The 144,179-nt window shown below is 41.5% G+C and overlaps 1 protein-coding gene across 1 annotated transcript; it reads left to right on the top strand.

Moving 5' to 3' along the window:
* The first annotated feature begins 3,007 nt into the window (after nucleotides 1-3,007).
* Nucleotides 3,008-107,615, top strand: CFAP58 (cilia and flagella associated protein 58). Its single transcript, XM_056120319.1, has 18 exons — nucleotides 3,008-3,016; nucleotides 6,445-6,726; nucleotides 9,513-9,661; nucleotides 15,764-15,920; nucleotides 16,743-16,937; nucleotides 20,287-20,424; nucleotides 22,234-22,393; nucleotides 29,892-29,974; nucleotides 32,672-32,863; nucleotides 43,878-44,039; nucleotides 44,729-44,875; nucleotides 51,201-51,341; nucleotides 52,262-52,485; nucleotides 55,743-55,854; nucleotides 58,220-58,324; nucleotides 100,240-100,359; nucleotides 103,013-103,146; nucleotides 107,507-107,615. Exons 1-18 carry the CDS (start codon nucleotides 3,008-3,010, stop codon nucleotides 107,613-107,615), a joined length of 2,619 nt encoding a protein of 872 aa, XP_055976294.1.
* Nucleotides 107,616-144,179: the final 36,564 nt, after the last annotated feature.

The following is a 144,179-nucleotide window of genomic DNA, read 5'->3' on the forward strand; positions in this document are numbered from 1 at the left end:
TAACGATATGATACAGCAACCCCACTGCTGGGTATATATGTGAAGAATAGGAAAATAACCTAAAAGTTAAGTTCACCCCAATATGTATGCAGTATTACTATTTTTAATAGCTAAGATATAGAAACAATGTTTTTTTATCATGGATAATGAAGATATCACACACAGGAATATTATTCAGCTGTAAAAAGATAGAACTTCACCATTTGCAAAGAAAATGAAATGAACTTGAGGGTGTTAAGTGACGTGAAATAAGTAAGAAGAAAATACAAATGTTACATGATTTTACACATCTGGGGAAAGTAAGGGTATGAAAATTTATGAATGAGCAACATAAAATAAAAACAACCAGTGGACATTTACAACAGATCTAAGATGGCTGGAGCGATAGCACAGCGGGTAGGGCGTTCGCCTTACAAGCGGCCAACATGGCCGACCCGAGTTCGATTCCTCCGCCCCTCTCGGAGAGCCCGGCAAGCTACCGAGAGTATTCGATATGCCAGACACAGTAACAACAAAGTCTCCAATGGAGATGTTACTGGGCCCGCTCGAGCAAATCGACGATCAACGGGAGGGCCTTTACTTTACTTACTTTACTAAGATTACCTGAGGGAAAGCAGATGGGGGTAAGAAAAAGGATGAAAATAAGAGAGTGGTGCTGGGAAATGTACACTGGTGGAGGGATGGATGTTGGAACACTGATGACTGAAACTAAATTATGAACAGCTTTGTAAATATCTATCTCACAGCGATTCAACAATAAAATCTTAGAAAGAAAAAGAGAGTGATAGGATTAATTTTTTTCTGTAAAATAATCACACCAAAATGTCTATAAAAAGCAAAAAACCAAAAAGATGAAGAGCTACCAATTTTAAGATTATTGTTTCACAAAGGACACGAGAGAAGTTTCCAGCCTTTGGAAACAGATTAAAATTTAGACTGTCCAAAAATGTTTCGCAAGTCATAAAGAAAAAGACCAATAGAAAAATCAGCAGGCAAGTATAAAAAGACAACTCACAGAAGGCACCCCAAATGGCCTAAAGGTATATGAAGAAATAAATTCAATTTCACCAGGAGCCAAAGAAATGTGGATTAGAACAAAGATGTGTTGATACTAACCTCCTCTGATACTGACATGTTAGAAAACTGGCAAATTCGAGGAATGGGAATTTGTAAGGCACCTAGAATGGTGACTGGTATAGGAAATAGAGTTTTTGTTTATGAAGAAATAGGCAGCTCGTGCCAGGAAAGAGAGGGGTGAGGGACAGGAACCCTAGTGATACTTGCTAAGTGTAGCCAAAGGCACAGTTCTGGGGTGTGGTCTAGCAGTGTTTGGTTAAGTTCCCACCAGGCTACACTAATCACCTTTGTGCTGTTGTGCTCCCTATGGGGTAGATGAATTTGAAAAAAAAAAAAAAAGGAAACAACCACACTCTTTGTCCAGTCTTCAAGGTCCTGACTTGATTAAGGAGCTGAGCTCTTTGGGAAGAAGGGCAATTTTTCTCTAGTAGCTCACTTGACATGGAAAAGAAGCTTTTGGTGGTTTTTCAGTCCTCATTGGCCCCTCTGGAAGGATGTCTAGTTGTATGGGACAAGACCTTTGCATAACTGAATGTGATGGCCCCCTTCATCTCCTGTAGCTTTAACCATTCCACTCCTGAGAGTACATGTATCAGCTACAGAAAGTAGGTATCTATTTCTGCACAGAAATAGATATATCTGTGTCTATATCTATTTCAAAGAAACTTATACACAGATCCATAAGGGAACATGGACAAAGAGGACCATCATCGCATTGCTTGTGGCATGGAAGTCTTAATAGATAGCCATCACTTGAAGGGTGGAAGTGAAATGAAGTAGACATCTAATAGGGAACATTATAAACAGCAGCCAGAAGCAATGAACTGGATTACAAAAACACATGTAATGGGAATCCATCCTCCAAATGAATATTGAGTGAAAAAAAATGCCGAAAATGCAATAATCCCCATGTCCAATATCAGTATTAAATTTGAAAACTTTTCACTAATAAAAATGCAATCCACTTTTCATAGCTGCCTATCATCCAGTCTAGCTCAAATGACTTCATGGGAGAGGAAGGGACGATGGAACAAAGAGGGTAAATAAAATATGAGAGGGGGGGACTAAAGAGATAATGCAGCAGGTCTGGTGCTTGCCTTGCACGCAGCTCAGCCAGGTTTGATCTCGGGCACCGGCATCTATTAGGTTTCCCCGGAGCACTGCCAGGAGTGATTCCTGAGTGCAGAGCCAGGAGTAACTCTGAGCATTGCCACGTGTGGCCCAAACAGACAGAGATGTCCTACACATTTCATGAACCAAGACATTTAATTTCCACAGTTCCCTGGACCTGAAGTGTTTCGGGGTGGCGAGAAGATGAAGGAAGGGCCATGAACGGGGAGCTCCTGACGCTGGGCACATTTGTATGGTGTGACTCTACATACTTTTTTTGTGTTTTCCCAGACAGACTTGAGTTCTGTTCCTCACTTTTTCACCTTTAGTGACAAAATACTTTGGAAGCAGGATTCGTTTTCTCTTTCTTCATATGCCTTGGAATCTTTCCTCATTCAAAATCTTCTGGCCCACATTTCCTTCTAAACGTGGACCCTTGCCTGTGTTTTGCCATCCATCACCCTCACTGGCTAAAAGTCTCAGGTCCACGCTGTCTTTCAGAAACACCTCCCCCGCCCCCATTGGTAGGCCCGCCCACAACGGGGAAATTTGCATGCCCGGCTCCGCCCAGGAGCTCGTCTCCTAGGCTCCTCCCCTTTCGAACTCCACCAGGCCCCGCCTCTAAGGGGCGTGGCTGTTGCCAGGCGACGGGAAGACGCGCGCCGAGGGCCGGGTTACAGCCACCAGCCAGGGAAAACAAATAACGCGGCGCTGCTTTAGACGCTGGGGTGGGGAATTATACTGTCCCTTCCTCAGACTCCGGTTCACTCTCCGAGGTCTCCACAGCGGCCGCTGAGGCCAACCCCCAGAGAGCGACAAGATGTCCGAGGTCAGGAGTCAGCGCCTTTCTCTCTCTAGCCTTTTTCTTCGCCCCTCCCCAACATTCACTCCTATTATTGTCACATCCAGTGTTTCCTCCGCCCCTACAGCCTCCACGGATCCTGTTCCCACCCGCGGCCTTATCTACCCACCTTCTCCCCTTTGGCTCTGACCACCCCGTTACCTTCTATTCTTCCCCACTATTGATCTGTATGGTAGGAAAATTCATGACTCCTGAGTGATTCACCTAATTGAGCCCTCCTAAATTTGGAGTGACTATAAGGTGATACGACAAAAAAGGTGCTTTTGAAGGATTGATGCCTCATTGATGGAGGAGACCTAGGAGAAAGCTTCATCTATAACCATCGCCACCACTGCTATTCATCGGTGCTGTCATCCTATCACCAGCTCTGACACACCTTCATCAAGGCCCTGGAACACAATGCCACTGCCCCCTCTTATCAATGATCACCCATCTGTCCCCCTCCAATCCGTCCCCCGTGTTCTGATTCACAGACACCTTCCCCTCACTGATGAGGGGTCATGATCCCTTACCCTTAGAATTCCTGTAACCTTGGCAACCTCAAGTTTCTATCATCCCCACATCCTCTATGGCCCCATTCCAAAAGACTTCATTGATCAGATCCCTCCCCCAATGTTACTCATCTCGTGGTTAGTGTCCAGCAGGAGCAGCTCTGCTCTTTTCAAGGCTGAGTGAGAAATGAAAATGCCCTTGTTAAAGAACTGACAGTCGCATAGTAAAAGGAGTGTGGACTCTGCCTGATGCCACAACTTGGGGCCTTCTACAACTGCGTAGCCAGCCCTGGTCCCAGTTCCTCTAATCACTATCATGCCTCCATCTCTAGTTGCAGTTTCTTGTCTCCTCCACACCAGTGGTTTTCACCCTTTTTCAAACCTGTGGATTGGGTTTCAACTCTTTCACACCTGTGGATTGTTGAATGTTGAAAAACACTCTCTACAACAGAAAAAGAGCCTCTATCATTCCAGCTTCTCCATCTCTAATCTTCATTGTATGGGCTAGCAGGGTAGATAACAAATGCTTTTGGTCACAACTAAGAGCTATTTTTAAAATTTTCTTTTTAATAGTATATTTAATCCACTAAAAAAAATTGGTGGTGCTCAGAGCTACTCCTGGCTCTATGCTGGAGAATAGGGCTAAGTGCCCAGAAATTCTGGGAAACCAAGTGGTACCAGGGATTAAACCCAGGCATCCCACATACAATGCATGTACTCTGTGTATTAAACTATATCTTTGGGCCCTGGCCTGAGTTATAAGTAAGGCCCCATTTTCTAGACCCAGAGTATATGTTTTTAATGATAGGAAAACTCTCTTAGTTATAAGTTTCTTTGAAACTTTTATTTCTTTGATAGTTTCCCATTCCTGTGCTAATGCCAGGCATACAGGGAAAACTCAGCCTGCAAACAAATCATTAGGCTGGTGATCAAGTGTTGACGTTAATACCATTTACAGGGATAGAACTGAGAACATTGCTGTGATAAATTTTCGTGTGTGCTTATGTTTAGCATCGACAAGGGGAAAGAATAGAGCAGTAGCAGTATCATATTTCCTTAATAGGATTTTTCCTCCTTTGTGGAATTTCTATATTGTGATCTTGGCAATAATCTGCTTTTAGTCAGGAAGGAAACCTCTGTTGAGTTTAACATCAGAACTAATATTATTATACAAAAAATGTTTTAGCTTATGTTTGTGACTCCACATCTATTTTAAGATGTGAATTCTGTTTTGCTTATATGTCATCTTTAGAAATTTAATCAGTAGTAGAAATGTTTTGGAAAATTGAAAATATGTAGTTTTGTCCAAATTGGACAAAATGTAGAAAAAAAACAAAAAATAGAAAAAAAGGATTGGGGTTAGAGAGATAGTACAGATGACTAGGGTTCTTATTTTTGGTGTGACCCCCCCAAAAAAAACAAAAGTCAAAACAAATTGGACAAAATGGGGTTGTCTAAGCATAACTAGACTATTTACTTAAATAGTTTTAGGCAAATTTGAATTTTACTATATTATTGGGATTAGAGATGCTCTCAGTTGATTTTTAAAATTAGTAATTGAATTTTGATGCCAAGGTTTACTTTGGTGTGGGCTGTAAATGCATATCTTGCAAACATCAGGGGATTCTTTTACAGTTCTTTGTTTGAAAGTCATGAGTGGTTCCCTGTGGTCTATAGAATAATTAATTCCGTGTTCACTAAAATCCCATTCAAGTTCTTCATTGTCTGTGATTTACTCCCTGCCTAGTTTCCTCCTCCTCTTTGCCATACTTCTTGCATTTCAGCCAATTTGAGCTTCTCCCCACAATCTCACAACTTGAGCTTTTAAACCTATTTCAAATGCTAGCTACCGGTTTTGTCTTAAAACTTTTCCTCCTTATCCATTTGGCCTTGCTCAAATATTACTTCCTTTTAGAAATTTACTCTAATATTTGCGCTTGGAGCAATTCCTTTCTACTGAGGTCATCATAAAACTTAGAATCCACTTATGGCAGATATCAAATTAGTCATTGCTATTTAGGCTTTATCAGGAAGATCTATTTATTGTTACTGTTTGATAAAGAAACTCAATCTGTTGGTATATCTCCTACAGCCGTCATTGTTCCAAACTACTTATAGCAACCCATCGGTATTGGATGAATAGGTGTCTTAGTCATTTAAAACTATTAAAAATTGTGCTGTATCTTACAATTAGTAGGTGTATTTATTTGCTAGGGCAGCTAAGGTAGCTAATTTGTGAATTGGGTGATTTATTTTTTAAATTTATTTATTTTTGCTTTTTGGGTCACACCCAGCTGATGCTCGGGAGTTACTCCTGGTTATTCCTCTCTCAAGCCCCTAGCCTAACTTTTTAAAGGATAAAAAGTATCAATGATCAGGGCTGCAGCAATAGCACAGTGGGTAGGGCGTTTGCCTTGCACGCGGCCAACCCGGGTTCGATTCCCAGCATCCCATTTGGTTCCCTGAGCACCGCCGGGAGTGATTCCTGAGTGCAAACCCAGGAGTAACCCCTGAGCATTGCATTGCTGATTCAAAAAGCAGAAAAAAAAAACAACCAAATTTATCAATGATCTTTTTGGACCATGTTCTATTTTTCAGATAAGTTTCACCTGGACTGTCCATCATTTCATTCTACTTATCCCAGAATAACCTTTGTGACCTCAGTGTGTCATGCCTTCCCTTGGCAGTCCTGGTGTCAAAAAGAATTAGAACGGACTGAAAAGAGAACAGGGATTAGAATAATCATTACGGCTATCAAAACTTAGCAAGTGCCTACTATTTGCCAGGCACTTGGCAAATACTAAACCTAGGTTATCTCATGTAACCTAATCCTTACCAACCCCCATCGGGTATGTAACCTATGAGAGATGCAATGCTCATTCCCATCCTTACTCTTTTGTACAGGAAAAAAGTGAGAAGCCAGTGCTGGAAGAAATGGCATTTGAAGAAATCGAAAGGGATTTCCAGCAGGTTCTCAGTGAACTTTCAGGAGATAAGAGTCTGGAAAAATTCAGGGTTGAATATGAAAAACTGCATTCTGTCTTGAAAAGGTCTTATGATAATGAGAAGCGCCTGATGGCCAAATGCAGGGAGCTCAATGCAGAGATTGTGGTGAATTCTGCAAAAGTCGCCACTGCCCTGAAGCTCTCTCAAGACGATCAAACCACCATTGCATCCCTGAAGAAGGTCAGTGATCTCTGAGAAACAGAACCAGTGGGGAGTTGTCATAAACGCATCCTGTGTTTAATGCCTCACTCTTTCATTATATTGGCAGCTCTAGGCTGGCAGTAAAAAAATTATTAAGTAAAAATTTACTTGATTTATATATCCATTACACCAAGGGAATAATGTTTCTAGGAAATACTGAGTTAGCAAAAATAATTGGAAATGACATCTAATTATAAATTCCAAATTAATATTTAGGCATTAAGAACATCACACTTTATCTCTAATCTTAATCTTAGTATGTCTTGTTTGAGGCAAGATGAGTAATTCAATATCTCACGATGATAGCCTGTTTGAGATATTTGCATATTTATAATTTACATACCATTCTAGGAGAGATTACCTTGAAAATGCCCAGATGTTAATTTTCATTATCTTTTTTTTTCCCTCTTGCCTTTCCTTTCACCTTAATCTTCCCAGTTCCTCATAATAGGGAAATGGGGATTCAGTCTGGGGAAGAAGTATTGTTTTGATTTACACTTTAATTTTTTGTTTGTTTTGGGGTCATGCCTGCTGTTCTTGCACTACTCCCTACCTTCTGTTCCAGTGTGATTTCCAGCAATGGTTGGGGGAACTTGTAGTGCTGGGGATGAACTCAGTCCTCCAGCATGCAAAACTGTGCTCCAACCCTTTGAGCCATCTTCCCAGTTCTATATTTTAATTTTTTGTTCTCAATTATGTCCATTAACTTGAAGGCAAAACATAGATGTTCCTTAGAGATAACAGAGTGACAGAAGATTAAGACATTTTACCTTATAATGAAGACTCTAGTCCCAAATCATTTGCAAATTTTTGAGATAATTCTTTTGATATCATGCAATTAAACTTATTCCAGTTCAAATTAATTTCCAAGACTAGTGCAAAGTAAAATATAGCTATTTTCTTAGAAATTTATTTTTTGGGGGAAGGTGGGGACACATTTGGTGGTGCTCAGGATTTAACTCTGGCTCTTTGCTCAGAGATCACACCTGGCTGATTTAAGTGGATCATATGGGGTGTCAGGAATCAAACTCAAGTCAGTGGTATGCAAGATAAGCACCTTTACCCACTGTACTAAGTCTCCAGCCCCAGAAACTTTTTTTTTTTTTGCTTTTTGGGTCACACCTGGCATTGCACAGGGGTTACTCCTGGCTCATGCACTCAGGAATTACTCCTGGTGGTGCTGGTGGGACCATATGGGATGCTGGGAATCGAACCCGGGTTGGCCACATGCAAGGCAAACACCCCACCTGCTGTGCTATGGCTCCAGGCCCCTCAGAAACAATTTTTAAAGTGTCACTTTCTTTATGTCCTTGCTGAAATACCTACCTAAAATAATTTTATTATAAAAGCACTTATAAATAAGAGCTGGAAATGGAAGTAATAAAATCTAATTGGGAAGGTTGATTTGGACAAAAATTCATATAATCATATTTCCATTAAATATCCTTCATTTCTTTTGCTAAAAATAGTGCATGTGATTGCTACATAAATACATAACACTAAACTGATATTTATTTTGAAACTCTAAATTATGGGATATCATTACCCCAGAATCATCTGTCTCTGTAATGTGATTGTTGGCATGGATTTGTTAAATTAAACACTCTTTTGCACTTATTTTGTTCCTCGTCAACATAAAAGTAGAATATTTTTACCTATACCTTATAGTGTCTTATCTGTATAAAGGATTCACATTTTATGTGGCAGAATTTTGCAAGAAATGTAATAGCAAGGTAAAACTTGGGGTCATTGCAACATTTGCTGTGCTCTGATCATGTGCTAAAAAGGTTAGTTTCCTCTTTTAAGTGTTTATTTACTATTGCACTTTGAATTTCATAATAGTACCGATAGCACAGCGGGTAGGGCGTTCGCCTTACAAGCGGCCAACATGGCCGACCCGAGTTCGATTCCTCCGCCCCTCTCGGAGAGCCCGGCAAGCTACCGAGAGTATTCGATATGCCAGACACAGTAACAACAAAGTCTCCAATGGAGACGTTACTGGGCCCGCTCGAGCAAATCGACGATCAACGGGAGGGCCTTTACCTTTACCTTTACCTTTATGAAAGACAAAGCTGCATGAGTCACTGCTTTCATTTCCTACTTTTTTAAAAAAAAATATGTTTGAGAGGCCCGAGCAATAGTACAACAGCTTGAGTGCTTGGCGTGCACATGGACAACCCAGGTTTGATCCCCAGAACCACATATAGCCCCCTAAGCCCCACATACTTGCTTGAGAGATTTTGGAATCACCAAGGCTGCTATATATAATTAAGTAACAGTGAAGACCATCCTCTGACAGCTTATTCTAGGGCTTCTGTTGCTCTCCAGGAGCTCCCTTGAAACCTGAAATCTGTCAAGAGCTTCTAATTTAGGGTTTTGGGTCCAAGACTAGACAGTTCTTCCCTACCTCCGCACTGCATAAAATATCTGGACTTGGAAAGTACCTAAGCTTACATTTTTAGTCACTTTTGTAAACCTATCTCAACATCTTTATTAGACATAGTCTCCCTAGCTTCAGGATGTAACCTTGTGGCTTATACTCACCAATCTAAGAAAAAATACTCATTGCCAATATCCCTCTTTAAAACTGCTGAATGAAAATGGTGAAAATTCAATAAGCCAATGTAGGTTTTCTGCATAATAGATTATTATATATCTTCTTGCTTCCTAGAAAGGACCACTCTATGGTTAATCTCTCATTCTTGTTTATTTTGCTTCTTCATCCTTGTGTGGTTGTTCTCACTGATATTCCATGACCCATATAGGAAATTGAAAAGGCCTGGAAGATGGTGGACGTAGCCTATGATAAAGAACAGAAGGCGAAGGACACAATTCTTGCCCTGAGAGAAGAAATAGTGAGCTTGACCAAACTGGTGGAGCAAGGGTCTGGACTATCGATGGACCAGGATAGCAAGTAGGACACAACCTTCTTGATACTGAACTTGCTTTTACAGAGGCCTTAACAGATGGGGACTTGCTAGTGCATCTAGAGCAGTGTTTATCAACCAGGGGCCATATGGTTCTCTGTAACCTCCAAGATACTCCAAGAGGACCACAAATGAGAACTGTATAAATGGGGGCCACAGCACAAAATTAGGGGGATAACTGGTAGGAAGGGAGGAAACAAGGACACAAAGGGGCACAACAAAGATGGCAAAACACTGATCTAGAATGGTTGTGTGTGTGTGTGTGTGTGTGTGTGTGTGTGTGTGTGTGTGCATGTGTGATACTGCACTCTCCTTCCTTGTGTCCCCAAAGATAGTTTTCTCTTTGATTTTCCTGTTTACTACTTTGGCACACTCAAAAACACCCAAATTTATGGTTATATTAAATTGCTCCCTTCCCTCTCTCTTTTAAAGAATCAAAACTACAAATGATCTTAAGTTTAATTCTATGGAAGTTGTTTGGGCTAGAGTCATCTGCTTTTCTGCTCAGTCCTCCTGTTAGAGGGATTCCATCATGTTTATTCCTCCAACCCTTCTCAACCCCATTACTTCTGTTTTAAACTTTGTCTTCTTGGCTCAGTCTTCTCAGGATCACTTGGTCTTCACCCCATGACAAGTTGTGGCTGTCTTATGTTTGGCCCCATGCTAACTAAGCTGGATTTGGTAATAGACTCCTAACTGGCCTCCTTATCTTCATCAGGGAGACTCTTCACTTTCTTTTTACCATGTGCAATATTCCAGACTGATGCTTCTGAAATTTGTACATGCATACTTTCACTTTCATGGACCTGCCCACACCTAAGTACAGAGCTCACAGTCTTGAACACAATTTCCACAACTCTTTATAGGTCTGTCCCAGTTAGTCTTGGGATAGTTTCACGTCATGGCCCCATACTTTTTTTTATTTTAATAATTTTTTTATTTTATAAAGTAGTTCACAATTTCATTACATTTAATATTCAAATACTAATCCCACCACCAATACACCTTTCCACCACCATATTTTGGATGTTTCCATCCCAAACCCCAATGCCTGCCCCAAAGCAGAACCAAAATAATTATTTTGTATTGTTTTTTATGAAAAACCACTGAAAATGCTATAAAAAAGTATCCTTAGAGGAAAGAGGGTAAAGATTGTTGTAGTCCACCCATGGGCCATTAAGCCCTTCTATAAGAGATCACTAACATATTGCTAGAAGTTGAGCCTTGTGTGCTTATATATATATACAGATATATATACATATGTATATGTATATATTTGTAAAAAATAATATTTCCCTCTAAGATTGGTTGCCTCCTACTTTGTTTTTTTTCATTTCTTGATTTTATTTAATTTAAAAAATTTTTATTAGTGAAACACCATGAGGAACAGTTGTTGACTTACAAATTTTTGTGCTTGGGTTTCAGTTATACAATGATCGAGTACCCATCCCTCCACCAGTGCCCATTCTCTACCACCACTGATCCCAGTATCCCTCCCACCCTGCATCCTCCCATCCCACCCCGCCTCTGTGGCAGGGAATTCCCTTTTGTTCTCTCTCTCCTTTTGGGTGCTGTGGTTTGCAAAAGAGGCATTGAGTGGCAATCATGTTCAGTCTATAGTCTACTTTCAGCATGCATCTCCCATCCTGGGAGGATCCTCCCAACACCCTTTATTTGGTGCTCCCTTCTCTATCTGAGCTGACTTTTTCCCTAGCATGTGCGGCTGGCTTCCAAGCTAAACCTCCTGGTACTTATCTCGGCTATTCTTGGGTGTTAGTCTCCTATTTTGTTACTTTACGTTCCCCAGAGGGCTGGAGCGATAGCTCAGTGGTAGGGCGTTTGCCTTGCACACAGCCAACATGGCCAACCCGAGTTTGATTCCTCTGCCCCTCTTGGAGAGCCCGGCAAGCTACTGCGAGTATCTCGCCCGCACGGCAGACCCTGGCAAGCTACCCGTGATGTATTTGATATACCAAACACAGTAACAACAAAGTCTCCAATGGAGATGTTACTGGGCCCGCTCGAGCAAATCGATGAACAACGGGAGGACATGATGTTCCCCAGATGAATGCAATCTTTCTATGTCTGTCCTTCTCTTTCTGACTCATTTCGCTTAGCATGATACTTTCCATGTAATACCACTTGTATGTAAATTTCATGACTTCATCTTTTCTAACAGCTACATAGTACTCCATTGTGTAGATGTACCAATGTTTCTTTCTTTTTTTTTTTTTATTTATTTCTTTATTGAATCACCGTGGGAAAGGTTACAAAGCTTTCAGGTTTAGGTCTCAGTCATGCAAATATCAAACACATTTCCCTTTACCAATACTTATTTTTTACCATGAAGAACCCCAATAAAACCCCACCCCCACCCCTCCCAGTCCCTGTGGGGCAGATGAATTCTAGTTAACACTCTATCTGCTTTGATTAGATTCATTGTTTCAATAAAAGATTCACCACTATTATTTAGAGTTTACCCGCCCCCCCCAAATCAGACATGCTGAAAAAGCATTGTGAAGTGATTTGCTTTCTACAGCTGGGTTCAAGAATTAAATGTTGGTTTTGGATTTCTGCTATTTTACTTATTGACCCTGGAAGTATTTCTACTGAAAGTCAGATAGTTAAGAAATTGGTTTCTGTGCTCTGGAGTTGTGGCCGTGCTGGAGAGCCGCTCGTGGGGGGCAACTGGTGACCTCGGTAGGGCGTGAAGGACGGATCGGAACGCCCCCCTACCCATGAGGTTTTAGTCGCCCCCACACCCCCGGCTCATGCCTGCTGTCCACAAGGCTCCCATGTGGCCGCCATCTTTCTTTCCAGAGAGGAGAGGGCGAATGGGGCAACACCCTTTCCCCTCCAGCAGACTTGATGGCCTGGATTAACACATAGTCCGTTCACTTTTCTGCTCCAAGCTGCTGGGTTCTGCATTAAATCCTTGTGTTTCTGGGGCTGTGGCCGTGCTGGAGAGCCGCTCGTGGGGGGCAACTGGTGGCCTCGGTAGGGCGTGAAGGACGGACTGGAACACCACCCTTCCCATGAGGTCTTCGTCGCCCCCACACCCCCGGCTCATACCTGCTGTCCACAAGGCCCCCATGCGGCCGCCATCCTTCTTTCCAGAGAAGAGAGGGCGAATGGGGCAACACCCTTTCCCCTCCGGACAGACATGATGACCTGGATTAACGCATAGCCCGTTCACTTTTCTGCTCCAAGCTGCTGGGTTATGCATTAAGTCCTTGTGTTTCTGGGGCTGTGGCCATGCTCCAAACTTAACTCTGATTTTCAGGGAGAACAGTTGGGTGGTTTACTTCCCATGGATCACTTTGTATATAGAGAGAAGTCGCGTGGCCGGTTTTGAGGAAAAGTCCTAGTTCCCGCATACTCGAGCTGTGCTTGTAGAGGCTTCTGGTCACCGGGGTTCCATCTGGGGGAGGTGGGATGCGGTACCTACCCCATCTGGGACTTCCTGATGATCTCGGCTCTTTTTGGAACCTGTTTTTTTTTTTTTCCCTTCGGGATCTGTGGATCCCGCCCTCCATGTTGTCCTTCTCTTCGGCTGAGTGCTCCCAAAGTTTCTTTAACTAGTCATCTGTTCTTGGGCACTCAGGTTTTTTCCAGATTCTAGCTATTGTAAACAGTGCTGCAATGAACAAACAAGTGCAGATGTCACTTCGACTATACTTTTTTTTGCCTCTCTGGGATATGTTCCCAGGAGTGGTATTGCTGGGTCAAATGGGAGCTCAATTTCTAGTTTTTTGAGAATCATCCATACTGTTTTCCAAAAGGGCTGAACCAGTCAGCATTCCCACCAGCAGTGAAGGAGGGTCCCTTTCTCACTACATCCACACCAACACCGGTTGCTTTTGTTCTTTTGGATGTGGGCCAGTTTCTATGGTATCAGATGATATCTCATTCCTGTTTTGATCTGCATCTCCCTGATGATTAATGAAATAGAGTGTTTTCTCATGTGAATGGCCCCATACTTTTGAACAGCTCTTTTAGGATGACAGGAACACCTTTTCTACCCTGTGAACAGTATTTATCTTTCAAGATTCATCACAAACACCACCTTCACTTAACAGTAGCACCTCTGTTCCAATTCCTCCCCACCTCATCTCTGCTGACCAAGGTAAAGAGTGACCATGCAACCCAATATGCATCTCCTGTGTGACACTGATTACATTGTATTTGCTACGTGCTTCTCTACCCATGAGGATGTAAACTTCTTGAAAAAAAGAGTCTGGGCAGGGCACACAGTACCTTGCATTAACTAAGGAATCATGAATCAGGATAGCTTCCTTGGGCAAACCTGACTGAATCTCATTGTTGCCTTGATTTCCTATGCTTTATAGATGCATATGTGCATGCTGAAAGAGAGTTCTAAGTCTAGGGACTGGGATGATGGATGAAAAAGGATAAAAAATTAGTAAATGTGTATGTAAGGATGGGTTCTACTTTCTTGCTCGTAAAGTCAACTATATTCAGAATCACTTCTAAAGAGGAAGGTGAGGAAACGGATTCAGTCAGGTGTGTGTTTAAGCGAGAATGGGAACCTGGTGAGGGGAATGGAAGACACTGTCTTTTCATGATGATCATAGCATTTGAGGTTTTGTTTGTGGAGAAGAGTTTGAGTGCAGCTTAAGAAATTATTTTTTAAATGAGATTGAGATTTTGTGGTTTGCAATACTCATGCATGTAATTCCAACACAAAGCTCATCATCAGTGTACTTACCTTCTTCTCCCAAGGACCCACTACCTCTTCTTCTCAACACCTGCCCCTACCCTCCACCCTGCCACCTTTGCCTATGTTGCAACCTTGCCTTGTATCTTTAAGTCCCAAACATGCAAGAGAGATCATTCTGTTTCCTTTCCTTCTGACTGACTTCTTGAGTGCAGTTTTGAAGGCTCCTTATTAAATATTTATGCTATAGCCAAGCTGTTGATAAGTAAATATTGTCAAGTTGACTGTTTCGAAGCCATTTGATGACTGTCAGCTGCCAGGTCTCTTCTGCTTTCCGGCTCTCAAAGAGCTGCCGTGCTCTAGAATATCTCTGCTGCATAAGGCACATCCGACAAAGTTTCCACATCCATGATGCTACTTCTGCAGAAAGTGAGGCCAAATCATATGTAATGATTTTTAAAATGCACAGGTAACTTTGGCTCACAGTTCAAATCAATACATAGTATCACAAATCCCTCTCCACATTCCCAAAGAAAAAGGCATTATGAATGATTTTGCAAATTTCATTTTTGGGAATGTTTAATCTAGATTGTGTCCAGGTGTGAGAAACCAGTCCCTGTGGTGAATGGGTTGGAAACCAGCAGAAATGTGTCTGATGTACTTACGTTAATGCTTCATTATAGGCTTCATAGCGGTGATAATAGCCCTCCAGTAGGTATATTAAACAAATCATTTCCTAAATTGACATCTCCTTGAGGTTAATTACATCCATTGCCGACAATAATATAGTTTCATGGCAGCTAGATTAAATAATTAAGATGTGGGGGAAAGTTAAGAGAAAAAAAATCACCCTCCCTGGGGCTGGAATGATAGTACAGCGGGGTAGGGCATTTGCCTTGCACGCGGCTGAACGGGTTCGATTCCCAGAATCCCATATGGTCCCCTGAGCACCGCCAGGAATAATTCCTGAATGCATGAGCCAGGAGTAACCCCTGAGCGTCACTGGGTATGACCCAAAAAGAAAAAAAATCACCCTCCCGGCCTCTCCAACTCTTTTTGCCTATATTCCTTTCTGTAGAGGCAACCAGTTACCAGTTTGGGGGTCTGCTTTTCAGAATTTCCATAAAAATGTGAACAAAACACAGGTATATAGCGATCCAGTGATTTCTTAAAATTCAGAAAAGTGGACATGTTGTATATAATACTATAGAACTATAGTATACATAATAATATAGAACTATGTAGCCCACAATCAGTGCCTGGCCAAGGCATAGAGATCTTTCTCTTTCTCACTTGGATCATGTTTATGCTTGACCTGAATGAATCTTTCTCCTGAAAATGAGCCAGAAGCTATTAGCAAAAGAGCCCTGAGCAGAAGCAACCGTGCTCTGATTTCTGTGTTCTCTTTTAGCATCCGGGATTTACTGAAGTTCAAAGAAGAAGTGACCAAGGAGCGAGATCAGCTCTTGTCGGAAGTGGTGAAATTACGGGAGGCCTTAGCGCAAAGCACTGAACAGCAGCAAGAAACCGAGCGCAACCGTGAAGACGCTGAGCAGACCATCACGCAGGTGGGGTTGGTGCAGATGAGGGCACCATGGAGGAGCATTGCTGGAGGACACAGTGCTTTCCCCAGCTCCCTTCCTTTCCTTCCTTGCTGACTTATACCTGTTGGGGCCCAAAGGAAACATTCATTGTTCTGCTTGTTTCTCTGGCTTGTTCTTACTGGAGCAGTGTTCCTTGTCATTCTTCCCAGCATTTTCTGTTGGAAGTCAATTAAACAGGGCACTGCTTAGAGTTTTGGCTCAAGAAAGTCTCCCTGAGGAAGACCAGGGCACCCTGCATCTGGGGGATAGTGGAGATAGTTTCTTTGGCTCTTGATGAGGAAACCCTATAGCAAATTCTTTCTAACATTTTTCTACAGAGTCAAAAGTCTGACAGATAACACATACTTGTAGCCTCCAGAAGCAAAAGAAGTGAACAGTTATGAGAAGCACTTTTTAGAGACTTTCCAGATTAAACTAGAGTGCTCTGTTTAGTGATGTCCAAGACACATGTAAAATACCATTTCATAGATAGGGTGGTGGGCTGTGTTTTATTGAGTTCCGATTAATGAATCCTTTCCCTGTTTAAACTGGCTAGAATTCTGGGCTTTCCTGCTTTATTAGATTTTATACCATTCTTGGTGGATTTGTTTCTACCCTCTATGTATCAAGGCTCTGGAAAACACAGCAATATGTTCTTGCAAAGTTCTCGAACACTCAACGTGTCGCTAAATATCCAGGGTAGACTACTACCAAATGGCCACCTTGAAAAGAAAAGATCTGAGAGGGGAAATTTGATGCGTTAAATGAGAGTTGTTCATCTTTTTCCTGTCCTTTCTCTGCCTGTAGTTCCAACAAGAGATCCAGCAACGTCAGAATGAAGCATCTCGGGAGTCTCGGAAGAAGGAAAAACTAGAGAAAGAGCTGAAGCAGATTCAGATAGACATGGACAGCAGGCAGACAGAAATCAAGTCCCTGCAACAGTATGTGCAGAAGAGCAAGGAGGAGCTGCTGAGACTGGAACAGCAGCTGAAGGAACAGAAGGTGCGCTTGGTGTGGGCTACACCAGGGGTCCTCATACAAGTAACAACTTTTTTGTGGTCTGTCGGAACATTTAGAATTTTCTTCGGTGGCTTGTAAACACCCTGTACTGCATTTGGTTTTTGAAAGCTAATTTTGGAGGGGGTGGTGAGGATGGGGCAGAACAACAGGTGGTACTCAGTATATACTCATGACCCTGTGCTCAAGGTTCACTTTTGGTGAGGTCCAAGGGGACATGCCAGATTGAATCCACATTGGCTGTGTGCAAAGCAAGTGCTCTACCTGCTGTATTATAGCTCCAGTCCCCAAAAGCTCTTATGGGTATATAAGCTTTCTCTTTCTCTCTTCCACCTCCCATTGGTTAATTTCTTTTTAATCTTATAATTGTATAGAAGATTACACGTTACAAAAATGTCACTCAGTGAATTTTTTCCATTGTATCTAGGGTCACCTAGACTTTGCCTAAGGAACAGCACCCAAAAGTCCACTTGAGATTCCTCCACGTCCCTCTTTCCCCAAGTGATCTGTTGTGAATTTAATCAGATTTTACAGGCTTGGAATCTTATATAGAATATAGTCATTTTTGTCTAACCTCTGACAGTATTCAGTTCATGAGATTTATTTATGTTGATGTCACATGGTTATAGAACTGTGTTTTTCAATATGGTAGTCATGAGCCATACATGGCTATGCAAATTTGGGTTATTTTGTTTTGTTTTGGTTTGATTTGGTTTTTGAGCCACGTCCTGCAACGCTCAGGGGTTACTCCTGACTCTGCACTCAGGAGTCACTACTGGTGGTGCTCAGGGGACCATATGAGATGCTGGGGATTGAAATCAGGTCAGTCACATGCAAGTCAAACATCCTACCCTCTGTACTATCACTCTGGCCCAAATTTGGGTTATTTAAATAAAATAAATTTAGTTCTTTGGTTGTACTAACAATATTTCAAGTTTTCAATAGTCACAGGAGACTAGTAGGTGTCAAGTTGTAGAGAGAAGATAGTTAATATATTAATATAGAAAGTTGTATTGGACAGAGTTCAATAGACCATTCATCCTTGTTGCTATTTTGTAATATTCTATTGTATAGCTCTGACATGATTTATTTATTTGTGTCTTTTTAAAATTGAATCATTGTGAGATACAGTTATAAACTTTCATGATTAAGTTTCAGTCATACAATGACCAATCACCCATCCCTCCCACCAGTGCCCAATGTTCCCTGTCCCCCTCCCAGCTTCCCCACCCCATCCCACCCCCGCCTCTGTGGCAGGTACATTTCTTCTTACTCTCTCTCTACTTTTGGTTTGCAACATAGATACTAAGAGGCCATCATGTTCGGTCATTAGTCTACTTTCAGCACTCATCTCCCATCCAGAGTGATTCCTCCAACCATCATTTACTTAGTGGCCCCTTCTCCATCCCAGCTGTCTTTTCAGGGGCTGGAGCGATAGCACAGAAGGTAGAGAGTTTGCATTGCACACAGCCAACCCAGGTTCGATTCCCAGCATCCCATATGGTTCCCTGAGCACCGCCAGGAGTCATTCCTGAGTGCAGAGCCAGGAATAACCCCTGTGCATTGCTGGTGTGACCCGCAAAAACAAAACCAAAAAAACTAACTGCCTCTTCCTCCAGCATGTGAGGCCAGCTTCCAAATGGTGGAGTAGTTCTCCTGGTCCTTATCTCTATTGTCCTTGGTGTTAATCTCATATTAGCACTGTAGCACTGTCCTGTAGTACTGTCCTCCTGTTGTTCAACGGTTTGCTCGAGTGGGCACCAGTAATGTCTCACAACAAACTGTGAGATTTGTTACTGTTTTTGGCATATAGAATACACCACGGGTACCTTGTCAGGCTCTGCCATGTGGACGAGATACTCTCCATAGCTTGCCAGGCTCTCTGAGAGGGGTGGAGGAATCGAACCTGGGTCGGCTATGTGCAAGGCAAATGTCCTACCTGATGTGCTATTGCTCCAGTGATTTTTAAAAAAATTTTTAAAACCTTTTTAAAATTGAGTTACTATGAGATAGTTACAAAACTTTCATGTTTGAGTTTCAGTCATGACATGATTTATTTTTGACATACTTATTCTTTTTAAAGTTTCAAGTTTAGGAAACTATACTCAGTCTTTATGGATTTAAAATATGACATTATTTAAAACATTTACTTAATAATAGAAATTTAAGATAACTCAGGTTAAATAGTAATAATTCCAATTTGTCTTTTTTTTTCTCATTTCTTAAGGAAGCAATTCATGTAACTAAAAAAAGTAGTTTCTTGACATTATTTTATCTTAGGAAGTTCCCACAGAATTGAAAAGTCATATAACATTTTCTACTTAAAAACCTTATGAGAATACCTATTTTTGTCATCTGCTTTATTAATCTTATGTTAAGCAAGAAATTAAATAGATTATTACATTATCTGTAATATGCACAAGAAAAAGACTTTGATGATGAAATTTGAGAGGATTTGAACATCAAAGCCTTTGCTTTGTTTAGCAGTATCCAAGATTCATGTGAAACACAACCTCAATTTTAGTGTAGCTGGGTATATTTTATTTAGTACCTATCGATGAGAAATTGGGTGATTAACTTTTGCTGGCATGGAAATTCTTTTTTAGAATGACTGTGCAAGCTATCTTCTTTCCCTCCCTTTTTCCTTTAACTGCTTTGTTATTCCTCCATCTTTCCAATATTCTGCCAATAGCAATGATTTCCACTCCTGCCCTCCAAAATAATCCCCTGTTTTATAAAAGCATGTCTGCTTAGAATAGTCAAGGTAGGAAGAGGAAACTCTGACAGACACGGATATCAATCACTCCACTGCTGTTCCCTGGTTTTGACTTAAGTTGTATTAAAAGAGAATTGTTTCTGCATTAGTGTTAGTGAACAGTTCCCTTTCGAAAATGTCGGAGGCATGTTAAAGCAGGGTTTGCCTCTGAAGATGTAGCTTTGGAGTTCCATAGCTGATAAACCCGTTTGAATCTTGAGTTCATTTGCAATGATTATAGCAATTGTTGTGTATGCGATGCCTGTGAAATCTGCCAAATGGCAAAGAGGCATTAAAATATTTATCCACCACCTGTGAACAAGACTTCCCAAGGCTCCCAGAAAAAAAAATGATACTCACTGTGTTATTCATTAGGAGGCGTCATTTGCCTCAGCCATTTAACATTCATCATATATGAGTTCAGTAGTGCTTTCATAGGGGATAAAAAACAATTTCTACAAAGACAAGAGAAAGAGTGACTGCTGGCATTGCCCCAGGAGGTTTGTAGGGCCTCCTGAGTGGGTATGCAGATACAGTAATCAGATTAAAAAGCCATAACCAGCCCCTTTCCACTTTCAGATACTGAACGAGAGAGCTGCAAAGGAACTGGAGCATTTCCAGATGAGAAATTCTAAACTTCAGCAAGAAAACGAGCAACACGTTTTGGTTTGTGAACAGTTAGCCCAGGAAAACCAGCAGAAGGCGTCGGAGCTCAAAGTAAATATCCAGTCACATACTGACCCTCTAGCACTCTTTTCTCACTCCCTTTTAATACTATAGGGTGGTTTTCGTGGTTGGAATCTTAGGCTGAATAACTTGGATACATCAAGAGCAGGCACAAATCTACATGTTGCTTTATACCTGGAAACAGGCAGTTCCCATTCTTAATTCTAAAATTTGGCTATCGATCATACGCAAATGCATATGCTTCCCAAAGCAAGCTCAGAGGTTCATCTCTGTAGTCTTAACCTTGCAAGTTGCAAGTTGCCCAGAGCTAGAGACCATTGTAGGTACAGAACAAAGGTGTCAGATTGTATTTTACTACTTGCATGGAGTAGGTGGACTGGGAAGACTGTAGGAAGAGAATTTGGGCTTGTAAAACCATGATTTTTCACTTCTACCCAATATAAATATCAATGCAGGTTTCCTGCTCTTTTCCTTATCTTCATTGAAGAGTGCTGGCAAATTAGTTTGGATAACAGTTTTATATGTTGATATATATGGTATGACTTCATGCTGAACAGAACAACTTCATACTGAGCATTTTAATCCTGATAAACTTATAAACCCTATTTTGGTTATACTAGAATACTGCACATAAATGAATGATGATTCAAAAATAGTACATGCATTTGAGCAGTAAGTCATAATATATCACAGCAAAGGGCCTTTAGTGAAGATACTGAACGTACATGTACTGGTATGTATGTACACATACACACATTTATTTGCACACTTGTATCTTGCTTTACTTGTCCTCTAGGGTAGAGTTCTGGGATTTTTCTGAAATCCAATCACAGGGTCTGGATTGATAACTACTGAAATTAGAACATCTTAGAATCAAAAGGGACCTTAGGTCAACTAATTTGGACCCTGTTGGATGTAAGGCTGATAAACCATTAAAGCTGCCCAGGGGTCTTAATTCAAAAGTGTTCTTTATCAGAATGCTGTAAGTTGAAGCAAAAATGAAACGACTGCTTCATGGAAAAATGAATTAGCTCCTAAGGTGAAATTAAAGCAATAAATTTTTATGCCATGAATTCTCTCTTTTGATAACAGGCGGGGCACCTTGAGAGATAGAATATTTTTGTTAACAGATTCTGAACCTATGGGATTCTGTCTCTAGCCATAATCGAAGTATAAATCCAGTATCTCCATTATTAAGTTCTAGGGATAATCACAAGCCTTCATTTGCAGAAGATGCACTGGTTTCTTTTCCAGTAATTTCTAAGAGTAAAAACACTTTAAAAGCAAATTAATGATAAAAGTCAGGAAAAAAATTCTGGTGCTTTGCAATGGAAGAATGATTATTTTGGGGCTCATTGCCATTTTGTAGACCTCCTTTTATTGTCTCTCCGATCTCCTATTTGTACACCTTGTACAAACCTGCATAGAGAAAGGAAGACCCCTTCTGTAGTAAGTGCAATTGCACTACAGGCCACAGGGATCCAAATGAGTTTTGAGATATAATATAGCATTTAATAACCTTCTGAGAAAGTTCACTATTTGATTCTATAAAAATTGCTAATTAATCTGCACATTTGACATTTTTATTTATAATAGTGACCACACAGCATTCTTGTGGTGGTATCTGGAGACATATTTAGCTTCATAGCACCACCTATTTTATCCCAACAACAGGGTTTTGAGATTTCTCTCAGAACCGGTGTGTGTTGATTTAACCCCATGCAACAGCTTCTCACTGCCACAGGCAGCATTGCCTTTGATTAATTCTGAGTTTGCCAGCATCTAGTCATGGCCCTTTATTTACACTGTCTCTGATTAATTCTCTCTCACTAATTACAGGCCAAAGAGGATGAAGTCCATCAGATGCGCCTTGACATTGGGAAGCTTAATAAAATCAGAGAACAAATTCATAAGAAATTGCGGGTGATTGAAGAGCAAAAGGTAGAAGTGGAGCAGCATAAAGAAACACTAAAGAATCAGATTTTGGCACTGGAGAGAGGTAAACCAACAGCCATTCTATGCTTTGTCTGTGTTGTCTTATTTTATGAACGTTCTAGTGGTAATGAATGTTTTGCAACTCAGGGCTCCATATGTGCAAACCAAAACCATGAGAAAGTTTCAAAACAGTTTCATCATGGAAACTGTACAAGGAGCGGGAGCTATAGTACAGCAGGGAGGGCGTTTGCCTTAAACACAGCTGACCCAGGTTCGATCCCCAGCATCCCATATGGTCCCCCGAGCACTGCCAAGAGTAATTCCTGAGTGAAGAGCAAGGAGTAACCCCTGAGCATCACCAGGTACAACCCCTCTCCTCCCCGACAAAAAAGCAAATAATAATATAATAATAATAATGAAAGAAACTTAAAACTGGTAAGCAGAAAATATGCAGGGGATGCCATTTTGATACCTCAAACTTTCTTCTTTTTGTTGTTGTTTTTGGGCCACACCCAGCCATGCTCAGGCATTACTCCTGGCTCTGCATTCAAAGATATCCCCTGTCAGTGCTCTGGGGGCCAAATGGGGTGCTGGGGATTGACCCCAGGTCAGCCATGTGCACAACAAGCATCCTAGCCACTTGACTATTGCTACAGCCCCCAAACTTTTATTTTGTTTTGTTTTTGGGTCACACCTGGTGATGCACAGGGGTTACTCCTGGCTTTGCACTCAGAAATTACTCCTGGCAGTGCTCGGGGAACCATATGGGATGCTGGGAATCGAACCCAGGTTGGCCGCGTGCAAGACAAACCCCCTATCTGATGTGCTATCACTCCAGCCCCACCCCAAACTTTCTTATCCTAAAAAAATACTCAATTAACTATTTTGGCTCAATATAAATCCACCTCCAAGCATTAGTCAATATTTGTTGATGAAGAAAATAACAGGTCTGGATTCTTTATGATCTTTTGCCTTATTCCCTCTTTTCTGAAGAAAATAAGGGACAAGTTAGAATGAATTTCCCAATTGTACCCAGAATCAGTGGGATAAAACTTAATGATTTATAATTTTTTATTTTCTATTAATACTTTTACATATGGTGAACTCTTGTTTTCTTTTCATTTTTTATAATTTTATTTATTGAATCACCGTGAGAGCAGTTACAAAGCTTTTGGGATTAAGTCTCGGTCATACAATGAAACACCCATACCTTCACCAGTACCCATTCTCCACCACTAAATCCCTAGTATACCCCCCATCCCACACCCTCCCGCCACCTGTGGGGCAGATGATTTCCACATTACTCTTTCTCTACTTTGATCACATTCAATATTTCGACACCAGACCCACCATTATTATTTGAGATTTTACCCCAACACTCAGATATGCTGAAAAGGCAACAATAGACAATTTGTGTTCTATTGCTGGTTATGAATAACATATGATGTTGCCTGGCTGCAGTAGGGCCATGTAATTTTGAAATTCCGAAATTTTAACACTTAAATCTGAAGGGATTTCTGCCAAAAGTCACTGGGTTTCGAGATTTGCTCCTGAGTCTCTGGGATCATGGCTGTTGAGCTGCTTGATCAGGAGCCAGAGAGGCCGTTCGTGGGCGATGACTTGTGGTCTCGTTGGGGTGGGGAGGACAGGCCCAGCTCCACCCCATCCCGTGAAGCCCAACAAGTTTTGTCACTGCGGGCCCAAGCTTGACTGTCCATTGGCCTCTGGAGGATGGCAGCCACTGAGCCGCCAGGGGGAAACAGGCGGAGGGACAGCACCCTTTCCCCCCTGGGGTGGCCAGGCGACAGTAACCTACTGCAGGGTTCGGACACATTTCTGCCAAAAGCCGCTGGGTTTCAAGATTTGTTTCTGAGTCTCTGGGATCAAGGCCATTAAGCAGCTTGATCAGGAGCCAGAGAGGCCATTTGTGGGTGATGACTTGGGGTCTCGTTGGGGAGGGGAGGACAGGCCTGGCTCCACCGCCATCCCGTGAGGCACTGTGTGTCTCATCACTGGGAGCCCAAACCTGACTATCCAGTGGCCTCTAAAGGATGGCAGCCACTGGGCCACCAGGGGGAACAGGCCAAGGCACGAAACCTATTCCCACCTGGATTGGCCCAGCACCGGTAACCTACTGCAGGGACCGGGCGCATTTCTACCTAAAGCCGCTGGTTTCCAAGATTCATTTCTGAGTCTCTGGGATCATGGCCAGTAAGCAGTTCAATCAGGAACTAGAGAGGCCTTGCCTCCAATTTTATAGCTGAGCCGGAGGTGGTTTGTGGGTGTGTTTCCCACATACCTAACTTTTGGCCGTTTACTTTCTTGGTAAACTTTGCCCCAAGTTTTTGGGGTCTGGCCAAAGGCACAGCAGCAATTTTGGGGTATCTGGAAGTCTGAAGGAGCCATCAGGCTGCTGATGCACTCGCCTCACAGGTACAGATTGACCTGCTGGTGGCACCATACCCCCTTGAACTCTTGTTTTACTCAGCTACTGACTCATTGACTTGTGAGGGAAAACTTTGAGGGTCAAAGACACTGAAAACCATTAAGGATAGAAATTCTGGAGTCAGATCTGCCTTGGCTCTGGTCTCATACCCGTCACAGTTGTTGAGGGAGTGCACTGAACATAAAGTACTGTGCTTGGTGCCTAGTACATATGTAAGTGCTTTCTAAATGTCACCTATTAGTATTTAGTGTTAGTAGCTAAATTTAGTACTGATTTTGTAACAGGTTAGGCTCTTATCTCATTCTGAAAGAATAGAATTATTTAAGTAGGGCACAGGATGAAGTTTGGAATGTTAGAAACACTCTGAACTTGGAGACAGATCACCTGGGCTTGCATTCATCTTTATTTATGTGTGTTGTTGAATTGTAACTCACTGAATGAACTAACATACATGAAAGCATAAAACCATCTTGCTAAAAGCTCAATGTCTAGATAAAATTATTAGTGATATTGACATATTTTAGTGTTTGTGGAGTGCAGATACTTTTCCTTCTAAGACATAAGGAAATTGTTGTTGTTTGGGGGACAAACTTGGTGATGTTCAGGGATTACTCCTGGCTCTGCACTCAGGAATTACTCCTGGCAATGCTTGGGGGACCATGTGAGAAACAAACCCCTGTTGACTGCTTGCAGAGCAAACACCCTGCCCACTATATACACTCTGGTTCCAGGAAATATATACATACTTATATGAAATTGAGGTTCAGTTGCAAATTGTCCTGATTCATTTCTTCATTTCATTCATTCATGCACCAAATTGGGTGTATTCTAAGTGCAGGCATGATGCTGGAATTCCAGGATGCTTGTATTCTAGCATAAGCCAATGAGCCAGGATCTCACTATTCTACAAAGAAGTAATCATTGATGTCAAGAGAGGGGTTCGGCAGGGTGATACCATTTCACCGAAACTCTTCAGTGCCACCCTCGAGAACATCATGCGACGACTGGAATGGGAAGGAATGGGAGTGAAGATAGATGGTCGGCAACTACACCACCTCCGCTTTGCTGATGACATTGTTTTAATAACACCAAACATCAGCCAAGCGGCACAAATGCTGGCCGACTTTGACCGTGAATGTGGAAAGGTAGGACTACAGCTGAATCTTACGAAGACAATGTTTATGAGAAACAGCCTCGTTCCTGATGCCTCATTCGCTCTCAACGGAACGACCATCTCCGAATGCAACAGCTATGTGTACCTAGGTCGAGAAGTCAACATGACAAATGACCTGGCACCCGAGCTGCGCAGGAGGAAGAGAGCGGCTTGGAACGCCTTCAAGAACGTCGAAGAAATAGCTAAGAGGACGAAGAACCTCCGGCTCCGGGCACATCTCTTTGATTCCACTGTTCTTCCTGCATTAACATATGCCTCAGAGACCTGGGCCCTATGCAAACAGGATGAGAATGCTATTCAGGTCTCCCAAAGAAGAATAGAAAGAGCTATGCTTGGAATATCATGTTTCACTCAAATGAGAGAAAAAATCCGGAGTTCCGACATCCGTAGACGATCAAGAATCAGGGACGCTGTCTCATTTGCCAAGGTGTCAAAAATCAGATGGGCTGGTCATGTAATGAGATTTAAAGACGACCGCTGGACTAGAGCTGTTACCGACTGGATTCCACGGGATGTCAAAAGACCACGTGGCCGCCCACCTACCAGATGGTCAGACTTCTTCGTCAAGATCATGAACGATCGGTTCGAGGCTCTTCATGTTCCCAGAGCGAACAGATGCCATTGGGCTACACTAGCACGCGACAGGGACAAATGGAGACGTTACTGGCACCCGCTAGAGCAAATCGACGACTAACGGGAAGTTAAGTGATTAAGTGATTGCTTGTAATAATTTAAACTCAAAATCAAATTTAATATATGTGTATATTAGGGGATCATTCTTTCTCCGTCCACACCCCAAATTTCTTAAGTCTTGATCCCAATTCTTTATCCTTAAATTATATGTCTGGAAGTCATTATGCTCTCTTTCAGCTATATTATGGATGTCATTTATGTCATTATTTATTCTCAGATACCTCTTCCTTTTCATATGCCCACTAAAGAGTGGTACTGGACATATTTGGCAAGAGCATGAATCCTCCTATGTTAATAACTTTCTACTGCAGAATCCAAGAAACAATTGAAAAAAACTGGAAACACAAGAATTCTACATAGTGGCTGTTGAGAAAATAACTATAGATATTGGTAGCTTTCTTTCATACAAAGAATCAGGATACATGATGAAAAAAATCCCTTTTGCAATGGCAACTAAAATTTTTAAAATATATGAATAAGATATCTGAAAGACATAAAAATACCACTGCAGATTTCTGTTGAGTAAGTTTGAAGGAAAGTCTGAAAAGACTGGAGATATGTATCAGAATCCTGGAGGAGAAAACTCAATATGAAAGAAATAGGAATCTGATCAAGTTAGTCTCAACATTTAATATTTCCAAAAAAGGTTTCAGTGATTTCTGTTGTTTGGGACTTGAATACTGGTCTAGTGTTCTTCCAGAAAGATAATTGAATAGTGCTAGAGAAATGGCTGAATAAACAGACCAATGGAAAAAACTGAAAAGATTCCAATTATCTAAAATAAAGATAACTTTTCTGATCTTTAAGATTATTAGCTAAAATAAAGATGTTTTATATCACTATTTAGTATGGATTATTAAAACATGGTAAAATAAATAAAAATAGCAACATGCTAATAAGATTCTTTAATTATTTATTTACTATTATATAATTATTTAATATAAATTATAAAATTATTTAACATTTTAGGGGAAAAGATAACACAAAAGTTTATAAGTTAAGATTGGGAAATTTTATGAAATAAAAGCAAATTTTTAATGTAGCAAACTGCATATATAAAGAATAAATTGACCAAAAAATTGCCATATCATTATTGTATATGAAAACTGTTATGAATCTACAAAAAGGATAATAATTCTTGATAAAAAGGGGTAAAGTGTGGAACAGCTTGAAAAAAATATAAAAAGCCATAAAAAATGAAAAAGTAGTTTCACTACATCTCTACTAATCAAAGTAAAGTGAATTAAATGTGTAAATACTAATTTAAAAAACCTATAGAACTGCCAAAGATAAAATATAAGAATAGAACCCAATGGTGACTTGAGTGGGGATTTAAGTCACTATCACTGTCACTGTCCTCCCATTATTCATCGATTTGCTTGAGCAGTCCCAGTAACATTGTAAGACTTGTTACAATGTTCGGCATATAGGGTAGCTTGCCAGGCTTTGCCTTGAGGACAAGATACTTTCGGTAGCTTGCTGGGCTCTCTGAGAAGGGTGAAGGAATTTTTTTGAGAGATGTCTGGCAGGGGAGAAATCTCTTTTAAAAAAATTCCCTTCCGGGGGCCAGAGTGATAGTATAGCAGGTAGGGCACTCGCTTAGTATGAGCTGACTGGTTTGATCCCTGGCATCCCATATGGTCCTCTGAGCCACCAGAGGTGTCTGAGTTCTGAGGTCAGAGCCAGGAGAAAGCCCTGAGCACTGCTGATGTTGCCCCTCTCCAAAAAAAAAGAAAAAATCCAAACCAAACCAACAAAAATACCCTTCCAAAACCCACAAACCTGTTGGAGACTGGGGTTAAGGTGCTTGCCTTGCTGTGGCCACACCAATGATTCAAATCCAGCACAGCATATGGTACCCTGAACACTGGTCTCTCCACCAAAGTCCCCTTTGATACAGGATCTCTTTGTCTAGAGAAACAAATGAACAAAAACTCCTCCAGATTATTGCTTATAATTGCCTAAAAAAGAGAATCAGCTTACATGTTAAGATGAAAGAATTAGCTAAATAAATTATATATATTTTTCCTCCTGCCCTAAATGATATATTTTCATATAGTAAAATTTATTTAATGTTTGGTACTTACAAATTCAAGCTCCAGAGCAGCGTGTATAGTGCTAGTCCATTTTGGAGTGTAAATATATGAACAAATAAATGAACATATATATTCTGTATATTTTTATGATTCTTTCCATGTATGTATATTTTCATAGTAAGAATTCTGGAAAGAGACATCATGACCCTAAATAGATTCTAGTAGATGTAAGCTTTCCCTCTCGTTTGTTTATTTCTCCAATTTCTTCGTGTGTTCAAAAAAAAAGTTTAAGGAGAGCAGTGCTTTTTGGAGTCAGGGAAAACTTCTCCCATTCTCAGCCCTGTCTCCTCTTGCTGTGGACCCTGGGACTGTAGCTTAATCCCTAAACTACAGTTTCCACTTACTCAGTGGGACAGGAAGACTTGCTCTCTGAGTTGTAACGGAGACCTGATCACACTCAACAAACAGCAGTATAGCTCCCAATCGCTTGTAGAAAGCCACTTTTGTGCCACTTTGATTTGGGCAGATGCTCTCCCAGGTGAACTTGATATTCTTATTTTTTTAAAAATTTTTTAATTGAATCACCACGGGATACAGTTACAAAGCTTTCATGATTGAGTTTCAGTCATACAATGATTGGATACCCATCCCTCCACCAGAGGCATTTTCCACCACCAATGTCTCCGAGTATGCCTCCCACCATTCCCACTCCACCCCACCCCTGCCTCCATAGGAGGAAGTTTCCTTCTCTCTCTCTCTCTCTCTCTCTCTCTCTCTCTCTCTCTAATTTTTGGTCATCATAGTTTGCAATACAGATACTGAGAGGCCATCATGTTTGGTCCTTAATCTACTTTCAGCACACATCTCTCATTCTGAGCAATCCCCCCAACCATCATTGACTAAGTGGTCTCTTCTCCATCCCAACTTCCTTCTCCCCAGCACATGAGGCAGGCTTCCAAACCATGGATCAAACTCCTGGCCCTTGTATCTACTTTCCTTGAGGGTTAGTCTCATACTATGTTATTTTATATTCCCCAAATAAGTACAGTCACTATATGTCTGTCCCTCTCTGACTCAGTTCACTTAGCATGATACTTTCCATATCCATCCACTTAAAAGCAAATTTCATGACTTGATCTATTGTGTAGATGTATCATAGTTTCTTTAACCATGGACTTGACATTTATGTTTGCTTTTCTCCCTTGCAATTTAGAGGTGGAAGCATCAAAGAAACAAGCAGAGCTTGATAAGAAAGCAATGGATGAGCTTCTGAGAGAAAGGGATATATTAAATAAGGTCAGTGTGTCATAGTAACGTGGTAAGTACAGCCATAATTGCTGACTAACAGGTTTCAAACAAAACCTGGGCAAACAGAAGTCGGTTAGGATGAGTACTAATGCTCAGTTTCCCCATAAGCAACAGTCCACTGTTCATTGTACACTGTCCGAAGCCCACTGTTCACTGCTCCATGTTTGAAACTGTATTACCACCACCTAGGACGCAAAAGGACTTAGAAGAACTATAATATAAATGCACAGGGGATTTACATGCTTTGTGTGTTTTGTTTTTGTTGCTGGTGTGTTATTTGATGGTATTCTGAGCTTCTGGTCAACATTTTTGTTGAATTAGATATCTATAATCTGTGTTTTTTGCTACTGCAGAAAATACAAGTAAATGCTACTAAAAAAATCCCCTAATGTTTGAGGGTGATAGTTGGTGGTAAGAAACCCCAGTGGTGATGAGGATGCCTAGTGGGTGGTAGGAAACACTTCTTGCCTTTCTTCTTTTCAGGATTGTTGCAGGCTGTGGTCCTTCTGCCACACCCTACCACCCACTCCTGCTCTGATCTCTTCTGGTATTTGAGTGCAATATGATACAAAGCTGAGGGATCTTGAGACCCTCTATTCCAGCTCTCTCCTTCAAAAGGTCCCTTCCAGAGGATTCCTTCCATTATAGTCACTCTCAGGAGATTATCTTCTGTCAAGGATTTAGGGACAACTTTCTGCTCAAGGATTTTCTTCAGGAAGCACAGGTGTACTATGCAGAGTCAGCTTCCAGAACAGATGGCCTGATGACTTTTGGTCAAGACAGCTTCATCTCTTCAAAGTTGAAACAACCTCTATTTGTTCAGTTTGATTTTCATTCTTTCTTTACATTTCCCAGAATTGAACAGATGTTAGCAAAATGGACTGCCTTTAATCTTTAAATAAAGAGTCTTGAAGGGAGAAATACCAGAAAATAATAGGCTATTAGATGATAGCTTTATAGCATACATCAGATAGCTTTAGATGCTGAATACTTCTTAAGAAAAATCATAATTTCCTGATATAATGCATTCCTTTCCTCCATAAATTTATATATGAAAATAGTATTATTACATTTAAAATTTGTTTTTAACAATACAATTTTAATACATTCATATTTTATATTTTATACAGACTTGTAAACAGTAAGTTTTCTGCTATGATAGGACATGTAGCCCAACCTGAATTTTACATTTAATTTGATTTGACTGATGCTAACTGCCCCTCTCAGAGAGTCTGGCAAGCTACCGAGAATATCTCACCTGCACAGCAAAGCCTGGCAAGCTACCCGTGACGTATTTGAGATGCCAAACACAGTAACAAGTCTCACAGTGTTACTGGGCCCGCTCGAGCAAATCAATGAACAATGGGAGGACAGTGACAGTGACAACTACTTCTTTTAGGCAAGGCAAACTTTTTTCTTTTTTTCCCTCCTGGCTATGGCATCCTTTGCACCCATGCCCAACCTTTTGCAGGTATGCAATCAACTTTTCCTGGTAATACATCATTTCTCCATAGTCTTGAAATGCTGCCTTTGTCAGTTGAATGAGGGATACAGTTTTGACAGCAGGCAGTGTTAACGCAGTTTGGTTCTTTCAGTGTCATGTCAAAGTGCTTTGTCTCTGAAAGAGAAAATGTTTAATTCAGTGCTTAAAAACAAAGTTGACCTTTTTTATTTTCTACACTATCACCCAACCAAGGTTTAAGGTGCACTTTACCTGTTTATTTTCTAGTGCTTCTCAGATCTGGCTGTAGGCAAGTGATGATTAGAGGTTTGGGACAGGACTATTGAGGTGCCTATGGTAACCCGAGGAGATAGAGGGGTCTCAGGAACTGACCTGGCCTGGCATTCTTGGGGAGGCAATGTTCTTCCTTTATCACTGGACTTTTTAAGTTTTTCCTCCATCTGCCTTTCTTTTTAATGAAATTGTTTATTTCTTAGGTCTTATAGCAGAAAATTGCTATGACCAACAGCTTCCTATTTAGATCTTCTAGTGAGTTGCAAAAATTCTAAAGATCCTACTTCAAAAGCCCATAGGATTTTTTGATGGGTGATTAGGTCCATTCAGCTGCGGCTAGGGAAGTAGCCAAACCATCCTGAGTTATCTGCTGTTAACTCTGTGATTCAGGGGAATGACCTGGCTTCTTAGGGGACCAACCCAAGGCATTTCCACTTCAGTGTCAGAAACCATCAACTCATCTTTAAAAAATCCAGGGGGTCACAAGGAAGATAGCTCAAGTAGAAGATCACATGCTAAGCTTTTGCAAGACCCACATTTGATCCCTGGTACCATGTGCCTCCCAACAATTACTGGGTGTAGTTCTGAAGGCCCCCAATACCTTTATACTGTGCGCTGCTAGATGTGGGAATATGAAAATAACCTAGGTGCTTTGAGTGTCATCCCAGATTTTCTGAATATAAATCTTTGGAGTTGAGACACGGACATCTGTGTTTTAAAAAATATTGAGTTAATTTGTGTGTGTGTTAAAATATGCATGAGAAAAAATTTGCTTGATACATTTGTATGCGTATTTAGTGTCTTGTACAATATTATCATGACAAGAGAGGATATGGTTCTTTTTATTTATCAAAAACAATGCATCTAATTATTTTCAAGATGAAACAATAAAGTTCACTAAAAGTCATATGAGTTTTGAGCCATGTGACGGTTGTGTTGTCCTTTTTTAGAATATGGTTAAAGCAGTTCATGCAACCCAGAAACAGATTGACCTGGTAAAGCTCCATGAACAGGCCAAGAGGAACCTGGAGGAGGAAATCCAGAACTACAAAGAGGAGGCTCAGAAGCAGAGGAAGATCATCTTCCAGCTGGAGAAGGATAGAGATCGGTACATCAATGAAGCCAGTGACCTCACACAAAAGGTAAGCTGCTCCTGGGTGATGTGGAGAAGCATCAGCCTGGTTTGGACTGCGACACACTGAGGCAAAGTGGACCGACTCAGATTTCAATTCGGGGTTCACATAAAGATCTAAGAGCGCTAACGTTCACAGAATGAGAACAGTCCAGAGCTGTTCTGGGTCAAATAGTGAAACGGTTAAGGCTTGGCTTTGATAGTTTCCATTTTCCCTTTCTGGGATCTTTCTCTCAACTTCTGGGCTCTTCCTCTTCCTTATGGCCCTGCCGTGTGGTACCCTCAGTTCTGCCTCACCAGGGCTGTAGGCATCATGGCTCTTTGGTTTTCATGCCCCATCTGTCTCTCAGAGCCAGTATGCCAATAAGTTGTTAGGAGAAAAGCAACTAATTAGTGGCTTCTGGCCTCAGTGAACCATGTTACATATTCACAAAGCATTCTAATTTTAAAACAGTTGCAAGCCTAAAATCTCATCAGTGATGGAAATCCATAGGCTAGCTAGCTAAGTTCCAGACTGTACATATTGGAAACTGCTTTTGAAGTTGAGAGCTCAGGACAGAATCTTTGAGAATGACATTAGTTAGGGATCTGTCTTTGACTTAAATCAGTTGTCTTAGTTGTAATTGCCTACATTAAGCATAAGGGTTAAATGAGAGCTCTCTTGAGGGCCCAGAACTGAGGTTTCAAGATCAGGGGCTGTGGAGCAGAGAAGAGTTTGAGTTAGGAGCCTTGAGAAGACTTGGGGAGATCCGGGAGAGAAGACTCATTTGATAAGATTATTTCTTTTTCTTCCAGAAAAATGTGGTTATACAGTGCAAGTACTCTCTTCTGTCTCTGCAATGACACCTGCAGTAAAGCCTCCAGTAGTTACTAGGGCTTGTGCAGGTGTTTTTTATTGGGGTTAAATCTCCAAGAAGATGACAAAGGAGACAGATACCGTTTGAGTTGTGAGCATAAGGAAAGTGGAAAATAAGCTTTGCTATTAGGAAATCAGCTTAGATCAAATAAAAGCTCAGCGGGTAATCTCAGAATGTAGCCGTGGAAGACACTGACACTGACCGATACACAGTCCAGCCCTGGGCATAGGTTCTTTGCCTTTTCAAATATTCCCATGATTCTCAGTCCCTGACTGGGAGCCTTTGTAAGACAGCATATTTCCCTTCTGATTTAGCTGACTTAGACGCTCCATTGATTGGTTTTCTAACTCCCAGAGGAATAGTCAATTTTCTAGCTTGGACTAGCCCACTAAGTCTCTGGATGAGTCATCTTAAACTGCAATAAATAACCCTAAACTCTCATTGGTCTGTAGCAACAGATACGGTTTTTTGCTCATATTAGTGGCCTATGAGAGTCAGCCACAACCTTGCCTATGTCCTCTTTCTTCGAGGCTTACCCTGTCAGGGCCACTGCTAGCAGGAGACAGGCATGGAATCTTTGGCCAAAGCAAGTCATACAGTCATACCTGACATTCCTGAGTAGGAAGGTGATCTTCTAAGGGGGCATGGTGACTGTAACTGAGCATATAGTTTGTTGCAGCCTCTTATTTCTTCCTGATAATAAGTTTCTCTCCCCTCTTGACTGCCATCACAATGTTAGAGTTAACTAGTGAAAGTGTCAATGTGAGACATTTTTTTTTCCAGCCTTACAAACATGTCACCTCTTAGCAGTGTGGGTAGTACTTCCTAACTTTTTTTTTACATCATGACATAAAATGTTATATCTACACCCTGTGGAAATAGGGGATGAATCTTTTCACAGCTGGGTAGGACTAACCCAGGGTTAACCATCTGTTCAGTTCCCACCTGACTATTCTAGGGATAGGATCTATCAATATTTTGCAATAGATTTGTAACCCATGCAAGACAAAGCTCTTGGTATACCCCAAATTCAGACTTTCTTCTCCCTAGAAGTTCTTTCTCCCTTGCTCTACATGAAAGCCTTTTTTAGCCTTCAGTAACCACTTGAAAAGAGCAGAAAAGCAAGTAAACAAAATCCGAAGAAAATAATGGCAGATTTGGCCAGGTAGATAGCTCAAAAGACTAAAGTGGATACTTTGCACGCTAGAGCCCCAGATTTGATCCCTGGCTGCAGATAGTTTGCTGGGCACCACTTGGAGTGACCCTTAAATACTGAGTTGGAAGTAGCCCCCTAGCATTGTTGGTATGGCCCTCAAACCAACAACAAAGGAATGGATTTAAAATCTGCATTGAGAGGGGCTGGAGAAATACTACAGTGGGAAGGACATTTGCCTTTCATGTGCTGACCCAGGCTTGATTTGGGGCATCTCATATGGTTCCCCAAGCACCGCCAAGAATAATTCCTGAGTACAGAGTTAGGGGTAATCCCTGAGCATTGCCAGGTATGATCCAAAAAGCAAACAATAAAATAAAATTTAAAAATCCACATTGAAATTAATAAACAACAGAAACAATGTTTTGGAAAACAAAAACAAATTTCAGTTCAAGTTTCTATTTGAGAAATTCTCTTAGAATGCAGAGGGGAAAAAAAAAAGAACAAAGAGAAATTCCCAGAGGGCATGTAAGCAAGAACAGGGAATTAAAGCAGCACACACAGAGAGGAATTCTGGCAGTGGAACTGAGCCACAAAACAGAGATGTATGTAATGGGGAAACATTTTTGGTAGATAAAGCCTTAAGCATGCAGTCTGAACATATTCCAGATAAACATATTCCAGTGACAGGAGAGTCTCCTGATCTTATCCTAGAGGAAAGGTTATATATTGGGACAAGAGAGCTAGAAAAAGGATTAAGGCACTTGCCTTGTATGCAGCCGATCTAGGTTCAATCCCTGCACTACAGTTGGTCCCCTTGAACGCAGAGCCAGGAGTAAATCCTGAGCACCACTTGGTGTATTCCAAAAACAAACCCAAAAAAGTTTGTGTGTGCATGTTCATCACTGTCACCGTCACTGTCCTCCCATTGTTCATCGATTTGCTTGAGCGGGCCCAGTAACGTCTCCATTGTGACACTTGTTACTGTGTTTTGGCATATCGATTTTGTCATGGGTAGCTTGCAAGGCTTTGCCGTACGGGCGAAATACTCCTGGTAGCTTGCTGGGCTCTCCGAAAGGGGCGACAGAATCGAACCTGGGTTGGCCGGGTCAGCCACATGCAAGGCAAATGCCCTACCCGCTATGTTATTGCTCCGTGTTCATATGCTTTTATATTCACTTTGCATTGTTTTTACCTACAATGATGCAGAAGGGTATTCTCTGAGAATTAGACAAAAAGGAAAAGGAGAAGCTGAGTTGCCTTTACTTTTTAATAGGAAAAGATGGAAGGAGATATACCAGCATATTAACAGTGATTATCTTTGGATGGTAGTGAGATAAATGGTTTTAGTTTTCCTCTTTTATGCATTTTGTATTTTCCCAGTTTTCTAAAACAAACACAATTTACTGTAGTATCTGATAAAAAGAATAAAGACAAACTATTAATAAAATCTTGCCCTTTTTTCAAGAAGCAAATGAAATTTCACTTCCCCAAGGAGCATTATTAAAACTGATCTCCAACCCCTCCAAACTTGGTTCCGTGCCCTGGCAGTGGAGGAAATTCTGTATTATCTTGCCTTTGTTTGCGTATCTGCTTCCTTCTACTTACAGACTCCTGGAAGGCAGGTCTTATTTCCTTCTGAGCTCCTTAGAGTAGTTTTTGCTAAGTAGATTTTCAAATAGTTTCGAAAGAATGAATAGAAAGCCTAATCAGACATGTGACTTAGCTAGCCCAGGCTTACTTTTGGGTACATGGATTAAATCTTCAAGGATGTATTTATTGCTATGGATGTGCCCTCCCTCTGAATCCCCATGGTACATGCTGCCATGGCATCGTCTCTGGATCAGCCTTGGCAATTGCAGCTGTGAGCCACTTGCAGCTCCATCTCATCTTCCCTGTGGGCTGCAGAAAATAGTACCAATTGTTTGCCTTCAGGCACTCTCTGTTTGGAGAAATATGAGTAAAATCTACAATGCTGAAAGCGCCACATTGCATTTTATTAATTTCGCTTTTGCATTTTTAAATTAGAAAGAAGATTTCTTTGGGTGTCAAAACTGGATTGTTCAAAATCTCAAGTCTTTTCTTAGTATTTTTTATTTTTTCTTAATCAATGCTCCATAATAATACTGCATAGTACACAATCAGTAAGTCTCACTTTTCACTCATACACCTGCAATTCATGGAGCTCAGCTGATCGGGGCTAGGCTTGGCTCCAAGATATGCCTTGGGTCCTGTTCTGTTTGTGGGTTTCTCATCCTCCCAGCATCAAAGTTCTTCTCAAGGAGATAGGAAGAAACATGAAGGTAGCCATTTGTAAGGTACCCCACAAGCATATTTCATGACTCCCTTCTTTTTTGTTTTCTGGAATCCCACTGGGCTTGAGCAAATCACCAATCCAAGCTCAACCTCAGTAACATGGGGGTAAGAAGCAATTGCCTGGAGACTGTGGGAGCAGGAAAAGGGCGTAAAGGTGTCCTGAATGATAAGGTAATCTACTACTTTGGGTTGCAGCTTTTTTTTTTATTCTCGTGGACTTTCCTCTGTTGCATTCTAAAATTTGCTATTCAAGCAAATCAAGACACCCTGGGAATGAATGACATTACAAGTTTTGGTCCTCCATATTTATTCTTCTGAATATTCACAATTTTTAGGTAAAATAACCCTTGTTAATTATTAAATTTTCCAAACATTTTCTACCTGTTATATATTTGTCTCATTTTGGGATACTCCTTTATCGTTCTAAGTATTAGTCTTCTGACAATTTCCTGCTAGACATTTTGTATGCCAAAAAAGTGTTCCTTCACCATGAATTCCTATTCATATGCTTCTTAACTCACTGCTTATTTGCCTATAATAATGTCAGGCACAGCTTTTTTAGACAGAGGTGCCAAGACATGAATAAAAATGTACTTTAAAGGGCTTAGAAGTGAGGAAAGCAAAGGTAATCAAAGGAATATCATTCAGAAAATAGATATCTTTCCAATGGAAAAAAACTCCTGTTTCCTTGATATTAATTTGAAGTTTTATACAAAGTATCTTTAATAAGGTAGAACCCTGAAGAGAAGTTTCAAAGGGACAGATACAAATTATAAGCTATTTATGTTCTATTAAAAAGTATATCATGGATCATTATTTTCTTGAAGAACAAAATTTGCCCATAGAAAAATTAAATTTCAATGTTCATTGCTGTTTATATAATATCACATAGCACAGTGGTAGGGTGTTTGCCTTGCACGCATCCAACATGGCTGACCCGAGTTCGATTCCTCCACCCCTCTCGGAGAGCCCGGCAAGCTATCGAGAGTATCTCGCCCGCACGGCAGAGCCTGGCAAGCTACCCAAGACGTATTCGATATGCCAGACACAGTAACAACAAAGTCTCCAATGGAGACGTTACTGGGCCCGCTCGAGCAAATCAATGAACAATGGGAGGGCCTTTACCTTTACCTTTACCATGATAAACAACTAATATTTTAAAATAATTAAATTGCTATAGGTCAGGGACCTATAAGGATGATCCAAAATCTTATTTTTATATAATTATGTGTGTATGTGTGTTGGGGGCACTACCAGCTATGTTCAGGGCTTATTCTTGGCTCTATGCTAAGGGATCACTTTGGGCAGACTCAGAGGATCAGATGGGATGCTGAGGATTGAACCTGGGTCAGCCACATGCAAGGCAAGTGCCTTACCAGCTGTAATATATCTGTCCCCCTTCCCAAATGCTTATTTAAAGAACTTATTCATAATACCACTCTAGGGTAGATATTATCCCCATTTTATAATAGAAACATTTATACCATACTATTAAAAACAGAAACAGGGCTGGAGAGATGGCACAGAGGTTAGGAGCTTGCCTAGTATTTGTGGCTGACCCTACTTTGCTTTCTAGTGCCACATATGATCTCCCAAGCATCACTTGCAATTGATTCCTAAGCGTAGAGGCAGGAGTAAGGCCTGAACACTACCAGGTATGACCCCCAAATCAAAATTCCAAACCAAACTGACCAAACAAACAACAAAGTCCAGAAGCATAGAGCTTGAGGATAAAATAAAAAATCAAGAAAAGCAGGGAGGACTTAAAAATTCACATTCCTGGACACCTGAGGTTGTTCTTTTTCCAGGTAGTGAGCTTTTTCCACTTTTATTATGGAGGCAAAGGCATTGTCAGCACTCAAACCATTGACATTGAGTCAGAAAAACTTATTTGAGAAGTTTATTGTACTGATATTTCATCAAATGTAAGTTAAAGGGTTCCAAATTCAATGACCTACTTTCTTATCCTGCCTTCGTCGCTATGATGTTTTGACTATGCTGCAGATTTTTGGCATGCGTTATTGATTTTTATCTCACTCATATTTCTATTGGCAGGTTGTTTTAACAGTGAAAGAAAAGGTAGGATTAGGTTATAAACTGGAACTGTACCCTCAGAGTGCACCATAAGCATTTTCTGGGCTCCTCTGAAGTACATCTACAACTTTAAGAAGCTCCAACTCTCCACCCATAATAACGCTTTCTATATTTGGATGTGATTTATCTCATGAGCTGGGTTGAAGTACTAAAGGGAAATCAATTAGTTTAGTTCCAGCCCACCACTGGCATCCCACATTTTGTGATATACTATTTTTGATAGGGGGGGGGGCGGGGGACATTTTGCTGATGAAAGGTTTTGCTTTTACATAACACTTCCACATTTTATGAATTTTCAGGTTTTCCACTTTTACCTGATATTGGTTTGACTGACTTTCACCAAAGAAAATTTAATGCCAATACTTAAATTAATTTCTCTGTTATCGATTCTTAATGTATATATATATATATATATATATATTTATCTATTTATTTTGTCATGGTATTGAAATTCCTTTGAGATTCTGGATATTCTAATCAATTCTGATTACTCCCAGTTTTAAGAGTCCAGAAGTAACTTCATGATTTTTGTGCATTGTTGTGGACAGAAAGATGGGCCCTGCTGGTTGGACGCCATGAGAAGAAATGCTCCAGGTTGTAGCTTTTCTCTGCAGTATTATTCTGTCTGTGCAGCGGATTATTCTTGTTTTTCCTTTTCTCAAAGTGATTGAATAAGCAATTTTTTCTCTTCTCTGATGTGCTGCTTGATATTCTGAATGCTGATGATGCTGTTCAAAGTATTTTCACTCTATTCATTTCACTGGCCCCAAAGATGATGTCACGTCCATAGGAAGACTAAATTTTAGACAGAGACAGTCTCTTTCTTTAAAAAAAATTAAATATCCAGAACAAACCCCCAACTTAGTTTCACATTTATTTCTAAATAACACTTTTTAATCACTTGTGGTATATCGTCAGACACTGTATTACTCATTCTTTTTTTTTTTTTATTGGTGAGACACCATGAGGTACAGTTGTAGACTTACAAAATTTTGTGCTTGGGTTTCAATTATACAATGATCAAATACCCATCCCTCCACGAGTGCCCCTTTCCCACCACCACGGATCCCAGTATCCCTCCCACCCCCATCCCCCACATTCTTAAGGATTCTAAAGATTTCAGACAAATGATGGGAGAAGGAAAGGGATTTCTTTTCACTTTATACCTATCAATCTATCTCTTCACCAGGTTTCCTGGCATCAGATTTTCTCATTTTTCTCCTTTCATGTACCCATTCACCTCGAGTTTATATATATTTTTACCTTGGGCCATTTTCTTTCCATACAAAAGGGATAGTGGCAACTATCAATTTAAAGATAATAAAATAGTAAAGTATATAAAATATTTTGTATAACTGGCCTCTTAACTCTACATAATTGGTTAAAATAGGTAATCATCTCTAAGATGCCTACATCTTAGAAAATAGAAAATATAGATAGATAAATTGGGGGGGATTCAATGGGAGTCAATGGAAAAGTTGAGAAGTTAGCACCCATACAGTTTCTGAAGGCTTAATGATTTTAAAATTGCCTTTCCTCAAACTTTTAAGAATCAGATAACTTGGGTGTGTATGTGAGGGGTAATTTGGGAACGTACTCATGCACTTTACATTATTTGGGGTATTGTTTGGCATTGCTTTACTGCTATAACTCATTCTTTCTGCAGTGATAATAAATACAATTTCTAGGTCCAAAAGAAAGTTTGGGTTGTAAGGAGAGACCTTGGTTGGGCTAGGTTAATTGGATAAAAAGGAACAGACAGTTCCCACAAATCATGTAAATCCCAAGTATTAACTTTTCAGATAAGATAGTTAGGCCCATTTTTAGAAACTATTTGATAGCTCACAAGTATTTGATTTTTAATGCTTGGTGTGTAACTTGTTGTATCCTTTCCTTTGTTATTTAAGTTTATGGCAAATTTACTTAGCAGAGGTGAACTTGGGGTAGGGAATGTGTCTTATTCCTCTCTCTACCACTGAGTACTTTCCATGGGTCAGTTTTACAGTACCAGAGTAGGTCAGTTTTAAACAGTGTCTCACATCTCACAGACATGTCTTCACTGAGTGAAAGAATAAATGGGTGAGTGGATAAATGAGAAGAAATAAAGGTGAGCTATTAACTTTATGAAACCAGAAGAAAACTTCATTTTCAAAAAGAACTGAAAAGCAAGCTCGAGACCAAGTTTATTCATGACTATGTATGCAGAATCCTAAATGGAATTCTAGCAAACGAAATTCAACAGTACATTAAAAGAATCATCCAGTATGACCAAAGAGGGTTTATCCTGACTCTGCAAATACATTTTTCTATTAAGAAAACTCTTTCCAATGGTCTGGATATGTAAAGTGTTATAGTCATTCTAAAAATCAGTCTAGCAGTATCTGTTAAAGTTAAAAATAGGGCTAATTTTGAACCAGACATTTAACTCTTGGGAATCCATCTCTTGGAAGTAAAATCACAAGTGTATGATGCCACGTGTACAAAAAAATATCACTGCATTATGGTTCAGAGTGTCAGGAAAAAGGAAACACAGTTAAAGCCTATCATTAGAGTTTAGCATACAAATGTACATCCACACGGTAGGGTGTTATAGCATTTACAAAGACTGATCATTAATTCCAATGATCGATGTTGGGGTTGGGCCATACTCATTGGTGCTTAGGGATTACTCCTGACTCTGTGCTCAGGAGTTACTCCCTGATGGTGCTAAGGGGACCATATGCTGTGCCTGGAAACACCGTAACACCTATATTATCTCTCTGGTCCCAAAGTACAATTTAGTAACAAGCAAGGTAAATAAAAGTGTAAGGTCTCGTTTTTCTAACAAATAGAAACAAAATCCAAAGTGCAAAGCAAAGGTATACATGTATGTATATATATATATGTGTATATATACATACATACGTACATACATATATATTACATGAATTGCTGAGCATGGTATTTCATTGGCTATCAGTTTTTTCTTTGAATATTGGGGTGAAAATATGTATTGTAATTCTCATAGAGTTTTTTTTTTCTTTTTGGGTCACACCCGGCAATGCTCAGCGGTTACTCCTGGCGCATGCACTCAGGAATTGCTCCTGGCGGTGCTCAGGGGACCATATAGGGTGCTGGGAATCGAACCTGTGTCGGCCATGTTGGCTGCGTGCAAGGCAAACGCCCTACCCGCTGTGCTATCGCTCCAGCCCCCTCATAGAGTTTTTAGATAAAGATTAAATGAGCTATTTCATAAATGCCTGGTGCCTAAGACACATTGACTATTATGGTGTTCATGATGTTTGTAGATATGTGTAGAATATGTAGAATTCAGAGAAAAATATGGAAGAACAAAGGCTACAAGTTTACCTGGTTATATTTTAGGTAGTTGAGGGATTAGTGTTGGCTAAGGAGAGGAGGGCGGAAGGAAGGTCCAGGTAAATATAGCAAAAGAGTATTATTTCACATGCGTGCTTATATTTAAAATTAGGACATGAGGGGCTATGTACAAAGAAATTAAAAAAATAATTTTCAAAAGAAACACTTATTGCCAAGTATTTTAAAGCAGGGGCTAGAGAGATAGTACAGTCGGTTAGGAGTTTGCCTTCCTTGCACTCAACTGAACTGTTTGATCCCTGGTACCACATATGGTCCTCTGAGTCTGCCAGGAGTGATTCCCAAGTGCACAGCCAGGAGTCATCTCTGATCATCACCTGGATGTGACCCCAAAAACATAAATGAAAGGATGTCAGGTATAATAAAGCAATTGACCACCAAGAAAAAAATTATACGGAACTATTTATGATAAAAAGGCATTTAATAAAATTTAATTTTACCCTTTCTTAAATGGAAGTCTAAGAAAACTGATCGATCCATTTTCTTGCTCAAAATTTTCTTCTTAAGGAATTTTAAAGGAAGTTTGTTATTTTAAAGAAATCGTAGTCTGGGGCCTTTATAGCTCCGAGAGATGTGACTTCTGCTTTCTGGGTGCTTGCAGAGGTGTAGGAGTCAATGGTGGAACTTTGTGCCTCAATTCTTTACGCTTGCAGAAAGTAGGCTGCTATTTTCATATCTCATCTTTCTTCCAAGGCTTTAGTGTACAATAGAATGCATTTTTATGAGGTCTTTTGAGTTTCCCTGATGGAGTGAAGTTGATGTTGGCAAGGCAGCATTATGATTGCTATCAGTGTTCAAAGGTCATTTTTTTTCTCATGGTCAACTTCATGGAGCTATGAGTGTGGGATAGGAGCTAAGTTATCGCTTATCTTTTTTCATGCTTGGTGTTAAGATCTGTTTAAGCTGAGCCTTTTCTTTGCCTTTTTGGTGCATAGGGTGATTAGGAGAGATTTTAAGAACTGAAAGGATTTCTTTCTCCCCGCCATGCTGTGATCACAGCCTAACTGTGCTAACAACTCAAGCACCAACTGAATGGCAGTGTCAGTCAATAAATTGTGTTTCATTGGTGCTCATCAGTGGGCTGCATTTCTGTATACTACCTGGTGATTAGACCTTGGTCAGCTTTTCTGACTGGTGGTTTCTTTGATAGTACTTTCTTATTTTCCTGAACTAATAACTGGAAATGGGCTTTTGAACCAACTGCACCTTTTTCCCCCTTTCTCCTCCAGGTCCTCATGAACATGGAAGACATAAAAGTTCGTGAGATGCAGATCTTTGACTATAGGAAAAAAATCGCCGAATCAGAGACTAAATTAAAACAACAGCAGAACCTTTATGAAGCTGTGAGGTCAGATAGAAATCTGTATAGCAAAAATTTGGTGGAGGCTCAGGTAAAGAAAATATTTATGCATTGACTTTTTTGATGCTTCCTCTCTGCTATCCTAATGGCAGAGTGTAGAATAAATCAAGAAATAAATCTCATGGTGCTTGCAAGCCAGGGAGCAACAATTTATACATACTGTCATGTTGTTTGAAATGGAAATGATACAAATGATAGGACTTGAGAATCCTGGCCCAGCTTTTAATTATTAGATAGAATCGCCATACTTCTGCTTCTGCTGTTTAAAACTGCTAGCAATGACTGTGACAGAAAGGGGAGCAGCAGTCTCTTGTCATCTAATTACAGACTCTGCTTCGTAATATGTCAGTGATCATGTTTGTTGTGTTTCCAGATTGTGCCTGCTAAAATTAGGAAAAAAGTGTATGAATTAGGAATAATGTGTAAGTGTGTGTGTGTGTGTGTGTGTGTGTGTGTGTGTGTGCGCGTGTGTGCACGTGCATACGTGTGTGATATTCACTATGAATACTTTGTATATGTACCTGATGAGAGTATTAAGAGTTAATGCTATAAAGTACTTTGGGGGTCAATGGGTACAAGTTACAAAGGAACAGTCCACTTGTCATTGGTCAAGAGATCTTTGCTGTAAAAGTCTCCCTTAAAAGCTCTTGAGTATGTATGAGCTCTTGAGGATGGTGATGTCTAATTCACTTTCAAACATTTCTCCTTTGCTTTTGTTAGGATGAGATAACGGAAATGAGGAGAAAGTTAAAGATTATGACCCATCAGGTAGACCAGTTGAAAGAAGAAATCTCTTCTAAGGAGTCAGCACTTGTGAAGCTACATCTGGAACAGCAGCGGATAGAAAAGGAAAAGGAAACACTGAAGGTACAGCTCTCATGACAAAAGTGATGGCCAAGAGTCTGTCTGTTCCACCTAACTGAGGTTGGCTCCAGGCTAGCTGAAGGCAACACAGGGCAAGGAGAGTGACAGGGCGAGAAGAGAAGGATGAGCCTATCTCCTCCTGGTCAAGCCTCCAGGCAGGTGGTGGTTTCAGATGAACATGGGGAGGGTCCCAATTCACCCACGCAAACTTCCATCACATAGGGGGAAGAGCGAACTGCTGGTATACAGCCATACCCAAGAAGCGCTGAACATGGAGGTTTCTTATAGTCCTTTTATTTTCAAAAGCCAAATCCAACCCTGTGCCCATATCCCACCCTTCTACCTGCTCCTTGGGTCTTCTATGAGGCAATTGAGACAGAACACTTGTCCCTCTGCTCCTAATCTTTGTATACATCTTGTGCATGTGCCTTTTCTGCCCGTATTGTCATAAATTACCAGGTACCATACTTTGTGTTCACTTGGTTTGCTCGTGATGAGATTAATAGTCCTTCTTACATCTCTGGGTCTTGGAACTTTGTAGGCACTTCTGTAATAAATTACCTCTGAGGTTTTTTTTCTATTTTATTGAGTCATACCCATTTAAATCTATGAATTTAGAATCTACTTATATAATATATAAAATCTTTCCAACAACACACACCGAATAATAATGCCCCTTCAAGACCTTTAACCAAATATGCTTTACTATCCAGTCACTAAACCTAATGTATTTTTCTTTTCCTATCAATCCAAAAGAGTTCCCTTTTGATTCTTTGACCAAGGATTTAAAGAGAAACTAAGAGAATGATGTCACTTTAATTTTGGAAAATACGTGCTCAGAATATTCATGAATGCTAATGAACCATGTGTAGAAACTCTGTTCAAAATGAGTTTGAAGATTGTGGTTTCTTTACCTGTTCGCTTTCAAAGATAGTGTTGATCTGGAAAAGTGTGTTGGTTTGGGGCAGGTTTACTATATTTTGGGGGTTATTAAATGGTTTTATTTCATTTTTCTGGAAAGGGGGCAGCAGGCCAAAAAAATGTTTGGGAACCTCTGCCTTAAGGGAAGATGAAAAAGTATTAGACAAATTATTTCACTAGTGTTGACCAGGAAATTTCAGATCAATTGTTTCTTGGGGGGGGGCAGGTTTAATACCTCTTGATTCTAAGATGAAGATATCTTTCTAAATTTAATAATGGGTTTGTCAGCTTAATGATAGGTCTTCATGGAAGTAGAACTACTACATCAAATGATATTAAGGTACATTTACTTGATCAGGGAAAGATTAAAATATAACAAAATTTCTTTTATAAAACAATGTTGTGATAACTGATATATTTATATGACACACTCCCCTTACAGCTTGTTCAATAAAAAGGACAGAAAATTCTGCATTAAAACTTAACGTACTTGGGGGACATAAAGATCTTATAGCAGGTTTGGTGCTTGTCTTGCATGCAGCTGACCCAGGTTCGATTGCTAGCACTCCATATGGTCTCCTCTGCACCTCCCAGAGTGATTCCTGATCACAGAGTCAGGAGTAAGCCCTGAGCACCACTAGGTGTGGCTTGAAAACAAAACAAAATACTCAACAAATCTTACAGAGATAGTAGAGGAGGTAGGGTGCTGACTTGGACGCTGTTGTCCCCAGTTCAATTCTCAGCACCATATATATAACACAGCACTTCCTGGAGTGATTCCTGAGCACAGAGCCAGGCATAAGCCCTGAGCACACCTGCATGTGGCCTAACTTCCCCCAACCTCCTATAAAAGAAAACTTACCAAGAAAGAGAAAGGATAAATTTTTTTTATAAGGTTTGAAAAATTCTGCTTTATTCCTCCTACTTGTTCAACATAGTTTTCTCTAATTTTGCTCTTTTAGTGCATTGGAGTGTAATTACTGAATGGATCACAGAAAAATCTTATTGTGTTTCTAATCCATAGGCCTCCTGGACCTATGTAAGATAGGATTCAGAAACTTGACCTGGTACATCTCACATTCCTTTTATAGGTGACACTGAACCGCACCTCTTACTTTCCTGAATAATTTTCTACTCAAAAGATTTATTAGCGGTATATATGTGGCCCAGGGGAGAATTAATTGCCATCTACTTTAAATTCTGGCTTTGGAATAAGCAATACCATGTGAGAAGAGGTATTATTTCTAATTTGCAGTTTTATTTCAGTTAATATTTATTTCATTTATACCCTCCATCAGCCAGCCTTTACACATATATCTCCAAAGAAATATGGTAACAATATAAATTAAAAGGCAATAGAACTCTGATATTTGATACTGGGCCTCTAGAGTTGGCAAGTGGTGGACATAAAAGGGTTTCTTCTCAGATCTAGATGAGGAAGCCTAGGTTTGGACAGCTTTAGTTTATATAAATTACAGGACAGCCTAGGAAGATGACTGCATAGGGCTGAAAATAGGGTGCTCTTCCACCAATTTTCCATAAAGGCAAGGATGAGGAAAAGGAATAGGACACCTGCTTGATATATGATTTGGGGGCACCTAGGGGAGACTTGCAACAATGCTTCTACTGGGTAAATTTGACCTGTCAATATGCCTATTCGACATTCTTATGTTTTGTTTTTGGGCCAAACCTGGCAATACTCAGGGGCCATCCCTGGCTCTGTGCTCAGAAAATACTCCTAGGAAGGCTCAGGGGACCATATGAGGTGCTGGGGATTGAGTCTGGGTCGGCTGCATGCAATGCAAGTGCCCTACCCACTGTACTATTGTTCTAGCCTCCACTGGACATCTTTAAAAAAATATGACAGTGCAACTCTTGAGTTCCAGTCCTTTGATTTTTTTAGCCTCAAATTTGAGTCATGTTCCACATGGGTCTCTGGACTTTTGTCATAGAAATTTTGCCAAACAAAACTGTAGTGGAAAGGACAGATTTTCTAGTGACTTTACTCCAAAAGACATTTAGCTGATTATAGAAAGTTCTACAAAATATGAAGACCCACGAGCTCTTCTGAAATTGCAAGGCTTCACCTGTTTTGGATGCAGTGAGATGCCTCTTGACAGGGCAACCTAATTTTTGACTTCTCCAAGCAGACAGACAATTGTCCGTCAGAGATCATCCTCAGCCTCGGCCATCCTCCTCAGGAGGAAAAACTTGCTCCTTCCACATTTCTCTCCCCTTCTCAGTCGCTGCAAGGCTCTGCTGTCGCCTCAGGATTCTCGACATTGTCAGCACATTATGGTCCTGACAGAATGTCAATAGTTCTTTGTAGATGCCACTGCCTCTGCGCTCATCTGCCCATTCTGTCCCCGTCTTGTTTCATCAGCACTGAAGGAGTCATCTCATTTGGAGTGTCTGCCTTCCAGTAACTAACAAGCCCCCGAGTCTGGCTCGTCACTTCCCAATCATCCCACATCAATCTGACAGTCCTTTGATTCTTGGTGAATAATTCAGCAACAAATTCTCTATGTCCAGAGCAGAGCATCATGTTAGCAACTGACTTCCAGGCCTTTGCACTTCTTGGGCTCTCCAGAATGACATGGATGGAAACGGTCCTAGAGAGGCACAGAGGGAGCAAACTTAAGAGTTCAGGAGTCCCTGATTGTGTTGCTGGGTGGAAAGAGGTGGCTTCTTCAAGCCCCTCTGGGTGATGGGCCAGTATCCTGCCATTGTGGGTCTTGTGATTTGCTTTATGGCTGTACCAAGTGAGATGATATATATCCTATCAAGCCATATCATACGACTGCATAATTGTGGGGGCAGTGATTAAAGAGTGTGCATGCCATCATATTACAGTCAGTCACACTTCGATAGATGCTAATATCTTGGGTCCCACCTATAACACTGCTTTGATGGGCTTTTGGGAGCAGAGCAGTTGTTACTACCTTTTCCTGGGCAAGACAGCTCAGATTTATAGCTGCTAAATGCATTAGACCCAAGGTATTTTGTTGATGTTAACATTTGCTGCCAATGTCTAATGCCACATCTTGTTTACAGCCCATAAATTTATGACATAAGGAGACCACTCAGAATTTTGATAGATTATGGGGCGGGGCGGGGGGGGGCAAAAAAACAACCACTCAGCAATGCCAAACGCATGAATGGTTTTACATTTCAGACAGATACTTTTACACACCGTTGATTGCATTTTAATATAACAGAGGTTTCATTTTGTTGTGCTGATGGATTCTGATCAGCTCTTGGCACTTAGGAACAGGCAAGTGAGTGTCGCACATCTGGGAAAATAAAAGTTTTATTAAAGAAAGAATGAGACAAGCAGGTATTTCATTGCTGTCTTCTCTGTCACCTTAAGTGATTATAGAAGCAGAAAGGCTGGCTCTTCACTCTCTTTCCTAACAGGCAATCCCCCAAAGTGGTAAACATTAGACCAGCTCTTTTCTCAATAAGTATTTCTTTTTGCTTATCCCTAGACCAAAACACATTTCATGAATGAACAAACAAAATGTCATGAAAGAAGCCCTTGGCTTTACAGTAGCTGGCTGCTTTTAGTTTTGACATTGCACATCTATTACTAGGTGTGGTTATCTCCCTGCCGTTAGGGTAGATATGAGGTGTGGAGTTAATGGCTCTTGTCTTTATGGGTTAGAGGCAGATCTCAACTAAAGTGGACTTGGTTCATAGACACTTATAAATATGGGGGTTCCTATTACTTCGGTGATGTTTCTGGGTGGATGGAGATGAGATCCCATTGTATCTTTGAACGAAAAAAAAACTTCATGGTCATTGACTCACTGCAAACCTTCGAAAAGCTTTGTCCTTTCCTATGTGATCTCAGGCATGAGTCAGCAGAGCTCCTTCTTCGGATTGTTTCTTCTATGCTAACCTAGTCTGTAGTAGCATTTATTCTTCCCCTCTGGGCATGGGTCCTCTCAAAGACATATTGCTCTCTCCCTTTGCATAATTCCCCATTGCATATACTATATAGTGTGCAGCCTGCGAGGCCCCGTTGTAGTCCAACTCAATGGTTTTGCTAGCCTTCTCTCTTGCCACTCTCTACCTAACACCCCAGACTGTCTGTTGAACACACCAGGAGTGTTATAGTTAGCATGCCTTTATTCAGTAAGATAGTTTGTTAAGTCCTCTTCCCCCTACACATATTTCTTGCATTTGGAAATGTCTGTCGGTGACAAAGACCATGACTGGTTCTTCCATTCCAACATCAGACTGAAAGGGAAACTCATTTCTGGGTCCTCCCTTGTTGTTTTAAGCCACAGTTGATGGCATTCCCATATTTGTTACATCTAGTGCATGGTAAATCCTTCAAATCATGCTCATCTTCTGTATCTGACTTTGAACTATTGGATGGTGACACCAGAGGGGCCACAGGCTTCAGAATCAGAAGACCTGGGTTGTAATCTCAACTCTGTGACTTCTACGAGGCGAGGTAATCTCCTTTGGTTCATCCCTGTAATTGTGCTTGTGAAATGGGGAGAAAAATGTCATTAAAAAAGTCGAGGATCATGCCTGGTATATTATTGGAGACCATAGACATATGTGGCATGCAAGTGATTGTGTCCTTGATGAGGGGAATTTTCTTTCTGAAACTTAATAATCTATATCACCTCTTCCCCCATGTCTTCTGATTTCAAGAGCTTTGGGATCTGTGCTCTCCCAGGAAGCCTGCCTGACAACCCCAGTTCTCTGACCCTTTGTAACATCAGTTACAAAAATTGTCTGTGTAGTAATTAAGATTCTGAATAAGCATTGCCAGCATCTAGTATTTGGATACTTGAATAGTTTATCCTTTCTTCCAGGTGCAGGAGCTCTATACCATCTGTACCATGACGTTCTTCTGTTCTAGCATGCTGTTGTATAGGATATAGACATTTAGTTGTTACCTTCATTAATTTAATATTTTCATACAATGAACTTTGTTTTTTTCATTTGACATGCTGGTAGACCATTGCAAGGAATGGGTTCAGATAGAGCTCACCCCTGCAACCATCCTCACCCCGATATCCTCTGCACTCTTCTTTGCGAATTCTCTTTCTGTTTAGTTGGTAAGAAAAGTGCTGCTGAATAACAATGACTCTTCTACTACACATATGTAGAAAAATGATGGAAATCCCTAAAGGGCACATCTCATAGAATAAACATTATCATTATAATGTTCATTGCTCCTTTGCATTTGTGTGTGTGTGTGTGTGTGTGTGTGTGTGTGTGTGTGTGTCTACAAAGCTTGTCTTGCTTGTGAGAGTGATCAAACCCTGTTAAATGAAACATATGAAGAAGGCTTAAGAAGCACAACTGTGCATCTAAATCTGGGCCTCCCACTCTTGGTTTGTGCTGTTACAGGGTGAAATTGTCTGTATCTTTTGCTCATTGCCAGGCTGAACTGCAGAAGCTAAGAATGCAGGCCCTGGAGACTAAACACTTCATTGAAAAGCAGGAATCTGAGGAGAGAAAACTCTTGCGGATCATTGCTGAGGCTGATGGGGAGAGGCTGAGGCAGAAGAAGGAACTGGACCAGGTAGGGACATCTCACGCACACCTCCCCTTACACACAAGTGTTTGATCTAAGCCTAACACACACTCATCCTGCGTTCAGCTTTTCCATTCAATCCACTGGCACAGCATTAATCTGTGGTTGAATATTTACTATTCACTTATTCCACTCCTCCGGGTAGTCTTTACAGGTACCTACTATGTGTCTGTCACTCCTTTGGGTACTGGGGACATGGTGGTCAACAAGGAAATAGAGTACTTGTCTGTAGGAAGCCTAACTGCATTCTAGTATAATACAATTGTTTGCTCACAAGTGTAATTAACACTTATACTTACACCCCTCATTGGGGACTTAAAAACTTAAATACTTCCAGAGATCTGGCAGGTTAAAAAAAGGCAGTTGGCTAGTATAAAACAGTAAGGAGTGGAGGCACTTGGCAAGAGCTAAACCACTATAGAGGCATTCAAACACAACTATTTATTTTAAAAAATGAGCTGGAGGGGCTGGAGCAAGAGTACAGTGGAGAGGGCATGCAGCTGACCTGGGCTTGATTCCTGGTGCCAGGGGAGATCCGTAAGCACAGAGCCAGGAGTAGGCCCCAAGCACAGTTGGGTGTGCCCCCAAACAAACAAAAACAAACCAAAAAATGGCTAGGGTGAGGAAGCAAATACCCATGGGCCAAGAGACATTGGAAAATGAGGAAGAGGAAGGGGGTGTAGAGGAGGAGGGGGAGGAGCATGGTGACAAGCACGGGCTATTTTTTGTTTCTGTCTTCATTTCCAATGAGTTTTCAACCTTGTAGGAAGCTTGCAGTTTTGTTTGTCTCAAGTCTGCTTCCAGGGTCCTGCCCATGCGAACCCAGCACAGGGGAACTTATACTGCATCAATGAATGCAGTTGCCAGAGTGACTCATTGGACTTGAATTTGCTTCTCTACCTTCGTAGGTCATCAGTGAGAGAGATATCCTTGGGTCTCAGCTTGTTCGGCGCAATGATGAGTTAGCTTTGCTGTACGAGAAGATAAAGATCCAACAGTCTGTGTTGAATAAGGGTGAGAACCAATACAATCAGAGGTTGGAGGACATGAGAATCCTCAAACTTGAGATCAAGAAGCTTCGCCGAGAAAAGGGGATCCTTGCCAGGAGTGTGGCCAATGTTGATGAACTAAGGTAATGGGCGCCGCCTCAGAGCTCTGGAAATGAATATTGGCTCCTCTTGTTGGGCATTGAAAGTTTTCACTAAATCCTACAGAACAATTTTTTGACATATTGATATTATCAAAAGATTTTTACAATTTTTCATTTTTTCAGAATTTTCATATTTCAGAATCTCCATGTTTCAGAATGGATACATTGTACTCATTCTATATCACAAAAATGCATAAGTTTACTCTTGGGGAATGTAAACAAGTGCAAAGAGTCTTTCAAAAAGGATTTTATTCTTGGAATCAGATAGCTAAAGCATAGAGCACATATTAAACATGTGCCAGTCTCTGGGTCGGGTACCTGGCATTGAATGCCTCCCACCCCCCACCAGCTCCTTGGGTATCTCACAGCACCTCAGGTATAAACCCTGGTGGTTCCTGAGTACCACTGGTGTGGCCCCAGGGGTCCCCAGTATTGCCAGGTGTTGCACCTACACACCACACTCCCCAGCACCACTGGCCTAATCCCAATCTGCTCCAGTTCAAACTCTGCCTGAAGTGATTCCTATTAAAACAGCAAGAACTTAATTCTGATTTTTAAAAAACTGAAGTCAAATCACTAACCAAAGTCATTATAATTCAGAAAAAACAATTTTAACAGGTGCTTTAGAATTTCTTTAATAAGGCGGCATGCACTAGATGGAGCATCAATATTTAAATTTAATCCTAGTAACATTTGCACATCTTTTCCCTGGAATTACGCACAGAATCAAAAGGGGGAAATTTGATTTTATCACTATTTGAAAACTCTGTTTCCTCAGAAGGCAGTCAGATTTCATATCTCACTTTTGGTTTATCTTCATGCAGCTTTCGCTTTAGCTTCGTGTGCCTCCTCCTTTAAATCTCACATTATACAAGAGCTACTTTCTCTTGGGGACAGATCCCCAGGCTTTGTACAGACAGTTGCAGGAGAAGGAGGAAAAGGGTTGGTGTCGTCTCTTTAGCTCCCTAATTCCAAGCGGACCAGGAGGTGAAGAGGAACTGTGACTGTCTTGGGACCAGGCCTGTAGGGGTCAGCTTTTTCAATTAATGGAATTTAGAAGATAGCTTTTTGCTCTTTAGATGCAGTGAATATATCTAGGCAGGGGAAGTTGCCACTATCAAAGAGAAATCAATACTTTTTTTTAAGTTGCTCATATTTCAGATGATGCAAGTGATCCAAATTCATTGTAGAAAATGTGGGAAATGCAGAAAAAATATAAAGCAGGTGTTAAAAAATGACTCGCAAGTTTACTACCCAGAGATAACACCATTGGCATTTTGAAGATAAATGGATTCATACTAAGTAGCTATTGAAAGATCTCCAAGGTCCTCACTAAACTTGCCAGGCCTGAGTTATTTTTCTTATAAAAACAAATGACCATATTTGACCCTTTCCTAAAAATATTGTGAGTTTGTTGATAATAGATTGTCTTTTCTCAATGGAAAGAGAACTTAATCAATATCTTGATGCAAGCAAGCCTTGTGACCTCGGTTCCATAATTTAACTTCTCTGAACACTAGGTGTATGGTTAAAATCAAAGATGAAAACACACTTCATGTACCCAATATAGAGATGAGTACAAAATACGCCATCAATCAGGGTGGCTGATGCTTTTTACTCTTCTTTTCCCATGACACTCTAGAAAATTGAAGTGTTAAAAATATGCTTTTAATTCTAAGCAGCTTGCTCTGAGCTCCCCGTTGAGTGAACACCATGCAGTTAATTCTAATGGTTTGTCTTGCTAATGAGGGGAAGTTGTATTATTGGTTTAAATGAAGCAATTAAGTAAAAAGAGATGGTTATATTAGTAATCTGCACACTTGAGCAGATGAGGACAGATAATAATATCCTTACCAGTGTCTGTCAATGCAAGGGTTTCCCTCTTCCCTACCTCCCAACAAAGCTTCTCCACAGGAGGCAGCCAGCTCACAGGGTCCTGGGGAATGACTACAGTAGCTTACCTGTTAGCTAGAGATTCCCACAGGTTTTACAAGTAGTTTTAGCTGGAGCTCGTGCTTCTGGACTGAGCAAGCCCTCTGCACAGTCATAGAGCATGAGATAAGATGTCACTGGGGGCTGGAGAGATCATCCAGTGGGTAGGACATTTGCCTGGCACACACCAGACCTGGGTTCAATCTCTGGCACTCCATATGGTTCTCTGAACCCTGCCAAGAGTGATCTCTGAGCCTAGAATCCGGAGTAAAACCTGAGCACTACCAGGTGTGACCCCAAAACAAAACAAGAAAATATTATAGTTGTTTAGTGTTTCTCAATTCTGGAGGCTCATTAGAAGGACCAGCAGAACTTTTGAACTTAAGAAACCCAAATGCTAGACCAATTAAGGTTGGCTCCCCTTGGGGAAGGTGTGTGAACAAAGTGCCCCAGGTGCCCCAGATGATTCCAGGGGCAATCAGTGTGGCAGCAAGCACACAGGCACAGGGCCACCTGCAGGCATGCACCCACACCGCAGTGACTGGTGTCAGGTGATCCGGCATGTGGGCCTTAAGAGCCTGTGACACGACAGACCCGGTGGTGAGGTGCAGGTGGTTCTCTTGCACTGCTGTTGAGATGATGGCAGCCAGACAAAAGCACTGCGAACCTTGCACACATTCCCTCCCTTCTGTCTTTCCCACCTACTCTTAAAGTTTTTGGGTATCCAGAATCATGATTCGGAAATTCTGGGACTTTTCTCATTGTTAATATCCTTAGCAGTGTCTATCGATGCAAGGGTTTCCCTCTTCCCTACCTCCCAACAAAGCCAGTGGTGCTTGGAGGACCACGTGGTGCTGGAGACCCAACCTTGGATTCCTGCCTGCAGGGCACATGCTCCCGCTCTTTGAGTTAGGTCAAACTCTTTTTGTTTATTAAAGCAAAACTAAAGTTTAATCTCTGCAAGAATTATCATCACCAAGTTAGGAGGGCTAATATCCCTCCCTTCTTCCCTCCTTCCTTCTTTCCTTTCCTCCCTTCCTCCCTTCATTCCTTCCTTCCTCCCTTCTTCGTTTCCTCCGGTCTTCCCTTCCTACTTTTATGCTTGGGGGTCACTTCTGATGGAGCTTGGGAAACCATAAAATGCCAGGGATTGACACCAGGTGTCCTCTGCACACCATTGAGGAATCTCTCCAGCTCTCCCTAATTTTGTTTTTTAATATAAAGATGCTGATATGTGTAACTACTTAAAGATAGGATATTCAAATGGCCAAAGGATTTCTTGGAAAAGAAAGTTTGATCTTCTTCAGGCAGGAGCTTTTTCACATGCAGAGAGAGTTCTTGAAGGAGAGGACACGTTGCAGAGCCCTGGAGGAGGAACTGGAGAACCCCATGAATGTGCACAGATGGAGAAAGCTTGAGGTAAGGAACATCTGAGAGAACCTTCCTCCCACATCCAAATCTCTCCTGCCCCTTTTCTTCCTCCAGCACAATAAAAAGCACAGTTTTATTTAATACTATGCAAATTGTCACCTAAAATGGAAAGCAGAACCAAGGGTAAATTGGACCCTTCCAGAACCAGATGTCTTACTGGGGTTTTGTTTTAGGAAAAAACTTGGACAAAATCTTTTGTGTCTAAAGATCCAGTGATCACTATGAATTGACCTCCCCTGCCAACATTGATTTTTCTGGTGTAGGTCACTAATGCTCAGACCAGTAGCCTTCGACTCTCTCTTAAGCCCTTGGCTGTTCTCTGCATCAAGATACATCAGCTACTAGCATCTTTAGCATTTTTCAGCTGGACCCTGCATCCAGATAGGAAGCTGGGTATTTGTGAACTAGCCTTGCTTCTTAGGATTTAGAGACACGGTCAGAGTCCCATTGATAAAGCGTTAAATAATGGACCACATATTTTCTGACTTTCCTACTAGACCATGCCACCAGCATGGCAGATTGCAGCTCAAGACAAGCTCTGTTTATTTCGGGGGCGGGGAGATGGTCAAGTATAAGCCATGTGAGTGTGGAAAGGGGTCTGACTAATTAACAGTGAGGGTGCTGGGAGAGTCTATGTAAGTGATATAAACAAGAGCAGGGCAAAGGAGAAAATCCGCCAAGTTGGCTTTTGTTTTTCAATTTTCTTTTTTTCCTTTTAATGAAGAGAGCATTAAAGATAATGCATTATAAATTGTTGTGTAAACACGAGGCCTGAATTTTAACAACATCCAGTGTTGCCAAGTGAATGTGTGCCAAATCTAATCCCAATATATGGATATCAGTTGGCACTGCTCAAGATTTCTTAAGCAAAGTTAGAGTCAATGGGATCTCCACCCTCTCCCCTCCCCACCCCCGTTTGGTGCCTCTCTTAATTTGTCTTCAAATGCCAAGAGTGGTGCAGTTTACTAAACTAACAACAATATGGATATGTCTGGGGAAGTGATGCTGAAGATTTTAAATCCGTTTACTGTCACATTAGTTTATTCCATGTGTTTCCAAGCAGATCTTTAAAGTTTCCAATTCCACGTCAATTTCTATTAAAAAATTGGAAAATAGAGACACGGGAGGTCGTTGAAAATATTTAGCTGCTAGATTAATTTAAAATGTCAGTACAGTTGGAAGTGACGCTTTGGCTCAAAGTGTAGAGGACAAATTATCAGTTTATAACTGTAGCTCTTGCCTGAATGGTACACAGATAGCTACTGAGGGCGCATCAATGCTTTACGGATTGATAACTCCATCTGAAAGCTAAATGCCATGATCGTGTTCTGCTGACAATTAACAGCGGAAGTCCACATCCTAGAAACCTTCTACATCATAGACTGAAATCAATATTTTCTCGTAGGCAAATAACAAAAGAAAAGGATTCTTTTCTCTTTTTTTCCTCATTTATTTATTTATTCAATTATTTAGGGTTTTGGCCACACTTGGCTGTGCTCAGGGCTTACTCCTGGCTCTACACTCAAGGAATCACTCTTGATGGGCTCAGGGGCCCATGTGGAGTAATGGGATTGAACCTGGGTCAGCTGCAGGCAATGCAAGGGCTCTACCCTGTACTATCACTCTGATCCCCCCACCGCCAAGATGATCCCTGAAACTGCGTGAATTAGGGCCCAGTTTATCAACCTCTTTGATCCATCTCTGTCCTACTGATCAGCCCTTTAGTCTTGTGCAGTGGCCCTCAATCTACTCAATTTTCACTGTGACCACCCCCCCCCCCTAGAATACCCTTGAGGTCCAAGGGGACCTGGGGTCCAGGCTGCAAAGTGCTGAATGAGGGAACCCTGTTTTGCTTCTACAGAGCTTAGTAATTAAGTAGGCACACATGGACTTGGGCACAGATCTGTCCCTCCTGCCAGAGCAAGAAACAATCCTCTGAGTCTTAGTTGATTTATCTGTCAAAGAAGGAGACTGGCGTCTATCCTGGGCTGTCACGTGGTTCAGATTTGATGATGTATTGGGTGGTGTTTGCATGCTGATGAAGGATCGGGGATCTTGCATAGCATTTATCATCATTGTTATTGTTACCATCATTATCAATACTATTCCCGCTCCTGGAATAAGCATAGTCGTTTCCCCTTTATTGCTCAACCAGAGCCACAAGCCAAGCCATTAGCTGAACTTCCACCTGGTTCGATGACCATCCTCATTGCTATGCTCTGTGGGAGCTTTTGCATCTCTCTGTACTGGGCCTAGAGGTTGGCAGTAGGTTGTGATTAAACAGTGATTGTGTTATTCCGGGATCTTGGTGCTCTGAAACATGGGTCAACTGCTTCATTTTGTTCTCTCACAGGCCAGCGACCCCAGTACCTTTGAGCTGATAGAGAAAATCCACACCTTGCAGAAGCGTCTCATCAGCAAAACCGAAGAGGTGGTGGAAAAAGAGCTGATCTTGCAGGTAACCCCCTCATTTTCTGCACTTGGGGAACAGACCTCTGGGCCCCGTGGCACCCCATCTCTCAGGAGCTCTGTTCCAAGCCAAGCCTTACCGCCAGATTGGGTAGTACTGCAGGTCCTGCTTTTAACTGCAGATGGCAACAGTGACTCACACTCAGAGAACAAACAGCCTGATTAATTGGTCTTTTATGCTCCCCTCACTGATATTTTAAGATTTCCAAAGAATGAAGTTCAAGACTTGATGCACCTAGTAATGTGAGCTTCTGCCCCTTCTTTACATTTTTATTTGTCAGATTCTTTGAAATACTTTTCCTCATATTTCATACAGCATGAAATGCAGTGATTTTGATTTTAAACTAAGTTTTCATACGAAGCACCCATCATCTGTCCATGTGAACAGTTGTTGGGGGTGGATGGTGATGGTGAGAGTTGGGGAGGAGCAACATTCCTTGAGGATTTTATGGAGTAAATTATATGGGCACAGTGAGAATCAGGAGTGTCTTTTAGTTGACAGTAACTTTTTAAAAAAAATTTTATTAGTGAAACACCATGAGGTACAGTTGTAGACTTACAAATTTTTGTGCTTGGGTTTCAGTTACACAATGTTCGAGTACCCATCCCTCCACCAGTGCCCATTCTCCACCACCACTGATCCCAGTACCCCTCCCACCCCCTATCCCCATCATCCCACCTTGTCTCTGTGGCAGGGCATTCCCTTTTGTTCTCTCTCTCCTTTTGGGTGCTGTGGTTTGCAAAAGAGGCATTGAGTGGCAATCATGTTTGGTCTATAGTCTACTTTCAGCATGCATCTCCCATCCTGGGAAGATCCTCCCAACGCCCTTTATTTGGTGCTCCCTTCTCTGTCTGAGCTGCCTTTTCCTCTCATGTGTGCGGCTGGCCTCCAAGCCATGGAGTAAACCTCCTGGTACTTATCTCGGCTATTCTTGGGTGTTAATCTTTGATTGTGTTGACAGTAACTTCTTAAACCGTGGATGTAACCCCATGGGATTGAGGAGGTCATTTAGACTATGAAACCCACTCAATAATAGTACTATAAACCACACCCCCAAAAAATGCCCCTTGGAGGGTGCAAACTGGTGTGTGGGCAGTCAACTGGAGGTGGGCACTGGGGGAAGGAAGAGGACACAGGTGAAGGGATTGATGTTGAAACATTGTATGCCTGAAACCCAGTCATGAATAAGTCTGTAATTTCACAGTGACTAAATTAAAAACAAATAAAAGGTTTCTGAATGCACAATCACCACAAATGAATAGAGAATCAGCTGCACTGTGAGTCTGAGGTATTTCTGGCAGCTCTGGCCATGGTACCTGTCTCGGGTGGGAATGCTTAAGAACCCCTGCCCCTCTTTTAGACTCTGTCTTTGCAAGTGCTAGTTCCCATCATTACCTTGTCAGGTGGCTTTCCTTGCCTTATGTTATTTCCACTTTACTGTTCAGGGGTGGCTATTATCATCTCCAATCAGTTGATAAGTAAGTGGGGCCCCAGGAATTTTGTGTGGTCAAGATTGTAAGCCCTGGTGTTAGAGGGTCTGGGTTGGAATCCTGTCTCTGCCCACTTATGACTATGAGAGCCAAGCTTCACCACTGCCTTTGAGGTTCTTAATCTGTATTATGGGCTAATAATAGAGCTTTAGCATTATGTTTGGCACGTATGATGCCTAATAAATATTAGTAATTATTCTTATTGTTTTGAATGGCAAAGTCCACTTTTTTTGGTTTGTTTTAGTTTTTGTCTTCTGACCACATATGGTGGTACTCAGAGGACCGTGAGATGCTGGGGATTGAACCCAGGGCTCCTGCATGCCAAGCATGTGCTCCAGTTCTTTGAGCCATCTCCCTTCACTTTCAAGTCCACAGCCTTAGTTGGTGGGTGGATTACCATTAATTAGTATGAATGGGAACTCCTGTTTACGATCAAGGGCCATTTAGAAAATTAAAGGGCACTTTATAAAGACATGCGCACTGAAGTTTGAATATAGTAGAGAGCTTTCCAGAATATCAACTATTCTGAGTGACTAATAGTAGTTTTCCTGTTCTATTATAGTTGAGAAATATATATGAATATGTATGGTGATTGAGAAGCCAGACTGTGAAGTCACAAAGATGTGGTCTTGAATCACAGTCAAAAGATAATTTGATGACCTTGGAAACATTCTAAAAGTTTTGCAAATCTCAGTTTCTCCTATCTGTAAAATGGGAAGAATAAGATCCAGTTTGATCATGGGGGTAGAGTGATACTCTGATTAGAGTATCTCTTAGAGCATGGGAACTGGGCTTTGACGTCCAGGGGTGGAGGGGCTGTGATGCCAGCAACATCAGCTACAGCTCTCTTGTCAAGGCCCTGCCTGCAGCTAGTCCCTGGCAGGGTGGACATCCCCACATACTGCTCCAGATTCCATGTTTTATCACCTGGACTTTCCTATTATTATGGGCCCTTTGATGGTTTAGAAGAAACACATTTTGTGTCTTGCCAAGTTTCTCTATTGTGCATTCATCTTATATAAATTTATTATGTTCATTCTTGTGGCCTGCTTTAACTTTATTCTTTTCTTCCTTTGGGGTTATTCTGCTCTTTTTTGATCTTAGGATTAATGCTCAGCTTAGTGTTCAGTCTGGTTTGCTAATATGAGCAGTTACAGTGATAATATGTTCTTCAATTTCTTTAGTTCTTCTCCATCGAGTTTGCTATGTGGTATTTTCACTTCCATTTAGTTCTTCCTATTCTATATTTTCAGAATTATTTCTTGTTTGAAAATAAGCCTTTAAAACACCCATTATTTCCCTAATCTTATTTACTTAGTTTTAAGGTTCTTAAAAAAATTTTTTTTAAAACCACATCCCAAGGCTTCCTTACTCCTACATCTGTGCTCAGGGGTTATTCCATAGGAGTTCAGAGGACCATAAGGGATACTGGGGATTGAATCGAGCTGACTGTGTGCAAGGCACTGCACTCTCTCTCCAGCCCTTCTAAAGATATTTAAAACTGCAACTGGGTAACAATCTTTGCTTATCTAAAAATGATTTTCTTTTGACATTATTCATAAATGATTGTCTTGAAGTCTTATTTTCAGTTTGCTCTTTGAAATCATTTGTGTTTACTTCTAGTTATATTTTTGGGATCTAATTATTATTGCTATCTAATTATTATTGCTCCTTTTAAAGTTGGCTGCTTTTTCCTCCCTGTTTGTTGGAATATCTGTCTTTAGTGTTCTAGAGTTTAGCACAATGCATTTGTTATGAATTTAATTTCACTGTTGTGCGTAGGAGTCACTGTTTTTTATTAATTCGAGTATTCCATGTCTTTTTTGGATAGTCTCTCAATTATCCTGTTACTTCTGAGCTCTTAGTATAGTTATGTTGGGTTTGCTTACGCTGTCTCCCGTATTTGTTAACTACTCTTGTATATTTTTCTTCCTTTAATTCCTTGTGTTACATTTTCTCAGCTTCACTTTCTTCTTTATTTTCTCTTAAGGTGGACTAATCTGTTAATAGTCAATCCACTGATATTTAACTTTCAATTATTTTTATTATTACTTTTAGATTTTTTTCATGATGACTGATCTTTGTGAGAGGTGTCTTGATCATTTATTTTGTTTTTCTTTATGTGTTTATTAGATGAAATTTACTTAAACTTCGGTTAATTTTTTTCTTGTTATATACATGTAGGTGTAGTTACTATACTTAACCTCTACTAAAACCCCTGCCACTGTTCCTTTGTCACCTTTACTATTAACTACTTTGTAATCTCATTTTTATAGTCCAAGGCCAAAGTTTGTCACTTATTTAATCCTGCTTATTCCCTATTCACTATAGATGAGTGAAATCATCCAATATTTGTCTTTCTCCCTCTGACTTATTTCTCTTAACCTGAGGCCCTCCAGTGCCATCCAAGTTGCAGCAAACTGCAGAAGTTCACCTCTGATCTGCATAGTTTTCTACTGGGTAATTAAGCCACCGCAGCTTTATCCAATCATCTGTCATTGGGTATTTGGGTTGTTTCCATGTCCAGCTCTTGTACTAAGTGCTGCAATGAACAGAGGTGTACACACGCTCTTTTTTTATGAGCAAAATTATAATTTATTGATGAACTTTATCCCCAGAAGGTCTGATTCTGTTTTTTTTGAAGGTCTGATTCTAAAGGAGGAGGTTGGCAGGCAATGTCTTAAGCTCTTGGAGAAATTTGATATTGCTTTGTGTTTGAATATAGTTCCTTATTAGTGAGGTACCTAGAGTTGAATTGAGTAGAATATTGGGAGCAGAAGCAAAACCAGCTGTAGGTTTTTTCTTTTTTATTAGTGTGACATCATGAGGTACAGTTGTAGACTTACAAATTTTTGTGCTTGGGTTTGAATTATACAATGATCAAATACCCATCCCTCCACCAGTGCTCATTTTCCACCACCACGGATCCCAGTATCCCTCCCACCCCCCATCCCCCCATCCCACCCTGCCTCTGTGGCAGGGCATTCCCTTTTGTTCTCTCTTTCTTATTGGGTGTTGTGGTTTGCAAAAGAGGCAATGGGTGACAATCATGTTTGGTCTATAGTCTACTTTCAGCAGTAAACACACTCTTTTGAGTGAATGTTTTTGTGTATTGGGGGCAGATGCCATGAAGTAGGATCACTGGATCATCAGGAGGCTCATTCTGACTGTTTTTGAAAAATCTCCATAGTCTAACCTTCTTTAGGCTGGTTAGGCAGCTGTGGGTCTGTACTGAGTTTTCCCTCCTAGAGTCCAAGGGCAAATCCTCAGATTATAAAACCTATTTCTTTTTATTCCCTTTTCCCATTTTTTTTTGTTTTTGCTGGGGGGGTGGGTGGGGTGGACATATTGGGCACTGTCAATGGTGGTTTCCTATGTCTGTACTCAGAGGTTGCTCCTGGGGTGCTCTGGGGACCACGCAGTGCTGGGGACCGAGCCCACATCTCCTACCTGCCAAGCATGCACTTAGTCCATTGAACTCTCTCTCTGGCCCCGTTACAGTGTGGTTATCTCAGGTGCTCCACGGGATTTGACAGTTTCTCAGTATCATCTGTTTTATGACCTGGTTAAAGAAATTCTCTGTACTCAAAACTAAATATTTTCCAGTTAGGGAGCTTTTTTTGATTGACTTCTTCTGAACAGGCAGAGTTTTTTATTTTTGTTTTATTTTAAATTTTTTAAATTTTTAAATTTTTAAAAAATTTTTATTTGTGAGACACCATGAGGTACAGTTGTAGACTTACAAATTTTTGTGCTTGGGTTTCAATTATACAATGACCAAATACCCATCCCTCCACCAGTGATAATGACTATTTAAGCTGTGGCATGGAGATGCAGAGAGCACTCATTTCCCAGCAACAGGTGGGACGGGAACCCACGTTCCTGTCTAGACTGTGAGCAATTTGAAAAATGGCACTTGAACCTTCATTTCTTCATCCCAATACAATCCCAGGCATTCAGTGCTCAGTAACATGGACTAGGACCCTCTGCTTCACCAATGATACCCACCCCTCGGGCCTGAGCTGAAATACCTTTTTCTCCAGGGCCCACTACTTCATGGTTAGTGGTTGGGTCTCCTGGTAAATGTTCCTATACCTCATTACACAAATAATTAACAAAATGACTGTACCTGCGTGTTTAATGATTCTGGCTAGAAAAGCCGTAGACTTCACAAAGGCTGTCTCAGTGATCACCCCTAGTTTTAGGCTCACAGGTAAATATTTGTTCCATGAACTGATTTAGTTTTGAAGAGTCGTTAGTCTTCAGTCAGGGGACTATCTCATAGTCATTCAAGTTCTGCCTTTGAACTCTGAGAGGTCAAGAAATGATTCTTCCTACTGCCTTGGCATTTTTGTTATTAACTTCTAAGTTTGCATGAGGCTGGAATTTACTGTGGGTTTATGGATCTATAAACTTGATGCAAACTGGCAGTGCCCTTTCTGCTTGCAGAGGCAGGCTGATTCATGACGTCCACTCAGTTCTCGCCAGGCTCTGGATTCATATGAAAATGGTTATTGAGCTGACTTTTTGCATCATTGGTAAGATGAAGGCAGCTATTTTTGGCAGAGTTGGAGTCTCAGATGTGGATGGGAAGGATATTTCCCCTCTTACTCCCGGCTTAGGCTGGGGCGATAGCACAGCGGGTAGGGCATTTGCCTTGCATGTGGCTGACCCAGGTTCAATTCCTCTGCCCCTCTTGGAGAGCCGGGCAAGCTACTGAGAGTATCCCACCTGCCTGGCAGAGCCTGGCATGCTCCCCATGGCATATTCGATATGCGAAAAACAGTAACAACAAGTCTCACAATGGAGACGTTACTGGTGCCCGCTCCAGTAAATCGATGAACAAGGGAGGACAGTGCTACAGTGCAGTGCTCTTCCTGGCTTGGTAAATGCCGTTGGATTGCTCCCAGATTGGGGAAACTGGTTTGCAATATCAGAATTGAACAGGGCTCCACACACAAAGCATGCAGTTTCAGCCTTATCCATCTACCTGATCCAAAAATTTCTTTTGCCACAAGGCTTAATGGGAAAGCCCTTTAAGGAAGTAAGGAGAATGCAAGCTTACCTGAGAGGCATTTCCTCCGGCCTCCCCTTTCTACCTTTGCTTTCTATATTCTTCCTTTCTTCTGAAGTTCTTAGCATTAACCACTTTTTAAAACAAACAGAAAGCATCCCGGGGCAGAGAGCTAGCACCGGGATTAAGTTTTCACCAAACCCAGTTAGAATCACCCACGTCACAGATGGTCTCTGGAGTTCCTAGGGGTCACTTCTGAGCACAGAGCCAGGAAGGGCCTCTGAGCACTGCTGGGTTTGTTCCCTACCCTCATCCCTCTCCTCCCCAAAGCATCTGTAGGATTAGACAAGCATATGTGCAACGAATAACTGCTGCCCATTACCTGGATATCATTACCTCATCATCAGCATCATCACCAAGCTGCGCTCCTATAAATGGCAGAAGGCTCAATTGCACTAGAGTAGGAAGCTCCAGTATCTTGCCAGGGGCATTTAGAACACAAGGAACCACTGTGAGATAGTTAAAAAGAAAACAAAAAACAAAACAAAAAAAACCCAACAAAACACACAAGGAACATTCTCAGCAGCTGGGCCTTGTCTTTTCTAAGTGCTCAAGTCTGGGATAGTAAGCTCAAATACAATCACCCTCAGGGCCAGGCAAGTAATAAGAACAAAGTGAACTTTGTACATTAGTCACAAATGTCAACGGTATTGCCGGTGCCTGAGAGTCAGAGGCCCAGGCATGGTGGGGACTCAGACAGACAGGAGGCGGCATGGATCCCTCCCCCCCCCAACCCCAGCCCCCACCACTGTGGGATCATGCCTCCTTTTAAATCCTGAGTTTTTCAAAAACAAAAATGTAGATTTTTAAAAAATGTTCTCTGCTTGGAGCCTCATGCAGTTCTGGCTTTAAGTGTTGCCTTCTGGAAACTTGTCTGCCAGTCACTCTGGACCCACAGGAGACAAACTGGCAACCTCCCCCTTCAGGGCCTGTGGTGGGTGGGGGGAGGGGCTTGGAGGGAAGAGGATTGGAAGGAAGGCAGTAGCACCACCAGCTCCACTGGCTTCAGTTTCTTTGCTCAGTTGTTTGTTGTGATGCCTTGATGGGAGGGCAGCAGAGTGCCAGCATCAAAGGGAGGAGGAGGAGGAGGAGGGAGAGGGAGAGGGAGCAGTGAGAGGCAGAGGTGAGTGAGCCCAGGTTCCTCCAGGAGGGGAGAAGGGTGGGAGGCCAGGCTGTGTCCTGTGGGGCAGCAGTGGGTGGGTTGAATGGAAATGGGCCTTTTTTTTTTAAATTGAATCACCATGAGATATGGTTACAAAGCTTTCCTGTGTGAGTTTCAGTCATACAATTATTGAACACCCATCCCTCCACCAGTGCACATCTTCTACCACCAATGTCCCCAGTATCCCCCCGCCACACCCCACACACACCAATCTCAACCCTCCCCCTGCCTCTATGGCAGATAATTTCCCCCATAATGTCCCTCTACTTTTGGGCATTATCGTTTGCAATACAGATACTGAGAGGCTATCGTGTTTGGTCCTGTATCTACTTTCAGCACACATCTCCCATCCTGAATGATTCCTCCAACCCTCATTGACTTAGTGATCCCTTCTCTATTCCAGATGCCTTCTCCCCCAGCTCGTGAGACAGGTTGCCAACCATGGGGCAATATTCCTGGCCCTTGGGAAATGAGCACTTGTGAGGAGGGCTTCACCCCTGATGCTAATGGCTGTACTGAAATTTCATTTCACAACAGAGAAGTGCATCCCTGAATTGGTAAAAAGGGAACAGGCAGCATTTACTGAGAGAAGCCTGGGGTTCAAGGGTGAGCCCTGTGAACTTGGTCCTGCCCAGATGGACAAGAAAGGCTACAGCTGTGTACGGAGGTGGGTGGGGGACTGAGGTGCCTCTGCACAAGACTTCGGATTTGTTTTACTTTGGTTTTGGGCCACACCTAAGGCTGCTCAGGGCTTGCTCCCTGGTCCTTTGTGCTCAGGGATTGCCCTTGGCCAGGGCTCAGGGGTCATTCAGGCTTCCAGGGACTGAACCCCCGTTGGCCTTGTGCAAGGCAAGTGCCCTCCCTACTGTACCATCACTTGAGCCTCTGTGTTCCCCACCCCATCCCCGCACAAGATTGGGTGATTGTGGGGGTCCCAGTTTGAGTTCCCTAAATCTAACCTGAGAAAATGGTGCTCGTACCTCGGTCCCAGGAAGCAGATGCAGGAACTGGGAAGGGGGAGCCCTAGAGGGAGGAAGGGGACTGATATCTATTGTTAAGGTAGAGTCTCAGTATCACTGGAGTTCCAGTGGGGCACTATTGTTCAAGCCCTGCGAATGTCCCTTCAGAGAAATGCAGACTCTGACACTGAGCTTGGAGGTAGCGGTGGTGAAGGGCATGGGGTGGGGGTTGCCCCGTGGGCACTGGCTTTCTGCACTGAGGTCCTGGATGCATTGCCCTGGCTGCAGGCAGAAAAGAATCCTCCTCTGGCACTGGAGGTCAGTGGCCAGCATAGTCCAGGAACTCCAGGCCAGTGCAGCGTGCTGGGCTTCTCAACAGGTGGTGAATCTTCAGGATGGACTGAGAGGGTGTGGCTCAGGGCTCTAAACACATTGCTTTAAGAACTTATTCTTGAGCCCAAAGGTTGAGGGAAATGGGCCCATCTCGCAGCTGATGGTGAATGAGCTGAGTTAGCACGTGTTGCTGCTTTGCATGCTTCTGGGTGCTGCCCTTTGAAGGAGATGGTATTCCTTTGATTTTATGTTTCTTCTGCTGGTTGAGCACTAAGTGAGTGTCTTCGCAAAGCTGAGCTGAAATTGCTGGCAGAGTCTCCCTGTAACAGGTCAACCAAGTCCATCCACAGCCTTCTGTTCTCATCTCAAAAGGGCAAGAGGGGTGAGGTGAGCAGGGGGACCTTCTACAGAGCCTTGCTCTTCTCAGCTGAGAATGTTTCAAGTATTGGGCGTATTGAAGCATCCTCTTCCTCAGGGGGTTTCTCAAATCCTACCAGGGTTGCTTCTCTGAGGCATACTCTTGTGGAGGGACCCCTGCATTTGGTACAAGTTCTTGGAATCTTAGGAGTCTGGGGAAAAGTCATTGGAAAGGGGTCATTGAGAAAACACAAGCACCTGTCCCGAGCAGACATTGAGTCTGCCTTCACATGGCTGGCCACTGTGTGGGGGAGCTCTCTGCCTCTGGCCTCTTGGCTTGTCTAGAAGAGTATTGGAATGAGCATTTAGGGTAGAGGTGCCCACTACGGTGCGGGGGCAGGGACTATATTCGTTCAAGACCTGGTAGTACCACAGTGATTGTGAAGGTCTGAATGGCACATCATTGTTGTCGTCTTTGTCAAAGTGCTTTATGGTTGTCGGATCTCAGAGGACCCCAGGCACTTATTCTGGATTTCAAGTGCTCTCTGCTCATTGGCTGGTAGTGAGACAAGCCCCAGGACTATGGAGCAGCAAGTCAGCTTTTCAACTAGGAGGCCTTGTCCTTTATCTGGGCTCTTACTTTTAGAGATATAAAGGGCTCATCTCTGAAAGGATCTTCTTTTATTCATGCTTCCTTCCTTTTATGAAATGCCTGCTCAGAGCTCCTGACAGTTGCCTGTTGTCAAGCCTCTGGATCCTGGAGCTGGATAACCAGAGTCTGAATCTTGGCTACTTATTCTGAACACCAGGGTAGGATACTTAACCGGCTCACTACTCGGTGTCCTTTGGAGGTCAAAGGGCCTCATCATACCTCTCATAGTTTTGTTGAGGGGAATGATATTAAAGCATATTGAAATACTTAGAATCGTCCATGGAGCATAACAAATACTTCTGTAATGTTCTCAATTAGTTATTTTCTTCTTTATGTGACAGTGGAATCATGGAGACGACATACTATTGGACTGATTCAGGCCCTAAGATACAGAAAATTAAAACGATAGCTTAAGCTCTCACTTTCTTAAACTCCATTTAACAGATCAAGTGAACAAATGGTTAGCTGTTTATGGACCTGGAGGAAATATCTAGGTCTTTGCTGGTAAATTTAAGAGAGGGTGCTTGGGGCCATGGTTTTGTTTAAGACATCAGGATTTTCATATGAAGATGTTTGAGACTTTTAAGATTGTGTTCAGCCTCATTTATAGTAACTAAGTTTTTCCACCTGTGCCTTCACTCTTGCTCCACAAATTTCACCTGTTCAGTCAGGACACACCATCTCCTCTCACTCTTACTGTTCCCTGTGAAGGTTTAGTAACTTCTCAAATCCTCAGAGTCCTGCAAGTGTTAGGTTTTTGTTTTTGTTTTTTTAAGTGTTTGGCTCTGGTAGGCTCCAATAGGCAGAGAGAGGTTAGAGACCAGTCTACTTTTTTTTTTGTTTTGAAAATTAAAGATTTTCTTATTTTTATTTTTTATTAGTGAAACACCATGAGGTACAGTTGTAGACTTACAACTTTTTGTGCTTGGGTTTCAGTTATACAATGATCAAGTACCCATCCCTTCACCAGTGCCCATTTTCTACCACCACGGGTCCCAGTATTCCACCCTGCATCTGTGGCAGGGCATTCCCTTTTGTTTTCTCTCTCCTTTTGGGTGTTGTGGTTTGCAAAAGAGGTATTGAGTGGCAATCATGTTTGGAGATCAATGTCTACTTTAAACACTTGTCATTTCAGTCAACCCCGAAGAGCCCCAGTCTAAGCCCTGGACTGGATCTTTGACTGGGGTCTGTTGATGCTGTATTTTGAAACCAATGGTTTTACAAAGGGGCTATGTGGATTGACTTTCCTTTCTTTATTCCTGTTTTTATCTCAGTACTGAGAGTTAGGGTCGAGGCATTTTAAACATCAGAAATCCAGCAACTAGCAGGCCTGATTCCGGAGGTTTCATTAACAAAGAATTGATAGCTATTAAGTATGCAATTGATATTAGACCTCCCCTCTAATAAAGTTTTACCTGAGTTAAAATTTTTTTAACTGAATCACTAATACTGTGAGATACAGAGTTACAAAGTTGTTTATGATTGGGTTTCAGTCATGCAATGTTCCAACCTGTTCCTTCACCAGTGTACCTTTCCTACCATCAATATCCCCAGTTTCCCTTCCACCACCCCTCCATCCCTCATCCCTGATCTCCCTGCCCCAGCTTGCCTCTATGGCAGGCACTTTTCTTCTTCCTTTCTCTCTTTTTGTGTAATAATAATCACTGTAATCACTGTCCTCCTGTTGTTCATCGATTTGCTCGAGCAGGTCCAGTAACGTCTCCATTGGAGACTTTGTTGTTACTGTGTCTGGCATAGCGAATACGTCACGGGTAGCTTGCCAGGCTCTGCCGTGCGGGCGAGATACTCTCGGTAGCTTGCCGGGCTCTCTGAGAGGGGCGGAGGAATCGAACTTGGGTCGGCCATGTTGGCTGCGCGCAAGGCAAATGCCCTACCGCTGTGCTATCGTTCCAGCCCTTTTTGTGTAACTATAACAAAATCATCATTATCAGGTGTACAGGCCAACACAGGCATTTAATAAATATTAATGGTTATTATTATGGTATTGAAGTATTTGAATGCAGGTTTTAGAAGGCTCTTTAAAATTGCAGCTTAAAAAGTCTATAGATTAAAAACTCAGCATTTCACATGCAAACTCAGGACTGCTTTCACAGACTCACTCATCCTCAGGGCAGTCTCCCTTGTTCCTTCTATGGTGACATGCTTACAAATGGGCTTTATAAGCAGTAAAAAGTAATTGCTCATAAATTAGTTGCTATGATTATAAAGGGTCTCTGTGATGTCAGCAACAGTTTTTGCCACATTAAAAAACCATTCGGAGGCAAAGTGACTTAAAATAATTATTTTATGTCATAATTCTATCAGTTGGTAGTTTGGGCTCAGCTGACTGGTTTTTCTGTTGAGCTTCCCTGGACTTGTTCATGTTCCTGCAGGAGCACGTGGGCTGCTAGGAGCTGGTTGGTTGATATGGCAGCAGATAATGCATTTATTATAATAAATAACCAGGTTGATGCTCATGATGAAAATCTCAGGATTTGTCCTAGAAGGACAAACCCTGGGCTGGGAGATAGCTCAGAGGGCTAATGTGCATACTGTGTATATATAAGGCCCAGGTTTGACTCCCCACACCAAATGCTTCCTGAGCACTGAGCTGGGAGTAGCCTCTGAGCACCGGTGAGTGTGGACCCAAACAAAAATAAAAATAAACTAGTGGGCAAACCACAGTGTACAAGCATTTTTTGAGCCTTCATTTGTGTCCTGTTTGTTAATGGCCCGTTCACAAAAGCAAGTCACGTGGCAGGCCCAGAGTAAATGTGGAGGAGAACTGTCTGGGACCTTGGATCATGCAGCTATTATTGCGGTAATACATCACCATCTCTTTCTTGGGGTGAGTTTAAGTGCAAATGCTTGGCTTTTAAGCATTCAAGTAGTACAAGATTTCTTGTTTTAATTCTTTGTCTCATGGTATTTTAATATGCCTGGCATCTGGTCTCTATCCTTAGATTTTATTGCTGACATGTTTTTCTTTTCTTTAATCTTTTATTCCCTTTATTTGGGAAATTATAGTTTGCCGCGGGACATAGTTCTTTTTATAGGAGAAACAGCTGTGATGTCATAACAGCATATTTCCTTAGGGATATATATTTACCCGCAGGCATTTGGAAATATGATCCACAATTCATGTGTTCATTTCCTTTTTGGCCCCTGACTTCAGAAGAATTAGAGTAAATATACAAACCAAAAATGCTTTAGTTGATAAATTAATCTTTAAAAGAAATATTACTTACGGGGCTGGAGAGATAGTTTCTTGGTCAGCAGTGTATAGTTTGCATGCACTGGGACCAGAGTCTGAGTTCTGGCACCACATGGCCCCCCAAGCACTTCTGTATGCATCCCTGTAGGCTCCCCCAAGTACCACCTGGGGGGGGTGGCCTTGGAAGCCCCTGGATTCTCTGGGGTGGCCCTCGTGATCTCCAGCACTGTAGGGCCTGAACAGCTCTGCATACTCAAGTCCTAGCATTGACTGAACCACCAGGCCCTGGAACTGAGTATTGCAGGAAGTGTCCCCAATTCCCCTTAAGTCCCATTTGAGAGTCCTTCCCCCACTCCCCATGTTATCTACTATTTTTTTCTAGTTATTGAGCTCTAATAGGAAAGGGATGTTAAAAAAAGGACAATTCATTTTCTTTCTGTTTTTAGGGTCAGTTTAAATTAAATTTCACAGTACCAATGAGAAACAGAATAGTAAGAGTTTCTGCTATCAGAAATTATTCAAGCTGTATGTCAAAAACTATGAATAACTTTATAATTCATGGTGCTTTAATAAAATAAAATTTTCACTGTCACTGTCACTGTCCTCCCATTGTTCATAGATTTGCTCGAGCGGGTCCAGTAATGTCTCCATTGTGACACTTGTTACTGTGTTTGGCATATTGAATACATCACGGGTAGCTTGCCAGGCTTTGCCGTGGGGGCGAGATACTCGTAGCTTGCTGGGCTCTCCGAGAGGGGCGGAGGAATCGAACTCGGGTCGGCCATGTTGGCTGCATGCAAGGCAAACACCCTACCCACTGTGCTATCGCTCCAGCCCAAAATAAAATTTTAAAAATTAAAAAAAATTAGGGCTGGAGCGATAGCATAGCGGGTAGGGCGTTCGCCTTACAAGCGGCCAACATGGCCGACCCGAGTTCGATTCCTCCGCCCCTCTCGGAGAGCCCGGCAAGCTACCGAGAGTATTCGATATGCCAGACACAGTAACAACAAAGTCTCCAATGGAGACGTTACTGGGCCCGCTCGAGCAAATCGACGAACAACGGGAGGGCCTTTACATTTACATTAGTCAAGTTAAAAATAGATATAAGAGCAGTGGTTAGTAGTTAAACAGAATTTTTCTATTAGTGAGAGTAATAATAATAATATGAATGAATAGTAACTGAAAGTGGAAATAGATAAGTTACTTAGAGTCCCAATCAAAACATTTTCAATAAGGAATTTCTCAGTGGAACATTTAGGTTCTTATTGAATCTGTATACAATTATATCTTATTCCCCAAACAAAACAGATTTTCAGTGATAAATGTTTTTGGACAGCAGCAAGATTCAATTCAGTTTATTTCAGGATGCAGGTTTATTTGCAAAATTAGGAAAATAGTTGCCAATAAGAACCTAGGGAGTCCTAGCTATCTTTAGGACTATTTCTGTTGTTCTTCCACCCAGCAATATCTCAGAGATGGAGGGACTTTTTTACAAGTATAGAAAAATTGCAACCAGAGCAAAAATTAATTTGTATTTATAGTGCAAACACCTACATGAATCCTTAATCTGATTTTTTTATGATTTTAGGGGGATTTATAGAAGCATTTAGGTTAGAAGAAATCTCCAGTGGGTCATCAAGTTCCCATCCCTTATAATGGCAGCAACTGATTTTATTATCCTTAAAGTAGCTCTGATAGATGGGTGTCAGGCCTGGCTCCTGTTTCATGCATTTAAAAATGTATATTCTCTACCCAGAGTGTATTTAATGTGTAGGAAACAGACTGAAAGCTGCCTATATGCCCTGGAGACCTTTTCTGAGTTCCTGACACAGTCTTCTCTGAAACAGATGCCAAATGTGTGGCCTATTAAGCATTATGTTGATGCCATCAAACCCAGTTTGCTTTCACCTCTTGACAATTGGAAGCATTTTTCTTTTCCTGATGCAAATAGGGACCCAGTTTGCTGCATCTCCTGAAATGATAACAGGACATCCTTCCCTCTAACACTCCTTTGTCTTGCATGTCTCTGGGAACATGCTCTCTCCCCCATGAAGGGCACCTGCTCAGTAAAGTCAGTGATGAACCAAAAGGTATTTGGGGATAGTGGAGGAACTGTAATGACTCCAGAGATCTGAAAGACACAAAAGAATATAAAGCAGGTCCTTTCAAGGAAGAAATGTATAATCTATTTGAGAGGATTCCTAAGGTCCATGTGGGATGGAGTGAAAATGGTCTCTTCAAACACTATATGACAACCCAGGTCATTACTTTATGGTTCTACTTACTGAACAATACTCAATCAAGCATAGTAACATTATGCTGGAAAATGACAATAGTGAGTGACCACTGCAGTAAAGACTATGTCTAGGATGGTATAGATTATGGTGCTTGTTGTTTAAAATAGCCTTTTAAAAGTGAAAGAACTAGTAAGAATTGACTTCCTTGGGATGGAGAGATAGTATAGTAAGTAAGGCACTTGCTTTGCATTCAGCTGACCCTCTCAACACAGATGGTCCCAAAACCCACCAGTAGTGATCACTGAGCTCTACTGGATATTCAAAACTGAAATGAAAAACCTAAATCCAAATCAACAAACTAAACAAACAACTGGCTTTCTCAAGGACAAAGACTGATCAGATAGGGTAGATTTTGACTTGTTGCAATGACTCACCAACCATAGCCTCAGGATGACCTCGTTTGGAACCCTGGTTTTACTAATGGCACTTCAGCAACCTGGGGAATACAGCTCACCCTCTCTAAGTCTCAGTGACATTAGCCATAAAGGGGTGGAGTGTGTGGTACTCTCCCACAAAATGTGTGTGATGATCAAGGAAAAATATTCCTCTCAAAGATCTGAGGCAGATCAAGTACAGTGGGAAGCCAGAGTCAGGTGCATGTGGTAGGGGTGGTGTTGGCTCAAAAAAGATAGTAGGGTAGTCTGCTGATAGGGCATGTAAAAACTTTCTTGCCAAAGGCATACTTGAAATGGGCAATGGTGGCTGAAGAAAGATGAAGAGTCAACACTGAGGCGGGTTGTATATACTCCTCAATATATAACTTGAACTTGGATGAAATTGAGGAGCAGAGTTGTTTGTGATTGGGTTTCAGTCATAGGATGTTCCAATACCCATCCCTTCACCAGTGTATTATTTTCCACCACCCATATCCCCAGTTTCCTTACTGCCATCATCCTCATCCCCTGTCCCCCATCCCTGCCCCAGACTGCCTCTATGGAAGGCATTCCCCCACCATTCTCTCTCCATCTTCTTCTTCTGGGCATTATGGTTTGCAGTGCAGGTACTGACAAGTTATCAAATATATTACATATCTACTCCCAGCATTCAATTCTTGTCTGGAGTGGTCATTTCCAACTCTCATTGTCATAGTGGTCCTTCTCTATCCTAATTGCCCCCCGCCCCCATCTACTTGTGACAATCTTCTAACAGTGGGACAGTCCTTGTGGCTCCTGTTTCTACTCTCCTTCGATATTGGTCTCATACTATGGTGTTTTTTTTTTTCATTCCACAAATGATTGCAAGCATTCTATGTCTGTCCCCATCCTTCTGACTCATTTTATTCAGCATAATACTCTCCATGTTTATCCATTTATAAGTAAATTTCATGACTTCATTTTTCCTGCTGGCTGTGTAGTATTCCTATGTATAGATGTATCATTGTTTCTTTATCCAGTCATCTATTCTTGGTCACTCATGTGTTTCCACATTCTGAATATTGTGAATAGTGCTGCAATGAATATGGAGGTACAGATGGAATTTCTGCTCTGAATTTTTTGGGCTCCCAGGGTATATTCCCAGAAGTGGTATTGCTGGGTCATATGGAAGCTTAGTTTTTAGGTTTTTGAGAAATGACCATATTATTTTCCAAAAAGGCTGGACCAGCTGGCATTCCCAGCAACAACTAATGAGAGTCCCTTCTTCCTGCATCTGTGCCAGCACTGGCTGTTCTTATTCTTTTTGTTGTGTGCCAGTCTCTGTGGTGTGAGATGATATTGTTGTTTTTGATTTGCATCTCTCTGAAGATCAGTGATGTATAGCATTTTCCATTGTACCTTTGGCCATCTATATTTTTCTTTGAGGAAGTTTCTGTTCATTTCTTCTCCCCAGTTTTTTATGGGGTTGGATTTTTAAAAGTTTTTATTAAAAAATTTAGTGACTATGATTGATAATATGGTTAAGGGTAGGGTTATGTTTCATGTAAATTCCAATCCCAAACCCTCCACCAGAGTCACCACTTCCTTCCACCATTGTCTCAGGGTCCCTCATCACCACTACCACCACCCTCTCCCTTCCCAAATAGGAAGCCCATTTCTGTAGTCTAAAGCTAGATTCTGTTGCCTTTGGCCCTTTGCTTTTCTCTTCCTATGCTAATTAATATCCCACATCGGAGAGATCATTCTGTATCTGCCTCTCCTTCTGGCTGACTTCATTCAGCATGATACCTTCCAATTCCAACTATGTAGACAAAGAGATTGTCTGTTTGTAGATTTGAGTAGTATTCCATTGTATATATATACTCCACAGTTTTTTTTTGCCCTGTCATCTGTTCTTGGATACTTGGGTTGTTTTCATATTTTGGCTATTAGGGATTTGGACCACAGTGAAGATAATTTTATAGAAACACTGATGAGTGCAAAGAGTCAAATGTGGGAAAATAGGAGATTCAAGATGGGCAGTAACTTTTTGTGTGTGCATGTGTGTGTGTGATATAGAGTAGATGTGGGGTTTTCGGTGTATGTGTATGAGTATGTGTGTGTGTGTTTGGTATAGTGGGTGTGTTTTTTTTGTATATGTATATATGCCTACATATTTATTCATATACACATACCAGGAGGGAGAATGAAGGCCACTAGCTCCTCATGTAATATGGAAAGAAAGGAAGAGAGAATTTGTACAGCATCTCTGTCTTATATGATGAAGTTAAGTTTCTGAAGTTTCCCTTTGTTCAGATCAAGTCATTGGCTGGAGTTGATGTGACCAGGGTGAAACTTGGTCCAAGGGAGAGAATTCAGACAAGGATGCTGAGGAAGAACTATTGTCAGGATACACACAAGAAATGAAAAGGAGGGGTTGGACGTGCAGCTGGAAAACTCATGCATATGAGATTGTGGGTTTAATTCCCAGTATCATGCATGTACACACACACACACAAAAGAAAGGAAAGAAAGAGAAAGAGAAAGAAAGAAAACAAGAAAGAGAGAGAATCACTGAGTAGAGGCTTAGAAATAGTTGATTGTATAGCCTGCATTTGCTATGGCTGCCCTGTGCATTCTGCACGGAGCAGCCCTGGATGGCGGGGAGCTGAGGAACTGGGCTGGAGAAGAGGGGGTGGACTTGCACAGCAGCTGTGACAGAGGCTGGGTATGAGCAAGGTCCAAGTGCTGTAGCGGTGCTTGAAATATTTGTCTCTGAGGGAGAACAAGAAATGGAGAAGGGAGAGTGTGGGTTAGGAGTGTTGAGTTATTGTAGGTCCTGGGGGTTGGAAGCAGAGATAGTGTGAGAGACATAATAAGTGAGGATTCTATTTGTCTTGCTCAGGGCTTATTCCTGGCTCTGTGCACAGGGATTACTCTGGACAGAGCTCAGAGAACCTTATGTGGTGACAGGGATTGACCCCTGATCTCTTGAGTGCAAGACAAGCACCTTACAAGCTGTATTATCTCTCCAGCCTCAAGAAATCTGTATTTATATGGAAGTTACATGGAGCTATAGTGTTTAAAAGGCAGCTCTTGAATAGTCAACTGACTATGAAATTTCTGTTATAATACTCCAATCAGATAAGAACAAGAAAGCCTTTTTCTATGCCAGTGCCATTGTGACATTTCAGACCCTACTCCCCAATTTAGTTTATTCAGAATTCATTGTTATTGAAGGTTCCTTTGTGTTATTTATGAAAACCTACTGTGTATGTAAATCACAGTGATTTGAAGAAGCCCTGTTTCCTAGTTAATAGAGACTATTGAAGGTGTTTCCCGACTTGTGAAATCCATCAATCCTGCAAGGTCTGATCCAGCCTCAATTTCTCCTAAGTCAAAATGATTCACGGTATGCTTTTGTACCATCCCGTATGTTTGTTTTTACGGAAAAGCATCTTTTATTTATTTTCATTTTGACATTGATTGTATTATCTTTTAGGTTGCATGGGTACCATGGTGTTAGTGTTTATGATGATGATGTGTAGGGTTACCGAGCTGACTCTTTAGCTGCACAGAGTATCCCAGATCCTGGCTTCTGTGGGTTTAGATGGGGCACCCAATGTCAACTTCCTGTGGAAACATGAAGAAATGATGCCATGGGAGAGCCCTTGTTCTCCTGGCTTTTGAGATCCACAGTCATGTTAACAGTCAGGGACAGCTAGACAAGCCAGCCATGAAAGGCAATTTTCTATGGAGTGGGATGTCCAGGATGTCAGAGAAGCTGCAGGTTATGAGGGAAAGGCTATTTTTAAGTACTAATGTGGACAATAAATTGTCCACAGTAGTTGATACCAACAAAGTAGTGAAATTAGACCAAAATTACTTTTTTGGCCACTTTCTTTGGCCATGATAGTTCTCTAGACCTGGGCCTCATGGGTCTTGGTGTCAATAGGGTGACACGAGAAATATTTTTCTGTCAGAAGTAGACTGCATGAAATAGAGTAGCCCCAGGACTGTTGAAATGACATGAACTGATATAGGGCACCAGATCATTAGGACTCCGACAGAAAATGTCATTTCTGTGTAGTTGTTGCCTTCCACGTGTCTTTCTCACCTGATGGTCTTATTTTTAGAAAGGAATCTGTTTAATACTACAGAACAATACAAAAATGTCCACTTCTCTAGAATCGTATTAAGTTCTTTATGGAGCAGTTTGTGTGAGGTCTAATTTTACTAAGTTGTCGGCTATACAGCATAATGTCCTCACACTTTTTCATTTAGTTTCATGACATTATTTATATAAAGAAGTGGTTGGTTTGCATTCAGAGCAGGCAAATGTGAAAGCTGGACCTGCTTTTTTTTTTTTCTTTTTGGGTCATACCTAGCGATGCACATGGGTTACTCCCAGCTCTGCACTCAGGAATTACCCCTGGCAGTGCTCAGAGGACCATATGGGATGCTGGGAATTGAACCCCGGGTTGGCCGCGTGCAAGGCAAATACCCTACATGCTGTGCTATTGCTCCAGCCCCCTGGACATATTTTTTAACTTCAGTTTTAAAATATAAGACAAAATTTTCCCTGTATTTCAATGCTGTCCAAAAAATTATTTAGTGAAAGCCATATCTACAATTGTATATTTTCTAGTTGCCACAATGACAAGGTAAAAAGTATCTGGTAAAATTAATTTTAACAATACGTTATTTAACCAAATGTATCTGGAATGGTGTTACCTAGAGTAGGAAATAGGTTTTGAAAGTTATTAGTGAATTATTTTTTTCTTCCTAATTTTTATACAAAGTCTATAATATCTGGTATGTATTTTATACTTAAACACACATCAATTCAGATGTGCATTTTAAATGCATAAAAGCCCCATGTGGCTGGATACCATATTGATTAGCATGAGTCTGTTCTATGGCCATGAATTCTTGGTACTAGCTCATCCTGCCCCTCTGGGACTCCAATGATTCATATGTTTTTTCTCTTGGCATTGTCCCATTTTTTCTCTTGTCATCTGTTGGTTTGTTTTGAAGGTCTTTTCCATCTTCTGCTGTAGTCTGGAGATTCTCTGTACCTTGTCTTGGAGCTCACTGATTTTGTCCTCAGCACTATTATTCTGCTGGTGAGGCCTTCCAGTGAGTTTTTCATTTTACCTACCATGTTTTTCAGGTCTGTCATTTCTGCTTGTATTTTCATTTTCATTTTCTTCAATTCTGCTCTCACATCCTCTTGTATTTTATTGGTTGGTGCATTCCATGGTTTCTTTGAGCTCCTTATGCATCCTTAACAATTCCATTCTAAATTCCTTATCAGAGAGGTTATATAGTTCGTTATTACTCGTTGAGTCATCTGGGCTACCTCTTTCTTAAATTTTGCTTTTTGGGTCATGCCTGGTGTTGCTCAGGGGTTACTCCTGGCTCTGTACTCAGGAGTTACTCCTGGCAGTGCTTGGAGGACCATATGGGATGCTGGGAATCGAACCCGGGTTGGCCTTGTTCAAAGCAAATGCCCTAACTGCTGCACTATTGCTCCAGCCCCTGGGATAGCTTCTACTCACTAAGCCTGGTGGGTTTCTGAGTTGCTTTACCATCATGACCTATGCCATTTAGGGCTGTTACCTGTGTGCTTTTGATAGCACAGCGGATAGGGCGTTCGCCTTACAAGCGGCCAACATGGCCGACCCGAGTTCGATTCCTCCGCCCCTCTCGAGAGCCCGGCAAGCTACCGAGAGTATTCGATATGCCAGACACAGTAACAACAAAGTCTCCAATGGAGACGTTACTGGGCCCGCTCGAGCAAATCGACAATCAACGGGAGGGCCTTTACCTTTACCTTTACCTTTAGGAGCCTAAGTTAGGATGTATTTGTAGGTGTAGGATGAATGACAGTGTTGAAATGAACGGCTGTGAGCAAAGCAGAGTGGCTGGGTTCTCAGGCCAGTTTGGATTGAGAATCTATCTGGGAAACCGACATGAAGATTGCCCTCCAATGTCCGTCCATGTGCCTTCCCTCCTGAGTCCTAGTTTATAATTCAGTTTTTGTGTGTGATTTTTGGAGTGTTTATCTAATTTTTGAATTGTTCATTCACTCTCTTTTAAAAAACTTTTATCTTTTTTTCTTGAACTACACCTGGCAGAGCCAGGGATTATTCCTGACTCTTGGGATCATTCCTGGCAGGGTTCAAGGCAGATCATAAATGGTACTCGGACTGAACCCAGGCCTGTCACATGCCAGAGAAGTGCTCTACCTTCTGTACTATCTCTTTCCCTTCACACTTTTCATCTCACTCATGTTTATTAATTCACTAATTTATTAGTTATACTTCATACCGTACACTAAAGTTTCAGAAATATTGCCAAAATTTGAGAATGTAATAAAATGAATTTCTATATATTTTGGGTTGTGTGAAAGACCCCCCCTTATTTTGGGGGGCCACACCCATGGTGTTCAGAACTCTGAACTCAGGGATCTCTCTTGGTGGATTCGGAGGACCATATAGAGTTCTGGGGATGAAACCAAGTTTGGCCACGTGCAAGGCAAGTACTCTACCCTCTCTTCCCACTAACCATTTCCTACTAATCCAATCAGTCCCCTTTCTTTGTTCCAACTCCTCCCTTCCCTCTTATAACCATGTTCTATTTTCAGTTTAAGGTTTTTAAAAAATTTTTTAAAAATATTCTACAAATAACTAAAATTGTTAGGTATTTTTGTCTTTCTCCTTCTGATTTATTTCACTTGGCACAATCCTCTCAAGTCCCATCCATAGGGTCATAAGTGGAAAGATTTTTTTTTTTTTGCTTTTTGGGTCACACCCAGCAATGCACAGGAGTTACTCCTGGTTCATGCACTCAGGAATTACTCCTGGCGATGCTTGGGGGAACATATGGGTTGCTGGGAATCGAACCTAGGTCGGCTGCGTGCAAGGCAAACGCCCTACCCGCTGTGCTATTGCTCCAGCCCCAAGATTTCATTTTTTAAAATGTGAATTAAAAGTATCTTACTATGCAAGTATACACATCTTCTTTATCCACCAATCCGTGTTGGATAGTACAGTGTTATACTATGGTATGTGTAAAACCAAAAGGGAATCAATATAATTAAATCAACCTCAGGTAAAAATCCAGCAACACTGTGACAGCCCCAAGAGTGTAGTTAATCTCAAGACACTGGAATGTTCTGCCAGTGGAAGTTACTTTGAGCAGGGCCCTGAAGGATGAAGAGATGTTTAATAAAGATGCAAATAAGAGTCAGAACTGGGGGTGGAGGTGGGAATGGGATGGGTAGGCGGCGGGGGAAGAGGAGTGCATTTTATGGAAATGTGTGACCAGGGCAAAGGAGGCTTAAATGAACTGGTAGATCAGGGTGTGAAAGCTACTTCATCGTGGTGGGCATAGAGGGGACATGATGGAGGGGAGCAGGATGAGGACAGAGTTCTCTCAGCTCTGAGGCCATCCTCAGACATGGTCCTGTTATTGCTTGAATGTCTTTTAAAACTTAATCACAAAATCCAAATTACTTGGAGTCATTTCAATTTGGTGAAATAATTCCATCAAAGTATTTTCTTGTTTTAAAAATTAATTTGGCTTACACAAAACTAAATGATTCCAAGAATTTTCCTAGTTAACAGGATTTCCCTGAACTACCTTTCACTGGCTCCATTGCCTGTTTTAATAACTTGGTTGTTGAAGGCCCTTTCTTTCTGCAGGGCTCATTGTCACAGAGCAATTACACAGTCGGTCTGTTCACAGCTCATCCCTTAGTACATTTGCCGTACCTCTGGTTTAGCTGTGACAAAGTGGTAGAGGCAGGTTCTTCGGCAACAAATTGGTAGGAAATCAAGAGTGTGTTGAGCCAGTCTTGGAATAACACTGGCTTCATTAGAATCCTGACGCTACAGTTCACAAGTGTGTGATCTTGCCCTATCCCCCTCCTCCCACCCCCCAAAAAGGTTTTCTGAGTTTCAGTTTTCTCATCTGTGAAGTGAGGTTGATACGTGAGGATTATATGAATACTGTTAGCAAAGGGGTTTTTAGAACGGTGACATGTGCCAAAAAATGGTGATGCTCAGGGTTTATTCTTGGTTTTATGCTCAGGGATCACTCATGGTGGGCTCAGAAGGCCATATGGGGTGCCGGGGTGCCAGGGTGCCAGGGATTGAACCCATGCAATGCAAGCACCTTACCCTCACCCACTGTTCTCACCCTTCAATTAATTTCAAGGCATATTATAGAGCAAATTTTAGCTATTTATGGGTCTAGAATTTTCTTTGTGTTTCCTACCTCAGTGACACTGAGATGAAACTGAGATTCTGCTATCCGGCCTACACTTTGACTGTCAGTTTTAAGGAAAACAGCATATGAGGTATCCCTCTAAGTTTAACAATTTAGACAGGGCTTAAATAAGGATATTCTTTTAGATTCAAAAAATATGTGTTTGATTGACTTATACCCCTAGATTTTCTCTCTAGACTTCCAACAAGAAGAAGCTAGTTTTTGTTCTTAGAACAAATTACCGAGAAGCAAGGCTTCTGGGACAGAGAGATTCAGGAGAAAAAAAAATATGAACCCAGCCAGGTTGTCCTTGCAAAGGAACCAGTGCCTTGGACCTTCGGAAAGTAAAAGTCCATTATTAACAATGGAGCCTCAGTGATGTTTTTTTTTTTTTCTCACGAGTGTCCCTTTTTAATTCTTGTGGCATTACTGGTACCAGCTTGTAGTTATTCTTACCATACTGCCGGTTGAATCACTCATCTGACTCATTATGTGTCTAAATTCCTCGAGAATAACTGTCTCCAAGAAGGAGGTTGGCCTTTTATAATTAGGTTTACTTCAGAGCTGTTGCACTAGGGACCTTGGTCAAGATATTTTACCTAATTACTTATCTGTAAAAGGGAGATACCTAAAAATGTATAGAATTGTTAGGACAATTGGACATTATTTGTAAAATGTATTGGTATATGATAATCACTCAATAAATGGTTGTGGGGGACAAAAGAAGAACCACAACAGAAAGGATGATCCTAGTTGAAGCCTGGTGACTGCACACCTCTCAGCATGGGACAGCAGCACGATGGATGGATGCTGGTTGCATAAATGAATGGTTGAATGAATGTCTATTTAAAGAGATGAGGTAATGATTCCAGTAGAGCAACTTCAACTTCTGTGCTTCTCGACCTCAACCACAATTGATGCTCTCAAACATGCTCAAGGCTTTGCTTTTCTTTAATCTCTCACAAGTTTTCTGATTCTCTTCCCTTAATAACTATATCTTCCCTCTTCTTTCTTGCCTCTTTTTTAATTTTCTTCTTTTATTCTCTGAATGTTTACCATGTTCCAAGGAATAACATGAAAGCTGCTTCTAAGGTTTTTCTCTCCAGGATTTCATTCTCTTTTTTTTTTATTTATTAAAATTTTTTTAATAGTAAGACATCATGAGGTACAGTTGCAGACTTACACATTTTTGTACTTGGGTTTCAATTATACAATGATCAAATACCCATCCCTCCATCAGTGCCCATTTCCCATCACCACGGATCCCAGTATCCCTCCCATCCTACCCTGCCTCTGTGGCAGGGCATGCCCCTCTGTTCTCTCTCTCCTTTTGGGTGTTGTGGTTTGCAAAAGAGGCATTGAGTGGCAATCATGTTTGGTCTATAGTCTACTTTCAGTATGCTTCTCCCATCCTGGGAGGATCCTCCCAACACCTTTATTTGGTGTTCCCCTCTTTATCTGAGCTCCCTTTTCCCCTAGTATGTGTGGTTGGCCTCCAAGTCATGGAGTAAAATTCCTGGTACTAATCTCGGCCATTCTTGGGTGTTAGTTTCCTATTTTGTTACTTTATGTTCCCCAGAAGAATGCAATCTTTCTATGTCTATCCCTTTCTTTCTGAGTCATTTCGCTTAACATGATACTTTTCATGTAGTACCACTTGTATGTAAATTCCGTGACTTCGTCTTTTCTAACAGCTAAATATTACTCCATTGTGTAAATGTACCAAAGTTTCTTTAACCAGTCATCTGTTCTCGGGCACTCAGGTTTTTTCCAGATTCTGGCTATTGTAAAGAGTGCTGCAATAAACAGACAATTGCAGATGTCACTTCGACTATACTTTTTTGCCTCTCTGGGATATATTCCTAGGAGTGGTATTGCTGGATCAAATGGGAGCTCAATTTCTAATTTTTTGAGAATCGTCCATACTGTTTTCCAGAAGGGCTGAACCAGTCGGCATTCCCACCAACAGTGAAGGACTGTCCCTTTCTCACCACATCCGTGCCAGCACCTGTTGCTTTTGTTCTTGTGGATATGGGCCAGTTTCTGTGGTGTGAAGTGTGAAGTTTTGATCTGCATCTCCCTGAGATTTCATTCTCTTTTAAGGTTTCAATTTTCATCCTTATTTAGATACAGTTATGATCTACCCTCTCTTACATACCAGTTTCATATGTCTTAATATTTGTCAACAGCACGTTGTGTTGACTTTTCAAAGCTAAACCTACCATCTTCTTCCTAAAGACACCTCTTTCCCTAAGTTGGACATACTCACATCTATGGTTACAGCAGTCATTTCAGGCACACCAGAGGCTGGGGAAAGACCAAAGTCATTTCTGACCTCTGTCCCCTCCTACCAAGTCAGTTGCTGCATCTTGTGAATTTCATCTCTTCCTGCTTTAGCATCTGTTTATAGAATGCAATGTCTGAATCTTTTTTTCAGATGCATAATCTTATGTTCTTTGGATTTATTCCTCCTGTCACTACCCTGATTCAGAAATTATTTCTATAATTTTAGATTATAGCAATGCTCTTCAAAGTGGAGTTCTGTAGAAAAACTACTGAATATTGGAAAAATGATTAGAATTTCAACTAGGGATGCATTTTTAATCTCTTTGAAGTGTTCTATTTAGTGCATATCATACAAACAACTTACAGGATCATCACTGTCACGGTCACTGTCCTCCCGTTCATCGATTTGCTCAAGCGGGCCCAGTAATGTTTCCATTGTGAGACTTGTTGTTACTGTGTTTGGCATATTGAATATGTCATGGGTAACTTGCCAGGCTTTGCTGTGCAGGCGAGATACTCTTGGTAGCTTGCTGGGCTCTCAGAGAGGGGCAGAGGAATCGAAACTGGATCGGCCACGCTGGCTGTGCACAAGGCAAATGCCCTATCACTGTACTGTTGCTCCAGCCCTTACAGGATCATACATGTATATAAATATATTAAAATAATTTATACTAGAATAATTTATATACAGAATAATTTATATATTCTAGTATAAATTATTTTAATATATTTATACCCGATTCCTCCACCCCTCTCTGAGAGCCCAGCAGGCTACCGAGAGTAATGGAAAAGCCTGAGAAGCTACCCGTGATGTATTCAATATGTCAAACACAGTAACAACAAGTCTCACAATGGAGATTTTTAAAAAAAATTTTTATTAGTGAAACACCATGAGGTACAGTTGTAGACTTACAAATTTTTGTGCTTGGGTTTCAATTATACAATGATCAATTACCCATCCCTCCACCAGTGTCCATTTTCCACCACCAAGGGTCCCAGTATCCCTCCCACCCCCATCCTCCCATCCCACCCTGCCTCTGTGGCAGGGCATTCCCTTTTGTTCTCTCTCTCCTATTGGGTGTTGCGGTTTGCAAAAGAGGCATTGAGTGGCAATCATGTTTGGTCTATAGTCTACTTTCAGCATACTTCTCCCATCCTGGGAGGATCCTCTCAACACCCTTTATTTGGTGATCCCTTCTCTATCTGAGCTCCCTTTTCCCCTACCATGTGTGGCTGGCCTCCAAGCCATGGAGCAAACCTCCTGGTACTAATCTCGGCCACTCTTGGGTGTTGGTCCACAATGGAGATGTTACTGGGTCTGCTCGAGGAAATCAATGAACAACGGGAGGACAGATGTTACAGATGTTACAGATACTAGAATAATATATAAAAATATTTTATAATTTTTTTCACTGTCACTGTCCTCCCATTGTTCATCGATTTGCTCCAGCGGACCCAGTAACGTCTCTATTGGAGACTTTGTTGTTACTGTGTTTGGCATATTGAATACATCATGGGTAGCTTGCCAGGCTCTGCCATGTGGGCGAGTTACTCTCGGTAGCTTGCCGGGCTCTCATATTTTATAAATTTTATAATTTTATAAATATATATAACATAATATAAAATATTATACACCAAGGAACTCTCAGTGTTTCTTATCACGTTGAAAATAAACTCATCTTCCTGTCATTCAGAACAGTATAGGCCTCCTTTCCAGTCTAGAAGATCTCCTTCACATACTCAGTTGGGCATATTGCAGGTTTACTTATTGCTTGTATGTGCTTTTCTTCTCACTGTTGATTCTTTGTATTTTCTTCTTATTTTACTCTCCACTTAATGTAAGAAGCAGTATTGTGTACTATCTGAGCGAGGAAGTACATATATGTGTATATATTTTTTATCTTAATCTTTGAAATGTTTCCATTGATAACCCTCAAATATTCGGTCTGCAACTTTCTATTGTTTCATTTGGGCAAGTTGCTGACACTTTTTTTTTTGCTTTTTGGGTCACACCCAGCGATGCTTAGGGGTTACTCCTGGCTTTGCACTCAGAAATTACACCTGGTGGCGCTCAGGGATGCTGGGAATCGAACCTGGGTCGGCCGTGTGCAAGGCAAACACCCTACCTGCTGTGCTACCACTGCAGCCCCAAGTTGCTGGCACTTTTGAGATACAATGTACTCATCTGGAAAATGGGGATAATTGTAATGAATTATCAGGATTGATGTGGTGAGTTATTAAAAATAATATGTGTTGTGCTAGCACATCCATCTTATTGGTTCTATAGGGAAGAGCTACTGCTACTGATTCTCCTACTTCCTCCACCTACCCCAGTATTCTTTGTTCAATCCTTCCAAATTGTGAGGTTGTACAGTAAAGCAAATGTTGTCATGATGTAAAAATATTCATTGCTGAATTGGCAATATACAAGATCATTGCTTACACGTAACTCCTGTCCATCTTGATTTTATTGGTCTCTCCATTTTAGGAGAATTGTCCTCTATTATCAATACACTACTTTAAATGCAAATACAATTCAAAGCAATTATACAGTAAAATTGTAAACATTGCAAAAGATGTCAGATATCACAAAGTCAATGCAACTATTACTATAAAAATGCTAGAATCATATACCAAGTCAAAGACAAATTAGCATCTAATAGAGAAAATTGAATAAGCATTAGTACAGGCACCTCAAAACATGTCTTAAATGCTAAAAGATTAATGGAGAACTTGGGAGAAATGAAGCCATTGAATATTTATGCTAAAGGAAGTCTTTTAAAAATAGTTGGTCAGAATTCTTAAATATATACCGAAAGCATTAACCTATGAGAAATTATGGATATTCTGCATTAAAATGAAGAATGTCTGCCCCTTCAAGAAATCATAAAATGCAAGGAACAAACTTTTATCTTTATCTAGACTCTATAAAGAATTACAAATCAATAACAAGAAGACAATTAAGTTGACAGATAGGAAAACAATGTTTGTGAACAGGCATTTCCTCAGCAAAGAAAATACAAATGATGAATAAACTTGTGAAAGGTGAGCCATCTTATTTTATCAGCAGGGTAATGAAACATAATCCAATAATATTTAAATATTTGCAGAGGGACAAAAGTTAAGGTATCTCTGTTATGTTTCCTACTAATCTATTATAAATTTTCACCAATGTAGTGGCTTAAAGCAAAAATAATATCTTCTAGTTTCAGTTGATCAGGAGTCTGGGTAAAGCTTAATTGGTCTCTTGTTTAGAAATGCCTGAGAACCATAGTGATGACAAGAGTGCAGATCAGTAGGGAGTTCTATAAAACACTTTGGAAAATGATTTACATGATATCAATTATATTATTATCTTACATAGTTTCATAATATATTATATTACATAATATATTATGCATTAGTGTCCATGCTAGTTTTTCTTACATAAGTTGAACATTACTGTATCATTAAGACTCATCAATTCCGCTTCTAGGTCTATATCTTGGGAATAATTGAACTAGTATTGAACTAGTTTCCTAACTAGGAAATACATACACACATATACACATATATATTTGTTTATGGTCCTAGAAATATTATGCATAAAGAAAAATCTCTGAAAATAATTCAAATGCCTACTGGCAGGAGAAAGGGTAAATTCTCACCCAGAAGAATATCAAAGGAACTGCACGCACAGAAATACAGAATGGTATTCAAATGTCTACTGATAAATTCAAATGCCTATTTGATAAATCTTAGGGCCATCAGGTTAAGTAAAACTAAGAAAACTTGGGACGCACGGTTATATTATAAAGCTCAAGGCAAAGCAAAAACATATGATAAAACTCAGTGAACAAATGAGGGGAAGGATAGTAAAAGGACTCAGAGTCATATTTACCTTGGCTGCTGGTGGCAGTTGTGTAGGGAAGGAGGAGGAAGGAAAATAGGGAGCCTCTAAGTATTGATAATGTTTTCTTTCAGATGATGGATTAACTAGGAGCAATATCCTTATTGTTTTTGTTGTTGCTGTTTGTTTTAAATTTTTATTTTAGGCCCATAGTTTAAAATACTGCTAATGATAGGGTTTAACGCATGACATAATTCCTTACCACACCCCTAGAGTGTCCACTTCCCTCCATCATTGTCTCAGCATCCCCCATCACCCTTATGCTTCATAGTCACATATGTGACAGTCTTCTGTATGATAGCTGAAAAATTAAAAAGACAAAACTTTCAGAAATTAGATGAGGGGGCCTTTATACCACAATATGTTGTTTAAATTCTTTTAGTTCACCATTTACTTCTTCCAGCAATTAGTAAACTTGTTAGACTAAAACGATTTAAACTATAGAATGAAATACACTTATTTTTCCAAGTTATAGATCTATTTTCCAAGGACAAAGTGAGTTAAACTTTTTTTTATTCAAACTTTTCTCCTTCACTGTGTATTATAGAAAATTGGTCACCATTTTGAGTGGGTCAATTTTTAGAGGTTTTATTGATTAAATTTGTCCTTTGATAGTGAAGCCTTTCTTTAACTCATGAATATAAAGATCATTGCTGTTATTATTACTATCATCAAAGCCCATCAGAATGATTTCCCTTCCTCTGGCCTAATAAATGGCTGTCCCCTCTACCTTTCTGTCTATACTGAACATCACTCCCAGTACCTCTCTGGGACCTGCATTACTTTCATTTATGATTTAGTTTATTTACTTATTTGTTTACTTCTCAGTGTACTTGTAATATCCTTGATGTTGTGGGCCTTAACTATACGTAAAACTGGCACAATTATATATATATGTGTGTGTGTGTGTGTATGTGTATACATATACATATATGTATATATATGTATATATATATACACACATATAGTGAAGGAACTTAAAGACAACTAAAGTGGCTTGAAATTTTCTCACCCAGTTTTATTACAGGCTTTAAGAACAATCAGCATGATTATTGTTTAAGTTGTACAAATTCACATACTTTAAATGGATAGGGAAGGAGCTAGGTAAAACCAAGCAACTGGTACTATAAAATTTAGGCTAATTTAGACCACTTTTTATTGTGTATGGGATTTCACAAACATTATTTGCATTTGGAAATAAAGTATCTTGTCAAAAGTCTCTCTCTCTCTCTCTCTCTCTCTCTCTCTCTCTCTCTCTCTCTCTCTCTCTCTCTCTCAGGTTTACGTAACCTGAATCTCTTATTCATTTGTATTTTGAATCACACCCCGTGGTTCTTCAGGACTTACTCCTAGAGAGTCTCAGGGTGCTATACGGGGTGCCAGATTGAATATAGGTCAGCTGCATGCAAGGCAGTACTGTACTATTGCTCTGGCCTGCTTGCCTGCTTGAAAGATCTTTCCAGAAAGTGTACTTTTCTTGTATCAGAAAACACCAGAAGCATTTTTCTTATTGTTAAGAAAATGGTGAAGGTAGAGTATGCACATTTCTTTTATGTCTCATAAAATGTTTAATCATCTACATCCAAATCTAAGAACCACTGTGTAGCCAAGTAGTTCCCTGCTCATAAAGAACTTGGCTGTGTAATTCTGTTTCACTCCCTAATTCAGCATCTCCCTTCCTCTCTAGGGGGCTTTCCCACATCATGACATCATAAACAAGATAGGTCCAGGGTTCAGTTTGGTTATTTTCCTTATAAAGCTAATAAACGAGAAAGCCCCAAGCTACCAGCTATTATTTTTTTTCTCTTCTCAAGCTGAATTGAAATGTAATGTGTTTACAGTTTCTAATTTATTTTTTATTAACAAAAACAGGCATTTATAGAGAAATTAGGTAATGCTCTAGAGTGGCTTTATTTACAAAGAAGGGAATTTTGCTCAAGTTTTAAAATCTGGCTTCATTCCTTTGCTCAGAGTTATAGATAGAAGAGGAAGGATGGCAAAAGGACTGAAGCTGAGGAGAGACAAAAATGTATTGCATTGTTTAATTATGCAAAAGAGTTATGTGTGCAATTAGAGTTTCTGTTAAGGAGTTTGTTTTAGGGCTGGAGAGATAGTACAGAAGTTAAGGTCCTGGCACCACATATGGCTCCCTGAGCACCACCAAGAGTGACTCCTGAGTACAAAGCCAGGAGCAGACCATGAGCACTGCTGGGTGTAGCCAGACTCCCCTTTCCCTCCACAAAGGAACTTGTTTATAAAAAGTCAACATGTTGGGTCGAAGCCACAGAACATGGATAAAGGTGCATGTGTTCCATGTGGAAGACCTCATTTCCATCATCTGCATCACATAGTCTCACAAGCATCTTCTGGTTCGTGACTATCCTTGGGCCTTTGTATTAAACCACGTTATCCTTGGGCCCTTGTATTAAATCACCAGCCCCAGTGGCCCAAGAATTGATGGGCGGACTGAGTCTCCTGAGCACCACTTTGGAGACCCCCCCACTACCAAAAAACCTGACATATTATTTTGATGATGGTAGTTTGGGTCACATTTGTATTTCATACTTAGATTTATTAGTATATACATGCAAGTAGGTTTTAGAATCAAGTAAGGTAAGGTAAAAGGTAAAGGCCCTCCCATTGATCGTCGATTTGCTTGAGCGGGCCCAGTAATGTCTCCATTGGAGACTTTGTTGTTACTGTGTCTGGCATATCGAATACTCTCGGTAGCTTGCCGGGCTCTCCGAGAGGGGGAATCAAGTAATGTGAATTAACTCGCAAGTTTTATAAATTAAAAGAAGTACTTGAAACCACTTGCATGGTTAGAACACATTCTATAAGCGTGTAGCTGAGAGATCAAGGTTTCATATCAAATGATATCCAAAGTTTTATACAACATGTATACATAATGAAGAAGTATAACTCAAAGTTATATAATTTTCAGAACCAGCTTGATAGTGTGAATTATACAAGTTCTTCTAACTGTAAAGTGTTGCCCTGTAGTCTCATTGCCGAGATGGGAGATGCGTGCTGAAAGTAGATTAAGGACCAAACATATGGCCTCATAGTATCTATACTGAAAACCAAAATTAGAGAGAGAGAGTAAAAAGGAAAGTGCCTGCTGCAGAGGCAGGGGGTGGATGGGGTCGGGGTGGTGGGAGGGATACTGGGAACATTGGTGGTGAAAAATGTGCACTGGTGGAGGGATGGGTATTCGATCATTTGTATTATAAAAGTTATAATACAACTTAATTATAAAAGTTTGTAACTGTATTTCGCAGTGACTCAATGAAAGAAACTTTCACCATATGACTTCTATTGAAATATACTACTAAAATATGATGGGTACAGTTGGCCAACAATGTAATTGCAAGCAACAAAATTATTGACATTTAGGATGAACAGAGATTAGTAGGTACCTGGTATATTTAGCAATATCCTCTGTGGTGCTGACCTTAAAGACTCATTATTCAATTGGAGAGAAAAAATGGATTCATAAAGATTAAATGCTGAAGCTACAGAGATGGTGTCTGTTGACATTTTAGATAAGAGATTTTCTATGTAATTTTTGAAGTAGATTTTCTCAGAAGTAGCAGTTAGGGGATTTAAAAAAATCCAATTTCATTTTGAACTCATTGGGCAACAAGAGTGAATCCAAGATGGCGTCCCTTTCCTTAGAGAACATAATACCTAAGCAACTGAACGAGAAACTTTCACCCTGGTGCGTGTATATAAGCATGTTTCGGTAAGCTTGTCTGTTTCACATGACTATGTCAGTTCCCTGACTTCCATTGCTCACCCAAGCAAACTGATGAATCCAGGCAGCAGAGTCAGAGTACTGATATTTGCCAAACACAGAACTCAGATTAAAATAGTATAAATTAATTCCTCTCAGTCAGTCATTGGGTAGGTGGACTGAAGAAGAAGAGCTGCATGTTGAATATAAACTACCTTCTGTTTTCAGCTGAAGATGCAAAACAAAAGTCAGGGAACCTAAACAAATAGTGAATATAAAACTATAGCTTGGTGAGGAAAGGACCTCTGTGCACAACTCAGTTTTTCCCTCTGAATTGTACCCAGAATAGCACTAATTCTTATTTGCCTACACTATAGAATGTGGACTTTTAATTTATTGTCAGATAAAATCCAAATAGCTAAAGTCTGAATGGTTCTTTATCTGAATATTCCTGTTTGGGTTTACAGACTGTCACCATGTAATGATGGGGTTCTCTGAAGCTAATACTGTAATTAATTTCTTACTATACTCAGCCAATATTGACAGTGAACCATGCTATTGTTAGCATTATTTGGCAGAGACTCTTGCAACAAAAGAATCTATAACCATGTTTGACAGTTTGTCCAACCAGAAGAATGGGATGTTTAGGAAAAGAACACAGTTTTTAGGATGGACACAGTATGGTTAATGCTGTCAAGAATTAAGAGCATTAGCTTTTAAGTCAAAGAGAAAGCTAGATTCTATCTGCCCACTTCAATCCCCCACCCCCACCCCAGTATAGCTGCTCATAAAATGATTTGAAGAGTGGGGCATGCTACAAAGTGTTATTTATGGTGTATTATGAAAAACTCTGAGTAAGGAAATGCCAAACAATAGATTTAATCTTTTGTTAGTAGGGAAATAATAAACTATTTATGATTTTCTTATGATGTTTTCGTTGACATATGGTACTTCTAACCTAGTGACAAATTAATTGACTTGGTTTAAAAGGAAATGGAAACAGTTAATGAAGAAGGACAGGATATGTATTACTAGGCAGCTGGTTCTGCCACTGCTGGCTTATGGAGACAATATACATCGGACAGCTAATGAGTCTCTGTTGCATAAGATAGATTCTCTTTATAATAGAATTGCACGCTTTGTCTCTAAATGGGGTTATTATACACACCATTGCACAATGTTTGAAGAGCTTGGTTGGCCCTTGTAGAGGGTTAGGAGAGAAATAAATTGAAAAACAATCGTACTTAAGACCTTCAATCCATCAAACACTCCATATTTATCTAAATTACTCGCACGTTCTCCCAAAATAAAAATCTGCATGATACACATGGCTAGAATGTTAATGATGACCAGCCTTCATGTTGGCTTTATTAGTTAGGTTTTCTATTGTCCAAATAGAGCAAAATGCATGCTTGTAGAAGAAGTTCAAGCCCCTATTCCGTTCTGCTCTTCATACTTTCACTTGTCTCTGACCCTGAAGTTTCACTGGTTACTAGCAACACATGTGCTTTGCTGGGTTCCAGGTATTTAACTCTCACAACTTTCTGAATTTGAATACTCTGATAGTGCCAATTCATTCAAGTTTTTTACTTCTCCTCACATAGTCTAGTTGCTTCTTTAGCTTTTAAAATAAGTCTATTTCAAGTCTTTTACACCCTAGGAAAAACAAAACAAAACAAAACAAAAATTGGATGTAGTCACAAACAAAAGAACTGTACTTTCACTTTCTCTGATCATGCAGATATCATGCAATGAGAGTGACATGAACAGAGCTCATACTAGGCTGTAAATCAGGACAGAGGGTATCGACTCCTACTCTGACCTGGCATACCTTCCACTTGGCTTTGAACTTGCCTTCTTCTGGTTCCATTTTTCTATGCACATTATGAGGTAGTATTATGAATGAATGATGTAGCTCACTTGGATTCAGATTTATTCAGTGTTCTAACTTGCCTTCCTGCCCCACTGGAGGTAAAGTTACATGGGAAATGTTGATTAGGACTAGATTTAATTTTGACCTAAGGGATTTGGACTTGGAATTCATTTGTTCATTCCCGTTTGACCTCGGAATTCTCACCTGTGTGGGTGGCAATGCTATTAGTTTCCTCCTGTCTCTCTTCTCTGGAGCTCTTGCCTCTCTCCACTGGGAACCACTCAAAAAGAATTACATCTGTAAAACATTGGCAGGTTCTTGGAGTAAGATGATCTTTTCAGTTTAAGACATTATTTGATCCCATATCAGATTGCTTTCTCCTCATCATTGTGGGGTTCTTCTCAGGTCTGCTTCTAGCACAGGAGAGAGAAAGCCGAGCTGAAAGAAATGGGAAAAACAGTTTCCTGGGCTGCCCCTCCTATTTATTACCCTCTCAAAATGGAATTTTGAAGCCTTGTCAGAAGTGTTATTTTTCCAACAGAGCAGGCGTTAAGAGGCTATAGAAAATAAACTCACCTCCCGATATCTTCCTTATTGCCTGCTACATCCATTTACTGGGAAGATTATATTGTAAGGGGTGGCAAAAGGTGTTGAACAGCCCAGGAAAATCACCACTTTGTAATTCTATTTGTTCAAGCTTTCTGTTTTTGTATGGGTTTTAGGATTTTCTTGTCATTTCTGAAATTATTTCTTTAACAGAAAGTATTATTTTGCTGGGTGTTTCTTGGGAAACTTATTCCATCCAACCAATTTTTAAGTTGCATACTTTTGAAAATTGAGCTGTGTCATTTGTAGTCAAGTTTCCATAATTTTGGTCAGAAAAAGATTGGAAAGGGAGAGGCTGGAGAGATAGTCACAGGGGTTAAGGTGCTTGCTTTATATTCATTTGACTCTTTTTATCCGTGGTGCTGGGTCCCCTTGGCACTGCCAGGAGTAGCCCCTGAGCACACCCAGTGTGGCCTCCATCCCGCAAACCCAAAAATTGAAGAAGGGAAATGGAAAGCAAACAATGACTAGTAAATTTTCTTTTACCTAATTTTTTCAATGACACATGTTCTCTGGGGAAAAAACAAACAAACAAACAAAAAACAGCAATAAAAAAACAAAAAAGAGCACAGACTATTTGATGTTTATTCTTAAAATACTTAGCTCTATGTATAATTTAGTTTTCATTTGACTAAAGTTTATTCAATGAGAACTTTTACCTGTATTTCCCTATTAACATAACCATGTTATGTTAAACTTGTTATGTTTCAAACCATGTTATGTGTAACTTAAGGAAACATGTACAGAGTAGGTATGCTAGTCTTTATCAATATTTGTTTAGGCTATTGCAGTTTAGGGAAATGGGAATTTGTAATTGTAATTGAGATATCTTAGAAATAAATAATTGCTTGTATATAGTATCTTAAGTTCAACAATTTGAAAACATGCCATAAGCAATTAAACTTCAAGGTACAATTGGGAATTCTCTATTGCTGATTAATACTAAGGCATTTAGCTGTGACTTTCTTTGAGTTCCTAGGAAGCCCTTTCTTTTAGTGCTTTCATTTAGTGCAGACTCTAGTTTTCCTGGTTTTTGCCTCCCCCCAAACCACTTTCCATACCTCTTTTCTTTTTTCCAGTCCTATTTTTTTTTAATGTAGGAGTACTGCTATTTATTCAGCCACTAGCTTAGCTGATTGAATTGGGCATAAACTCCACCTTACTTTTTTTTTTCACTTTTTATAATTTTATTTATTGAATCACTGCAAGAGCAGTTACAAAGCTTTTGGGTTCAAGTCTCGGTCATACAATGAAATGCCCACCTTCACCAGTGCCCATTCTCCACCACCAAAAACCCCTGTAGACCCCCATCCCACACCCTCCCTCTACCTGTGGGGCAGATGATTTCCACGTTACTCTCTCTCTACTTTGATTACATTCAATATTTTGACACCAGAACCACCATTATTATTTGGGATTTTACCCCAAGACTCAGATCTGCTGAAAAAGCAACACTAGAAAACTTGTTTTCTATTGCTATGAATAACATATGGTGTCGCTTGGCTGCAGCAGTGGCCGCACGATTTTGGAATTTCAAAGTTTTAACAATTAAATCTGGAGGGATTTCTGCCAAAACCTAGGTGGAGGGACAGCACCCTTTCCCCCACCTGGATTGGCCTGGTGACAGTAACCTACTGCGCAGTCCAGACGCATTTCTGCCAAAAGCCGCTGGGTTTTGAGATTTGTTTCTGAGTCTCTGGCATCAGGAGCCAGAGAGGCCATTTGTGGTCGGCAACTCAGGGTCTCACTGGGACGGGATGAAAAGGGCCGGCTCCACCCCCATCCCATGAGGCCCCATGTGTCTTGTCACTGTGGGACCAAACCTGACTGTCCAGTGGCCTCTGGAGGATGATGGCCACTGAGTCGCCAGGGGGAACAGGCCAAGGCACGAAACCTGTTCCCAGCTGGGGTGGCCCGGTGCCGGTAACCTACTGCAGGGACCGGATGCATTTCTGTCAAAAGCCATTGGGTTTCTAGATTTGTTTCTGAGTCTCTGGGATCATGGCCGTTAAGCAGTTCGATCAGGAACCAGATAGGCCATGCCTCCAATTACATAGCTGAGCCAGAGTTAGTTTGTGGGTGTGTCTCCCACATACCTAACTTTTGGCTGTTTACTTTCCTGGTAAACTTTGCCCCAAGTTTTTGGGGTCTGGCCAAAGGCACAGCAGCAATTTTGGGGTATCTGGAAGTCTGAAGGCACCATAAGGCTGCTGATGCCCTTGCCTCACAGGTACAGATTGACCTGCTGGTGGCACCATACCCCCTACCAGTCCCATTTCTTAAAGGACTCCCTTTATATTTTCCTTAGATTTGTTCTTCAACTCTAATTCTTGCTCCTCAAATGTTTCTGCCTAAGGTCATAACCTTACATTTATATATAAATTATATTTATTATATTAGGTCATGTTTCTGCTCCGTATAACCTCCCACCATACCCACCCCCTCCACATACCACAACCACCACTCTTAAACATCTGCCCTTTGTTGATTAGGAGGGCATTGAAGTACTCTTCCTTGTTCCCCTTCTCTGACTTTTCCTTACTTCTACCCTTCTCCTCCCTATGAGCTTGGTCTTCCCAGAAGTCGGTTTTACCCGTGGTCCTGGCCCACCATGGGAGCTTCCCTGCAGGAGGGGTCTCACTGGGATGGGATGGAAAGGGCCAGGAAAGGGCTCTGACATGACCACCTTCTGTCTTTGACTTCCTCTTCAGTTCTTCGTCCTTTCCAACTCTTCTTCTTGATTTCTCAGAGGGCCTAAACCTCTAATCAGACAGGGATTATGTTATGATATGGTATTATGATAGTATGATAGTAATGGCTCATGTTCTGCTTCTCTTCTTACCTTTCTGCCTGCAGGACCATTCGAACTCTCCACTCTGGGGACTCCAGAGTCACCTTTGTCTCCTCCTTGCCTGGCTCCTCCTTCCTATTTCCACTCCTTCTCTCCCTATTCCCTCTTTCCTCCCTTCTTCCCTTCCATTCTTCCCTCCCTCCCTCCCTCCCTCCCTCCCTCCCTCCCTCCCTCCCTCCCTCCCTCCCTCCCTTCCTTCCTTCCTTCCTTCCTTCCTTCCTTCTCCTCCCCCTTCTCTCTTTCCTTTCTTGTCTGGTCATTGGCCAAGTTCCAAGGGCTCTTTCTACTTTAGTACTCTCTTTGCACTCACTTACTTTCCATCCTAATGACTTTTTTTTCCTTTTTGGGTCACACCCGGTGATGCACAAAGGTTACTCCTGGCTCTGCACTCAGGAATTACCCCTGGTGGTGCCCTGGGAACCATATGGGATGCTGGGAATTGAACTCGGGTCAGCTGCATGCAAGGCAAATGCCCTACCTGCTGTGCTATTGCTCCAGCCCCATCCTAATCACTTTATTTATTATTTTTTTATCATTTTTTTATTAGTGAAACAGCATGAGGTACAGTTATAGACTTATAAATTTTTGTGCTTGGGTTTCAGTTATACAATGATCAAGTACTCATCCCACCACCAGTGCCCATCCTCCTCCACCATGGGTCCTAGCATCCCTCCCCCCCCCATCCCCCCCCCCCCCCCCGTCCCACCCTGCCGCTGTGGCAGGGCATTCCCCCTTATTCTCTCTCTTCTTTTGGGTACTGTGTTTTGCCAGAGAGGCATTGAGTGGCAATCATGTTTGGTCTATAGACTACTTTTAGCATGTCTCTCCCACCCTGGGAGGGTCTTCACAACACCCTTTATTTGGTGCTCTCTTCTCTATCTGAGCTTCCTTCTCACCTAGCACATGTGGCTGGCCTTCAAGTCATGGAGCAAAATTCCTGGTACTAATCTGAGCCATTCCTGGGTGTTAGTCTCCCATTTTGTTGCTTTATGTTCCCCAGATGAATGCAATCTTTCTGTGTCTATCCCGCTCTTTCTGACTCATTTCGCTTAACATGATACTTTCCATGTAGTACCACTTGTATGTAAATTTCATAACTTCATCTTTTCTAACAGCTACATAGTACTCCATTGTGTAAATGTACCAAAGTTTCTTTAACCAGTCATCTGTTCTCGGGCACTCAGGTTTTTTCCAGATTCTGGCTATTGTAAAGAGTGCTGCAATGAACAAACAATTGCAGATGTCACTTCGACTATACCTTTTTGCCTCTCTGGGATATATTCCCAGGAGTGCTATAGCTGGGTCAAATGGGAGATCAAATTCTAATTTTTTGAGAATCGTCCATACTGTTTTCCAAAAGGGTTGGACCAGCCTGCATTCCCACCAGCAGTGAAGGAGGGTCCCTTTCTCACCACATCCGCGCCAGCACCTGTTGCTTTTGTTCTTGTGGATGTGGGCCAGTCTCTGTGGTGTGAAATGATATCTCATTGTTGTTTTGATCTGCATCTCTCTGATGATTAGTGATGTAGAGCATTTTCTCGTGTGCCTTTTTGCCATTCGGATTTCTTCTTTGCGAAAGTTTCTGTTCATTTCCTCGCCCCATTTTTTGATGGGGTTGGGTGATTTCTTCTTGTGTAGTTTAACCAGTACCTTGTATATCCTTGATATCAACCCCTTGTCGGGCCATCCTAATCACTTTAAATGCAACTTTCTTCACTTTCCTATTGTCCAGGTACCTTGAGCTATCTCCTCATTATGTTCTCTGCTTCTCCACCCAAATTCTTCCTTTAAAGATAATCTCATTTTGGACTTCCAATTGCCTGTTCCAATGTGTCGCAAACCACATGTTAGATGAGCCACTGGGTGGCCTTGACCTGTGGGCCCAGTCTTTCCACTTTGTTCTCCCTCCTTTTGCCCTGCACCCCTGATGCAGACTCGTCTTTCTGCTGTCCTGTCACTGAGCAAAAAGTTCTCTTTCCTCTCTGTCTAGGGAAGACTTTGGCTCTTTCATTTTGCTTGTTTGTTTGCCTTCCTGTCTTTTGACCTCCCTAATGGTGCAGTGCATAGAAGGCCAGATGGCGTTGGGGATCGAACTTTAGTAAAGGGACAATTCAAGTAGCATTTTTGTAATATTTACTCTCCCCCACCCTCTATCCCCTACACTTCCCCCAATACCACCAATTCTTCTAATCCCTGCTTCTGCTCACTGGCCAGTACGCTTTTCTGCCAGCACTGACCTTGTGACACAGACATGTAATTCTAACTTTAGGCTGAGGGGCCCTTTCTCATTCTCATTTCTTTGCATTCAAATGTTGGGCATATGCTTGGACCTGCGAGACCTCTCTGCACGGTGGGGTTACTCTCAAGGTGCACAGAACTGGTGTGGAGTTGTGCAGTCACTTTAGATGCTTTCACATACCCTGCCTGCGCTGTTGAGGACTCTTTCTCTGTCTCGATGGGGTCATTTATTTTCACCTGTGGAAATGCTCTTTACCAGGAAAAGGAGAAACTGTACGTGGAACTAAAGCACATCATTGCCCGGCATCCTGGCCCCGAGGCCGCAGAACAGCTCCAGATCTACCGACACACGCTTCGGGAGAAGACCAAGCAGCTGAAAGTGAGTGGTGGCTCTGGCCAGTGGAAGGATAGCCACAATGGGGGGTGGGATGGGGGGCACACCTGGACCAGCCCCCTCCCATATGACAAACTTCAGAGATGTCAGCTTTTAGAAAGTTTGGTCCCAGGAGGAGCAGGTCCAGCCTGAGACACCCCTTTGCCCTAGACTATAAGGCCTGGCCTTCTGCACCCCCAATTTTCACCACCTAAAAGAGGGAGGTGAGCAAGCGAGAAAAGAACTGGGGAGAAAATGATGGTAATGGAATGGAAATTAGGGCTTGCCTGGATCTCAGATGAACTGAAGGGCTTGGAGTGTGAGGAACAGAAGGAAATAGCTGAACAGCAGTTATCCACAAAAGTAGTTGTCTGAACCAAAGCAGGGTCTTGCTGTTCTATTCTAATGGTAATAAATGCACACAAAGTCTGAGCTATCCCCCAGCCCCATGGCCCTAATTCATCTATCAATTAAGTAGCCATGAAAGGGAAGTAAAATTGTGCATGAATTCTTTCAACATAAAATTTCCTTCTAGCTTTTATAAGAGCCTCAACTGGGGAGATAGAATGTTTTACACATGCCTTTAAAAAGTTTTCTCAAGAAAATTCTGCCTCTTACCTGAGCGATAGCACAGCATGTAGGGCATTTGCCTTGCATGTGGCTGACCTGGGTTCGATTCCTCCACCTCTCTCGGAGAGCCCGGCAAGCTACCGAGAGTATCCCGCCTGGATGGCAAAGCCTGGCAAGCTTCCTGTGACGTATTCAATATGCCAAACACAGTAACAACAAGTCTCACAATGGAGACGTTACTGGTGCCCGCCCGCTTGAGCAAATCGATGAACAACGAGAGGACAATGCTACAGACAGTGCTATCTGTGCAGGAGTGGCTGGTCATTTCCATCCTGCTTCCCGGATGAAATAAATGCCCTGATACCAGTATAGTCCTGATTCTTTCACAAATAAGATGCTATAAATCATGTCCTTTTGCTTTAAAAGGGCAGATGTGACCAAAGTCTAATTAGAGCATTCCTTGTCAGCTCTCTACTCTGTGTACATTTCACAAGAGGCATCCTGGGACATAAATTGAGTTTTGCATGAGGCATAAGATTTTGATGATTTCTACCCCTTTAAACAATGGAATATTTCAAACTAAATAAACCCTGGTTCTTTTTCTCAGGGGTGGGCATAGACAGGAAAAGCATGTGTCTGCATTCACACTACCATGGAGAAACTACGAAGGTGCATTTAGTGGCTCATGGGAGACTTGTTATTTTAACCCTTAAACTTGGGAAATCTAGATTTTTGCTTTGACTTAAATGTAACCTTGTGTGGAAGAGGCTCCAAGGTGCGTGGTATGGGGTTGGTCTATTACTCTGTCCACATGACTGTGGACTCTTTTTTAAAAAGGAAATTCTGTATTCACTGGAAAGGGGGTCATTGTTCCTGAGAGTTTAGCTCCTAAGACAGATTTTCATCTAAGACAAGGGTCATATTCTTGGGACAGAGAGATAGTGTAGGGGTTAAGGCACTTGCCTTCTATCCTGCCTGACAACCCTTGTTCAGTCCCCAGCACCACACATGGTTACCACACATGGTTAGCACCAAGCATGACCAGGAGTGATCCCTGAGCCAGTCCTGAGCACTCCCTAGGTGTGGCCCCCAAATAAATTATATTCTTTAGCTCCAAGATAGAAGAGTCATTGTCATAGCATGAGACATAAATTTTCAAAAGCTGGGACACACTCAAAAGGCACGTTATAATCACAAGCAAGAGGAAAGAAATATAGCATGCACCTTAGCTCAACAGTCTTCTCTCTCTCTCTGTCTCTCTCTGTCTCTCTCTCTCTCTCTCCCTTTCTTTGTAGAGCTTTCCCTCATTTGAGCATGCTTTGTATGTTCTGTTCAAATGAGTAAGTCCTCACTCTTCCTGCCCAAATGTAACCCAGCAGCATCTACCAGACATAAGAATAGGAGTGCAGATAAACTCGTCTATTGCAGTCCCCCTCCACCCCGTGTACATTTGGCTTCCCCCTGCCTCTTATCAGCTAAGCTGTAGGGCTCTGCTTTGTGGTAATAAGTGTCTCAGAGCCTGGATAGAGAGTCTATGAATCAGTCCCAAACCCAGAATCAAAAGGGGAGAGGAGTTTAGCAGATGAGCAACCTAGGAAAACGCAGAGACTCAAGGCTAGTTCATGGCAATGGGGGTAGGATGATTCCAGAATATATATTTTTTAAATGATTCATATTCTCTAATGATGTCTGACTTGAATGCTTTTAAAAAGAAAAAAAGGTTTTAGAATACTTTTGTATAGTATGTCTGGGAATTTTCCTGTCCCTACTCACTATGTACCTTGAAATACTCCCATTCACTTTGATCATGTTTGAATGTTGCCTGATGGTTTTTCTTTGAAGCAGGGGAATGAGGTTTCATTTACATTTGTCACCGGGTCTTAGGAATCTTCAAACCTAGTCAAGGTTTTTACACAGATGTAGACTTGGAACTGGAAGAAGAATGCAGGTGAATTATTTAGGCCTGGTCATGGTTTTGCACCTTACTGGCAAAATTAAAACTGGCAAAATTAAAAATATTTTTGAAAAAAAAATGGCTAGTTGTCTCAGAATGTATCTTTTGTTAATGCTGCTTTCTTTGCCACATTAGGTTTTGTCTTCAGAACTGAATATGTATGAGTCCCAGAGCCAAGAATATAAGTATGAAATTGAAAAACTTAGCAATGAACTGCTGAATTTAAAGAAGAAATACCTTGCTCAGAAACGTAAAGAACACATTCAGCGGTAAGAATTGGTCATATGCTTTACTAATTCTATTGTGTTACTTTGTTGTCCAGAATTATTTGAGGATGAGTCCCCGAGTCATTGCAGATTGCACTTTGGCAAAGTAAGATGAAACAATGCTCCTCCCTCCCCCTTCCTGGTCACTCATAGGGTTCAGGTCTATACCCCACCACAGGATTCAAATAGGCATCTGTGACTATCTACTCACGGGTGGTCCTATTAGAGAGCAGAGGGAACGTCATGGGGTTTGTTCTCAACTTTCTTTTCTTGGTTTGGAGGTAATGGTGCCATAATTAGGTTTGCAAACAAGTCAGGCTGTTTTGAGCTGAAGAACCAACCAGTCACATTCCAAGTCGAGTGCAGGAAATTTTGCTAAGGGGTCTTGCTTATAATCATGAGCAGTTCATGGATAATTTTCTCCTGTGCCTTAAGTGCTCTCTGACTCATCTCTTTGTCCAGTAACTGGCTTCAAGTCCTGCTGTGGGATGTCTTCATGAGTGCTTATTCCTGTAGGATGTGATGATGCAATAAATTGGTTGGACATTTGGGGCTTTGCTTTGTTTTCATAGTTTGCCCAATTCCCGGTGTAAGAGCAGGCTCAAATAAGCCAGTAGGTTGAATCTTGAAACTTGGTTTGACTGGGTAGCAGATGAGCTGGTTCATTCTGTAGTGGCTCACCTTCAGGGGTGAGAGTCATGTGTGATATTTCACCCATATATACACTTCCGGGTCTGCTGCGAGATGGTTTGAACACATCTGCCCTGTATGATTCATTCACACAAATAGCTATTTAAAGTAACTGGTTGCAAATTCATCTGCCCGTAAAAATCTACTCTTCTTATAAATCAGAGGAGTCCCCCATTCCACATTTAGATGCCCCTGCCTTGGTAGAATAAAATACTGCTAAAAATTATAGCTAATTATATGAATCCGTCTTAATGTGACGGCCTAGCTGCGTCTCATTCTGAATTGTGGTTGAGATTTATTAAACAGGCAGATTCTCAGACTGCATTTTCAGAGATTCAGATAGAGCAGACTGGGGCCCTGGCTGTAGAAAGCTCCTATTTAATGAATATTGGAGTAGAAACACTACAGGTTTCTTTCAGGCTTGGATGGCAGTGTTTCTTAGGCTCAGGGACCTGCACAATTTTGTTGACACACCCTTACCAGTAGAACAAACTGAACCTTAAGACTACTCTTTGGATAACTGAAAATATTTTAAAACATTTTTTAAATTTCAAATTTTGAATACTTTTTAAAAAAATCACCAATATTTTAACTTATAAATTCCATGAAAATGCTATTGTTACTTTACATACTGCTTATTCAGGGGGTGACTTTTAATTCTCAAATATCAAAGAAAGTATAAATAGAATCTCTTTTTCCTTCTTCCCCTCCAGCCCGTTGGTGAGTCCTTTCAATTCTCAAGTGCAGGCGCATCATTTTGGAGACCAGGGATCTGGCTTACTTAGCTATAAGTTGGTTTTGCTGAAGCATTAGTTCCTTCTGAAGCCAATTAACTTCCCTGCCTTGACTCGGGCTTTGGCCTATTCTTTGGTTTTATTGATCCCCCCACAGTTGAATAGACACTGAACTAAGCTAGGGGCACCCTTCTGTAGTCCCAACCCTTCCCAATAACCCATTTACTGGCACACCCCAATCATATCTACCCCTCATGACACTCTAATGGAAGTAAACTATAATGAATCAAATGAAAAATTCAGTTTGTTAGTTGTAGTTGTCATATTTGAAGTGCTTACCAGTCACATGGATGAGTGGACTCCAACCTTGGGCCCCAATGTACAGGTCCTTCTGCCTATGTGGGAGGTTTTCCTGCAGAGATTGCTCTAAAAACTAGGCCTTTGTGGTCCCCCTTCTTTTAATTTTTGGTTTTGGGGCCACATCTGGCAGTGTTCAGTAATTATTCATAGCTCTGGCTCAGGTATCACTCCTGTCAGTTTGGGAGTCCCCTAAAGTATAAATAGAATATGGTGTGCTAGGGATTGGACCTGGGTTGGCCATGTGCAAGGCAAATGCCATATCCATTGTGCTGGTTCAATGGATCCTTTTCCTCTTCTCATCTGCTCCTTATTTGTAGACGCTTTGACCTAGTTAGGACTTCATTGGTGGTTCCATTTGGTTAGGGATTCCTGGAGGTGAACAGAGAAGTTAGTTTGGGGTAGGGTGGAGTGAAGGGGGAGAGAAAGAGAGAGAAAGAGAAGAGAGAGGATTGAAGAGAAAAATGCAGAGGCATGAACAAAAGTGCTGAGATGGTTTAGACTAGAAGGAAGAAAGCTGAAGGGAGTAATTACAATGGTTTGTAAATACATTAAAAATAATATTGAGGAAGCTTATTCCCATTACTCAGCTTAGACTAAGCCAGAAACATTAACTTAAATATCTTCAGATGGGAAAATTTAGGTCATTTAAGGCAAGATAGGCAGGGGCCTGGGTGGTGGCGGAGGGGTGTATTGGAGTGGGGCAGTGAATAGAGATGGGTGGGGCAGGAACCCCATCTCACCATAGGCAGGAGGTGGCCAATTTGCCAACGTACTGGAAGGAATTCTTTATGCTGGACTGGCTCAGGGCTAAAGTCGTCCTATTTATGAGAATGGTTTTCTATAATAATGAAATCAATTTTGCTAAAGGAAAGCTGGATTGATTAACCAATTCTCTATAGGTTCTCTCCAAATGGAATAATTTAGAATAATCACTGTAGAAGTTCTTCCCAAACTTGCTCTTTACAAATTAGTATTTTATAGAATTTCCTTCTTTAAAATTTTTATTTATTTATTTTTTTCCTTCTTTTTTTTAACCACCTACTTTTCTCAGACACCTGATGTATATACCCATGCACATACCATTAAATCAAGACCCCAGTCCTCAGACAGGTCCAAGAATCAAGAATCTGCCCCCCTCACACCACCCACCCCAAAGGTACAATTCAGTCCCCTACAGCAAATCATTCCTAGTTGTCAAATTAAATTTTTGATTTTTGTTTGTTTTTGTTTTGGGGCCACACCCAGTGGTACTCAGGTCTTCCTCCTGCCTTTGCACTCAGGATTACTCCTTGTGGTGCTTGGGGGACCATATGGGGTGCTAGTGATCAAATCTGGGTTGGCTGTGTATAAGGCAAGGGCCCTACCCGCTGTATTATCTCTCTGGTCCATTAATTTTTAAGAAAGGATTCCAAAGATGTTTTTCATAAAATCCTTAAACGTACAATAGATAATTTGAGTAAATTTGAAGTACTTTGCCAGGAAAATTGAATGTATATGCAGTGTTTAATTTTTTATATTTGTTATTTTATGTTGGAACCACATCAGTGTTGCTCAACGATGGCTCTTTGTGATGCTCAGGGGACCTTGATGTGCTGGGGATTGAGTCTGGGCCTTCCACACACGAAGCATGTGCTCTAGCACTTCCATCTGTTTTTGGGTCCCTAATGGGGATATATATTATAGAAGATGCATTGTAGATTTTAGGGTAGAATTTCCTTTGCCAATTGTAGCTATTTTATTTACCTTTCCCTATTTCTTTTTTTTTTAATCTCTCAAGTTGTGGCACTCAGGTGGTCCTGCCCTCCCCCATTCTCCCTCCTTCCCTGGAATTCTCGGCACAACTGGGCCTTCAGTTGGCATATGGGCAGGAGGATGTGATGCTTCTGAGGCCCAAAGTGTTGGGGATATCAGGCTACTCAGGGGCTCCAGAGCTGCACCCCGTGATAATCAGGAAACCATATGGTCCCAGGCATCTAAGCCAAGTTGGGTGCATACCTGGCATGTATCCTAACCATGAGATTATCTGTCAGCCTCTCCCAGTTAAAATTTTTTTACTATTTTAAACATTCCTAATAATAGCTGATGCTTGTTAGGAAAAGTTACAAAACAATTTGTATTTTATAAATGTTCAAGTTTGATGAAGATTTCTTATGCATGGTAAATATTGATAAGTTTCCCCTGGAACTTTGGAATATAAAAGTTGATAAATGATGAATTAGTCATTATCATTGAGCCAAGGGAAATCTTCTGACTAATCTTTAAAACTAAACAAGTATTTTATAAATCAGGAAGATGATTACAAGTCTGAAGCTGTAGGCCCATAGTGCTTGGGTTATAATGAGGTTTTCAGTCCCTATTTAGATCAGCATTAGGAGGGCACATTTAATTGTGTCGTTCTCTAATTCCATGTGTTATTGATGAACATCTAATTAGATTTAAACAACCACCTTGTTTAAGACTGGAAGCTTTAATCAAAGCAGTTTTCAGTGGCTAACACACCCAAAGAGCTTAGAGAACATGAAACTTAGAAAAGGAAAAAGATATTAAGGAAGTTAACTTTCATCCCCTCTCTCTTACAGAAACAAAGACAGAATGCTCACGGAACCTTTCACAATGCCCAGACCAAATGTCTCCCACTACGCCGGGGGTGGATTTCCTCTCAACAGGTCACCCAAGGTGAAGTCCTAACTGGATGCTGCTGGCTTGGTCCAGTTGAACAGTTTCTAAAATTCACAATCTGGAACATCACAGAGGAATCTTTTCCAGATCCCATGGATCACAAGATACATAGTTTGGAAAACCAGTGCTGTGTTTCTGAGATGAAAAAAATGTAGAAGTATCGCAATTATATTCATAGAAGAAGGATGTTGCTCTACTTGGTATACCTGGATACTAACAGATTGTAATTATTTCTATTCAGTTTGGCTGACCCATTTCATGAAGCAAATCTTTTGTTTCTACCATACTGATTGATCTGATATATACCACATCGAGACATTCCATATGGATGAAGCTTTGGATCTTAATTTCTCTACTAAAGACATTATGACACTCGAAGTTTTTATATTTAAAGAATATTTTGGAAGTGCAGTACCTTCTTAGTAATAAGAATCTCCTTTATTTAATTTTCTCATCAACAAGTCATCACCTAGGATTTTTATAAAGAAGAATAAACTCTCAAGTATTTAAAAGCCATTATGAGGATGATTTCTATATAGAATTCTTTTAAGGCCTGGGGCATGAAAATGTATTTCAAGAGACTAATAATTCATCATAAAATATTTTTTTAAAAAGCTTTGTAAGATATTTTGATCTTTGTTTTGGGAGAATATGTAAAGTTTAAAACTACTGTAAGAATTTTTTAGCATGCAGGTTTGATTCAGAGGAACTGGAACTGTGAGATGAGTTTGGTCTGGTATCCTCTGGAGACTGGGATGACACAGAAGTCTGTCTGGCTTCAAGGTTGCAGACTAGCATTTTTAGATGGTGAATCTATTGTGTTTTTCTCTTGAAGTCACCATTAAATGAGAATAAAGTTAAAGTTTCCATATAGAGTGGATTCGTTCAGTCTTAATAAGTGAGGACACTCTGAACATCCATCTCCCAATAACTTAAATTCAATAATTTTTGAAATGTTGGGAAGTGGATTATTTTTTTTTATCATACTCTGATACTCGTTTCCTAGGTGGGGAGAGGTAGACTTAGTGACCCCAAGGTATTTGTTCAGATTATCCAGAGAGGTGGAATCTTCTGTGTATTCTATTGTCTCTCAGTTTATCTCTCCCAAACAAACTCAAAGCAATGATGGCCATGGCAGTGGTTTATTCTGAAGTCATCCCAGAAAAGGTAAGAAGAGTGGAGAAGCAGGACTGAGAAGTGATAGGAAAACCAAGCTATGGTATAATATACGGTCAAGTTCTGTTATGGGAGACTGCATCTTGCAGGAACCTCTGAACACAATATGATCTTATCTCAGAACTGTCCCTAGCAGGATGAGGGAGCTGGAGTAAGTATATGCCCCGGATTATTAGTCATTGGGCAAGGACTTCTAAGGCTCTACTTTCCTGCTGGTAAAGTAGGGTCTGCCATCCTGGGGGCAGACCTTCAATAAAGATCAGTATGTACTGACAATGGGAACTGTAAAAGTGGTGCAGGGCTAGAGAAAGGGTTGAATAGCATTAGCTTCTAATTTACTTCCCAGTGGTCCTAATGGGAGACTATAGCTGGAACTCAGCCTCCAGTATAGCTGGTGGCCCCATAGTGGATGCTGTTCTTTACACACCAAGGAGGATGAATATGTGTCCTAGAGAGTTTACCAAGAGCACATCAAACCGAAAGACAGTAGGGTCTTTTCCATTTTTGAAATCCTGTATCTCCCCACAGCCAACTATATTCTGTTTATACTTTTCAGTTAAGGTGCTTATGACACATTTGCATTATTGGAGATTTTCCTATCTTGGAGGGATATTTTGAAGTATAACCATAGCCAGCTTTGTTCTGAGTCCTTAGGTGGCTTAATTAGAGGTTAACTTCTCTAGTAAATGGTTTCTGTGATTCTTGAGCAATTCCAGTATGGCAGAGTTTCTGGAGACAGATTCAGATTCCAATCTTGACTTAGTAGAATGGGTTTGAATGCATCTATACAACAGTTAGGGCCTTTGCCTTGCATGCAGCTGAGCCAGATTCAATATCTGGCACCACATATGGTCCCTTGAGCTCCTCTAGAAGTCATTCTTGAGCACAGAGCCAGGAATAATTCTTGAGCACCACTGAATGTCACCCCAAAATAAACAAAAAAGCCCAACCAAAGAAGATTTAAAAAATTTGATTTAGAGATTAAGAGAATTTGGAATTATAGAATCACTATACATTCTATATTAATTCATAGATATTTCTAGTCCTCAATCAGAAGGTGAAAGACTCAAAATGTCTGGATGAAGCTGTACTTGGTGATGTGATTTGTAATGGAGTGTCTTGTGGAAATGCCACATTGGCTACCTCATGAAACTCCTTCGTATTTTTCTTATTAACACATTCAGGGGACATGTTCTTCAAAGGCTCCAATCGAGCATTTTTGAGCTGCCATCATTGTTTTCTTCCAGGTAATGGAGCAGAGTGGTTAGCCTCTGCTGATAAGGGAGGTCACCTGAGCCCAGGAGGCTCTAGGAGCTGACTGGAGGATGCTCCAGAAATAACATGCTATGTCCGAATGAAGGAGAGCTGAGTTAAGGCTAGAAAAAACAGATACCATCACTGCCTCTCCTTTACCCCACACATCCTGGTAGCCCAGGGTGACTTTGGCAGTAACTGTTTAGGTACGGGTGTTATCACTTTAACCACAAGTGACAAAATCTGCTTTTAAAAACATTGGGATTTGCAAATCATTAAAGATAACTGTGAACTCACAGTGGGTGGAGGTGCTTTTAAAACTCTTTCTGAGCTAGCTGCATTGTAAAGCAACACTGGGAAATTGTACAGAAGCACCTTCTTGAAAGAAGTTCTTGAAAGAAGTTGTGTCACTAAACTAACTATTGACTCTTGACTAAGATGGTTCTTCTGTTGATAGGAACATGATAAAGGAGACTCCCTGCTCATTATTTGATGATCATAGCTTCTCAGCAATTACTCTTATTGCCAGGTTCTTACTGTGCTTACCTCTGAAGAAGTTGATTGGAACAAAGGTTTGTTACAATGACAAGCTACAGAGACAGGGGTTTATGCTAAAAGGAGATGGAGGCAATTTTTGTCATGGTCTATAATTTAGCTATAAAAATTTATCCTGGGTTGATAATTGTCATTCTATTTCCTGGATTGCTGAACCATAATCTGAAGTCTGATGCAGGTCAAGATGTTCACTGGAATATAGTAAATATCTAATTCTGAGCCACTATGGCATTTTCAAGTCTGGAAAATTGAGGAAAGATAAGTCTCAAGCATAATTATATGAAGATCTAGTTGGAACTGGGAGCAAAGGGAAGGAATTTATCAATATTAAATAGTAAAATAGTTTAAAATATATCTCACTATTTTATTTGAGTGGATGAAAAATATTTTTATAATGTTATCCATTTTTAACTTCTATTTCAATGTTGTTTTAGTATACTATTTCTCATATTCATTATTTAAAAGTTTCATTAGAGTTTTGAGGGCCATTAGGATTTTATAACAGTATAAAATGTGATTGCAATTGGGTAGTTTTCTTAAATAATTAAAAATAGATTTCCCCCTTGCTTTGAGGTACCTGATTAGAAACATGGGCAGAAAATTAGAAAATAGAGATGAACAAAAAGAAACAAAAAAGAATATAAATAATCCCACTTACTGATATCTATTCTTTTTCTGGGTTAGTACTAGTCTTTCATAGATTGCCTGTATGAATTGTATTACATTCATTATATTCTGATTGCTCGGTACTTACAGTTTCCATTGTTAGATGTTCAACAAATTACCTCTGAAATACCATTGTTTTATAATTCTGAGTGTTTCTATCAGGACACTTAATATACATGTATAGAGATAGATATATAGAGAGAGTTTTTTTTAATCTTGTTTCTATATTTGAGTTGAATTTACAAGTAACAAAAGTACACATTGGGGCTGGAGCAATAGAACAGTGGTTAGGGCGTTTGTCTTGCACGTGGCCAACCTGGGTTTGATTCCCAGCATCCCATATGATCCCCTGAGCACTGCCAGGAGTAATTCCTGAGGGCAGAGCCATGAGTAACCCCTGTGTATTGCAGGGTATGACCCAAAAAAGAAAAAAAAGTACACATTTTAAATGCACTACATAGCAGATTTTGGCATGTATTTATGCTCAAGGAATCACTAGTATCATCACAACCCATAAAAGTGACCTATTCTTTGACATTGAAAGATTCAGACCTCGATTCTCAAAAAATTAGTAATTGAGCTCCCATTTCACCCAGCAATATCACTCCTGGGAATATATCCCAGAGAGGCAAAAATGTATAGTCAAAGTGACATCTGCACTTGTTTGTTCATTGCAGCACTGTTTACAATAGCTAGAATCTGGAAAAAACCTGAGTGCCTGAGAACAGGAAACTGGTTAAGGAAACTTTGGTACATCTACACAGTGGAGTACTATGCAGCTGTTAGAAAAGATGAAGTCATGAAATTTACACACAAGTGGTACTACATGGAAAGTATCATGTTAAACTAAATGACTCAGAAAGAAAGGGATAGACATAGAAAGATTGCATTCATCTGGGGAACATAAAGTAACAAAATAGGAGACTAAAACCCAAGAATGGCTGAGATTAGTACCAGGAGGTTCACTCCATGGCTTGGAGGCCAGCTGCACATGCTAGGGGAAAAGGCAGCTCAGATAGAGAAGGGAGCACCAAATAAAGGGTGTTGGGAGGATCCTCCCAGGATAGGAGACACATGCTGAAAGTAGACTATAGACCGAACATGGTTGCCACTCAATGCAAACCACAGCACCCAAAAGGAGAGAGAGAGAACAAAAGGGAATTCCCTGTCACAGATGCGGGGTGGGATATGGGGGATGGGAGTGGGAGGGATACTGGGATTAGTGGTGGTGGAGAATGGGCACTGGTGGAGGGATGTGTATTTGATCATTGTATAACTGAAACCCAAGCACAAAAATTTGCAAGTCTACAACTGTACCTCGTGGTGTTTCACTAATAAAAATTTAAAAAAAACTTAAATAAAATAAAATTATATATATATATATATATATATATATATATCTCCAGACCCTGTCCAAGCATGCTGGAGCCATTTATCATTTTGTATTAGTTTTTTTTCCTTCCTTAGAATTGAATAGAATTGGGCTGGAGCAATAGTACAGCAGGTGGGGCATTTGCCTTTTACACAGCCGACCTGGGTTTGATTCCCAGCATTCCATATGGTCCCCAGAGCACCGCCAGGAGTAATTCCTGAGTGCAAAGCCAGGAGTAACCCCCCCAAAAATGAATTGAATAGAATTTTTCACTATGTACTTTTTTAATGCTTCTTTTTGTTTTATAGTATATTATTAGGGATACACTCATATTTTAGATAATGGGGAATTAGTTCATTATTTTATTGCTAAATAATACTCCACCAGTGTAAAATTGTGTTGATTAATTTACCTATTTATGGAAAGCCAAGTTGTTTCCAGTGTGTTTATACTAATATGTGTAAAGTTGCCATACATGTTCATGTATAAATCTTTTTGTGGGGAAGTATTATTACAACTCTTGGGTAGATATTGGGGAATGGGCTTAATGCATTTGTACCAACAACATGTATAAACTCCAAAGTACTCTTAACATACCCTAATTTTTGTTATTTGACATTGTCAGTATTTTTCATGATATTGTATAGGATATATAGTAGTTATTGTGGTTTAAATTTGTTTTTCCCGAGGACTAATAATGGTAAGCACTTTTCCATGTGCTTCTTGCTCTTCATATATCTTGTGTTGTGAGGTATCATACTATTTTACCCATTTGTAATCATCTTATTTGGTTATTAAGTATCATATTTTATGGAAAATCCTTTGTCACCAGTACATATTGGATATGCATTTGTTTAGCTGTGAATTGTCTTTACATTTTTATTAATAGTGTTTAATGAAGAACAGACTTTTTGTGGGGAGGGAGTCACTCAGCAGTGCTCAAAGCTTACTTCTGGCTCTATGCTCAGGAATCACTCCTGGCAGTCTCGGGGAACCTTGTGGGGTGCTGGGGAACTAACCTAGGTTGCCTGAGTGCAAGGCAAGCACTCTATCCACTGTACTATCATGCCAGTCCAGACATTTTAAATTTTAATAAGATCTTTATTAAAGATCCCATGTTTTTTTTCTTTAAGTAATTTTATCTACTTTAAGACACTAATGTTTTGTTTGCTTTCCTCTAGAATTTTAGCTTAATTTTTGAAAAATTTGTTTTTAAAGTTATATAGATTTTAGCATGCAGCATTATAATTTGACATTTATACATATGACATTATGATCACCAAAAATCTAGTTTCCATCCTTCACCATACAGTTAATAACCTTTACTCAATTTACTCATCTCTCTTCTCCAACAACCACTATTTGTTCTTTAGTCTCTTGTTTATTCTAATTTTTTATCTTCCACATGGGTAAAATTATGCGGTATTTGTCTTTCTCCACCTGTTCTATTTAGCATAATACCTTCAAGGTCTACCTATTTCAGTGCAAATAATAATATTTTATCTTTTTTAAAGAAACAAACAACTGAGCAGTATCAAATTGTGTATGTACACCTCATGGTCTTTATCCATTCCTGGTCTATACACATTTAGATTGTTTTCAAATTGTAACTATTATAAATATTCTTGCAGTGAACATGAGGGGGTTATAAAATTCTTTGAATTTGTGTTTTATATTTGTGTGTTCCATATTTTTAAGATAGGGTAGGGATTTGCCTTGCGCGTGGCTAACCAGGCCAACCTGAGTTCGATTCCTCTGCCTCTCTTGGAGAGCCTGGCAAGCTACCGAGAGTATCTTACCCGCACAGCAAAACCTGGCAAGCTCCCCGTGACGTATTCGATATTCCAAACACAGTAACAACAAGTCTCAGAATGGAGACGTTACTGGACCCACTTGAGCAAATCGATGAACAACGGGAGGACAGTGCTACAATGCTACAAATATCCAGAGGTGGAATGTATATGGTTTCCTTTTTCTCCACACCATGGTCAACAATTGTTGCTTTTTTTTGATAATAGCCATCCTCATTGGTGTGAGATAATATTTCTTTGTTATTTAAATTCACACTTCACTAAGTAGTGGTGAACATCCTTTCTCATGCCTCTTCACCATCTTTGGTCTTCTTTGGAGAGGAGTCCAGATGCTTTGTTCATTTAAAAATTGTTTTGTTCTTGTCAAATTGCAGATAACTTCTCCTATTGTGTTTTAATATTGGTAATGTCTTTTACTGTGCAAGTATTTTTGCTTGTTCGATGCCAGGAGGAACTCCAACACCCATTGACTTATTGTTGTTTTTGTTTCCCTTGCCCCGGGATAGCAGTACAAGGAATTAGTATGACTCATTCAAAGAACAGTTTTATTCCTTTGCTGGGGGGCCCAGGGGCCATTTCCAGTGATGCTTAGCCAATCAGGCTGAACAGATGCTTCTTGCTCAGGCCCAGCTGTTCTGAGAACCTCCAGAATTATACCAGAATTGCTGGGGGTGCCATGCGGTGCCAGGGATTGAACCAGTGCCCTACATATACACAGCGGGCATCCCTGACCCCTGTCCCCTAAAATATTTAAGTTTTAGCTTTTAAATGAAGATCATTTATATTTGTGATCAACCTGGAGTTCATTTAATTAAGGCGTGAGGTTTGTACGTAAAGTACTCTATTCCATGTAGCTAACTGGTTGCTCTGCATCATTTGCTGAAAAGGCTCTCATTTTCCAATTGAGTTACCTTGGCACTTTACAGAAAATCAACTACTATATTTGAGTTAATTCATTTTATAAACTCTTTATTCTGTCATATAGGTCTATATCCCTTTAACTGGACTGAAAATACCTTTATAGAAAGTCTTGAAATTGAATTGTAAATATTTCAATCACCTAGTTCTTTTTTAGATTTTTGTTATTCTAAGTTCTTTGTGTATCTATACATAGATTAGTATCAGCTTTTTAATTTCCACACCAAAGAAGAAGAAGAAGAAGAAGAAGAACAACAACAACAACAACAAGAAGAAGAACAAGAAGAAGAAGAAGAAAAGAAGAAAAGAAGAAGAAAAGAAGAAGAAGAAAAGAAGAAAGGAAGGAGAAGAAGAAGAAGAAGAAGAAGAAGAAGAAAGGAGAAGAAGGAGAAGAAGGAGAAGAAGAAAAGAAGAAGAAGAAAAGTAGAAGAAAAGAAGAAGAAGAAGAAAAGAAGAAGTAGTAGTAGTAGTAGTAGTCTGGGAGTTTGATTAGAGTTCCATTAATTTTATAGATCAAATTTGGGATAATTGTTACTTATAGCAATACTAGTCTTTCAATTCATGGATATAGTATGTTTCCATTTATTTAGATCTTTTAAAATTTCTCAGCAATATTTGGAAATTTTCAGTATATAAATATGGCACCTGCTTTATTAATTTAGATATTTTTCATTTTTCATATCATTATAAATGGTATTTGAAACATCATTTTCATTTGTTATTATGTGGGAATTTAGTTTACTTTTACATACTTATTTTTATACCATGCAATTCTAAATTCATTTTTCAGAGCTTCTTGAAGTTACTTAGGATTTTCCATGAACATAATTATATTTTCTATGAATAAGGAAAATATTGTTTTGCTTCCAATTAGTTAACTTTTTATTTGTTTATAATCACCATACTTGCACTGGCCAGAACTGCTTGCACAATATTAAAATGAAGTTGTTAAAGCAACATCCCCACTTTATTGTGGGGGATGTTTAAGACTTTTTTTTTTATCATGAAATGTGATGTTAGCTATAGGATTTTTATAGGTGCTTTTTATTAGGTTGAGGAGGCTACTTTCCACAAAAGTCTTTAATAGATTTTATCAATATCATTGTATTCTGCATGATTTGAAATGAACATGTTCTTGTTTTTTAATTTAATTTAATTTTTTGGACATAATTTCAAATCACTTAATCACTTAACTTCCCGTTAGTCGTCGATTTGCTCGAGCGGGCGCCAGTAACGTCTCCATTTGTCCCTGTTGCGTGCTAGTGTAGCCCAATGGCATCTGTTCGCTCCGGGAACATGAAGGGCCTCAAACCGATCGTTCATGATTTTGACGAAGAAGTCTGACCATCTGGTAGGTGGGCGGCCACGTGGTCTTTTGACATCCAATCAGTAACAGTGGAATCCAATCAGTAACAGCTCTAGTCCATAATATAATTTCAAATATTAAACTAAATATTTGACTATAATTTCAAATATTAAACTAAATTTTCAGTCTTGGGTAAATTCTATGTAGTCATAATATATTTTTATTAATATATTAATATAGGCTAGAGCAATAGCACAGCGGGTAGGGTGTTTGCCTTTCACGCAGCCAACATGGCCGACCCGAGTTCGATTCCTCCGCCCCTCTCGGAGAGCCCGGCAAGCTACTGAGAGTATCTTGCCGCACAGCAAAGCCTGGCAAGCTACCCGTGACATATTTGATATGCCAAACACAGTAACAGCAAGTCTCATGATGGAGACGTTACTGGGCCTGCTCGAGCAAATCTATGAACAATGGGAGGACCGTGACAATATATTAATATATAAAAGCACTCCAGACCACTTTCCGGACCGCACATCCACGAATCATAAGACAATACCCATTTTTCATTATTACTGCACCATATTTGAAAGGGTTCAAATATAGTTTGAACCATGGGTTCAAATATAGTTTGAACCATGGGAACACCTGCAAGGGTGATTAGAGGCCACGCTAAAAGACTCTATTCCTCTCGGAGATCCCAGCAAGCTACCAAGAGTATTCCACCTGCACAGCAGAGCCTGGCAAGCTATCTGTGGCATATTTGATATGCCAAAAACAGTAAATACAATGGGTCTCATTCCCCTAACTCTGAAAGAGTCCCCAATATGGCAGTGTTAAGAAGGATGAGCAAGGAGAGACTGATAAAATCTCATGGCCAAACTAGGCTGCCAAGATGAAGGACTGTCTGTACTTTCATGCTGGCATCAGAAGCATCCATCGAGGACCTGACAGTGCAAGCATGGAAGATCAAGTACGACATCACTGGTCTGATGGAGATGAGAAGACATCAATCACATCACACCATTTTCGACACTGGCGAAGAACTGTTCCTTAGAACATGTGACAAAAGAGGCATTGGTGGTGTCAGTGTCCTTGTCACATGAACTTGGCCATGAGCATTGATTCATTCAAATGCCTAACAACCCAAATCAGATGATTACACTTGTATAGATGTGGCTCACTGCCAGCAGTTTCTATCTTTGTTGTGTATGCACCAACATCCAATTATGATAAAGAAGAAATTGAGAAGTTCTACATGGAGCTGGAGAAGTTCTATAACGAAGACCACACCTACTACAAGATCATTGTCAGTGATTTTAATGCCTAGATAGGACCGAGAAGATCAGCCAAAGAACTCCACATCGGGACCCATGGCCTAGAATGGAATGAACAGGATATGGTACTGTCTGAGTTCATCATGTTGACCAAGACCATCCATGGTAACTCACAGTTCCAGAAGGCCGAAACTAAACATTGGACATGGGGGTCTCCCAGTGGATGGTTCCACAACAAAACTGAACACATCATATTCAATTGATGGTTTTGCCTGACTGATGTCGCTATTGTCCAAAAATTCCAAACAGGATCAGACCACCATCTCCTTTGTGCAAAATTCTACTTCACGGAGCGGGAAGAGAGTGCTGCAAAGTTTAAGAAGAGAACTCCCAGAATGACCACCAACTGGGATCTCTTTGGCACTATTGTGGCAACATGAGAAGATGCTATCATTGATGACATTGACAAAGAATACCATCGACTGGTCTAACGTTCATTGATTTAAAGAAGGCCTTTGATTCTGTTGAATCAAAGCAGTCATCAAATCCCTAGCCAAAGAGGGCGTTCAAACTCAATACATCAGGATCCTCCGTGAGCTGTATTATGGATATACCACCTGGATTTCACCATTCTACAAGGAAGTGATCATCAACGTCAAGAGATGGGGTTCGGCAGGGTGATACCATTCCACCGAAACACTTCAGTGCCATCCTCAAGAATGTCATGCAACGACTGGAATGGGAAGAAATGGGAATGAAGATAGACAGTCGGCAACTACACCACCTCTGCTTCACTGATGACATTGTTCTAATAACACCAAACATTAGCCAAGCAGCACAAATGCTGGCTGACTTCAACCATGAGTGTGGAAAGGTCAAACTGCATCTGAATCTCACGAAGACAATGTTTATGAGAAAAGGTCTTGTTCCTGATGTTCCATTTGCTCTCAATGGAACAAACATCTCTGAATGCAACAGTTATGTGTACCTAGAAGTCAACATGATGAATGACCTGGCACCTGAGTTGTGCAGGAGGAAGAGAGCGGCTTGGAATGCCTTCAAGAGTGTCAAAGAAATAGCTAAGAGGACAAAGAACCCCCAGCTCCAGGCACATCTCTTCGATGCCACCATTCTCCCTGTACTAACATACGCCTCAGAAACCTGAGCCCTACAAAAACAGGATGAGAATGCTTTTTGGGTCTCCCAAAGAGGAATCCAAAGAGCTATGCTTGGAGTATCACGCTTCACTCAAGTGAGAGAAGGAATCTGGAATTCTGACCTCTGTCAATAATCAAGAATCAGGGATGCTGTCTTGTTTGCCAAGGCATCTAAAATCAGATGGGCTGGACACGTGATGTGATTTGGAGACAACCGCTGGACTATAGCTGTTACTGACTGGATTCAACGGGACGTCAAAAGATCGCATGGCCGCCCACCTGCAAGATGGTCAGACTTCTTTGTCAAGACCCTGAATGAATGCTTTAAGGCTCTTCGTATTCCTGGAGTGAGCAGACACCATTGGGCTACACTAGCACGTGACAGGGACCAATGGAGACTTTACTGGTGCCCACTCAAGCAAATTGTTGAGTAACAGGATGTCAAGTGATCAAGTGCTATTGTTGAAATAGATATTATTTTGTTAAGGAACTATTGCAATTATGCTCAGACATTAATTTTTGTTTGTTTTTTTCTTATAATGCATTAATACATAATAATGTTTACCAGCGGCTGGGCAAGGGATGAGTAGGAAGTTTTTGTTTCTTTTGTGGGGGCTTCTTTCAAGCCATACTCAGGAATCCTGGGGATCACTCCCAGTAATACTCAACCTGGCTGTGTAGGCCTGAGGATTCAATTCTGTGCCCAGATGATACAGTGATGCTCAGGGAAGCAGTGCTTGGGACTGCCAGGGTCACACCCAGCTGTGCTGGGATGGGGTGGGGGACCACCTTGTGAGGTTTGGGATTAAATTTTTATTCATACCAGGCATACACTCTCTCAAGCCCTGTGAACTGTCTCCCGTCCCTGTTTTGAGGTGCTAGAAATGGAATACAGGACCTCACAACTGCAAGGCAGGCACTTTATAACTGGGCTCCATACCCAGCCTGCATCTTTGGTTTGCCAAAGTTTTGCTGCTCTCATAAACTGAATCTGGAAATTCTTCTTCTTCAATATTTCTATAATTAGTTCATGTAGAAATGACATTATTTCTTCCTCAAATATTTGATATAATTTCCCAGTAAAGTTATCTGAAATTGTAATTTTTTGTGGGAAGTTTTTAAATAAACAGAACTATTGAATTGTTCTGCTTTATTTTGTCACTTTCAAGAATTCATTTCTTTTAAGGTATTTGTGGGTTTCATTTAATTTGTTGAATTTACTGACATTAAGTTATTCAAAGGACTCTTTTGGTATCTAGTAGATGTTCCCTATTTCATTCTGGATATTACTAACTTGGGTCTCCTCAACTTCTTTTGTTGCTTTACAGATCTAGTTAGTAGTTTATGAAGAAAATTTTATAGTTTTTTTTTTGCTTTTTGGGTCACACCCAGCATTGCACAGGGGTTACTCCTGGTTCTGCACTCAGAAATTACTCCTGGCAGTACTCGGGGGAACATATGGGATGCTGGGAATTGAACCCGGGTCAGTTGCATGCAAGGCAAATGCCCTACCTTCTGTACTATCACTTCAGCCCCTCTATAGATATTTTCAAAGGAAAGTTTTTTGTATTATTATTTTTTTCTGTTATCAGCTTATTTCAGTGATTCTTGGTTTAGGTTCAATTTTCTTATAGTTTAGGAAGAAGTAATTTTATCATTTTTCTTTAAAATCTATATATTTCCCTCTAAGCTCTCTTTGAATCCTTTCCACGGATTTTAATGTTATATTTTCATTATTATTCAGTTTAATTAGCTTCTACTTCCTTTATGACTGTTTTTCTGATGCATGGGCTTTGTAAATGTCAATTAGGTCAAGTTAGTTGCTAGTGGTGTTCAAGTCTTCTAAATTTTAGTGATTTTCTGTCTGCTTGTCCTATTGATTAGTGAGAGAGAAGCATCAAGTCTCCAATGAATGTGGTTTGCCTATCCTTCCACTGCTATCAGATTTTGCTGCATGCATTTTGAAATTATTGCATGAACACTTAGGGTTATATCTTGGTAAACAGACACTGTTATGAAATCTCTTTGTTTCTGCTAATATTGTGTGTCTCAAAATTAACTTTCATGTTATTACAGTTACTCTAGCTTTGTTATGATCTATATTTTTATGTTGTATCTTTTTACAACTTCTTACTTTTAAGCCATTGATATCCTTGTACTACAATACAAAATTGCAAATGTAATATACTGGGTGTTGTCTTTTTCTTTTACATTTTAGTTTGTCAGTCTTGATCTTTTTAAACATGCAATTACTCAGATTATTTAAGTCTACCATCCTGCTGTTTGTTTTCTATTTACCTTACCTATTCATTCTCCCTCTTATTTTCTCTCTTTTTTAAAAATTGTATTTAGCTCTAATGAGGTATAATTAACAACTAAAATTTTAGGATATTAAAAATGGCAACTCTAGCTTATACCACCAGTCGCTCACATTTGTATGTGGTTTATTTACACAAATTGCAATGCTTGTGTCAACGTGTTAAAGTGTACTATGTAATAATTTTGCATAAGCATTCATTATTAAAGAATTCTCCCCACTGAGCTAATTAGCACATCTATAATCTCATGTATTTACTTATTTCGAGTGTGAGAGCATTTAAGCTCTACAATTTTAGGAAAGTTCAGTTATATAATAGATTGCTATCAGTTATAGTCGCCATATTATTTATTTTACAAAAGGAAGGTTGTTCCCTTTAAACAACTCCCACACCCTCATCTTGCCATTCCCCAAGTTCTTGACCAGTTTTCTAATCTTTGTTTCAATAAATTCAATGATTTTAGTTTTAGATTCCATATATAAGTATTATCATGTAGTTTTTGTTTTTCTCTCTCTGGATTTTTTGACTTGGAATAATGCTTTCTGGTTTCACCCAACTTGTCACAAATGACAGGACTTCCTTTTTAATGACTGAATTATATTCCATTGTGTGTTTATCACTATATTTATCTATACATCACTTGACAGACATTTAAATTGTTTTCATATTTTGGCTACTGTGAATAACGGATATTGAGTGTAGCACTACAGAGCTTTTTTTCCTATTTTTTATTTGTAGACTTACAAGTTTTTGTGCTTGGGTTTTAGTTATACAATGATTGAGTACCCATCCCACCACCAGTGCCCATTCTCCACCCCTACCAATCCCAGTATCCCTCCCACCCCCCACCCCCCCTATCCCACCCTGTGTCTGTGGCAGGGCACTCCCTTTTGGTCTCGCCTTTGGGGTGCTGTGGTTTGCAGAAGAGGCATTGGGTGACAATCATGTTTGGTGCTTTTGTTTCCTTTGGATTAAATATGGAATGTGATTAAGGCATGTCAGTTGGTGAGCAATTTGAGAAAATATATAAGTAGTTGAGCCCTTTTTAAACATTCTCAGATTCTTTTAGCACCACTGATAATTCTTTCTTGAATCAATAGTTTTTATCACTGTCACTGTCATCCCATTGTTCATCGATTTGCTCTAGCGGGCCCAGTAATGTCTCCATTGTGAGACTTGGTTGTTACCGTGTTTGGCATATCGAATACGTCATGGGTAACTTGCCAGGCTTTGCTGTGCAGGCGAGATACTCTCAGTAGATTGCTGGGCTCTCCGAGAGGGGCAGAGGAATCGAACCCAGCTTGGCCGGGCTGGCTGCATGCAAGGCAAACACCCACCCGCTGTGCTATCGCTACAGCCCATAGTATTAATAAATTTACTAAATGATGATTATATTATTCCATTATTCCTTCTACATTTATTAGCTGAAGGTTTATGGTGAGAATGTTTTCTCCCCCTTTCCTTCCTCCCATTTCTTTCTTTTTGAATTTCTCCTTTGTTTTTAATTTAGGAGTGCTGTTATTTTGTTATTTATTCAGCCATTGGTTAAACTGATTGTATTGGGCATGAACTCCACATTACTTTTTTTGAAAAAAATTTTTAATATTTGTGAGATAGACCATTACAAAGCTGTTCATAATTGGGTTTCAGACATACAATGATCCAGCACCCATTCCTTCACCAGGGTACATTTCCCACTACCAATGTCCCCCGTTTCCCTACCACCATTCCCCAACCCCCACCCCTTACCCAACTGGTTTCACCCAACTTGTCACAAATGACAGGACTTCCTTATTAATGACTGAATTATATTCTGTTGTGTGTTTATCACTATATTTATCTATACATCACTTGACAGACATTTAAATTGTTTTCATATTTTGGCTCTTCCCTCTATGGGAGGCACTTTCCTTCTTGCTCTCTTTCTCCTTTTCCTTTCATGTATTATGGTTTGCAATGCAGATGCTAAGAAGTCATGATGTTTGTTCAGGGCATTTGGCATTTTACATTTTTTTTTTTGTTTTTGGACAATGCCCTGCAGTGCCGAGTGCTTGCTTGGCACTCAGAGATCACTCCTGGTAGGGTTGGTGGACAATATGGGGTACTGAGGATCAAACCTAGGTTGTCTGCATGCAAGGCAAATGCCCTCCCTGCTGTGCTTAGTATTGCTCTGGACTTCTTTTTAAATGTTTAAAAGTATGTGTACAAACTATTGTTTATAAAGATAAAAATAATTTAAAACATTAGGGTTTTAATTTTTATTTACTTATTGGATCTTGGTCCATACCCAGTAATGCTCAGGGCTTATTCCTGGTTCTGTGCTCAGGAACCACTCCTGGAAGAACTCAATGGATGCTATGAGGTGCTGGGGAATTCCCTACCTGATGCACTTTCACTTCAGCACCCCAAAAATTTAAAACCCTAAACTCTTTTGCAATTATTTTTTCATTTATCTAATGGTACAGCGACAATTCAGGGAATATTCATATACTATTCCTAGAAATAGTCATAGTATGTTTTGTGTTTCTACTATATCAATTTATTGCACTCAGATCTTTAGGAAATATAAAGGTGCTCTTATAAAATTTTATAACTTTTATGTTTTTCTTCATTTTCAAATTCCTTCTTTTTTTCTGGCTATGCATTCTTGTGTAACAACAGGAAGAGAGTTACCTCTGCTTTATTGGAGGTTAAATTTTCCATTTCTGCCTACAGTCTGATTCCCTTTCATGTGGCCTGCACAGACAGAAATCCTGTAAGTAGACAGGAGTGCATAGTGGTTAGGAGCATACATCGTAAGACGACCTTTTGAATTGTACCCTTACCCTTCTGATTCACACTGCAGAGCCTGACAAGCTCCCTGTGGCGTATTCGATATGCCAAAAACAGTACCAATAACAGGTCTCATTCTCCTGACCCTGAAAAAGCCTCCAATTGTTGGGAAAGATGAGTAAGGAGAGGCTGCTAAAATCTCAGGGCTGGGATGAATGTAAATGTCACTGACTCGCACTCGAGTAAATTGATGAACAACGGGATGACAGTGATACATTGATACAGTGATATCCTTCTAATTATGTGTTTGATTTCAGTCCAGTTAAATAAACTGTCTCACCTTCAGACTCTCTTCTGTAATATAGGATAACCATTCAGAGAGCTGTTATGATGAATATAGGAGGCTGCACAGTGCTTGGCACATAGTAAGTGCTTAATAAATTGTCAGTTTGAGTGATGATTGTCTATAAATCAACTCCTTGCTCCTAATAATAGTCTGGGAAATTTTAAAATATTATACTGTGTGTTCAGGTGAATGGCTAATAAACATTGTGAAAATTGCTGATCTGGCATCTCAATGGGCATAGTCAAGAGCCTTCTCCGGAATGTCTTCTATTATGTTCTTTAAATAGGTATTACAAGATTGAATGTCTATTCAAGTATATTGTGCCAGTTCTGTTTCTCTCACCTAAAGTTATTAGTCTTTCCTTCTTTTAATCTGAGACAGAATGCCAGGAACTCTATCCTCTGGTTCTATCTCCTCTGGTTCTAAAAAAGCACTGTTCTCTGTGGATAAACTCAATTCTTTGTCCTCCCTCCCATTGTGAACATGGAAGGGAACTGAAGAACTAACAGTAATGGGAGCCATCATCAAAGCCCAGACCACACACCAGAATCTTTAGGAGAAGATCCCACATTCCACATTGCATGTGGAAATCCCTTGAGAAACTTTACTCAGGTCTGGGTTCCTCTCCCAGAGAATCTGCTTCCGTTGTTTCAGGGCATATGGGATCCCTTCAAGTTCCAAGGGTCTGATATGCTGGCATGTTTGTACCTGGCCACTAGAACTTTCCTTCTCACCTTCATAGTCTTACCAAGAACCACCTAAGTTGTGAACTTGAATTCCAGGCCCAAGACCTGAGCGTTCTAAGCCTCTTCACCTCTTCACCTCTTCCTCTTTGCTGTGGAGTGTTCTAAGCCCCACATCCTGGCATTGAGGATTTTCTCTATCTTTGATGGACACATAAACACCCACCATCAACATACCACAGCAATGGACAAGATCCTCTCTCCTTATAAATTATTACTCCCACTGAATGCTACTGAGCATCAGTAATAACCGACATGCTCCTCCTCTTATTCCCAATGGGAACGCCTTTCCTCTTCCTCCCCTTCTGAAAGGCTGCCTCACCCCTGTTTATCTTGTACTTTTCTTTGTCGTTTTGAATCTCATAGACTCTGTGTTCTTCTATTGCGATAATGAAGTTACTATTATTCTTGCTCTTTTTTTCTAGTTCCAAATTCATTTCTTCTTCAAAATATGAGTATTTGAAGTTGATCCATCTTCTTACTAATCTTTGTGTTCACCTGTCTTCCCCTCCCACCATGTACTCTCCTCCGGCCCTGTGGCCCAAGCTCCTGTCTCATCTTTTGCTGTCCCCTGTCCACTCCTCTTGTGCATCCTGGGGCCTTTGGTGACTATGTGGATGGCACACACAGTGCCCTGGCTTCTCTGTTCTCTAAGTCCTTCACTTTCAACAGTTTCCTTCTGTTCCACCTTAGACATTTACCTAATTATTTCTCCAGTCTGTAATTCTTGATTGAAATAGTCTGCTTTCTGACCACAGCCTTGTCTTCCATATAAAAGGTTCCAGAATAACTGATTTAACATCTTTCCGTTATTGATCCCCTTAGCACACAGTGACTGTTTTGTCACTGTTCATCTGGACTCTTCCTTTCTCTTCCCTGTGTGGCTTTAGGGACAATGACTCCCATTCCTAGCAGACTGTTCTCTTGACATATCCATTAGAATCGCTGGCAAACTCCCTGGTGATACTGCATCTGACTGTCCTCTTTTCACCACCCTTCCTAGGCCCTGACTTAACTCATGGATTGCTTCATAATTCATGGAGAATACTTGAAGTCACCATCCTCCCACCAACAAACAGAGAAATTTTGTTGGAGCTGCGCCTGTTTTCACTTCCTTCCCATTGAAAGCTGAGACATTACCCAACTTTATTAAAGGTCAATCTCTTCCTGAGCTTTGGAACCCACCTCCTCACTTTTTTTTTCTTTTTGGGTCACACTCGGCAATGCACAGGAGTTACTCCTGGCTCTGCACTCAGGAACTATCCCTGGAAGAGCTCAGGGGACCATATGGGATGCTGGGAATCGAACCTGGGTCAGCCACATGCAAGGCAAACACCCTACCAGCTGTGCTATTGCTCCAGCCCTCCTCACTTTCTTAAGGACTTGTTGATCCAGCAAGTTTTCTGATCCCCTCTCCCTCATTGCTGGTCTGTCCTAGTCCACCCACAGGATTATTTCCTTTCACTGAGCAACAGTCTGTCTTGATTTCATATCCTCCCCCAGTGCTTACATTAATTTCTGTTGTTTCTGTTCCAGAAAAAAAACACCTTGAGTTCATTATGTTTGCTTAGTTACACTTATTTTCCAATGCATCTGTGAAGAGAACCATCCTGTCTTTTGGAGGACTGGGGGCACACCCTGAATGTTCAGAGGTTACTTATGGCTTTGTGCTCAGAAAATAACTCTGGTGGGACTTAGGAGACTGTGCAAGGCAAGCATCCTACCCGCTCTCTTAATCTTAGATCACTCTGGTCCTCCTATCTTAATCTTAGATCCTTTCACCTTACATCTAATTCCCTTCCTCCCTCTTGAAATCAACGACCTGTTCCATAAATAAGGCGATCTGATGATTTTGATATGCCTGGATTGGAGTTATGTTTTGGAAGTATGAGGAAAGAGTACGATGAAGATGAAGGACCATGCTAATGTTTTCATACCAGGATGGACATGATGTCCTCATGGCATTCAGCAGTGCTCATGGTTATTACCTGTAGACGGTGGTATCTGCCTGGTTTGTACATGCCCACGTTGCGCTTCTCATGTTCTGTTCATTAGAAGCAAGTTACTGATTCTAATACAACCTCACCCATGACAAGATGGTAGTAGTAAGTTCTACCAAGGAAGATACTTTTGATCCCGCTTCTCAGATGTGGAAAATGAGCCTCAGAGAAATTAAGTGAATTTTTTAAGGCCACAGACTCCTGTACATAGGACCAATAATATTGGCTAATTACTTAAGGAATTTATAACCGCTCAGCCTGAGTGTTCCTGCTGGCAGCCTTGCAAGAGAGTTTCATCTGGTTGCAATGCCTTGGTGCCCCAAGCCCCTTCCCCAAACCTAGCTAGAATTTTTTTTTTTTACTTTTTGAGTCACACCAGTGATTCTCAGGAATTACCTAGCTCTGTACTCAAGGTTCACTCCTGAAGGTGTTCAGGGGACCATATGGGATGCTGAGGATCAAACCAGGGTTGTCGGCATGCAAGGCAGACACCTTACCCACTGTAATATGGCTCCTACTCAATAGCTAGAATTCAATTCAATGTGGGGCCTGGAGCGATAGCACAGCAGATGGGTGTTTGCCTTGCATGCAGCCGACCTGGCCGACCCAAGTTCGATTCCTCTGACCCTCTTGGAGAGCCCGGAAAGCTACCGAGAGAGTCTCACCTGCACAGCAAAGCCTGGCAAGCTACCTGTGACGTATTCGATATGCCAAACACAGTAACAACAAAGTCTCACAATGGAGATGTTACTGGGCCCGCTAGAGCAAATCGATGAACAACGGGAGGACAGTGCTACAGTGCAATGGCTTCAGAGAAAAAGCCTGTAAATGCAAACAGACACGCTGCAAGATGCTTAGGCATTTTCTACAGGTCAGCGTGTTGAACAATAAATGAAAATAAAAAGGTATCCCAAATAGTGTTTTCTGCTGCTATTGAAACCTTTACACCTCTAATTCGGAAGAGATTTTGGACAGTGGACTCCCACTTACGTGGTTGAGAGTTGAATTGAGGGTATATTACATATGCTTTATATGATATTTCGAACTATATTTTGGACTTAGTTGCAGGGAAATTTTACATGTAAATCCAGGTTGCACTTTTCTTCTCATGTTGAGAGATCTGTTGGCACTGGGTTTTAATTTATTCACGACAAAGGTTGTGGATCCCCTTAGATGAGCTGTGACCTGGTTTCCCAGAGGCCCACAGGCTTACCTCCTATTGCATCAGCTGTTCTAGATGCACAAATACTCTCACCGAGAAGGGTGACATTTCTGTCTCCGGTTGGTGTGAAGGGGTGTTGATGTATTGTGCAGAGCTGTCCACCCCCACCCCAAGACTGAAAACACTACCAACATCTGACTCTGTATGAGACGGTCTCCAGCAGCTACAAGGCAGCCTCGTCTACAGATGTCGCAGTCTGGCAACAGGCTGCTTCCAAGATGGTCAGCTCCTTTTTACCTGCAGTGTTTAAGCTGAGGGAGAGAAGAGTGTGACTCAAACTCTTGGAGACAGGCTGTGTGCCCCAGAGTGCGCCAGAGCAGACACACTGTCAATTCGATTATCACATGGCCCTGTTTTTCCAAGGAATGAAAAAATGCGATCGCCTGGCAAGCCTACTCATAAGGAAGTAATTCAACCACAGAATTCATCCTGCAGGGGAGACCACAGTCAAACTCCCATTTAGATGATATGGACTGAGCCCATGGTTTGCATGCAGGAGGCCTGGGTTCAATCCCCTGCACCACAGGGGATTGAGCATTGCTGAGCACATGGCAGGAGTAGTTCCAGAGGCACCCAAATAAAACAAGATAAAAAAAATGGGAATCAAGGCAAGAGTGAGCAAACTCAGAGATGAATGACAGGGGAGGAGGAAGCAGAAAAGGAGGAGAAAAGTGGAGAAAGCAGGGACTCCTGTCTGTTTCCACTATGTTCAGGATGGAAAGAGCAGGTTGAGGGGATTGGTGGAATGATCTGGGGCAGGGGAAGGGAGCATCGTCCTCATCTCTGGGCAAACTGCAAGCCTGGCTTTCCCCTTTCTCACCAAACAGCTCTGAATTTCTTGAATTAAGAGAAACACCAGCTATAGTAGAAACAATTTACCAGCTTCCTCCTAACCCAGTTCATTAGAGATGATATACTGGTGATGAGTGTGCATGAGAAACCATCATTCATGGCACTGTAAATCATAGAACCTCAATTTTTTAAACTGCTTATTTTAAAAAATTGCTTCTTAGAATATGGTGTGCTTATGCTTTTTTATCCCATGACTTATGTGGATGGGTGGCAGTGTGGTTTGGGTTTAGGTGGTTACATGCCTGTTTGTTAGAGATTGTTACAACTTCACATTTGTAACCTTCCCCCTTCCATTGCCTTGTGATGGGGTTTCCTAAACTCACCTTGTACTGGAAGCCAAGTGGGTTGGATATCAGTCTGCTTTGATTGCTAGAAGTGAAATTTGCCCCAGGAAGCCTTTTGCCCCTGTGTTTTGCATCTATAATGAAGCCATGAGAAATCCCTGGGAAACTAACGTGGGACGTTGTGTTACCAAAATCACGATCGGGAGATCATCCCTGTCTGTTGGGTGGGCTTATTACCTTACTGCTGATAGAGATGTTCGTCTCCTTGGCATTTGCGATGTTGGAGAGGCGAAAGAACACTTGTAGCAGCTAATTTTATCTCCCCGTATTAATTACCATGTGAAGTGACAGTTTGTTCACACCTTGTTGTTTCTGCAAAAGGAAAAGGAAAAGAACAATTTTGTGTCATTCTCTGAAGATTTAGAACAGGGATCTTGGCTCTTGTTCTTAACAGATTTCAGGTTGAAATAAGGAAAAGTGAGAACTATTCCACTTGTGCTTGGTGGTTTAAAAGAAAAAAAAAATTAATGACTTTCATCTTATTTGGCTCAGACGCCTACCTGAGATATGATTTGAAATGAATTTCCTCTTCTCGCCTCCCTTGTTGAAGACCTAGAGATTTAGCAACATATCACAACAACAAAGAACATTGCTCAGTAGTCTTGACACCGGGGTTGCTTTCTTCCCCAAAGAACCATCACGTGCCTTCTTAACGTCTATAGATTTAAACAGGATTTATACTTCATAAACCCAAGTGTGTATCCAAATCCTGTTATTGTAAAGAACAACAAAAAAGCCGGACTTCAAGTAAGCCAGCCTTGTTTTCTATAAACCTCAAAAAAAAAAAAAAACAGATTTGTACTTTTCTTTAGCCTGAGCATTAAAAGTAAGCCCGTTGCAGCAGTCTTCTCTTCCAGAACAGGCCCTGGGGGTCTGGAACTTTCCAGGCTCACAAAACCTTGAGGACTCTGCAAAAGTGACTGCCATGAATTGGTTCCTGGCTCTTTTTGTCCTTTTAGAGGATGGTGGTATCTTATATGCTTTATCTTCCTGGAACATTCGTGTGGCATGTTCTCATCTAGGTAAAGGCACTTTATATTAGTCTGTAAGGGATTTACTACCACGAAGTTTATTTCCCCTTAGACATTGATATTACATTTTTATTAAATTAATTTTTCTCTTTTGGTTTATTTTTTTGGGGGGTGGAGGACACAGCTGGCTGTCCTCAGGGTCACTCCTGACTCTGTGCTCAGTGGTTGCTCCCAGTAGGACTCAGGGAATGAGAGTCTTACATACTAAGGCTTAGATCACCTGACATGTTAGGAAACTTTCTCTGAAGAGATTGTCTGGAGGTCAGAAATGGCCAGTCTTTTCTAGGATGCCTACTCTGCTGCTCTGCTGTTCCTGTCTGTCCAGCGTGAGAACTCCTAAGTTCCACAGGGTTTGCTCTTGAGGTCATTCCCCATTCTGTGTTGTTCCCTTTGGATGTTTCTGCATGGCGCCTCCCTTTCCCTGGTTTCCTGTGTAGCCACTGGGAATAGATGGAGAAAATTATACCAAGCCAGGTGTGTTAGTGCTGTGAAGCCCTGATTCTCCCCATGGCTAGCTTTATTCATTAATTCTCACCTTTAAAGGCTGTCAGGATGGGACACGGGCTACCTGATGTGATATGTAGAAACCACAAGAGAGGAATAGTAAATGTTAGCTTAATGTTGAGTAATAGCTCGTTTTCTAAGAAATATATCAGATACAGAGTCCACATGGATCATTTTGGTATCCTTGCAACAAAGTTCTGTATCCGCAAAAGCACCAACATCCCTTAAAAATTGTATCCCTGGAGACAGAAAGATAGTACAGCACTTGTCTTGCAAATGCCTGTCCCAGGTTTGGTCTCTGGCATTCTATATGGTCCTCTGAGCCTCATCAAGAAAGATCTCGGAGAACAGAGACAGGAGTAAGCCCTGAGCACATCCAAGTGCACCCCTCCTTCCCCCCAAAAAATAAAACTAAAAAGAAACTGGTATCCTTTATTTAACAACTTTGCCTCTTTCAAGAATAGTTGGGGTATAAAAGTTTCAAATCCTTCTGGCTGACATATTTGTGTATTTTCATACCTGGATGACAAAGGGCTCTAGGAAAAGCATTTCACTATACCAAGATACTTTGATCCTATTTGAAACATTAAGATCTAAGTTTCAGCTATTTCAAAGGGCTGATAATTTCCACTTTTATTCCCAACACAGAAATGACCACAAAGCCACCACCCCACCCAGCAGGAACATTTCAGCCACTGTTTCCAGGAAGATCACATCCCTTTCATGCTCAGTGTGGCCCATCACAGATTGCATTGAGGGGCGAGTCCCTCATGTAGATGATAGAAAACACACTGGCATTCACTTTGCTTCTAATGAGCACTGGCTCTGTGTCTGGCTGCAAATGTGGCCCTCCACTGCAGGGCTATTGTGAGAAGGCAGATTCTTTTATCTTCCCCTCACATGCTGCTGAGAAGAGTCAGGCTGTTGGGACAGCACCCCGTGAGCAGGAGACCTTCAGGTCCAAGATTCAGAAAAGTCCTGATAAATTGGCATGACTGAATAAGATGGAGTAGTACCGAGAAAGACGAGGCTCCAGAATGTTCTGAATGGTCAGCCCGTTCTCTCTGTAGTAGCATTGGCAACTGAGACCAGTCTAAGTTTCAAATAGTTTCCTGGTGTGTATAGAATTGGAATAATGGGATTGAGTAGTTTTCAGCATTAGTATTTCCTTTCTAAAATAATACAAGAAACAGGTGCTCATTGCAGAAATATTAGAGAATGATGATAAGAAAAAGAGGAGTTGCACACCACACTGAGAGATAGCTATGCTAACGTTTCCATGTGAGTCATTCAGATGGTTTTATCTTTTCATTATTAGACTGGGGGGGCACACCCAGCCGTGCTCAGGGCTTCTGGCTCTCACTCAAGGATCTCTCCTGGAAATGCTCAGGGGACCAAATGTGCTGCTATTTGAGAGACAATACAGGGGTGAAGGTGCTTGCCTTGCACGCCACCAACCCAGGTTCAAACCCCAGCCACCAGAGTCTCCTGAGCACCACCAGAAGTGATTTCTGAGCACCACTGGGTGTGACCCAACCGTACACACTTTAAAGCAATATAAATCAATTACTTGGAGTATGAAACTCCCAACATCAGGTTCCTTTTGTGAGGAAAGTGACTCAAATGCAGAGTACCAGCTAGCAGTATTCTGGCATGGACTCTGGGAGACTTGCGGTTTGATTCTTAGCACCACATGGCTCCTGGAAAATAGGCACCTTGAAATGAAGCCAACCAAATGACACCAACCAAAATAATACCTCTGCTAAAAATTGCAAGGTAAATCTTAGCAATGTTGACTGAATGCAAGACAAGCGCTCTGCCTGCTGTCCTATTGCACAGCCCTCCCTTCCAGACTTCTTTACATATCATGATAGAAACCTCCAGGGTTTAAGGATAATCCTTTCTTTTAGAAACTTGAGGTCCTATAGGAGGATTGCTTTTCAGATTTTATTTGAATTGGGGGAAAGAAGGAAAGAACTAGTTTCTGTAAAACCAATTCTCTCTTTTTTTTTTTGAGTGGGGTGGGGTGGGAGGAAGGGAACACATCTGGCAATGCTCAAAGGTTCTTCTGGTTCTGCACCAAGAGTCACTTCCTGATGGGTTTAAGAGATCATATGGGACGCTGGGGAATACAATCCCCGGGTTGGCTAACAGGAAGGAAAGTACCCTACCTGCTGTACTATCTCTCCTGTCCCTATAAAACCAACTCTTTCTGCTGAAAAGATGCATGGTTGAATGGATGGATGGATGGATGGATGGATGGATGGATGGATGGGTGGGTAGATGGACAGATGGGTATGTGTTGGAAGGATGGAAGAAAAGAAGAATGAATGGGTTTGATATTAAGGTAGCTCAAATTAACAAGTTGGATCATTTGGAAGTTGGATAACTTGCTTTAAGCAGGATTTCATCGCCAGCATCTGCCCCTGGTGGGGCTCATTTCCCCCTGTTCCATGCGTTCTGGTTAGTCGTCAAATATGTTGCATGTCTACTCTCTTCAGAGCTCCAATCCGATGGAATTACATATGGGTGAGCATGTAATTCCATCAGAGAAAACCAGATCTTGCAACCCCATGAACTCAGTGATTGTTCAGGAGTGGGTACATTATCTAGACAGCAATAAGAAAAGTGAACTGTCTTTTCTCATAATGACACTGCTCCAGGGGAGAAAACTGGCTGGGGCTGGAGGAAGGGTTAAGACCCTCCCTTCTTACCAGTTGGGTAGTAGCAAAGCCTGCCTGTGAAGAATCAGCAGCTAATTATTAGGGACATGGGGGTGGAGGTGGTAGAGAGGGAAAGAGAGGGGAGAGGGAGAGAGGAAAAGGGAGAAGACTATCATTTGTCGATGAATTGAGGGGGATAATATTCATTAATGGTTTGACATTATTTAACCTTTGGATCCAACCATTGTCTAAATTCTCAGTTATGTTCATAAACTCAACTTTTCATTCTGTTTAAGCTCATTTGAGTCAGAAATGCCCAAGTCAGGAGATGTACTTCACTAATGCTGGGCATAGAGCTGTGTCTCACTGAATCTCTGTCATGGCTTGCTCTGAGGAGGCGGAAGCAGGGACTTCTCTGACAGGTGATGGGTCGATGAGAAGGGCAGGCCCACTTCTGATTAATATGCCTATAAAACGGAATTCTGGGACTGACCTCCACTCAACTCAAGCCACACAAAGATAACTGACCTTTGGAAACTGCCTCTGGCAGTCTTTTTTATTATTTTTATAGGAAAGTCCTGCAAACCAATTAGATCACACAATGGGCCTTTTATGGTGCTATTAGTTTAATGCAGCTTTCAGAGAAATTAGTCCTCAGGGAGTCTGAAATTCTAAGGGAAAAAAGTCATCTGTAGATTTTTTTTTTTTTTACTTTTGGATTAGCAGAAAAGGTAGATTGGTAGCAAGATGGTCTCGATCATAACTTGTGGCATTAAGAGTCATCTGACTCGGGTGCTAGATTCTCACATGGGGTCCCTGGTGTCTGCTCCAAGCAAAAGGAAAAAATGAATTAAAAATAGGCCCTTAAAAAATTTATTCTACAGGTCATTGAAGGTTTATGGCCACCCCCACCATGGCCCCTGCCCATCTGATGTTCAGCTATGGGAGTTAGAACATGAAAATGGCATTTGTGTGAGAAGGGTTGGAATTTTCCAAGTGTAGAATTGTGGTGTCTGTCTCAGAGCCACATGCCTCTGACACTGTACTTGTAGGGTGAAACTTTGGGGGAGTCCTGCCACAAGGTGAGGGTGTGGGTGTGGAGAGAGTAGGTACCATCTCAGCAGAGTTCTCCAACCAGGGACAGAGTGGGTGTGGGAACTCTGCAGAGCAGAGTGGAGGAGGGAGAGAGAGTGGCAGGTGACCAGAGAACCAAGGCTCCTGCCATCTCCTGGGTTCTGATGGCCAGGGTGGTTGGCCAAGCCAGCCAAAGAACTGGGGTGAGACCTGGGTGACCTTCCCTCTGCTTTTTATAGGAAAGACCATTGGACCTTCCCATAGGAGCTGCTTGTCCATCTTTCCAGGTTTCATCCTTGGCTCTCCCCAACCTTGCCTGGGGACTCCCCATCTCAGCATCCAGGCTGCAATGGAAACTCAGAGTCCTCCAGCTCCTCCATAGCCTGAGACTTGCATCTAATCTTTCTCTTCTTTCCTTCCTCATGACCACTGGCTCTGCCTGGGACTTTGTATGAGCTTCTTACCTGCCTAGGCAGGAGCAGGGCCCACCTGGAGGAGCCTTCACCGGCTGCAGGGCAGGGCTGAAGTGCCCAGCCTCACTCTCCAACGGAAGGCATGGATGGAGACATGCCACAGCTACCTACCGGTGGGTGGAACAACACCCAAGTCTGCTCCCCACAGACATTGACGCCTAGTTGCTCCCAAATGGTGAACTTTTTAAAAGCAAGCCCTGGATGCCCTTCCCTCCTTTGCTTTCCTCAGACCTCTCCCCGGAGCTTCATTTTTGTCATTTGTTTGCTTTTGGTGGATTGGATAGGGGCACACCCAGCAGTGCTCAGGTGACCTCGTAACACCAGGATTCAACCCAATGCTCCTGCATGCAAAGCAAGTGCTCCAGCCCTTGGAGCTGCTTTCCAGCTTCCCCTTCTAGGACTTTCTAGAAACAGTAGCCAAGCAAACCTTTTCCACAGCAGCCTCTTCTGGGGCCAACATCCCTAACCAGATCTCACAGCTAGTTTTCTTCTCTGCTCTGACATTCTGACATGTGCACAGGAAGCTGTGTTTCTCCTGGTCCTCTCCTGTGTTCGTGGCCTCTCTGCACCCTTTCTCACCTCCGACTTCACTGGCTCCTCAAGCGACATGCTCTTGGGGTTCTTGAAACAGCAATCTAGCCTGATCCCGGTACCTCCTCTGGCCTACGTGACTGATGTTTCTGCTGGTTCTGGCCTTGTCCTGCAGAAGAAGGGATGGGATTTCATTTTTCAAGGAAGGAAAAAAAGAAGTGAGCCAGAGAGAGGTGGGGAGAAGGAGGGAAGAAAGAAGGAAGAACGGGGAAGAGAGAAGGAAGAAGTGAGGGATGGAAGAAAGTAGGAAAGAAGGAAAGGGAGAGGGAGGGGGAAAGGATGGAAAAATGAAAGGAAGGAGGAAGAACAGAAGAAGGAAAGGGAAGGGAGAGAGAAGAGAGGGAGGAAAGAAGGAGGAAGAAGAGAGGATGGAAAGGAGAAAGGAAAGAGAAAGAAGGAAAGAATGGAGGGATGGATGGATGAAAAAGAAATTAAGGATCGAGGGAGAGAGAAAAATGAATGGATGGAGGTTGGAAAGAGGAAGGGAAATGCCTAGATATGACAGGTACAGGGACTCAGCTCTAGAGAAGTTTTGAAATTTTGAGAGCTGCCATGGGGTGGTCTTTGAAAAATTGGTTCAGGGTGGACTTACGTGGAAGCGGGACAACCCCTCTCCCCCTGCCATCTCTTCATCCTCTAAACTCTTCTCTTTGGTAGTGGAGTGTTGCTTCCAAAGCAGAATGCTTTGGCACTTACTAGTCTTGTTCGAGATCCCTCCTAGGTCACAGGTAGCATTAGCAGGACCAGCCCATTATGCACACTCAGTGAAGTGCAAGCCCTCTTGGGCCTGCTTTGTTCATCAGCTCTTAGCAGTTCATCTGTCTGGGCCAGGAGGCGGGGAGTAGCAGCTGCGTCTGCTTTGTGTGCAGGAGAGGGGAGCCTAGAAGAACCCTCTGAACTAGAAAGATCCTTGCTCAGGCCTCTTTCTCTTGGGGGAGGCTGCCATGCCCAGCCGGATGGTTGGGCAGAAGCAAGTGAGTCCTGGAGGCCAGTAAAAATGGAGCATCATAAGCTATCAGCCAGCGTGTTGCCCCAGGGAGGTGGCAGACACAGGGCATTGTACTGAGGACTAGAGTCTCAGTGCCGAACCTGTATGCTACTCATGCAGCCCCCTTAGACATAAGTCATTTTGCCGGCAGCCCCATCTGACCTACTTAACAACCTCTGATCCAGAGGGCAGGATTGTGCAACCCTGCTGGGGACTGGCCTCAGGTGAACAGCCTGAAGCAAGGGCACCAGAAGGCAGGACAGACATAAGAAAGAAAAGCTAGGGGTGGGGGGTAACAGCCTTGGGGACTGAAAACCCCTTTCTCCATCACCTTCCATATTTATTGTCTTAAACCAACTATCCCATCAGCAATCCCATCAGTAATCCCATCAGCGGCCAAGACTCAGAGACTATAAAATCCAGATCCCGGACGAGAGCAGTGCAGTCTCTGCCCCCGCGAATCGGTGTTCCTTCCCGGAGTCCCTTGGAGGGGAGCGGGTTGAGCTTTCCTCCCCGCCCCGGCCAGGGCTACGGCAGCCGGAGACCTCCAGGACCAGCCACCACCATGCTGAGACCACTCTCCGCACACCTGAAGGTACTGGCAGAGGGACAAAGCCACGCGGGTTCCGGGGCCGAGACCTCCAAGCCTACTCGAATTGGAGTCGAGCATCTTCCACCCAGATCCTCCAAATTCCAGTAGGCGGGGGTCACACCCACCACCTGGCCCCCTGGCGCCAGAACTTTTATTTATGACATCTTATTATCTCATTCCTACTTTGGACAAACTTGCAGGCTGTCGAATGTAGCCTGCCCACAGGGCAGAGTCTGGCAAACTCCCCGTGGCCTACCAAATATGCCAAATACCAGTAACAATGATGGGTCTCATTCTCCTAAAGAGCCCTGAATATAATCTCAGGGCTAGGATGAAAGAGACGTTACTGGGGCCTGCTCGAGCCAATCGACGATTAACAGGATGATGAAATGAAAATGAAAAAAAAATGAAACCAACTATCATCAGAAGAACAAGGGCAGTCCTTTACAGACTCTTGCCTATCTCTGCTAATCAGATTAATCTTTTACATATCAAAGAAGCTACTAGGTGCATGGGAAACTACCAGGAACTAGAGACCAATGGCCCACCCATTGAAGCAGCTTTCCACTTACCCATGACTCCTTTCTGGGAAAAAGGACGTGTTCCCAGCACAACCCCACCTCAGATTCCCCACACCAGGCCAGGACAGCATTGGGGTCCCTCAAGGTCCCAGGTGCAGAAGCATTGAAGCCAATTAAGTCACTTACATGACCCTGTCTGTATTTACAGCTCCCTGGCAGGGCTGATGACAGGGAAAAATAAAATCGCTTGAGTCACTGTGGAGACGGAGTGTCTCTGGCAAGTGATCTGAGCACAAAGACCATTTCCAGAGACAAATGGAATGGAGGCTCCAGTGATTTGTCTCAAATTGTGTTTCAAGTGGCACTGTCTGTGGACCAATTCTGCAGGAGAGCTGCTTACAAGGCCCAGGTCCTTCTGAAACCGGGCACTAGAAAAGTCACTGGAACATACCATGGACACACACAAAAGTGGTTCCCCAAAGAGCCTGGCAGAGGGGAAGGTGGGCCTGGGGAATCCAGCCCCATGGCACTGGGGGCAACGTGCTGAGGTGTAATTCCTGCTACGGTAGGTACAAGCTGCCATCTGGGCTGGGCTGGGTTCCAGGACCCAGACAGCAATTGCACTGAAAAAGGGGGAATGGGCCACAGTCCCTGGAGACTTCCTCCTCACTTAACATAGGCTTTGTTGAGGACTGCTGAACCAGTGGAATCTAGGATGTGGGCATGTGCCCTGAGCTCCTGGCAGATAGAAACCTCCCTCAACTCCCTCTCCACTGCTACGGAAGGAAGTAATGGGGCACCGAAGGTAAAAACATGGCATCATAGGGAACGCTTCACAGTATTGGAAACCATGTTTGGAAAACTAATGACATGGAGGAAGATTTGTGATAAATTACCAAGGAGGGGGGAGTAGCTTACTGAGAGTGTGGCTTTTTTAATGGGAGGGGGAGTGCCAGGCATGGCCAGGACCCTGGGCTGCATCCTCAGCACAGAGAGAGAGAGAGAGAGAGAGAGAAAAGAAGAGGGAAAAAAGCACAAAACTGGTGCTGGTTTTACAAATTTGTATTTGCACACACGTCAAGAAAATGAAAAGACAGCTCAAATATGTCAGAATTTTTTTCACCTCTGAAGCTGTTGATGTTTTCTATAATAGGCATATTTTTCTCATACACTAAGTGAGAGATTGAAATTTTTATTTTTGGGCTTGTGCTCAGGTTATAGTCCTGACTCTGCTCAGAGATCACTCCTGCTGGTGCTCAGGACACCATATGGGGTGCTGTAGTTAGAACCTGAGTTGGTCAAGTGCAAGGCAAGTGCTTTATCTGCTCTACTATCCTCCGGCCCTGAAATCTTTAACTCATGATTTTAATTCAAGCATTTTCCATTTTTTGGACAAAATTAAAAAAAAGAAATGGGATCACACCTGGAAGTTTTTTTGGGGGGGTCACTTCTGATGGTGCTGGGGGCGGGGGAGATCAATAGAGGATTGAACCCAGGGTTCCGACATGCAAAGTACAACTCAGTTAAGAGACCCTATGTTTCTAGCTTTCCATACAAATATTTGTTCGCAGGATCCTCATGACAATTCAGTGATTAGGTGGCTACCATTTTACAGAGCAGGAAAGAGAGGTGCAGGGAGGGTCCAAGGGCCTCACTGCTTGATTCGTGGGTCATGGAGCCTGGGCTAGACTTTCCATCTGTGTGTCCGAATTGGAGACATTTTTCCTCCATTGGTGTGCCCCGAGGGGGCAGAAACACTATCTGCAGTACCTGCTGCTGCCTCATCATTAAGAAGTTGGTGTGTGTGGTACTTTACCAGGTCAGAGTTCCTGACCCTCTAATGAGACCTTCCTTGGTTCTTAAGTGTCAGAACTGAGGTCCTGCTGTTCTGTGCCCTCCAATAGGAAAGCCATTAGCCACGTCTGACTACTTCAATTTGAATGGAAGATGATGAAAGTGCAAGTGCTTTTTCACAGTGGTCACATCTGATGGTATCCAAGTCCTGTGTGCTACACTGCACTCATTTAGCCAGTCCTCACTGAACCTCATGGCACCTCACCCGAGGGGGCTGGGCATGGCAACAGTCTGTCAACTCCTATCTTGAAATCAATTTTACTGTAGGTATGAACTAGAATTGCATTTCTATGGCAAACTTCGATCCAAAGACATCACTAAACTTTGAAATCAGAACCTAAAACACCTCTCACATAAATAGCCAACTTTATGCATTCATTCATTTATGTTTGAACTTGCTTATTCCACTGGAATAAGGCTGGACAGATTGTAGATTCCACCCTGACGGATGACAGTGAAAAGACTTGGAATGAAATGATGACATCCAAGAACCACTGATGTCCATTATTACAGCAAGGTCCAGCCAGGCCACTCTGGGTCACTGCTCTCCCTTCTTTTGTCCAGTGATGGTGAGACACATGTCTGCTCTCAGGACTCCCTGCTCTGTAGAGTCAGCAAAGGCAAGATCTCACCCTACTGCTTCACTTGTGCACCCAGAGCCCGGTCCACTTGGCATGTAGCATGGGCAGCAGGTGGGGACACATTTCCATGGCTTTAGAATAAAGTCCACCTGCCTCCATGGAACTTCATGGGCCCTGCATAGAGTCTCACCATTCTCTCCTCACCAACTTTCTCCAACCATCCAAGCCTCCAGTTGACCCAAATTCATTTCCATTCCCTTCTGTCTTGCTAATAAGTTTCACAGTGTTGTTTACTCAGCCTGTAGCATCCTTCTATCACAGCTTCTGGTTGGTTCTTTCCCACCCTCATGTCTAAGGGGTCAAGGTTAAACACCCCCTTCTCCAGGCAGCCTTCCCTGGTTAGGTGTTCCTCCCCACATGTTCTCATCACACCCTGGACTTCTCTCTCTTCACTCTTTCATTTAACATGCTCTCGTGAACTGGCCTCTTAAAGTCTGTATCTTTCCAGATAATTTGTAAGCTCGTGTATAGAGGCTGTGTCTCTTGTGTATCGTGGTATCATGCTGGTGCCTTGATCCATCCATGGCATAAATGTTGCCAAGCAGTCAAAAACATTTATAAGGAATCCACTATGTGCCAGCCAGGGCCATGCCAGAACGGGAGCGACATTAGTGAGCAAAACAATCAAGACCTTGAGAGGCCTTCTAGCCTTTGGGAACATGTGACATATCTGTGGGCTGTCTGAGCCTGCAGGTGTGTTGTGCTGGGACATGGAGGTGTCTTTGACTGGACAGTGATAGAAGCAGAGGCACGAAGAGAGAGCAGCGGGGTTCTGCAACCCCTGGGCTCATAGGGCGATGAGCCCATGCTCATGTCAGGGTAGGGGAGGATGCAAGAGCATTGCCCTGAGTATATGGGTTGAGATGACTCCAGTTTCCTTTTTGAAATTTTAGCCCCATCCCCTCATCCTAGAGACTTGAAGTCAGTGTTACTGATGATCACAGCATTGCTTAATGTACAATAGAACCTGGCTGTGTAAACTATGCCTCCTGGAACTTAGAATCCTATTAAATTCTTTGATCTGTACTCCTGTTTTATATACTTGTATACCTAGGGTTGTGTACAAAATTCTCAGGAGGAAAGGGGTCACAAGTGGGAAAAGTTTAAGAAATTTTGGTGAACATGTTGACAGCAGCTTACAGCATTGGTGGCTGACACTTGAATGTAGCTCAAGGAATATAGACTACAGCCCTGGAGTCACTGTGTTAAGAGCACAGTCTCCTGTGCTTGATGACTTCCCACACATGAATTCATGTTCTAATCACTGCACAAGCACAGGGCCATTAGAGCCCCATTTTACAGATGAAGCCACAGAAAGGTAAGACCAATGGCCTAAGTCCACCCAGCTAATGGGGAGCAGAGCCAGGATTTGAACCCAAGCAGTTCCTCTTCTGAGAGGTGCTTTTCATTACTGAACACAGCTGGATCAGAGGTTTCTGCGTGACTCAAGTGGGTTGGGCAGAAATTTTCAAAACAATGTCAGTGGCGGGTGGAGGGAAGGCAGGAAAAAAACCAATGATATTTAGGTGAGAACTTGCTCATAGCATGAGGACTTAAGAAAGTTCCCTTCACCTGGGGCTGGTGTTCTAGAACTTATATAACTAGGAGAAACAACTACGACCATTCAAGAATGTTCCAAAGCAGGATCTCCTAGAAGCCTCCTTTTGGTAGCCCAGACCCAGCTTGTGTGTCTGCAAAAGCCCAACTGGGGTGGGGGGAGGGGCTAGAGACGCAGGCAGGCAGGGCCATGAATCCTTGAAGGAGCTGGGCAAGGTCCAGGAGGGATGGACATCCTGGGCTTCTCTGTGTGTTCTACAAAGGGTCTGAGATGTTCCTCATTTATCTGTCTTGGCGTTATTAAGCACCTGCTGTATCCAGGCACTTTGTTAATGCCAGGAATTTAACTGGAGCAGAGAGCACAATTCACCCATGTTCTCGGCGGTCTGGAGAGAGAATTGGAAAGGAGAGATTAACCACAAGAGTTAATTCATATAGAGGGAGATCAGTGAACTAGACAAAAGGAATTTTTTTTCTTTGGGACTAGATCACAGAGGAATATGGTGGGGGAGATCAGGTTAAACCTCTCTTCAAAGATGTGTGTGTGTGCAATGGAGTACTATGTAGCTGTTAGAAAAGATGAAGTCATGAAATTTACATACAAGTGGTACTACATGGAAAGCGAAATGAGTCAGAAAGAGAGAGATAGACATAGAAAGATTGCATTCATCTGGGGAACATAAAGTAACTAACACCCAAGAGTGGCCAAGATTAGTACCAGGAATTTTGCTCCATGGCTTGGAGGCCAGCCACACATGCTAGGGGAAAAGGGAGCTCAGATAGAAAAGGGATCACCAAATAAAGGGTGTTGGGAGGATCCTCCCAGGATGGGAGAAGCGTGCTGAAAGTAGACTATAGACCGAACATGATTGCCACTCAGTGCCTCTTTTGTAAACCACAACATGCAAAATGAGAGAGAGAACAAAAGGGAATGCCCTGCCACAGAGGCGGGGTGGGATGGGGGTGAATGGGGGTGGTTGGGAGGGATACTGGGAACATTCATGGTGGAGAATGGGCACGGGTGGAGGGATGGGTACTCGATCATTATATAACTGAAACCCAAGCACAAAAATTTGTAAGTCTACAACTGTACCTCATGGTGTTTCACTAATAAAAATTAAAAAAATAAAAAAGATATGTGTGTGTGTGTGTGCACACTCCTCAGGATACCCAGGACCCAAGACATACACCCAGGATACTTGGCCTTGTGGTATCTTATGGACCTGATGGTTTGGTGCTGGGTCCAGATGGTATTGGAGGCCATTGTGGTGATACCTGGGCATACTGGGAGTGGTGGGGTGGATTGGGGACTGGCAGGGGGGAGGCACTGCAGTGCTCAAAGTTGAACTTGGAGCCTTGAACAGATTTCAGTCTCTGCGCTCTCTCCCCTATCTCCAAAGTCAGATTAGATGATGTGTAGAAGGGCCTGGGTTTAAACAGAATTGACAGGGAGTCCAGGTGGAGGTTCAGTGTGTGCAAAGGTCCTGAGGTAGGAGGAGCAGGAGACTTCCCAACTCAAAGGCCATGGGCAGGTCTGCTGCAGGGCAGAAAGAAAAAGACAGCCCAGGCAGGGCGTGTGTGTGGTGACCATCTATGCCAGCTTCCCCTGACAGTTCTGGTTCGCTCTGTTTCCTCAGTGTTTAGGAGTTTAGGAATGGGATCAATGTCCCCCTCCCCGCCCCGGGTAAGGTGGCTGAGCAATGGTCACACACTGCCAAGCTGGTGAAGGACTTTACTGTCACTCTGATCATAGGCAGTCAGTAAAGGGTGCACTGGGGGTAGGGGAGGGGGGATCAGATTCAAGTTCCTATAGGCTGAGGCTCAGGGAGAAGGACCTGCAGGGGGCTGAGGCAGTTGCTACAGGGAGGAAGGAAATTTACTTTCGCCTCCACACCCCCTTCCTCCTCAAGAAAGTTCCAGAATTCAGGGTTGAAGAAAGCCACTTTCCACTCGTGAGTTTAAAACTCCCTACTGTCACTTTGCTGGGGTCCCAGGGGA

The sequence above is a fragment of the Sorex fumeus genome, unplaced genomic scaffold, assembly GCF_029834395.1.
Source record: "Sorex fumeus unplaced genomic scaffold, SorFum_2.1 ptg000043l, whole genome shotgun sequence".
Lineage (NCBI taxonomy): Eukaryota > Metazoa > Chordata > Mammalia > Eulipotyphla > Soricidae > Sorex > Sorex fumeus.

Coding starts and splice junctions, on each gene's coding strand:
- CFAP58 (XM_056120319.1), top strand. Junction 6,727..9,512: donor CCATTGCATCCCTGAAGAAG/GTCAGTGATCTC, acceptor TGACCCATATAG/GAAATTGAAAAGGCCTGGAA. Junction 55,855..58,219: donor ACAGATGGAGAAAGCTTGAG/GTAAGGAACATC, acceptor GTTCTCTCACAG/GCCAGCGACCCCAGTACCTT.